The sequence below is a fragment of the Stomoxys calcitrans genome, chromosome 5 (assembly GCF_963082655.1).
Source record: "Stomoxys calcitrans chromosome 5, idStoCalc2.1, whole genome shotgun sequence".
In the NCBI taxonomy this organism is placed as follows: Eukaryota; Metazoa; Arthropoda; class Insecta; order Diptera; family Muscidae; genus Stomoxys; species Stomoxys calcitrans.
The window spans coordinates 128169190-128312816 of NC_081556.1; the positions used below are offsets into that span (position 1 = coordinate 128169190).

General features: G+C 36.6%; 10 protein-coding genes and 1 long non-coding RNA gene across 17 annotated transcripts in view; 3 read left to right on the plus strand and 8 right to left on the minus strand.

Moving 5' to 3' along the window:
* Positions 1-35944: 35944 nt before the first annotated feature.
* LOC106080978 (ubiquitin-like-conjugating enzyme ATG10) lies at positions 35945-37500 on the minus strand. The gene is made up of 3 exons (XM_013242628.2): positions 37265-37500; positions 37058-37202; positions 35945-36998 (listed from the first exon to the last, which is right to left on the minus strand). The coding sequence occupies exons 1-3, from the start codon at positions 37370-37372 to the stop codon at positions 36730-36732; spliced, it is 522 nt and encodes a 173-aa protein (XP_013098082.2). The 5' UTR covers positions 37373-37500; the 3' UTR covers positions 35945-36729.
* A 2460-nt stretch (positions 37501-39960) lies between these two features.
* On the minus strand, positions 39961-42190 carry LOC106080973 (tRNA (adenine(37)-N6)-methyltransferase). Its single transcript, XM_013242622.2, has 4 exons — positions 42027-42190; positions 41651-41885; positions 40976-41405; positions 39961-40808 (listed from the first exon to the last, which is right to left on the minus strand). Exons 1-4 carry the CDS (start codon positions 42095-42097, stop codon positions 40327-40329), a joined length of 1218 nt encoding a protein of 405 aa, XP_013098076.1. The 5' UTR covers positions 42098-42190; the 3' UTR covers positions 39961-40326.
* An 827-nt stretch (positions 42191-43017) lies between these two features.
* On the minus strand, positions 43018-44056 carry LOC106080976 (hydroxysteroid dehydrogenase-like protein 2). The gene is made up of 3 exons (XM_013242625.2): positions 43879-44056; positions 43600-43813; positions 43018-43540 (listed from the first exon to the last, which is right to left on the minus strand). Exons 1-3 carry the CDS (start codon positions 44054-44056, stop codon positions 43066-43068), a joined length of 867 nt encoding a protein of 288 aa, XP_013098079.2. The 3' UTR covers positions 43018-43065.
* LOC131997775 (uncharacterized) lies at positions 43458-44136 on the plus strand. Its single transcript, XR_009398409.1, has 2 exons — positions 43458-43544; positions 43658-44136. It is a non-coding gene; the product is annotated as an uncharacterized LOC131997775 (long non-coding RNA).
* Positions 44137-46400: 2264 nt separating this feature from the next.
* Positions 46401-48395, minus strand: LOC106080975 (hydroxysteroid dehydrogenase-like protein 2). The gene is made up of 3 exons (XM_013242624.2): positions 47279-48395; positions 46996-47209; positions 46401-46927 (listed from the first exon to the last, which is right to left on the minus strand). Exons 1-3 carry the CDS (start codon positions 47454-47456, stop codon positions 46444-46446), a joined length of 876 nt encoding a protein of 291 aa, XP_013098078.2. The 5' UTR covers positions 47457-48395; the 3' UTR covers positions 46401-46443.
* A 71-nt stretch (positions 48396-48466) lies between these two features.
* LOC106080974 (hydroxysteroid dehydrogenase-like protein 2) lies at positions 48467-49817 on the minus strand. The gene is made up of 3 exons (XM_013242623.2): positions 49495-49817; positions 49207-49420; positions 48467-49143 (listed from the first exon to the last, which is right to left on the minus strand). Exons 1-3 carry the CDS (start codon positions 49670-49672, stop codon positions 48657-48659), a joined length of 879 nt encoding a protein of 292 aa, XP_013098077.2. The 5' UTR covers positions 49673-49817; the 3' UTR covers positions 48467-48656.
* Positions 49818-54982: 5165 nt separating this feature from the next.
* On the plus strand, positions 54983-56730 carry LOC106080977 (proteasome subunit alpha type-6). The gene is made up of 4 exons (XM_013242627.2): positions 54983-55195; positions 55272-55448; positions 56027-56182; positions 56248-56730. The coding sequence occupies exons 1-4, from the start codon at positions 55120-55122 to the stop codon at positions 56571-56573; spliced, it is 735 nt and encodes a 244-aa protein (XP_013098081.1). The 5' UTR covers positions 54983-55119; the 3' UTR covers positions 56574-56730.
* On the minus strand, positions 56707-58812 carry LOC106080972 (deoxyribodipyrimidine photo-lyase). Of its 2 annotated transcripts, none has more exons than XM_059370168.1 (3): positions 58757-58812; positions 57031-58451; positions 56707-56973 (listed from the first exon to the last, which is right to left on the minus strand). In XM_059370168.1, the coding sequence occupies exons 1-3, from the start codon at positions 58774-58776 to the stop codon at positions 56816-56818; spliced, it is 1599 nt and encodes a 532-aa protein (XP_059226151.1). In that variant the 5' UTR covers positions 58777-58812; the 3' UTR covers positions 56707-56815. The 2 variants fall into 2 exon arrangements, with proteins under 2 accessions (XP_059226151.1, XP_013098074.2); XM_013242620.2 differs by lacking the exon at positions 58757-58812 and adding an exon at positions 58518-58705.
* A 3286-nt stretch (positions 58813-62098) lies between these two features.
* On the minus strand, positions 62099-73166 carry LOC106080981 (syntaxin-10). 3 transcript variants are annotated; one of them, XM_013242633.2, is made up of 5 exons: positions 68965-69563; positions 68676-68836; positions 64467-65070; positions 64301-64395; positions 62099-62995 (listed from the first exon to the last, which is right to left on the minus strand). In XM_013242633.2, the coding sequence occupies exons 1-5, from the start codon at positions 68997-68999 to the stop codon at positions 62919-62921; spliced, it is 972 nt and encodes a 323-aa protein (XP_013098087.2). In that variant the 5' UTR covers positions 69000-69563; the 3' UTR covers positions 62099-62918. The 3 variants fall into 3 exon arrangements, with proteins under 3 accessions (XP_013098087.2, XP_059225229.1, XP_059225230.1); XM_059369246.1 differs by lacking the exons at positions 68676-68836; positions 68965-69563 and adding an exon at positions 73063-73166 and having other exon boundaries at positions 64467-65064; XM_059369247.1 differs by lacking the exons at positions 68676-68836; positions 68965-69563 and adding an exon at positions 73063-73166 and having other exon boundaries at positions 64467-65091.
* A 2151-nt stretch (positions 73167-75317) lies between these two features.
* On the plus strand, positions 75318-87749 carry LOC106080982 (phospholipid scramblase 3). Its single transcript, XM_013242635.2, has 5 exons — positions 75318-75479; positions 81397-81435; positions 81497-81640; positions 81712-82247; positions 87223-87749. Exons 1-5 carry the CDS (start codon positions 75398-75400, stop codon positions 87250-87252), a joined length of 831 nt encoding a protein of 276 aa, XP_013098089.2. The 5' UTR covers positions 75318-75397; the 3' UTR covers positions 87253-87749.
* A 3775-nt stretch (positions 87750-91524) lies between these two features.
* Positions 91525-143627, minus strand: part of LOC106080959 (zinc finger protein 40) — a 244170-nt gene continuing 192067 nt past the window's right edge. The window contains exons 1-6 of one of the 4 annotated variants that reach the window (XM_013242591.2): positions 143108-143555; positions 142547-142898; positions 99543-101082; positions 99372-99483; positions 97676-99301; positions 91525-97610 (exon numbers count right to left, since the gene is read on the minus strand). In XM_013242591.2, the coding sequence (XP_013098045.2) occupies positions 91764-97610; positions 97676-99301; positions 99372-99483; positions 99543-101029 (9072 nt within the window). In that variant the 5' untranslated portion in view covers positions 101030-101082; positions 142547-142898; positions 143108-143555 and the 3' untranslated portion in view covers positions 91525-91763. Of the gene's footprint in view, positions 97611-97675; positions 99302-99371; positions 99484-99542; positions 101083-117212; positions 117466-125794; positions 125905-142546; positions 142899-143107; positions 143556-143627 lie in introns of those variants that run through there. The other 3 variants (XM_059369102.1, XM_013242592.2, XM_013242590.2) reach the window with 3 other exon arrangements.

Below are 143627 nucleotides of genomic sequence, written 5' to 3' on the forward strand. Positions count from 1 at the left end.
CTAAGGGAGTTACAGCAATCGCAAACTCACGTTGGTCTTTTTGGTGAATTTTTTGGATATTAATTATGCGATTTTAAAGCAATACTCTAAAGTTTTCAAGGAAATAGGAAAGAGTATTATTTCGTCAAGCACCATTACGGAAAGGGATTTGCTTGACGAATCCTCAGAATTTTGAAATTCGCAAAACTAACGATGTAACAGCAATTTCAAACTAACATCGATTTTTTACCATTTTTCAAATATTAATCATGCGATTTTGAGCTTGCTTTTTGAAGAAAAAGCTTGGGAGTTGCACTTATCCGATTTTTTTGGCATAATCTTCGATACTGTATACTCCACTCGAAAAATTTTTTCGCATCAAAAATTGACAAAAAAATGCAAAAAAAAATAAAATGTGAAATTTTACGTAATTTTGTCTATTGTACGAATCGTTTTCGAATTTCGAACTGCGGAATGCTGAAAAATTATCGAAATTCGAAAAAATTAAGGAGTTACAGCGTTTTAGGCCTTGAAAACGACCTTGAATTTTTACTCCAAAAAAGATTTGGTTTTTGTGAAGTTTTTCATAGAAAACTTTACATTAGTCCTTCATCTAGCACCACTACGAAAAGAGATTTTCCTCACCAATCCAACGGTGTTTAAAAAATTGTTAAGTTTGCAATACTAAGGGAGTTACAGCAATCGCAAACTCACGTTGGTTTTTTTGAATTTTTTGGATATTAATAATGCTATTTTGAAGCAATACTCTAAAGTTTTCAAAGAAATAGGAAAGAGAATTGCTTCGTCCAGCACCATTACGGAAAGGGATTTTCATCACGAATCTAACGCTCTCCTCAGAATTTTGAAATTCGCAAACCTAAAGATGTAACGGCAATTTCAAACTAACATCGATTTTTTTTACCATTTTTCAAATATAAATTATGCGATTTTGAGCAGGTTTTTGAAGAAAAAACATAGGAGTTGCACTAAATGGATTTTTTTGCCATAATCTTCGATACTGTTTACTCAACTCGAAAAATTTTTTTGCATCAAAAATTGACAATTTTCAATTGCCAAAAAAAAACGCAAAAAAATAAAATGTGAAATTTTACGTAATTTTGTTTATTGTTCGAATCTCCTTCGAATTTCGAACTGCGGAATGCTGGAAATTTTTCGAAATTCGAAAAAAAAGAAGAAGTTACAGCGTTTTTGACCTTGAAAACGACCTTGAATTTTTACGCCAAAAAATATTTAGTTTTTCCGATGTTTTTCATAGAAAACTTTACATTAGTCCTTCGTAGCACCACTACGAAAAGAGATTTTCCTCACGAATCCAACGGTGTTTGCTAAATTGTGAAGTTTGCAAAACTAAGAAAGTTACAGCAATTGCAAAGTAACGTTGGTTTTGGTGAATTTTTTGGATATCAATTATGCGATTTTAAAGCAATACTCTAAAGTTTTCAAGGAAATAGGAAAGAGTATTATTGCGTCAAGCACCATTACGGAAAGGGATTTGCTTGACGAATCCTCAGAATTTTGAAATTCGCAAAACTAACGATGTTACAGCAATTTCAATTTCAAACTAGCATCGATTTTTTACCATTTTTCAAATATTAATCATGCGATTTTGAGCTTGTTTTTTGAAGAAAAAGCTTGGGAGTTGCACTTATCCGATTTTTTTGCCATAATCTTCAATACTGTATACTGAACTCGAAAAATTTTTTCGCATCAAAAATTGACAATTTTTATAAGGGGTTAGCCTTGCCAAAAAAATGCAAAAAAAAATAAAATGTGAAATTTTAAGTAATTTTGTTTATTGTTCGAATTGTTTTGGAATTTCGAACTGTGGAATGCTGAAAAATTATCGAAATTCGAAAAGATGAAGGAGTTACATCGTTTTGACCTTGAAAACGACCTTGAATTTTTACGCTAAAAAAGAGATTTGATTTTTGCGATGTTTTTCATAGAAAACTTTACATTAGTCCTTCATCTAGCACCACTACGAAAAGAGATTTTCCTCACGAATCCAACGGTGTTTGCGAAATTGTGAAGTTTGCAAAACTAAAGAAGTTGCAGTAATCGCAAACTCAGGTTGGTTTTTTTTAATTTTTTGGATAATAATTATGCTATTTTGAAGCAATACTCCAAAGCTTTCAAGGAAATAGGAAAGAGTATTGCTTCGTCCGGAATCATTACGGAAAGAGATTTTCTTCACGAATCCAACGGTGTTCTTAGAATATTGAAATTCGCAAAACTAAAGATGTAACTGCAATTTCAAACTAACATCGATTTTTTTACCATTTTTCAAATATAAATTATGCGATTTTGAGCATGTTTTTTGAAGAAAAAACATAGGAGTTGCACTAAACGGATTTTTTTGCCATAATCTTCGATACAGTATACTCAACTCGAAAAATTTTTTCGCATCAAAAATTGACAATTTTCATAAGGGGTTAGCCTTGCCAAAAAAAAACGCAAAAAAATAAAATGTGAAATTTTACGTAATTTTGTTTATTGTTCGAATCTCCTTCGAATTTCGAACTGCGGAATGCTGGAAAATTATCGAAATTCGAAAAAAAGAAGAAGTTACAGCGTTTTTGACATTGAAAACGACCTTGAATTTTTACGCCAAAAAATATTTAGTTTTTGCGATGTTTTTCATAGAAAACTTTACATTAGTCCTTCGTAGCACCACTACGAAAAAAGATTTTCCTCACGAATCCAACGGTGTTTGCAAAATTGTGAAGTTTGCAAAACTAAGAAAGTTACAGCAATTGCGAAGTCACGTTGGTTTTTTGAATGTTTTTTTTTTATTAATTATGCGATTTTAAAGCAATACTCTAAAGTTTTCAAGGCAATAGGACAGAGTGTTATTTCGTCCAGCACCATTACGGAATAGAATTTTCTTGACGAATTCAATGGTGTCCTCAGAATTTTGAAATTCGAAAAACTAAAGATGTAACAGCATTTTCAAACTCACAAAGATTTTTTTACATTTTTCGAATATTAATTATGCGATTTAGAGCTTGCTTTTTGAAGAAAAAACATAGGAGTTGGACTTTTTCCAATTTTTTGCCATAATCTTCAACACTGTACACTCAACTCGAAAAAATTTTTTCGCATAAAAAATTGAAAATTTTCATAAGGGGTTAACCTTGCAAAAAAAAGCAAAAAAAAAATAAAATGTTAAATTTTACGTAATTTTTTTATAGTTCGAATTGTTTTCGAATTTCGAACTGCGGAATGCTGAAAAATGATCCAAATGAAGGAGTTACAGCTTTTTAGACTCTGAAAACGACTTTGAAGTTTTTTATGTTAATAAATTATACGATTTTGAAGCAATACTCTAAGTTTTCAAAGAAATAGGAAAGAGAATTGCTTCGTCCAGCACCATTACGGAAAGGGATTTTCATCACGAATCTAACGCTCTCCTCAGAATTTTGAAATTCGCAAACCTAAAGATGTAACGGCAATTTCAAACTAACATCGATTTTTTTTACCATTTTTCAAATATAAATTATGCGATTTTGAGCAGGTTTTTGAAGAAAAAACATAGGAGTTGCACTAAATGGATTTTTTTGCCATAATCTTCGATACTGTTTACTCAACTCGAAAAATTTTTTTGCATCAAAAATTGACAATTTTCATAAGGGGTTAGCCTTGCCAAAAAAAAACGCAAAAAAATAAAATGTGAAATTTTACGTAATTTTGTTTATTGTTCGAATCTCCTTCGAATTTCGAACTGCGGAATGCTGGAAATTTTTCGAAATTCGAAAAAAAAGAAGAAGTTACAGCGTTTTTGACCTTGAAAACGACCTTGAATTTTTACGCCAAAAAATATTTAGTTTTTCCGATGTTTTTCATAGAAAACTTTACATTAGTCCTTCGTAGCACCACTACGAAAAGAGATTTTCCTCACGAATCCAACGGTGTTTGCTAAATTGTGAAGTTTGCAAAACTAAGAAAGTTACAGCAATTGCAAAGTAACGTTGGTTTTGGTGAATTTTTTGGATATCAATTATGCGATTTTAAAGCAATACTCTAAAGTTTTCAAGGAAATAGGAAAGAGTATTATTGCGTCAAGCACCATTACGGAAAGGGATTTGCTTGACGAATCCTCAGAATTTTGAAATTCGCAAAACTAACGATGTTACAGCAATTTCAATTTCAAACTAGCATCGATTTTTTACCATTTTTCAAATATTAATCATGCGATTTTGAGCTTGTTTTTTGAAGAAAAAGCTTGGGAGTTGCACTTATCCGATTTTTTTGCCATAATCTTCAATACTGTATACTGAACTCGAAAAATTTTTTCGCATCAAAAATTGACAATTTTTATAAGGGGTTAGCCTTGCCAAAAAAATGCAAAAAAAAATAAAATGTGAAATTTTAAGTAATTTTGTTTATTGTTCGAATTGTTTTGGAATTTCGAACTGTGGAATGCTGAAAAATTATCGAAATTCGAAAAGATGAAGGAGTTACATCGTTTTGACCTTGAAAACGACCTTGAATTTTTACGCTAAAAAAGAGATTTGATTTTTGCGATGTTTTTCATAGAAAACTTTACATTAGTCCTTCATCTAGCACCACTACGAAAAGAGATTTTCCTCACGAATCCAACGGTGTTTGCGAAATTGTGAAGTTTGCAAAACTAAAGAAGTTGCAGTAATCGCAAACTCAGGTTGGTTTTTTTTAATTTTTTGGATAATAATTATGCTATTTTGAAGCAATACTCCAAAGCTTTCAAGGAAATAGGAAAGAGTATTGCTTCGTCCGGAATCATTACGGAAAGAGATTTTCTTCACGAATCCAACGGTGTTCTTAGAATATTGAAATTCGCAAAACTAAAGATGTAACTGCAATTTCAAACTAACATCGATTTTTTTACCATTTTTCAAATATAAATTATGCGATTTTGAGCATGTTTTTTGAAGAAAAAACATAGGAGTTGCACTAAACGGATTTTTTTGCCATAATCTTCGATACAGTATACTCAACTCGAAAAATTTTTTCGCATCAAAAATTGACAATTTTCATAAGGGGTTAGCCTTGCCAAAAAAAAACGCAAAAAAATAAAATGTGAAATTTTACGTAATTTTGTTTATTGTTCGAATCTCCTTCGAATTTCGAACTGCGGAATGCTGGAAAATTATCGAAATTCGAAAAAAAGAAGAAGTTACAGCGTTTTTGACATTGAAAACGACCTTGAATTTTTACGCCAAAAAATATTTAGTTTTTGCGATGTTTTTCATAGAAAACTTTACATTAGTCCTTCGTAGCACCACTACGAAAAAAGATTTTCCTCACGAATCCAACGGTGTTTGCAAAATTGTGAAGTTTGCAAAACTAAGAAAGTTACAGCAATTGCGAAGTCACGTTGGTTTTTTGAATGTTTTTTTTTTATTAATTATGCGATTTTAAAGCAATACTCTAAAGTTTTCAAGGCAATAGGACAGAGTGTTATTTCGTCCAGCACCATTACGGAATAGAATTTTCTTGACGAATTCAATGGTGTCCTCAGAATTTTGAAATTCGAAAAACTAAAGATGTAACAGCATTTTCAAACTCACAAAGATTTTTTTACATTTTTCGAATATTAATTATGCGATTTAGAGCTTGCTTTTTGAAGAAAAAACATAGGAGTTGGACTTTTTCCAATTTTTTGCCATAATCTTCAACACTGTACACTCAACTCGAAAAAATTTTTTCGCATAAAAAATTGAAAATTTTCATAAGGGGTTAACCTTGCAAAATAAAAACCAAAAAAATAAAATGTTAAATTTTACGTAATTTTTTTATAGTTCGAATTGTTTTCGAATTTCAAACTGCGGAATGCTGAAAAATGATCCAAATTCGAAAAAATGAAGGAGTTACAGCTTTTTAGACTCTGAAAACGACTTTGAAGTTTTTTATGTTAATAAATTATACGATTTTGAAGCAATTCTCTAAGTTTTCAAAGAAATAGGAAAGAGTATTGCTTCGTCCGAAACCATTACGGAAAGAGATTTTCTTCACAAATCCAATGGTGTCCTCAGAATTTTGAAACTCGCAAAACTAAAGATGTAATAACAATTTCATATATATTCTAGATCGTCATGAAATTTCAAGTCGATCTAGCCATGTCTGTCCGTCCGTCCCTCCGTCTGTCGAATGCACGCTTACTTTCGAAGGAGTAAAGTTAGATGATTGACACTTTGCACAAATATGTCTTATTAATGTGGGTCAGTTGGGATTGTAATTGAGCCAAATCGGTCCATGTTTTGATATAGCTGCCATATAAACCGATCTGTGGTCTTGACTTCCTGAGCATCTAGAGAGCGCAATTCTTATCCGATTTGTCTGAAAATTTGCACGAAATGTTTTGTTATTACTTGCAACTACTGTGCTAAATATGGTTTAAATCGGTTCATAACCTGATATAGCCGCCATATAAACCGATCTGTGGTCTTGACTTCTTGAGCCTCTAGAGGGCGCAATTCTCATCCGATTTTGCTGAAATTTTGCACGAAATGTTTTGTTATGACTTGCAACTACTGTGCTAAGTATGGTCTAAATCAGTCCATAACCTTATATAGCTGCCATATAAACCGATCTGGGATCTTTACTTCTTAAGAACCTAGAGGCCGCAATTCTTATCCGATTTTGCTGAAAGTTTGTACAACGGTTTCTTCCCTGACCTTCAACATACATGCCCAATATGTTCTTAATCGATCCATAGCCTGATACAGCTCCCATATGAACCGATCTCCCGATTATGCTTCTTGAGCCCCTACAAGGCGCAATTCTTATCCCAATGGACTGAAATATTACCCAAGAACTACTACTATGTTCTTCAACATTCAATTCACTTATGGTCCTAATCGAACTATTACTTGATATACCTCCAATAGCATAACAATTCTTATCATTTATTCCCTCTTTGCCCAAAAAGAGATACCGCGCAAAGAACTCGACAAATGCGATCCATGGTGGAGGGTATATAAGATTCGGCCCGGCCGAACTTAGCACGCTCTTACTTGTTTTCACACATCTTCTCCGAACAAAATACCAGCCAATATGATACACATACAAAAATATTACCAAAATTAATTAAAATATATAGTGCACCCTTTTTCTGTTTCTATATAGATTATTAAAATAGGAAAAAATACTTTTCCGGCAATAATGACTAAAACCCTGATATGAACTCTTGTTTGCAGTACACATATAAAACAAAGCATGTTTACAAAGAAAAAATCACATATAAACTAAAAAATCTCTGATATAAAAAATATATAGTACATAAATTTTGAAAATATATGTTCAACCGAAAATACTTTATGAAATAATTTCTGTTTTAGGGATTAAATAAGAAAAAAAAATGGAATAAATATTATGGCTATAGTGCTTCATATGACCAAGTTCATTTTAATAAACAAATGTTATCGATAGTTGTTATTTAATTCCGATAAGAAACAACGTTATATTTAGTATTGGTGAAAACAAAATGTGTCACATGTACGCTTAACCATCAGTCATGGCTGAAACATCAAAATCATTTGATTTTTTTTTTTCGATGAGTGGCGTCTATCAATTACCTTTTACAAATAATGTGTAATCATTAATTGACAGATGTTGAGAAACACATTGTGTACCAAATAGAGTTATAAAATGATAAGTAAAGTTTGAAAAATGAAATAAAATCAAAGAAAATAAAAAATTGATGTACCGTTTTTGGCAAAAGCTGTAATCAACAACTACACACGTTGAGTACGATCATGATGTGCCGTCTAAAAAGACCATTAGAAGTCAACACTGAAAAGAACGAGTTATCGGATGTAATAGCACGGCATCGATAACCATCCAAAGCTAATTTGCAATTATTATGGGGAGTTTACATGATACATCATGACTTCAAATTATTATGATATTTTAGATTTTTGAGGTCAATCGGTTAGCTTCTGTACAGAAATGTATTATCATTACTAGGCAAATGGTAAATATTACTAGGCAAATGGTGATTTATATGGGAGCTGTATTAGGATATAGACCGATTCAGACCATAATAAGCACTTATGTTGATGGTCACGAGAGGATCCGTCGTACAAAATTTCAGCCAAATCGAATAATAATTGCGACCTCTAGAGGCTGAAGAAGTCAAGATCCCAGATTGGTTTATATGGCAGCTATATCAGGTTATGAACCGATTTGAACCTTATTTGGCACAGTTGTTGGATATCATAACAAAACACGTCGTGCAAAATTTCATTCCAATCGGATAAGAATTGCGCACTCTATAGGCTCAAGAAGTATATCAGGTTATGGACCGATTTGAATCATACTTGACACAGTTGTTGGATATCATAACAAAATACTTTGTGCAAAATTTCATTCAAATCAGATTATAATAGCACCCTCTAGAGGCTCAAGAAGTCAAGATTCAAGATTGGTTTATATGGCAGCTATATCAGACTATGGACCGATTTGAACCACAGCTGTTGGAAGCCATAAACACGCCATCCAAAATTTCAGCCAAATCGGATAAGAATTGCGCCCTCTAGAGATTCAAAAAGTCAAGACCCCAGATCGGTTTATACAACAGCCTATCACATTATGGACAAATTTCAACCATACTAAGCACAGTTGTTGGAAGCCAAAACAAAACACCTCATGCAAAATTTCAGCCAAATCGGAAAAGAATAGCGCCATCTAGATTCTCAAGAATTCAAGACCCAAGATCGGTTTATATGGCAGCTATAGCAAAACATGGACCGATATAGCCCATTAACAATCCCAACGGAGCTGCTCTAATAAGAAGAATTTGTGCAGGATTTCGAGCAGCAAGTTTTACTCCTTCAAAAGTTGGCGTGCTTTCGACAGACAGACGGACGGAAATGGCTAGTTCGACATAAAATGTCATGATGATCTAGAATATATACTTTATTGGGCCCTAGACGAATATTTCGAGGAGTTACAAAAAGAATGACGAATTTTGTACACTCCCATCCTATGGTGGATATATAAAAATAACAGAGCATTGTATTCAAATTTTTTATAAAATTTTCATATCATACATTTTTCGATAAACAACATCAATAAATTCGATAAATTTGGATTATCAAAAATTTCAAAAAATTTTGGTAAACTTATTTGGAAAAATTTTAAAGGTAACACTTTTATTAATTCGAAAAAGAATAGTAAAGCATTGTATTCAAATTTTTTTTATAAAATTTTCATACCTTTCATTTTTCGATAAACATAATCAAAATTTTCGATAAATTTCGATTATTAAAATGGTGCCACATTTTCTATTTTTAAAAAAAGTTTGTAATTACTAAATAAACATTTTTCGATTAACCAAAACTATCGATTTAAATAAACAAAATTCAACAAGTTAAATTTATCGAAATTTTTAATCATTTATATTAATTTTATCTATCGATAACTTTTTTTATCAAAATGAACTTATGCCATTGAGGCTATATATATGGAAAAAACAAATATTGTCCAATACACGATAAATTAAATTTAGGTAACAAAACAAATATATATTTATATCACAAGACAAGGAAAATGGTGCAGCTTTAAACAATTATATTATAGGCAAATTGAATACTTATCGAGAATTCCATTTTGTACATATATACATATATCGATACAGAAAACAATTAAAAAAAACAATGCAACGTATTTATAAAAATAGACAAAATGTATTAGGGCCTAAGAAGATTAAAACGCTTTACTAAAAACCAGAATATCTTTAGAGTTCTATATAAGAAAAACAAAAATAAATAAAGTATAAAAATTTATTAAAATTAAATGAAAAAAAACATACACTACAGTTCATAGAACTTTTTTGTTGGCCACATATTTTCATATTAGAGGCCATTTAAAACATTAGAGTGCATTTAAATAAAACATGATGATAACAGAAAATGAAAAAAAAAATATTGCTACCTATTTTTATTCTAAAATTCTCACTAAATATAGTTAATTTATATAAAATCACTTAAAACAATATTAAAAAACTTTTTGCATATTTTTTTGTTATTAAAGTCCATTAAAAGAGAAAAAAATGTATATAAAAGAATATAAAAAATTTTACACATAAAACAACCGGATGAGAAACAAGATAAATCTCATGGCAACTAAGAACACAAGTTAAGCTTGGCCAGGCCAAACTTTTAATACCCATTAGTATAAATCCACATAAGTATAAAATCCCAATTATATGACACATGCAAGGTAGCTGACACAAAGTGTTACCAATTCAAAAGACCAATTTTTTTTTTTGTAAAATTATTTTTTATTGATTTAAGTGATAAAAATGTGTGGAAGTACTCTAAATGTCAGAATCCATTCGCTTTTGCTCAAAATTACCATCTTTTGCACCGACTATTGCTCTCTCTGGAGGCCACCGTGGCGCAGATGTTAGCATGTCCGCCTATGACGCCGAACGCATCATATCAAATCCAGGCGTGAACATCAGAAATTTTTTCGGCAGTGGTTACCCCCTTACTAATACGGGCTACATTTGTGAGGTATCCAGCCATGTTAAAACTTCTCTACCAAGTGGTGTCGCTATGCGACACGCCGTTCAGACTAGGCATAAAAAAATGAGTTCCATTATCATGGAGCTTAAATTTTATTCCGACTGCACTCATTGATATGAGAGAAGTATCCCCAGTTCCTTAATGGAATGTTGTAGTAGTGTTGCTCTGAATCTGCAAAAAAGAATCGAATTGCAAACTACGCAAAGTGATAAATTTCCGAACGTGTTTTCGGACGAGAAAAATTTCTCATTTGATACAAAATAAACCGTATTCTGCACGAGATTGGTCAGTTTTGATTTTTCAGTTTATATGAGCCCAATAAATTTATTCTAGAAATCGGTTTAACATATAGGCAGCTTATCATATTTGATTTGGATCGTATTTGGCAAGTATGCCGATGAGTCTAATGCTGTTCACATTGCGCACTTTAAAATTCGAAGACTAATCAAAAAATAAAACAAATTCCATAAAATTTAACATTTTATTTTATTGGCACTTTTTTAGCAAAGGGGTTAACCCCTTCAAAATTTCAAATTTTTGATGCGAACATTTTTTTTTAGTTTAGTATGTAACATTGAAGTTTATGACAAAAAATGAGGTTTGGCGCAACTCCTGTGTTGTTTTCTCTAAAAACAAGCTCGGAATCGCATAATTGATATTCAAAAAATGCATAACTGCAATCCATGTGAGTTCGAAATTGCTGTAACTTTCTTAGATTTCCGAACTTCAAAATTCTTAAAACCGTATAGGATTCGTGAACCAAAGCTCATTCCATAATGGAGCTAACTGAAGCCAATCTTTAAGGTTTGCTTTGAAAAATTCGTAAACATCTATTTATTTTGGGCCAAAAACTTTCAAGGTCATTCTTAAGTTCGAAAACGCTGTAGCTTCTTAATTTTTTCGAATTTCGAGAATTTAAAGGCATTCCGCAGTTTAACATTCGAAGACGAATCGTAAAATAAAACTAATTCCATTATATTTAACATTTTAATTTTTTGGCATTATTTAGCAAAGGGGTTACCCCCTTCAAAAATTTAAATTTTTGATGCGAAAAATTTTTTTGAGTTTAGTATGTAGCATTGAAGTTTTTGGCAAAAAATGAGGTTTGGCGCAACTCCTGTGTTGTTTTCTCTAAAAACAAGCTTGGAATCGCATAATTGATATTCAAAAAATGCACAACTGCAAGCGATGTGAGTTCGAAATTGCTGTAATTTCCTTAGATTTCCGAACTTCAAAACTCTGAAAACACTATTGAATTCGTAAAGTTAAGATCTTTTCATAACGGTGCTAGCTGAAGCCAATCTTTAAGGTTTGTTTTGAAAAATTCGTAAAAATCTATTTATTTTGGGCCAAATTTTTTTAAGGTCATTCTTAAGTTCAAAAAAGTTGTAACTCCTTAATTTTTTCGAATTTCGAAAGTTTAAAAGCATTCCGCACTTTAAAATTCGAAGACGAATCTTAAAATAAAACTAATTCCATAAAATTTAACATTTTAATTTTTTGGAATTTTTTTTGCAAAGGGGTTACCCCCTTCAAAATTTCAAATTTTTGATGCGAAAAATTTTTTTGAGTTTAGTATGTAGCATTGAAGTTTTTGGCAAAAAATGAGGTTTGGCGCAACTCCTGTGTTGTTTTCTCTAAAAACAAGCTTGGAATCGCATAATTGATATTCAAAAAATGCACAACTGCAAGCGATGTGAGTTCGAAATTGCTGTAACTTTCTTAGTTTTTCGAAATTTAACATTTTGAAAACGCTATTGTATTCGTGAAATAAAGCCGTTTCCATAATGGTGCTAGCTGAAGCCAATCTTTTAAGTTTGCTATGAAAAATTCGTAAAAATCTAGTTATTTTGGGCCAAATTTTTTCAAGGTCATTCTTAAGTTCGAAAACGCTGTAACTCCTTAATTTTTTCGAATTTCAAAAGTTTAAAAGCATTCCGCATTTTAAAATTCGAAGACGAATCGTAAAATAAAACTAATTCCATAAAATTTAACATTTTATTTTTTTGGCACTTTTTTAGCAAAGGGGTTACCCCCTTCAAAATTTCAAATTTTTGATGCGAAAAAATTTTTTGAGTTTAGTATGTAGCATTGAAGTTTATGGCAAAAAATGAGGTTTGGCGCAACTCCTGTGTTGTTTTCTCAAAAAACAAGCTCGGAATCGCATAACTGATATTAAAAAAATGCATAACTGCAATCTATATGAGTTCGAAATTGCTGTAACTTCCTTAGTTTTTCTAACTTCAAAATTCTTAAAACCATATAGGATTCGTGAAGCAAAGCTCTTTCCATAATGGTGCTGAATGAAGCCAATCTTTAAGGTTTCCTCTGAAAAATTCGTAAAAATCTATTTATTTTGGGCCAAAAATTTTCAAGGTCATTGCTAAGTTCGAAAAGCTGTAACTCCTTAATTTTTTCGAATTTCGAAAGTTTAAAAGCATTCCGCACTTTAAAATTCGAAGACGAATCATAAAATAAAACAAATTCCATAAAATTTAACATTTTATTTTTTTGGCACTTTTTTAGCAAAGGGGTTACCCCCTTCAAAATTTCAAATTTTTGATGCGAAAAATTTTTTTGAATTTAGTATGTAGCATTGAAGTTTATGGCAAAAAATGAGGTTTGGCGCAACTCCTGTGTTGTTTTCTCTAAAAACAAGCTCGGAATCGCATAATTAATATTCAAAAAATGCATAACTGCAATCCATGTGAGTTCGAAATTGCCGTAACTTTCTTAGATTTCTGAACTTCAAAATTCTGAGAACCGTATTGGATTCGTGAAGCAAAGCCCTTTCCATAATGGTGCTAGCTGAAGCCAATCTTTTAAGTTTGCTATGAAAAATTCGTAAAATCTATTTATTTTGGGCCAAATTTTTTCAAGGTCATTCTTAAGTTCGAAAACGCTGTAACTCCTTAATTTTTTCGAATTTCGAAAGTTTAAAAGCATTCCGCACTTTAAAATTCGAAGACGAATCATAAAATAAAACAAATTCCATAAAATTTAACATTTTATTTTTTTGGCACTTTTTTAGCAAAGGGGTTACCCCCTTCAAAATTTCAAGTTTTTGATGCGAAAAAATTTTTTGAGTTTAGTATGTAGCATTGAAGTTTATAGCAAAAAAATGAGGTTTGGTGCAACTCCTGCGTTGTTTTCTCCAAAAACAAGCTCAGAATCGCATAACTGATATTCAAAAAATGCATAACTGCAATCCATGTGAGTTCGAAATTGCTGTAATTTCCTTAGATTTCCGAACTTCAAAATTCTTAAAACCATATTGGATTCGTGAAGCAAAGCTCTTTTCATAATGGTGCTAACTGGAGGTAATCTTTAAGGGTTGCTACGAAAAATTTGCAAAAATCTATTTATTTTGGGCCAAATTTTTTCAAGGTCATTGTTAAGTTCGAAAACGCTGTAACTCCTTAATTTTTTCGAATTTCGAAAGTTTAAAAGCATTCCGCACTTTAAAATTCGAAGAGGAATCGTAAAATAAAACTAATTCAATAAAATTTAACATTTTAATTTTTTGGCATTTTTTAGCAAAGGGGTTACCCCCTTCAAAATTTCAAATTTTTGATGCGAAAAAATTTTTTGAATTTAGTATGTAGCATTGAAGTTTATGGCAAAAAATGAGGTTTGGCGCAACTCCTGTGTTGTTTTCTCTAAAAACAAGCTCGGAATCGCATAATTGATATTCATAAAATGCATAAAAGTCTATGTGAGTTCGAAATTGCTGTAACTTTCTTAGTTTTTCGATATTTTATAAAAGTTTAGTAAAGCTCTTTCCTTAATGGTGCTAGCTGAAGCCAATCTTTAAAGTTTTGCCATGAGAAATTCGTAAAAATCTATTTATTTTGGGCCAAAAATTTTCAAGGTCATTGTTAAGTTCGAAAAGGCTGTAACTCATTAATTTTTTCGAATTTCGAAAATTGTAAAGCATTCCGCACTTTAAAATTCGAAGACGAATCGTAAAATGAAACAAATACCATAAAATTTAACATTTTATTTTTTTGGCATTTTTTTAGCAAAGGGGTTACCCCCTTCAAAATTTCAAATTTTTGATGCGAAAATTTTTTTTGAGTTTAGTATGTAGCATTGAAGTTTATGACAAAAATGAGGTTTGGCGCAACTCCTGTGTTGTTTTCTCTAAAAACAAGCTCGGAATCGCATAATTGATATTCAAAAAATGCACAACTGCAAGCGATGTGAGTTCGAAATTGCTGTAACTTTCTTAGTTTTTCGAAATTTAACATTCTGAAAACGCTATTGTATTCGTGAAATAAAGCCCTTTCCATAATGGTGCTAGCTGAAGCCAATCTTTTAAGTTTGCTATGAAAAATTCGTAAAAATCTAGTTATTTTGGGCCAAATTTTTTCAAGGTCATTCTTAAGTTCGAAAACCCTGTAACTCCTTAATTTTTTCGAATTTCAAAAGTTTAAAAGCATTCCGCATTTTAAAATTCGAAGACGAATCGTAAAATAAAACTAATTCCATAAAATTTAACATTTTATTTTTTTGGCACTTTTTTAGCAAAGCGGTTACCCTCTTCAAAATTTCAAATTTTTGATGCGAAAAAATTTTTTGAGTTTAGTATGTAGCATTGAAGTTTATGGCAAAAAATGAGGTTTGGTGCAACTCCTGTGTTGTTTTCTCAAAAAACAAGCTCGGAATCGCATAACTGATATTAAAAAAATGCATAACTGCAATCTATATGAGTTCGAAATTGCTGTAACTTCCTTAGTTTTTCTAACTTCAAAATTCTTAAAACCATATAGGATTCGTGAAGCAAAGCTCTTTCCATAATGGTGCTGAATGAAGCCAATCTTTAAGGTTTCCTCTGAAAAATTCGTAAAAATCTATTTATTTTGGGCCAACAATTTTCAAGGTCATTGCTAAGTTCGAAAAGCTGTAACTCCTTAATTTTTTCGAATTTCGAAAGTTTAAAAGCATTCCGCACTTTAAAATTCGAAGACGAATCATAAAATAAAACAAATTCCATAAAATTTAACATTTTATTTTTTTGGCACTTTTTTAGCAAAGGGGTAACCCCCTTCAAAATTTCAAATTTTTGATGCGAAAAAATTTTTTGAGTTTAGTATGTAGCATTGAAGTTTATGGCAAAAAATGAGGTTTGGCGCAACTCCTGTGTTGTTTTCTCTAAAAACAAGCTCGGAATCGCATAATTGATATTCAAAAAATGCATAAAAGTCTATGTGAGTTCGAAATTGCTGTAACTTTCTTAGTTTTTCGATATTTTATAAAAGTTTAGTAAAGCTCTTTCCTTAATGGTGCTAGCTGAAGCCAATCTTTAAAGTTTTGCCATGAGAAATTCGTAAAAATCTATTTATTTTGGGCCAAAAATTTTCAAGGTCATTGTTAAGTTCGAAAAGGCTGTAACTCATTAATTTTTTCGAATTTCGAAAATTGTAAAGCATTCCGCACTTTAAAATTCGAAGACGAATCGTAAAATGAAACAAATACCATAAAATTTAACATTTTATTTTTTTGGCATTTTTTTAGCAAAGGGGTTACCCCCTTCAAAATTTCAAATTTTTGATGCGAAAATTTTTTTTGAGTTTAGTATGTAGCATTGAAGTTTATGACAAAAATGAGGTTTGGCGCAACTCCTGTGTTGTTTTCTCTAAAAACAAGCTCGGAATCGCATAATTGATATTCAAAAAATGCACAACTGCAAGCGATGTGAGTTCGAAATTGCTGTAACTTTCTTAGTTTTTCGAAATTTAACATTCTGAAAACGCTATTGTATTCGTGAAATAAAGCCCTTTCCATAATGGTGCTAGCTGAAGCCAATCTTTTAAGTTTGCTATGAAAAATTCGTAAAAATCTAGTTATTTTGGGCCAAATTTTTTCAAGGTCATTCTTAAGTTCGAAAACCCTGTAACTCCTTAATTTTTTCGAATTTCAAAAGTTTAAAAGCATTCCGCATTTTAAAATTCGAAGACGAATCGTAAAATAAAACTAATTCCATAAAATTTAACATTTTATTTTTTTGGCACTTTTTTAGCAAAGCGGTTACCCTCTTCAAAATTTCAAATTTTTGATGCGAAAAAATTTTTTGAGTTTAGTATGTAGCATTGAAGTTTATGGCAAAAAATGAGGTTTGGTGCAACTCCTGTGTTGTTTTCTCAAAAAACAAGCTCGGAATCGCATAACTGATATTAAAAAAATGCATAACTGCAATCTATATGAGTTCGAAATTGCTGTAACTTCCTTAGTTTTTCTAACTTCAAAATTCTTAAAACCATATAGGATTCGTGAAGCAAAGCTCTTTCCATAATGGTGCTGAATGAAGCCAATCTTTAAGGTTTCCTCTGAAAAATTCGTAAAAATCTATTTATTTTGGGCCAACAATTTTCAAGGTCATTGCTAAGTTCGAAAAGCTGTAACTCCTTAATTTTTTCGAATTTCGAAAGTTTAAAAGCATTCCGCACTTTAAAATTCGAAGACGAATCATAAAATAAAACAAATTCCATAAAATTTAACATTTTATTTTTTTGGCACTTTTTTAGCAAAGGGGTAACCCCCTTCAAAATTTCAAATTTTTGATGCGAAAAAATTTTTTGAGTTTAGTATGTAGCATTGAAGTTTATGGCAAAAAATGAGGTTTGGCGCAACTCCTGTGTTGTTTTCTCTAAAAACAAGCTCGGAATCGCATAATTGATATTCAAAAAATGCATAAAAGTCTATGTGAGTTCGAAATTGCTGTAACTTTCTTAGTTTTTCGATATTTTATAAAAGTTTAGTAAAGCTCTTTCCTTAATGGTGCTAGCTGAAGCCAATCTTTAAAGTTTTGCCATGAGAAATTCGTAAAAATCTATTTATTTTGGGCCAAAAATTTTCAAGGTCATTGTTAAGTTCGAAAAGGCTGTAACTCATTAATTTTTTCGAATTTCGAAAATTGTAAAGCATTCCGCACTTTAAAATTCGAAGACGAATCGTAAAATGAAACAAATACCATAAAATTTAACATTTTATTTTTTTGGCATTTTTTTAGCAAAGGGGTTACCCCCTTCAAAATTTCAAATTTTTGATGCGAAAAATTTTTTTGAGTTTAGTATGTAGCATTGAAGTTTATGACAAAAAATGAGGTTTGGCGCAACTCCTGTGTTGTTTTCTCTAAAAACAAGCTCGGAATCGCATAATTGATATTCAAAAAATGCACAACTGCAAGCGATGTGAGTTCGAAATTGCTGTAACTTTCTTAGTTTTTCGAAATTTAACATTCTGAAAACGCTATTGTATTCGTGAAATAAAGCCCTTTCCATAATGGTGCTAGCTGAAGCCAATCTTTTAAGTTTGCTATGAAAAATTTGCAAAAATCTATTTATTTTGGGCCAAATTTTTTCAAGGTCATTGTTAAGTTGGAAAACGCTGTAACTCCTTAATTTTTTCGAATTTCGAAAATTGTAAAGCATTCCGCACTTTAAAATTCGAAGATGAATCGTAAAATGAAACAAATACCATAAAATTTAACATTTTATTTTTTTGGCATTTTTTTAGCAAAGGGGTTACCCCCTTCAAAATTTCAAATTTTTGATGCGAAAATTTTTTTTGAGTTTAGTATGTAGCATTGAAGTTTATGACAAAAATGAGGTTTGGCGCAACTCCTGTGTTGTTTTCTCTAAAAACAAGCTCGGAATCGCATAATTGATATTCAAAAAATGCACAACTGCAAGCGATGTGAGTTCGAAATTGCTGTAACTTTCTTAGTTTTTCGAAATTTAACATTCTGAAAACGCTATTGTATTCGTGAAATAAAGCCCTTTCCATAATGGTGCTAGCTGAAGCCAATCTTTTAAGTTTGCTATGAAAAATTTGCAAAAATCTATTTATTTTGGGCCAAATTTTTTCAAGGTCATTGTTAAGTTCGAAAACGCTGTAACTCCTTAATTTTTTCGAATTTCGAAAATTGTAAAGCATTCCGCACTTTAAAATTCGAAGACGAATCGTAAAATGAAACAAATACCATAAAATTTAACATTTTATTTTTTTGGCATTTTTTTAGCAAAGGGGTTACCCCCTTCAAAATTTCAAATTTTTGATGCGAAAATTTTTTTTGAGTTTAGTATGTAGCATTGAAGTTTATGACAAAAATGAGGTTTGGCGCAACTCCTGTGTTGTTTTCTCTAAAAACAAGCTCGGAATCGCATAATTGATATTCAAAAAATGCACAACTGCAAGCGATGTGAGTTCGAAATTGCTGTAACTTTCTTAGTTTTTCGAAATTTAACATTCTGAAAACGCTATTGTATTCGTGAAATAAAGCCCTTTCCATAATGGTGCTAGCTGAAGCCAATCTTTTAAGTTTGCTATGAAAAATTCGTAAAAATCTAGTTATTTTGGGCCAAATTTTTTCAAGGTCATTCTTAAGTTCGAAAACGCTGTAACTCCTTAATTTTTTCGAATTTCGAAAGTTTAAAAGCATTCCGCACTTTAAAATTCGAAGACGAATCGTAAAATAAAACTAATTCAATAAAATTTAACATTTTAATTTTTTGGCATTTTTTTAGCAAAGGGGTTACCCCCTTCAAAATTTCAAGTTTTTGATGCGAAAAAATTTTTTGAGTTGAGTATGTAGCATTGAAGTTTATAGCAAAAAATGAGGTTTGGTGCAACTCCTGCGTTGTTTTCTCCAAAAACAAGCTCAGAATCGCATAACTGATATTCAAAAAATGGATAAAAGTCTATGTGAGTTCGAAATTGCTGTAACTTTCTTAGTTTTTCAATATTTAATATTCTGAATATTCTGATTCGTAAAGTAAAGCTCTTTCCATAATGCTAGCTGAAGCCAATCTTTAAAGTTTGCTACGAAAAATTCGTAAAAATCTATTTATTTTGGGCCAAATTTTTTCAAGGTCATTGCTAAGTTCGAAAACGCTGTAACTCATTAATTTTTTCGAATTTCGAAAGTTTAAAAGCATTCCGCAGTTTAAAATTCGAAGACAAATCGTAAAATAAAACTAATTCAATAAAATTTAACATTTTAATTTTTTGGCATTTTTTTAGCAAAGGGGTTACCCCCTTCAAAATTTCAAATTTTTGATGCGAAAATTTTTTTTGAGTTTAGTATGTAGCATTGAAGTTTATGACAAAAAATGAGGTTTGGCGCAACTCCTGTGTTGTTTTCTCTAAAAACAAGCTCGGAATCGCATAATTGATATTCAAAAAATGCACAACTGCAAGCGATGTGAGTTCGAAATTGCTGTAACTTTCTTAGTTTTTCGAAATTTAACATTCTGAAAACGCTATTGTATTCGTGAAATAAAGCCCTTTCCATAATGGTGCTAGCTGAAGCCAATCTTTTAAGTTTGCTATGAAAAATTCGTAAAAATCTAGTTATTTTGGGCCAAATTTTTTCAAGGTCATTCTTAAGTTCGAAAACGCTGTAACTCCTTAATTTTTTCGAATTTCAAAAGTTTAAAAGCATTCCGCATTTTAAAATTCGAAGACGAATCGTAAAATAAAACTAATTCCATAAAATTTAACATTTTATTTTTTTGGCACTTTTTTAGCAAAATTTCAAATTTTTGATGCGAAAAAATTTTTTGAGTTTAGTATGTAGCATTGAAGTTTATGGCAAAAAATGAGGTTTGGCGCAACTCCTGTGTTGTTTTCTCAAAAAACAAGCTCGGAATCGCATAACTGATATTAAAAAAAATGCATAACTGCAATCTATATGAGTTCGAAATTGCTGTAACTTCCTTAGTTTTTCTAACTTCAAAATTCTTAAAACCATATAGGATTCGTGAAGCAAAGCTCTTTCCATAATGGTGCTGAATGAAGCCAATCTTTAAGGTTTCCTCTGAAAAATTCGTAAAAATCTATTTATTTTGGGCCAAAAATTTTCAAGGTCATTGCTAAGTTCGAAAAGCTGTAACTCCTTAATTTTTTCGAATTTCGAAAGTTTAAAAGCATTCCGCACTTTAAAATTCGAAGACGAATCATAAAATAAAACAAATTCCATAAAATTTAACATTTTATTTTTTTGGCACTTTTTTAGCAAAGGGGTTACCCCCTTCAAAATTTCAAGTTTTTGATGCGAAAAAATTTTTTGAGTTGAGTATGTAGCATTGAAGTTTATAGCAAAAAATGAGGTTTGGTGCAACTCCTGCGTTGTTTTCTCCAAAAACAAGCTCAGAATCGCATAACTGATATTCAAAAAATGCATAACTGCAATCTATGTGAGTTCGAAATTGCTGTAATTTCCTTAGATTTCCGAACTTCAAAATTCTTAAAACCATATTGGATTCGTGAAGCAAAGCTCTTTTCATAATGGTGCTAAATGGAGGTAATCTTTAAGGTTTGCTACCAAAAATTTGCAAAAATCTATTTATTTTGGGCCAAATTTTTTCAAGGTCATTCTTAAGTTCGAAAACGCTGTAACTCCTTAATTTTTTCGAATTTCGAAAGTTTAAAAGCATTCCGCACTTTAAAATTCGAAGACGAATCGTAAAATAAAACTAATTCAATAAAATTTAACATTTTAATTTTTTGGCATTTTTTTAGCAAAGGGGTTACCCCCTTCAAAATTTCAAATTTTTGATGCGAAAAAATTTTTTGAATTTAGTATGTAGCATTGAAGTTTATGGCAAAAAATGAGGTTTGGCGCAACTCCTGTGTTGTTTTCTCTAAAACCAAGCTCGGAATCGCATAATTGATATTCATAAAATGCATAAAAGTCTATGTGAGTTCGAAATTGCTGTAACTTTCTTAGTTTTTCTATATTTTATAAAAGTTTAGTAAAGCTCTTTCCTTAATGGTGCTAGCTGAAGCCAATCTTTAAAGTTTTGCCATGAGAAATTCGTAAAAATCTATTTATTTTGGGCCAAAAATTTTCAAGGTCATTGTTAAGTTCGAAAAGGCTGTAACTCATTAATTTTTTCGAATTTCGAAAATTGTAAAGCATTCCGCACTTTAAAATTCGAAGACGAATCGTAAAATGAAACAAATACCATAAAATTTAACATTTTATTTTTTTGGCATTTTTTTAGCAAAGGGGTTACCCCCTTCAAAATTTCAAATTTTTGATGCGAAAATTTTTTTTGAGTTTAGTATGTAGCATTGAAGTTTATGACAAAAAATGAGGTTTGGCGCAACTCCTGTGTTGTTTTCTCTAAAAACAAGCTCGGAATCGCATAATTGATATTCAAAAAATGCACAACTGCAAGCGATGTGAGTTCGAAATTGCTGTAACTTTCTTAGTTTTTCGAAATTTAACATTCTGAAAACGCTATTGTATTCGTGAAGCAAAGCTCTTTCCATAATGGTGCTGAATGAAGCCAATCTTTATGGTTTCCTCTGAAAAATTCGTAAAAATCTATTTATTTTGGGCCAAAAATTTTCAAGGTCATTGCTAAGTTCGAAAAGCTGTAACTCCTTAATTTTTTCGAATTTCGAAAGTTTAAAAGCATTCCGCACTTTAAAATTCGAAGGCGAATCATAAAATAAAACAAATTCCATAAAATTTAACATTTTATTTTTTTGGCACTTTTTTAGCAAAGGGGTTACCCTCTTCAAAATTTCAAGTTTTTGATGCGAAAAAATTTTTTGAGTTGAGTATGTAGCATTGAAGTTTATAGCAAAAAATGAGGTTTGATGCAACTCCTGCGTTGTTTTCTCCAAAAACAAGCTCAGAATCGCATAACTGATATTCAAAAAATGCATAACTGCAATCCATGTGAGTTCGAAATTGCTGTAATTTCCTTAGATTTCCGAACTTCAAAATTCTTAAAACCATATTGGATTCGTGAAGCAAAGCTCTTTTCATAATGGTGCTAACTGGAGGTAATCTTTAAGGTTTGCTACGAAAAATTTGCAAAAATCTATTTATTTTGGGCCAAATTTTTTCAAGGTCATTGTTAAGTTCGAAAACGCTGTAACTCCTTAATTTTTTCGAATTTCGAAAGTTTAAAAGCATTCCGCACTTTAAAATTCGAAGAGGAATCGTAAAATAAAACTAATTCAATAAAATTTAACATATTAATTTTTTGGCATTTTTTAGCAAAGGGGTTACCCCCTTCAAAATTTCAAATTTTTGATGCGAAAAAATTTTTTGAATTTAGTATGTAGCATTGAAGTTTATGGCAAAAAATGAGGTTTGGCGCAACTCCTGTGTTGTTTTCTCTAAAAACAAGCTCGGAATCGCATAATTGATATTCAAAAAATGCATAAAAGTCTATGTGAGTTCGAAATTACTGTAACTTTCTTAGTTTTTCGATATTTAATATTCTGAATATTCTGATTCGTAAAGTAAAGCTCTTTCCATAATGGTGCTAGCTGAAGCCAATCTTTAAAGTTTGCTACGAAAAATTCGTAAAAATCTATTTATTTTGGGCCAAATTTTTTCAAGGTCATTGCTAAGTTCGAAAACGCTGTAACTCATTAATTTTTTCGAATTTCGAAAGTTTAAAAGCATTCCGCAGTTTAAAATTCGAAGACAAATCGTAAAATAAAACAAATTCCATGAAATTTAACATTTTAGTTTTTTGACATTTTTTTAGCAAAGGGGTTACCCCCTTCAAAATTTCAAATTTTTGATGCGAAAAATTTTTTTGAGTTTAGTATGTAGCATTGAAGTTTATGGCAAAAAATGAGGTTTGGCGCAACTCCTGTGTTTTTTTCTCAAAAAACAAGCTCGGAATCGCATAATTGATATCGAAAAAAAAGTGTATAAAGAATCTATGTGAGTTCGAAATGGCTGTAACTTCCTTAGATTTTCGAACTTCAAAACTCTGAAAACACTATTGAATTCGTAAAGTTAAGCTCTTTTCATAACGGTGCTAGCTGAAGCCAATCTTTAAGGTTTGTTTTGAAAAATTCGTAAAAATCTATTAATTTTGGGCCAAAAACTTTCAAGGTCATTGTTAAGTTCGAAAACGCTGTAACTCCTTAATTTTTTCGAATTTCGAAAGTTTAAAAACATTCCGCACTTTAAAATTCGAAGACGAATCGTAAAATAAAACTAATTCAATAAAATTTAACATTTTAATTTTTTGGCATTTTTTTAGCAAAGGGGTTACCCCCTTCAAAATTTCAAATTTTTGATGCGAAAAAATTTTTTGAGTTGAGTAAGTAGCATTGAAGTTTATAGCAAAAAATGAGGTTTGGCGCAACTTCTGTGTTGTTTTCTCGAAAACAAGCTCGGAATCGCATAACTGATATTCCAAAAATGCATAACTGCAATCTCTGTGAGTTCGAAATTGCTGTAACTTCCTTAGATTTTCGAACTTCAAAACTCTGAAAACTCTATTGAATTCGTAAAGTTAAGCTACGAAAAATTTGCAAAAATCTATTTATTTTGGGCCAAATTTTTTCAAGGTCATTGTTAAGTTCGAAAACCCTGTAACTCCTTAATTTTTTCGAATTTCGAAAGTTTAAAAGCATTCCGCAGTTTAAAATTCGTAGACGAATCGTAAAATAAAACTAATTCAATAAAATTTAACATTTTAATTTTTTGGCATTTTTTTAGCAAAGGGGTTACCCCCTTCAAAATTTCAAATTTTTGATGCGAAAAATTTTTTTTGAGTTTACTATGTAGCATTGAAATTTATGGCAAAAAATGAGGTTTGGCGGAACTCCTGTGTTGTTTTCTCTAAAAACAAGCTCGGAATCGCATAATTGATATTCAAAAAATGCATAACTGCAACCCATGTGAGTTCGAAATTGCTGTAACTTTCTTAGATTTCCGAACTTCAAAATTCTGAGAACCGTATTGGATTCGTGAAGCAAAGCTCTTTCCATAATGGTGCTAACTGAGGTTAAGGTTTGCTTTGAAAAATTCGTAAAAATCTATTTATTTTGGGCCAAATTTTTTTTGAGGTCATTGTTAAGTTCGAAAACGCTGTAACTCCTTAATTTTTGCGAACTTCAAAAGTTTAAAAGCATTCCGCATTTTAAAATTCGAAGACGAATCGTAAAATAAAACTAATTCCATGAAATTTAACATTTTAGTTTTTTGACATTTTTTTAGCAAAGGGGTTACCCCCTTCAAAATTTCAAATTTTTGATGCGAAAATTTTTTTTGAGTTTAGTATGTAGCATTGAAATTTATGGCAAAAAATGAGGTTTGGCGGAACTCCTGTGTTGTTTTCTCTAAAAACAAGCTCGGAATCGCATAATTGATATTCAAAAAATGCATAACTGCAACCCATGTGAGTTCGAAATTGCTGTAACTTCCTTAGATTTCCGAACTTCAAAATTCTTAAAACCGTATAGGATTCGTGAACCAAAGCTCATTCCATAATGGTGCTAACTGAAGCCAATCTTTAAGGTTTCCTCTGAAAAATTCGTAAAAATCTATTTATTTTGGGCCAAATTTTTTCAAGGTCATTCTTAAGTTCGAAAACGCTGTAACTCCTTAATTTTTTCGAATTTCAAAAGTTTAAAAGCATTCCGCATTTTAAAATTCGAAGACGAATCGTGAAATAAAACTAATTCCATAAAATTTAACATTTTATTTTTTTGGCACTTTTTTAGCAAAGGGGTTACCCTCTTCAAAATTTCAAATTTTTGATGCGAAAAAATTTTTTGAGTTTAGTATGTAGCATTGAAGTTTATGGCAAAAAATGAGGTTTGGCGCAACTCCTGTGTTGTTTTCTCAAAAAACAAGCTCGGAATCGCATAACTGATATTAAAAAAATGCATAACTGCAATCTATATGAGTTCGAAATTGCTGTAACTTCCTTAGTTTTTCTAACTTCAAAATTCTTAAAACCATATAGGATTCGTGAAGCAAAGCTCTTTCCATAATGGTGCTGAATGAAGCCAATCTTTAAGGTTTCCTCTGAAAAATTCGTAAAAATCTATTTATTTTGGGCCAAAAATTTTCAAGGTCATTGCTAAGTTCGAAAAGCTGTAACTCCTTAATTTTTTCGAATTTCGAAAGTTTAAAAGCACTCCGCACTTTAAAATTCGAAGACGAATCATAAAATAAAACAAATTCCATAAAATTTAACATTTTATTTTTTTGGCACTTTTTTAGCAAAGGGGTTACCCCCTTCAAAATTTCAAGTTTTTGATGCGAAAAAAATTTTTGAGTTGAGTATGTAGCATTGAAGTTTATAGCAAAAAATGAGGTTTGGTGCAACTCCTGCGTTGTTTTCTCCAAAAACAAGCTCAGAATCGCATAACTGATATTCAAAAAATGGATAAAAGTCTATGTGAGTTCGAAATTGCTGTAACTTTCTTAGATTTCCGAACTTCAAAATTCTGAGAACCGTATTGGATTCGTGAAGCAAAGCTCTTTCCATAATGGCGCTAACTGAAGGCAATCTTTAAGGTTTGCTTTGAAAAATTCGTAAAAATCTTTTTATTTTGGGCCAAATTTTGTCAAGGTCATTCTTAAGTTCGAAAACGCTGTAACTCCTTAAATTTTTCGAATTTCGAAAGTTTAAAGGCATTCCGCACTTTAAAATTCGAAGACGAATCGTAAAATAAAACTAATTCAATAAAATTTAACATATTAATTTTTTGGCATTTTTTTAGCAAAGGGGTTACCCCCTTCAAAATTTCAAATTTTTGATGCGAAAAATTTTTTTGAGTTTAGTATATAGCATTGAAGTTTATGGCAAAAAATGAGGTTTGGCGCAACTCCTGTGTTGTTTTATCTAAAAACAAGCTCGGAATCGCATAATTGATATTCAAAAAATGCATAAAAGTCTATGTGAGTTCGAAATTGCTGTAATTTCCTTAGATTTCCGAACTTCAAAATTCTTAAAACCGTATTGGATTCGTGAAGCAAAGCTCTTTCCATAATGGTGCTAACTGGAGGTAATCTTTAAGGTTTGCTACGAAAAATTTGCAAAAATCTGTTTATTTTGGGCCAAAAATGTTCAAGGTCATTCTTAAGTTCGAAAACGCTGTAGCTTCTTAATTTTTTCGAATTTCTAGAATTTAAAAGCATTCCGCAGTTTAAAATTCGAAGACGAATCGTAAAATAAAACTAATTCCATAAAATTTAACATTTTAATTTTTTGGCATTTTTTTAGCAAAGGGGTTACCCCCTTCAAAATTTCATATTTTTAATGCGAAAATTTTTTTTGAGTTTAGTATGTAGCATTGAAATTTATGGCAAAAAATGAGGTTTGGCGGAACTCCTGTGTTGTTTTCTCTAAAAACAAGCTCGGAATCGCATAATTGATATTCAAAAAATGCATAACTGCAATCCATGTGAGTTCGAAATTGCTGTAACTTTCTTAGATTTCCGAACTTCAAAATTCTGAGAACCGTATTGGATTCGTGAAGCAAAGCTCTTTCCATAATGGTGCTAACTGAAGCCAATCTTTAAGGTTTGCTTTGAAAAATTCGTAAAAATCTGTTTATTTTGGGCCAAATTTTGTCAAGGTCATTGTTAAGTTCGAAAAGGCTGTAACTCCTTAAATTTTTCGAATTTCGAAAGTTTAAAGGCATTCCGCACTTTAAAATTCGAAGACGAATCGTAAAATAAAACTAATTCAATAAAATTTAACATATTAATTTTTTGGCATTTTTTTAGCAAAGGGGTTACCCCCTTCAAAATTTCAAATTTTTGATGCGAAAAATTTTTTTGAGTTTAGTATGTAGCATTGAAGTTTATGGCAAAAAAATGAGGTTTGGCGCAACTCCTGTGTTGTTTTATCTAAAAACAAGCTCGGAATCGCATAATTGATATCGAAAAAATGTGCATAAAAATCTATGTGAGTTCGAAATTGCTGTAACTTCCTTTGATTTTCGAACTACAGAAATCTGTAAACACAATAGGTTCCAAGAGCTTAAGCCCTTTTATTCCTAGAGCTGACTTGCAAAAAAAGCCTTTTCTGAAATTAAACTGCATATGATTCCCCAGAGTAACATCTACCTTTTAAAAGCTCCTCGTTCTTACCCATTTTACTTCTAACAAGATTTGTTCCCACATTCCTTAAATGCTGCCGGCTAGCAACAAAATGACCTTGCTCCCATTTTCATTACCGCTGATTGAATTTTTATGACCCCACTATTTTCTGATATTCTCGACAGGTATCGAACCTAATCGTTAATTGGCTGACATGCTAATTTCTGCACCATGGTGGCTTTCAAACGACCAAATGTTCTCCCTATATTCTTAACCCACTCTTTTTGGCAGTTACCACATAATCTTATTAAAATGTACAGCTTGTGTCATTACCAATACAGTTATAACCCTCTTTAGGGGAGAAATTTTATATGCCATAAGACCACAAAATGTCGCCAGCATAATGAGAGGATAACAATCTGTGAAAAATTGTTTTGATGTTCAAACCTAGGCATTCACCGTCATTGGAGTTCTTGTTAACCTCTGCGTCTCGATGACCTCCAAATGGCCAAATGTTTTCTCCTTAGCTTACTCTCCTTCTTAGCTCACTCTCTTTGCCTGTTACCAGTTTAGCATGTAAAAATCTACAGGACCATATCGAGCATCATAGGCACTCAGTATTAAGCAAGAGTTTGATGATCTTAGACAGGAAACTGAATTGGAATTGTCACATTCAGGAGCGTACTGAGAAGGCTTACAGATGATGGGCACTATGTAGACGGGCCGTAGGCTCGAAATGTGGCCTGAATCCGAGGATGGTCCACTGGCTCTACAGGAGTGTGATTAGACCAATACTTACTTACGTCTCAGTAGTTTGGTGGACTGCTATGGAGAAAAAGTGCATTGACTTTCCTGTCACTGCACTGCCTGATGTCATCGTTTTTTGGCCCTTTGCGTAGTCTAGTTTTTCGACTTTTTAAAGTCGATAATGGTTTCATCGTCGGGTCCCTGTTCGTTAAGCTTTATTGGGTTTCCATTCCCCGTGCTGCCTGATGTTTCAATACTAGGATCTTTGCCTATCTTAGGCCTCCAAATCCTATGTAAATGGGCTTCTTGGGAGTAGGTGATGGTACCATGATCGGCTCCCTGTTCGTTGGGTTGCATTTAGATTCCTGTCGCTGCGCTGCCTAATGTTTCGTTATTAGAATCTTTACCTATCCCAGTATTCCGAATTTTTAAGTCGGTGATGGGTCGAGTTCCTGTTTGTTAGGCTGGGTTGGGTCTCTCGCCACTGCACTGCCTGATATTTTAGTATAAGGATCATTGCTTCCCCTAGTCTTTCCAATATTGAGAGATGACGTGATTGTCTCGTTGTCGGCCCCCTGTTTGTTGGGCGGTGTTGAGTCACCTGCCACTGTACGGCCTGATGTTGCAGAACGAAATTTTCTGCCTATCCTAGCCTTCCCAATTTTGAAAAACACAGCTTTGCTGCCGTAGTGCGCCATGCCTTTAGTCTTAGCCAAGACTTGATCAATGCCAACCACAAAGAGAGTTCCTTCCTCCTTCTCCTCCCTGTGAAAGACCTCCCACTTCTCTGCAACCAAACCTTCGTTTTGCTTGCCCAAGAGTATTTGAATAACTGTTCCTGTATCCGATGACATTGTAGAATTTTTTCTTTTTATTTCATTTTACTTTAAAAATATATTTAAAAAAATAAATTGAATTTATGGATTAAACAAATTTATAAAAAAAAACATACCTAAAATAATAATATATAAATATTTAATCTTAATTTGCTGAAAACAAAAACGGAAAACAAAAATGATCAAAAAAATATTAATTGCGTTATGACTTTAAATTTTTTAAAAAACCCTTTTTGTTTTATTGTTATTTTCTTCCAAAACTCTTAAGATATTATTTTATGAATTAAAAATTAGAAGCATTTATAAATTCACTATTAAATCATTATAAATAGAAAAAAAAAACCAAAAAAAAGTAAATCTAGAAAAAATTACTTTGGCTTTAGAAATAATATAATTTTTATAAAAACAAAACAAAAAATAAAATCTATAACGACAAATTTGTATAATGCATATTTCATGGCCAGCCACGAAATTCCTAAATGAGTGCAGCCATGAAGTAGTAAAACCACAGTAGGAGTTAACACTAATTATAATTAAACACTTAAGTAAAACAAAAATAAACCAAAAACCAAGGCAAAATAAAAAACATACTACAAACAACTTAGCCAAGTAGTAAAAAACCAAACACAAAACTGCTTTAGATATTAAACTTAAATTAAACTTACAGCAAAAACAAAAAAAAAATCTACTTCTTACTCTTCTTATCTGTAGTCCACAAGAGATTTATATATAGCAAGTTATATTAACATATTACCAACTAATTAGCAAACAAACAAAAAATTGTAATCATATCCTAAACCAATTTGCAAAAAAAAAAACAAAAACTTGTGACAAAACTAAAAACACTTTAGCGCTAAACTATTAGAAAAATATAAATAAAATGTACATACATGCAAAGTTGTTGTTTTATTTCTTAATCAAAAAGAACGAAAAAAAGGTAGGCTTAAAGTTTTTTTTTTGGGTACGAATCTTAGACTCATACATGGGGATAGCTTATGCCCAGTTCTCCGTCCGTAGGTTGAAAGCCATAAGTGATACTCGTAGGCAAAATGTCTGTGCAATCGAAAAAGGCAAAGCCACATCTAAATATCGATTTGTATGGGATAAGCAAGTCCCCCTATAACGCCGCACGCCGAGGTTCAAATCCCAGCGAGAGCATCAACGGTAGTTTTCTCCTCACTCATGCTGGCGACATTTGTGAGGTATTGGGTTGCCCAAAAAGTAATTGCGGATTTTTCATATAGTCGGCATTGAAAAATTTTTTCACAACTTGTGACTCTGTAATTGCATTCTTTCTTCTGTCAGTTATCAGCTGGTACTTTTAGCTTGCTTTAAAAAAAAAGTGTAAAAAAGTATATTTGATTAAAGTTCATTCTAAGTTTTATTAAAAATGCATTTACTTTCTTTTAAAAAATCCGCAATTACTTTTTAGGCAACCCAATATATAGATATACAAATTTTGCCCATGAACATTCCACCAGGGAACAGGGGCAAACTTCTCACATATCAATGAGTGCAGTCCGATTCAAGTTTAAGCTCAATGATAAGGGGCCTCCTTTTTATAGCCGAGTCCGAACGGCGTGCCGCTGTGCGACACCTCTTTGGAGAGAAGTTTTTCATGGCATAGTACCTCACAAATGTTGCCAGCATTAGGAGGGGAAAACCACCGCTGAAAATTGTGTTTCTCATGGTCTCGCCAGGATTCGAACCCAGGCGTTCAGCGTCATAGGCGGACATGCTAACCTCTGCGCTACGATGGCCTCCTGACGTATATAATCAACCATGCAAAACTTTGTGTTCTACTCATGCATTCAAGAACTCGAATCAGATGATAGGTTTAGGCAAGCTATGGTTGCCCAAAAAGTAATTGCGGATTTTTAAAAAGAAAGTAAATGCATTTTTAATAAAACTTAGAATGAACTTTAATCAAATATATAATTGCCATTTTGTTCGATAACCTTTTGCCATCTTCCTGGCAAATTTAGTATTCCACGCTCATAGAACTTCTGGCCTTTATCTGCAAAAAACTGAACCAAGCCTCATCATTGCCGAGAGTTTTACCATTTAAGGAGTTCCGCAAAGGTCGATATAAATGGTAGTCTGATGGTGCAAGGTCAGGGCTATATGGTGGATGCATCAAAAGTTCCCAGCCAAGCTCACTCAGTTTTTGGCGAGTGACCAAAGATGTGTGCGGTCTAGCGTTGTCCTGGTGGAATGTGACACCTTTACGATTGACCAATTCTGGTCGCTTCTCCTTGATGGCTGTATTCAATTTGTCCAATTGTCGACAGTAAACATCCGAATTAATCGTTTGGTTCCTTGGAAGCAACTCAAAATATACCACACCCTTCCAATCCCACCAAACAGACAGCATAACCTTCTTTTGGTGGATATCAGCCTTTGAAGTGGTTTGAGCTGGTTCCCCATGCTTGGACCATGATCGTTTTCGACTAACGTTGTTGTAAACAATCCATTTTTCATCTCCAGTTATGATTCGTTTTAAAAACGGATCGAATTCATTGCGTTTAAGGTGCATAGCACAAGCGTTGATTCGGTTTGTTAAATGAATTTCTTTCAATACATGTGGTACCCAAATATCAAGCTTTTTCATTATGTGATAATGAACAGTTGATTTTGGTATATTTAACTTCTCTCCTTTCGCACGCTCAGTTACATGACGATCCAATTCGATTAATGCTTTGATTTGGTCATCATCAACTTCATTTGGCCGACCTGAACGTGGCTCATCTTTAAGTGAAAAATCTCCAGAACGGAATTTGCGAAACCAATTTTGACACTGTCTTCCTTTAAAGGCTTTATCACCATACATATCTCGTAACTTTTTAGCAACCTGCTCCGCGTTTTTTCCTTTACGGAAATAATAAAGTAAAATATGACGAAAATGCTCCTTTGTGGGCTCCACATTAAAATTGACGCCAAACAAACAAATGTAAACAAAATTTCGCGCACTTTTTTTCTAAAGCAAGCTAAAAGAAACAGCTGATAACTGACAGAAGAAAGAATGCAATTACAGAGTCACAAGCCGATGAAAAAATTTGTCAACGCCGACTATATGAAAAATCCGCAATTACTTTTTGGGCAACCCATATTTGTATATGATACCAGCTGACCCGGGCCCGCTACGCTGCGCCTTCTTTTACTTTATATGGAACAAAAGTTTCTTTGGAGAGGTGGTCCCCCAGATACTTGGCCCTGAAAAAATATCAGCATCTTGCTCTTCTCTCAAATATCATTTATTTAAACCCCATATTGCCATTAGCTTAAGGGGAGTTTACACGATGAGGCGTCACCCAAACACATGGCCCCAAAATAGGTTATCAAATTCTTTTTCTAATCTCAAATACCTTTCATTTGAGCCACATATTGGCATGGTCGGAAAGGGGTGATGTCCTAATTACATGGTCCCACATTTGGATATCAAATTCGTATTCTACTCCCAAATACCTTTATATGAGCCCCATATTGCGATGGTCAGTAAAAAATTGCTGTTTGTGAGGTATTTTGGGGAAGGGGTAGACCCCCAGAAAATTGGTCCCGAAAGTGGGTATCAAATGTTGCTCTACCCCCAATACCTTTCATTTAAACTCCAAATTGACATGGTCGGTAAATATGCCCGATTTAGGAGTGTTTTAGGGATTGGGGTGGTCCCCCAAATTCTAAGCCCTGAAAATATATCAGCAACGTGCTCTATTCTCAAATATCTATATATCATTTATTTGAACCCCATATTGCCGTTGGCCTCAAAATTGGATATCAAATTCGTTTTCTAATCTCATTTAAATTCCTTATTGCAAAAGTCAGCAAATATATCCGGTTTGGGGTGTTGGCCCTAACAACTATAAATATTTAGTTTCACTCTCTTTAAAACCCAAATTGTCATGGTGAGCAAATACGTCCTATTTGGGGGTTGTTATGGTGGTGGAACGTCCGCTAAACAGTTGGTCCCTAATGTTGATATCAGATAAGTGGTCTACTCCCACATAACTTTCATTTGAGCCCCATATTTCCATAGTAGGCAAACATGATCGGCTTGGGGGGTGTTTTGGGGGATGGGCGACCACTCAGTGAGTTGGCCTTAAAAATATATATAGTATTAGTGTTCTACTCTAAAAGACCTCTTATTTGAGCCTCATATAGCAATAGTCAGAAAATACTTACTATTTGAGTGGTGGGGATGGCGTGGCCCCATAGACACTTTTCCCGAATATTGATATCAAATTCGTGCTTTACTCCCAAAGACCTTTCATTTGAGCCCCATATTGTTATGGTCGTAAATTTGTCCTCTTTGGGGCATGTTTTTGAGAAGGGGCGCCCCCCCCCCCCAAACACTTGGTCCCACATTTGGATATCAGATTCGTATTCTACATTCAAATACCTTTTATTTAAGCCCCATATTCCCATGGTCAGTAAGTATGTCCTGTTTGGGGGGTGTTTTGGGAAAGGGGTGGACCCCCAGAAACGTGGTCCCACATTTGTATTTTGGGGGTTGGGGTGGTTCCCCTAGCATTTGGTCCGACAATTTAATATAAGATACGTTTTCTTATCCTAAATACCTTTCATTTGAGTCCCATATTGTTGTGATTGGTCTAAATATATGTTTGGTAGGTTTTAGGATGGGGCGCCCACCCTAGGTACCCCATCCGAAATTTGGATACCAAATTTTTGTTTGTAGGTTATTATAAGAGAGCACACAAAATTTCGCTTAAATCGCACCATCCATCTCCGAGATCTGGCTATAGATGTTGTGGGAAATACACACACGAACTATTACACATAACTGTCCCGGCATGGAATAACTATGAACACAGGCTGGAATTTTGAACTCCGATATATGTGGTGGTAATATGGAGTTATCACGAAAAAATATACCCGAAAGATGTCATTTTTACTAGCGACACCTGGCATCCAAAAGGCGTAATTAAATACACTATCTTTAAGTATTGTTTCTTTGATTGCACGGCCTTGACATCTGTTGTCAAACTAAAGAACTACAATGGTGGTTGCATAAAATAACAAAATTCTAGCAGAAAGTTCATGTCTTTGATAAACTAGTACTAGAATTACATGTCTTTGCAACATTTCAAGTAAGTGCTTGTCTTTGATAAAAAGTACCATTTTATGTACTAAAAGTTTATTAACTACAATAATAAAATAATGGTTTGGTTTTAAGATTAAACAATCATATATTCTAAAAAAAAATTTAATTTGTATTATTTTTGGGGGTTTTTTAATCTATAATTAAAGAAAAACATCAACAAAAAAAACAAAAGTATTACATATCAAAATTACAAAATTAATTAAACAAAATAGACAACAAGGAAAAACAAATTCTTGGTGTTTCCCTCTTGAAAAAAATAGTCCATTGCGAGTTTTCAAATTTCTTCTTAATTTTTTTAACTTCCTGCTCACACTGAACCACTTTTTCTCGGGCATCAGAAAGTTCCATCAACATTTTTTTCTGGCTCTCTTGCAGTTTGTAATTTTCAAACCATAATTTCAAATTGGCTTGCCTTAATTTGTGGATTTCTTCCAAGAAATTATTTTTACTAACACTCATTTCCTTTCGTTTGGCTTCACTTATTATTATTTCCATTTCCTTTCTTTTCTTAATTTTCTTCCAATTACCTCTTCCTTCGGCTTCCACACAGGAATGAATGAAATCGTTCGGAAGCTCCCCCTTTTATAGACTTTTTGTTTGTTATTTTTGTTGCCTTGGTAGCATCATTTGACAGGAAAAACTGAAAGATTGGTAGCTTTGTTCCGAATGTGTATTAAAATTAAGAAATATTAGGTCTGTAATGGGAAATTCAGCTAAAAATCAGAAAAATTTCCGGTCCGGGTACCAAGATATAGGCCGACAAAAATATTTTTGATGTATTTTGTGAAAAATTCTTAATTGGGTCCCTCCGTTCAGCTCTGGAAGGCTCTTGTACAAGTCCATTGTTGAACTATATATATTGCGGGCGCTAGTTAGAAGTTGAGAGATGTTAGTAACATATGCGTCATAGTTTGCGCCAAATTTTATTTTGGAATTGAAATTTGGACGATATATCAAAAAAAATTTAGTTTGTTGCATTAGTTGGAGCCTAGACGTTGGATCTTCAAGAAAGTTTGCATGTATCTAGATATAGTGTAAACCTATAGGTGTGTGTAATCTCAAGACCCTAAGTGGTCCATGCCTCGAGATAGGGGAAAATTCGACTTAAAATCAGAAACATTTTCTATGTTTAATTTGTTGGAGAATATACGTCGAAACTTCATGACATTTTGCATGTATATAGATATAGTGATAGCCTATCCGTGGGTGTAATCTTAAGACCCTAGGTGGTCAAAGTTCCGAGATCTAGGAAAATTCGACCAATTAACTTTTTTGCATTTTTTTAAAATTTTCACGATCTTGATAAAATTTTGCATGTAAATGGAGGAAGTTCTTACCTATCCGTCGGTGCAAGTCTTAAGACCCTAGGTGGTCCGGGTCGCGATATATAGGCCGATTTATATTTTTGACGAATTTTACGAAAAGTTCTTAATCGACTCTTGGAAGGCTCATTTGCAAGCCTTTTGTCGAACTCTATTTGGTGGGCGATAGTTAGCAGTTGACAGATGTGTCAAAGTTCGCGCCAAGTTTGATTTTGGATGGTTTAGGCAGGAACACTCGACGAAAACTTAGAAAAAATTTGTTTGAACTCAGGCATTCAGCGTCAAAAGCACACATGTTAACTTCTGTGCTATGCTGCCCTGTGCTCATTAGAGAGAAACTAACCACCAAACATGATGGTGAGTACATGAATCCACGATTGCTATAAATAAGTATTGTATATCTTTGCTACATTTCAAATAAAAGGTACATGTCTTTGCTACAGTACTTTTTGTTTGGATGTAGCAAAGACATACACCTTCTTACTAAAATATAACTGGAAAAGTAGTGTTTACGCTAACATCTGGCATCCAAAAGGCACAATAGAATTTACGTATTTTTTTGACCAACGACACCTGCGAACCACTACTAACTAAAATATATATTTCATCTTTAGGAGTTTGACGGAAATCGTTTCTACGAGCAATGTGGTTATAACAACAATATTACTGTATAAGTACACATGAACTTAATTGCTATAAGCCCATAGTCTTGAATATACTGACCATAAGCGTTAGTTTGCCCTCCACTGGTTTAGTGATTCGGATCAATACGATTAAGCTTGGCTGTTTCCTTGAGAGGCGTCGGGTCTCCAAGAATGTAGCCCTGAACCTCTTGCCCTTGATCATGATGATCCAAACTTACATAGCTGGGCTTCTTTGTCCGCTTCCCAAGTGCTGCCGCAAAAGATTTTAGGTCCTTGTCCAAACTCCTTACTTTTATACAAATTACAGTAGCATGTGAGTAGGAATTATGTTATTGAGGGAAGGAGCGTTCGGTTCTAATATGCTTGATATGCCTTCACAATTCTTTTGTTCACACAAATTAACAATTGTTTCTATTCGTTTCGTTTCGTATAGGTTCTAGCTGTTGTTGTTGTCGCAGTATGTAACACACGGAGGCGACAGTCTTTGCCGATGAAAGACTCCATCGGGTCAATTCGGTACCTACAACCGACTGCCATGGGATTGTATATGTTCTAGTACTTTGCATATGTTATTTAATGTTCCAAAACCTCTGACGGAAATCAAACTCATTGCCACCTTTGTCAACCGCCAATATGGTTCTTCAGAACTAACACACAAATTGAATTAGAAGAGTCTTTTAGAAACTCGCGAGCAAATCCCTAAAATTATTCCAAGCATACACTCTCTAAATATATAACATTCCATAACGATTATCCAGATTCAGTTGCAAATATGGTCCCATAACACTAACGAATGTCAATAAACGATTTTTACTTAGCGGTGTTTGTGCCAAAATTTCCGCTGTTCGACAAGGATGTAAACACATATAGGGCTTAAACAGTATAGGATGTTCCATTTGTGTTAAAATGCCTAGCATATCCTCCCGTGAATACTGAGAGTTTCTGTTGGAATGGAAAATTTGCCAAGCATCGTCGAGTTTTATCATTTTTCCATCTGTAAGAAAAGGTTTCATGTTTTGTTATGTTGATTTATTAATATGTCTTTTAACTTACCGCTATAATGTGCCTGAAAATACATGATTGGCACTTGATAGGATACTGAATAGACAATGTGATATTCAATTTGTAACAAGTCATTGGTTGTGGAAACTGAAATCTTTTGTTGGTATTTCAAATAAGACTGGCCAATGTTTGAATTCTGAAAATTATAAAGGATGTTAGAGCAAAACAGAAGAAATTGATTAAAACAACAACAACTACCTTTTCTTCCCAACTCCAGGTGTCATCAAGTTTTTCGGACAACAAGATGAATTCTTTGGATTCTTTACAGAACTCAGGCCAAGTTAGAAGGGTTTCGCAAGCTGCCATTGTAGCCTGTTGAATAATTGTTTACTTCAAGCTATCACAACTCCAGGTCAACTGGTAACTCGATGAAACAGGACAACATAAAATTATTAGCAAAGAAATCAAATTTTATAAACAAAACGTGAAGCCAATCAGCTGATTGAGTAGTAGTAGTGTTGCCAGTAAGACAAAGGCGGGCAAAAGTGTAGTTTACGGGGTAAATGGCTAAAATTTTGCGTTGTTCTTTCTATAGTCTATGCGTTCAAGATTAGTAATTTTTGGCTGGCATTTACCACTGGGTTAACTGCCAAACCAATGGTTGTCCAACTTATTAATTAGTTGACAAGAGTGGGCGATTTTTATATATTAATAAAAAAAATTTAAAAAAAAATTGCGCGGGGTATGCGAAAGATTATATTTTTTTATCATTTTATATTAATAAGAAATTTTCTGTATCAAATATGAAAATTCAATGCTGGCAAGATTTTGCAAAAAATTAATATATTGACAAAATCCTGTATGAAATTAAAATGTTTGCAAAATTTTTAAACACAAATGAAATTTGACTTAAAACTATTTAAAATTTTATTTCATTACATATTTTCAACGAACACATAACACAAAGCCATATAAACGACGATTTTTTAGCTATTATCTTTTTGGCAACACTGGTTTAAACAGCTCACTCACGTTTCGTGTTTTGTTCTACTGTCGAACATCTTCAGTTTGATCCATAACATAATTACCAGGTACTGTACCGTTAACAGTTGAATACAATTTTTCTCAAGAAGTGCACTATGTGTCAACGAGTTTTGGTTGTGTGTGTATTATAGTTAAGAACTATATCCCACACAAACAACGAAAAATGGCGCCAACTAGTAGCATACTCAAAATCAGAGTTGCACTAGTCACTGATTTTGACAACTAGTGCACTCAATATTTTGTTGTTGGGCAACTGCTACTACCTGTAAATTAATATATCTTGGTTTGATCTATGATTTACATAAAATAAACTTAAACGAAAATAGCAACTAAAAAATTTACATTCCTATGCAATCACTATTCAAAAAAATCATATTTATTGAAACAAACTAAAGCAAGTAAAAACGTGCTAAGTTCGGCCGTGCCGAATCTTATATACCCTCCACCATGGTTTGCATCTGTCAAGTTCTTTGAATGACTTTTTCAAATAGATAAACATCAGTCATAGAAAGACAACCTCCAAAATTTCAGGCAAATAGAGTAATAATTACGCCCTCTAGCGGCTCAAAAAGTCAAACTGGGAGATCGGTTTATATGGCAGCTATATTAGAATATATGCCGATTTAGGCCATACTTGGAACAGTGGTTGGAAATCATACCAAAGCGACATATGCAAAATTTCAATCATATTGGATAAGAATTGCGCCCTCTAGAAGCCTAAGAAGTCTAATCAGGAGATCGGTTTATATGGCGGCTATATTAGGTTATGGACTGATTTAGACTATACTTGGTACAGTTGTTGGGAGTCATACCAGAACACTTCATGCAAAATTTCAGCCAAATCGGATAAGAATTGCGCCCTGAAGAAATTCCAGAAGTCAAGACGCAAGGTCGGTTTATATGGCTGTTGGTAGTGCAACCAAAAAACCACGTGGAAAATTTCAGCGAAATCGAAAAGGGATTGCGCCCTTTAGAAGATAAAGACCCAAAATCGGTTTACTCCTTCGAAAGTTAGCGCTTTCGACAGATGGACGGACATAGCTAGATCGACTTAAAATGTCATGATAATCAAGAATATATATACTTTGTGGGGTCTTAGGCGCATATTTCGAAGTGTTACAAACGGAATGACGAAATTAGTATACCCCTCCTCCTATGGTGAAAGGTATAAAAATAAAATTGCACCCGAAAATACGATTGCTAGTCAATAACTACGAAAAAACAATATCGGAAAACAAAAAATTAAAAAACATTAATTAAAAAAAAAAAACAATATATGAAAAACAAAATGAATTTGCAAAAAAATTAACGAACTATATATAATATAAAATATAAATATACAAATATGTATATAAAAACCCAGCACACAAAAACAAATGTTCGAAAAAAGTACATAATAATATTTTAGGAGCTTAAAGATGTAGCCGATAAAATACTAATTTTGACAAAATTTTCTTAAAAATTATATTTTCAAATGTTACAAAAAAAAATAAATAAAATTGTGACAAAAATTTGTATGAATTGACAAAAAAAAATTTGGAAAAAATAAATTTTATTTATTTTAAAAATAAATTTTTGCAAAATTAATATTAAGAAATAAAATGTTGACAAAATTTTCTATAAAAATACAATTTTAACAAATTTTTCGTAGTAATAAAATTGTGACAAACTTTTTATAGAAATGATATTCTGAAAAAATTTCCTATAGAAACCAAATTCTGACAAAATATTTTCAGAAGAAATTAAATTTTTTATTTTCTATAGAAATAAAAATGTTACAAGATTTGTATAAAAATTAAAATATGCTAAAAAAATTGTGAATTCTATAAAGAATAAAATTTTTTGGTATTTTTTTTTTATTAAAACAATTGTATTTTCTTTTGATAATTACATTATATTTGAAGCTTCCGTTTACAATAAATAAAATTTACAGAAATTCTTATCTCAAATATTGCAACATAAAAAATATGTTTTTCACTTTTTTTTGTACATAGAAGAACATAAATGCAGAAAGAAGAACATAAATGCAGAAATCTTGACTACTACGAAAAAGTATTTCTAAACTCATTATAGCAAACATAATAAATAAGACTATGTTTAGAACATCTCAATAATTATTTGACTGCAAGTGAAAATGTTTGCTTGTAGTCCTCTTTATTCGACATCGACGTAACGTCCTTGTCATGCTACAAACTAATTTTGTACCTGCCTATCTTCGTATAACGATAACATCACGCAAATATTCACCATATAAGCTAAGCTGCAAAATTGTCTTCCTATTCGTGGTTGCTCTCGCCGGTGGAGCAGTGCTGTTGCTGCTCATTATTCACATCTTGTAAATGTTCTGTGGGCCGTATTTGCAACACAGTGACATTTGAATTTTTATCATCAAATTTACATGTAACAGTTACTTCACTCAATTGAAATGTGAATATTTGTGAATTATATTTTGTTCGTAGATAGACGGAACGAGGATCTGCCTCTAAAATGTCAATAATACATTGCTTCTGCATGCCCAATGATTGTAGCTGTGATTCGGCTCTGTCATTGAAAGTGACATTTAGGCGATGGGTTAGGGTTACCCAAGCAGGTACTTTAACTGCCTGGGGTGGAGGTGTATAATGGTTGCTGAAGTTAACCGGTGTTTGGGCCAATGAAACAGCACCCATCATTTCCATTTCGGATTCTTCACCATCGGGCTCTTGACGAAAGTTGTAGAAATCTGAAGTAGGTTCACAGGGACCAGCGGAAATGCGGCCTAATGAAAATAAATAACATGTATCTCAATAATATAATAAATATATGCGAATAACATTTCTAAGAACAATTAAAAAAGGTGTGGTAATATTCTAGCAACTTAAATTAAATAATCTCTATTTGTGCGTATAATGATGAAAATTTGTTCCTTTTAAACCACCAACTTACCCGACTCCATTGTAATGGGAGAATCATAAAATGGTATATACGGCTTTATATCCAAAACAGGAGTTCCATCAACCATATCGGTGCCATAGAAACTTATGCATGCCGCCTCAACTCTTTCAATCTCCACCAAAGATAGTCCTATGGGACAAGGACGATGTGGAGAACGGGTGGCAAAAACACCCACTCTCTCGCCACCTAAACGTGGTGGTGCCACTTTAGCTTTGGGATGCGATGTGTTCTTATGAAAATGATAGATAATCCACAAATGGGAATATTCCTCTAAACCATCCAATGCATGCTCAGGATTTGTGAAAACGTCAGAATTTAACTCAATTAGCCCACGCAAACGTCCACCCACACTTGATTGCCGGGGAACAGCTCGTTTCTCGGGAAAACAAGTACGTATCACACCAATCGGACGAAATGTATCCTACGGCAAAACAATTCAAACACCAAAGGTTATATCATCAGTCTTACTAAATATGTGGGCGAGTTTAAGAACGGTAATTACAAAAAAGGACAATCACTAATAAAGATTTCTAAAAATAAATGTACGCGCATCTGTAAAGATGTTCACAAAATAGATATGCCTTTAACCTCATACATACACACGCATCACCATTCTATGTACGAGTAAACCTTACTCCATTCACCTATTACCATCTACCTACTTACCTTTGCTTGGGGATTTTGTTGTTCTATTTTTGTTATTGGTGGCGAATTCACATCTGTCGTGATGGTCAAGGTCGTGGTGTCGGCATTGCTCGCTGCATCCTTGTTTATTGTAATGCATTCATTTCGATTATGATTGTTCTCCAATTGACGGCATCCTTCGCAATAGTTCCTTAAAAGTCGTGCAATGTCATCTATGTCCTTGCGTTGTTTGTGTTGCAAATTTCTGACTTGTTGTCTGTGCACAAAAATGGGGAGAATGCATCATTAATTTTGATTAATGTGTGGGCAGGAGTTATCTATGCAGGGGAGTTTGGTATGCTTGAAACTGCCCCATTAAATCGAACTTCTTTTTATGAAAATATTTCTTTTATTTTACCTCAATTTGTTAATTTCATTTCTTGCTATTGTCAGCTGATTCTTTAGATGCTCCGCACCATCTTCGGACATATTTGCAAACAAAAAATAAGCACTTTTTTTATTATATTTGTTTAATGTAACTTATTATATCCTGGCTATGGCCTAGGGATCTAAAAGACGACTTTCGACAAATCGATTAATCGAATTTTTGTGTAAATAAGTCGAAAGGTCGAAGTCGATTTTGACTACATAAAAAAGTCGAATAATCGACTTTGATGTCAAAAAAAGTCGAAATGGATTTTTGCCACCGACTGCAAAGACTTTTTTGGCTTTGATTGCAATATTTACAAATGTGATCTTTACAAGGAAAAATACCATAAAATAACTCGAAATGGAGCGAATTAAACAAGAAAGTAAAAAAAACCAAAATCAAAAGTGTAACTATCAAAGCAATACGAATGCAACTTTGGCCATGATCATTTCATTAAGGTACGGGGGCAAACTTCTCACAAATCAATGAGTGCTGTCCGATTCAAGTTTTTAAGCTCAATGATAACGGATCTCCTTTTTATAGCCGAGTCCGAAGGGCGTGCCGCAGTGCGACACCTCTTTGCGAAGAAGTTTTTACATGGCTGAACATTAGCAGAGAATAAGACATTAGCAGAGAATATGCGAGAAACAAGTTAACAACAAAGAGAATGCAAACAAAAATCTGACATTTTAATACTGTGAAACCTGGCCGACTGTTAACAGCTGCTCGCGTGATACCACCTTATTAAATCTGCCTTGCAAATTTCAAAAATTCAGTAAAGAGATATATAAAGAGATATATAATTCACAATAGAGATATTTCGAACGATTTTACTCGTTCACATATGTGGTAATTCGGCCCCTAGCTTCTCTTCAGAAATATCTCTATTGTGAATGGCACAATACAATTAACGCCATTTGCTACGTTAGGCAAACGTTATACCACGTAATTTCATAAATAATTGGAAAGTTGATTTTTAAAAAATAAAATAATTTGTTAATTAAAAAATTATTATTTGTATTTCACATTATAATTTTGACCTTGTTGGATACTCATTGCTTTCCTCCAGAAAGTAGCCTTGGTGCAAGAGATTTGCCTTTGATGGATCCACAGCATACGAAGTGAAATCGGTAACACCAGATTTGCGCAAAACCTTTTCATCAATAAGAAACTGACCTGTTGGACATGTGGACGGTATTTGAGACAATATAACATAGGCTGCATCAGCCATTATATCCGCCGTACGAGCAAATTGCCCACTCCCATAAAGCATATCAACAGCAGCAGTGTGAACCGTAGTCTGTGGCCACAATGCATTGATGGCTATATTTTGATCTTTGAATTCTTCCGCCATTCCTAGTACGCACATAGACATTCCATACTTTGCTATGGTGTAAGCAACATGACGGCTAAACCAAAAAGATTTCATGCTCAATGGAGGAGAAATATTCAAAATATGGGCATGATTACTTTTTAGCAAATAGGGAAGACATTCCTTGGAGCTGTGTATGTATAACAAAGTTAGGAGTTATTCGTTAATATTCGTTTCATAAGCACTTACACAAGAAACGCTCCTCTACCATTAATATTATGCATTAAATCATAACGCTTCATTTCAGTTTCCAATGTAGTTGTCAAAGAAATCGCACTGGCGTTGTTTACCAAAATATCTATGCCTCCAAATTTGTCGACAGCAGCCTTTACTGCAGCCCTCACTTGGTTCTCGTCACGCACATCCACAATACATGCCAAGGCTTTTCCTCCGGCCTTTTCAACTTAAATATTAATTGTATTTATTTAATTTTTGATAGCAATTATGTCAATAGGCCAAGTTGCTTACCTTCTTCTGCGGTGGTAAAAATTGTGCCTGGCAACTTGGGATGTGGATCACTTGTCTTGGCCGCAATGACAACATTTGCACCATCACGTGCTGCTTTCAATGCTATAGCTTTGCCAATTCCTCTTGATGCACCTGTTATAAAAAGAGTTTTGCCCTTTAATGACCCGTTGTTTTGCATAGTTAATCTATTTTTTATGTTGTTCACGTCGAGAGTTATTAGGCAGAAATAAATGGTTTTTGATAAACAGTCCAAATTAACTAATCAGCAACTACTACATACAAGCATGCACATGTACAAGTGTTTATTCGTATCTATGTAGGTATCTTGTTTTGTGATCTGTGCCAAACTATGAATAATCAGAAATATGGAAAGACAAGATCAAAGTCGGATTTTAATGGGAAACTCATCAAAAATTTAATAAAAAATCAATTTTTGGCGAAAATTTCATTGAATTCGAAATTAGGAAAACTTTCCTTGAATAAAGTTAAATAATAAAAAAATACTTAAAATATTGAAAAAGTAATTTTTTTTAAAATTCTAAACATGTTTAATAAAAACCAATTTTAAGTAAACATTTTCATTGAAATCAAAATTAAATTAAATAAAAATATATAAAATTTTGAAGATAATTTAAATTACAAATCACCAGCGAGACATTTGCGAATATTGGATAATACCTCGCGGGTCTCTCAGACAGACTTCCAGATGGAAATGAACGTGGTGGATGAAGGACTGCGGATAAAGTTACCTGCCCAGGCGGAGTGGCAGAAAGGGCGGGTTAGATTTTCAATGATTAACATTTTTACAGATGGATCTAAGATGGAAAATGGAACAGAGTGTGGTACCGATTATAGCGAACTCGATATCTATGTTTCCTTGCGCATGAGGGATGATTGCAGTATTTTTCAAGCAGTGTTGTATGCGATGGCTGTAGCAGCGGAACTTGTGTTGTCTATGAATATCGAGCGATCCGAAATTCATATTTTCAGCGATAGTCAAGTAACATCGAAGGTGTTAAATAATACTTGTGTGAGATCCAAGGTCCTGGGCCGCTTTCGGGAGTTACTGATGCATCTACAGGAATGCCATGCATTGATACTATGCTGGGTGCCGGGGCACAATGACATAGAGGGAAATGAGAAAGCCGATGTACTTGCTATGTCTGGAGTGAATCTCCCCCTTGTTTCGGTTATGGATCCTCCCCTATCGCAAATATTTTATGTCTCAAGGTCTCAAAGAGGGCTTCAAAGAAACTTGGTTGAATGGCTGGAATGCAAACGTAGGTTGTGAGCATTGTGAGCAAACAAAGCTGATGTGGGACGAACGTTGGAAGCAGAACATAGACGCTCTATTGTCAAGGGAGAAGACACATTTAAGTGCGGTCGTTGGGATAATAACTGGACACAATAAGCTAAGTAAACAATTGTCTCGAATACGCATTTGAAATGGAGATATCTGCCGCTGGTGTCATGATATAGACGCTATGGAGGATAGATATAGGATACTTGGTTCTTTTTTCTTGCTGGCACTAGCTGAACTCAGAGGCATTAACCCAGTTAAATACAAGGCCTTCATCAAAGCGGCAAAGTGGTACGAGGAAGTGCGTTGAAGTCTGTCTTCCAGGCCGGTCTAACTGCTGAGAGAAGAGAATGAGTTCATGAGGAATCATAATGGGTCACAAGATGGCGTACGCAGATGCTAAGATAAAAATCTTGGTGTCATTCTCTTCCAACTTAAGCTAAATTTCATAAAACATTCTAAGAATCCAATTTTTTCAAAAATTTAATTTCTAAAATTTTTTTTTATAAACTATTATAAATTTTTATTATTTTCTGTAAATATCAATTTGAAACTAGCTCTTTTAGTCCCATGCCAAATTCTAGAAAACTTAGGAACCTTTGTCTTCGCTTAGCCGGACATTGTGTCACCGTATGAGGTAAATCGTTTCTAATTACTTATGATTTAGTTGCCAATCCTTCTTGCATAGTCATAATCTGAACATCAAAGATCTAAGCTGAAGAAATACTGCGCTAAGGTTCGAAAATGTTCCATGCCTGCGGTACCACCGAGAAGAGCAACCTGGAGAACAATCCTACTTGTTTCGTCCTGTATGTAATTCCCCAAAAATTGCTAAAATGCTAAATTTTTGCCATGGCCATTACATTAATAAACAGAGGCGATCTCACATATCAATGACTGCGATTCAAGTTTTAGCTCAATGATAAGTCATCAAACTCGATCCTAAAGCCTAGATCGTCTTCAAATGTTGCACATGTAACTCAGTCCAAAATTTCTGCCTATACCGAATTATGGGCTTAGCATCAGAACCAGAAAAACAAATTGGGACGAAATTCTGTTTAAAAAATAAATATTAAAAAAATTAGCTATGAAAATAAAATTCTTACAAAATGCATTTAAAAACGTTTAATTTTTACGCAACAAAATTTGGAAATTTTTGGCATCTTTTAATTTAACCATTTTTTACTACATTTTGTTAATAATTTTCTATATTTATTTTTTTTTTTGTGGGAAAACTACAAATTTCCTTTCAATCTTCCTGTTATTCACATTTTTGATTTCGTTGAGACATCATCGAATTCATCTTCCAAAAAGAAATCCAAATGTAAATTATCGGCATTGGATGGATCCACAGCATACTGTTTGAAATCTGTGACGCCAGCTTTACGCAAAACTTTCTCATCGATAAGAAAATGACCGGTGGGAGATTTTGAGGGAGCTTGGGATATGATGGCATAAGCCGCATCAGCCATAATGTCAACTTTACGAGCATACTTTCCACTTTCTGGACCATTTAACATTTCAATAGCGGCCGTATGAATTGTGGTGTGAGGCCACAAAGCATTCACAGCTATATGGCGATCCTTGAACTCCTCAGCCATGCCCAGCACGCACATAGACATGCCATATTTAGCCATGGTGTAGGCTACATGACCACCAAACCAAATTGGTTTCATACTCAAGGGAGGGGATATATTCAAAATGTGAGCATGTTTACTTTTCAACAAGTAGGGAAGGCATTCCTTGGAGCTAAAGGAAAGATTAGAGGAAAAATTATTAGTTTTATGAAATTGTTTTGTTTCCACAAAAGGACTTACACTAGGAATGTTCCTCTGGTATTGATGTTATGCATGAGGTCATAACGTTTCATATCTGTCTCCATGGTAGAGGTCAGTGAAATAGCACTGGCATTATTAATCACAATATCAATGCCTCCAAATTTGTCAACAGCAGCTTTAACCGCCTCTCTGACTTGTTTCTCATCACGAACATCGACTATGCAAGCCAAGGCTTTGCCTCCTGCTCTTTCAACTAGCCAAGAAAGGAATTATTTTATGCTTTAATTTTAGTTTTGAGCATAAAGTTTTCATTCTAACTTACTTTCTTCTGCCGCGGTGTAAATGGTTCCAGGCAATTTGGGATGTGGATCACTTGTTTTGGCCGCAACTACAACATTGGCTCCATCACGGGCTGCCTTCAAAGCAATTGCCTTACCAATGCCTCTAGATGCCCCGGTTATGAATAGAGTTTTCCCTCTCAAAGATCCGATGTTTTGCATTTTTACAATGTCTGTGCCTATCTATGATGTCACCTGCCTTGCGAATAAAAGGCCAATGAATCTTGAATAAATTTCCCATGTTCCTAGTGATTTTGATTAAAGTTATTAATCTTTATTTATGTGCCAGTGCTATTGAGGGGTATACAGCGATTGGATTTACGAAATATCTACAATGTTCAATGTCCAATTGTTGTTTCATTGATAAGATTTAGAAAGTATACAAAATATAAATAAATGCAACACTATTCGATAACAGAAGTCTTCGGAGAAGGGAAAGATATTCTTTGGTGTATTGATAAGCTTTCTGTTGATTTGCTGCTTTAGGTATTCGGTGTAGAAAGAAAGAAAATAGAAGTTAGAATCATTACTGTAAAGACATTACAAGACAAAGCAAAGATGGCAGCCATTTCTTCTGTAGCCAGATATTCGCATGTGAGGATATAGATCCTTGGCAATTTTTTTTGGTGAGCAATATTGTTCCGGTTCATAGACCCGATTGCTGTGAATATAGAATGCATACCAAGTTGTTTCACGAAATTCGATGTTCAATCTTTTCTTGCGGAAATAATCGATAGGTTTATAGACACCCGCGTTATCTTATGGAAGTGGTTTCAGTAGGTAAAATTATCAACGAAAAATCTATAAATGAGAATATCAATATCGAAGTGGTCTATGGATCATTTTAATATGACTAAAATATACAAAAATTCCCAATCCCATGCCAGGCGGTCGTACGTACCGGATTGAATGAACAAGTCCTTGATCGGCAAGGGCTGTCGCCTTAGTGTACAACATACTGCTAAAACAACAAGTACATAACAGATTTCCCCAAGTTAACAAAGAGATAACCAGCGCTTGTAAAAAACCTTTAAATTTGTTAAGGGATAACCAGCGGTTTCAAGTATTCGGCCAAGCATATTTAAAACATGCAAGGCTAACCTATGCACTCAGACTTGTCTTGTAAATATTATTAAACAACTATTTCTTAATAAAATTAAAAAGTTTAAGTCTTAAAAAATGTATATATGTGTTTATATATTGCCACATTCCAGTATAAAATATTTACAAAATCATTTTGTGATTTCAACAGCATATTGTCCAGCTTTAAACCATTTACAAAAATATTTATAAATTAAACATGAAGCCTTTCATATTTTACAATCCATGTACCTAAATAACAGTCATATTTTTAATCGCTGTTTAGATTTTCGATTTCAATGGCTTCTGGTATACGTCAACATCCTCCAAAAAGAAATCCAATTGCAATTCATCAGCATGGGATGGATCCACAGCATATTGTTTCATATCCGTAATGCCGGCATTACGCAGTACTTTCTCATCAATATAGAACTGGCCGGTTGGGGCTTTTGTGGGAGCCTGGGACAGTATAACATAGGCCGCATCGGCCATAATATCGGTTTTGCGCGAGTATTTTGCTGCCTCTGATCCACTTAGCATGTCAATAGCAGCTGTTTGTATAGCAGTTTGGGGCCAGAGAGCATTAACTGCTATATTACGGTCCTTGAATTCTTCAGCCATTCCTAATACACACATTGACATGCCGTATTTTGCCATGGTATATGCTACATGACTGCCAAACCATATTGGCTTCATACTTAGGGGAGGTGATATGTTCAAAATATGAGCATGTTTACTTTTCAGTAAGTATGGAAGGCATTCTTTGGAACTATTAAAGAGAATAATTAAAATAAACATGTCAGAAGTGGCTAGCATTTACAAAAGATCTTACACCAGGAAAGTTCCTCGAGTGTTAATGTGATGCATCAAGTCATATCGTTTCATTTCAGTATCCAGAGTGGAGGTCAGAGAAATTGCACTGGCATTATTTACCACAATGTCTATACCTCCGAATTTGTCCACAGCTGCCTTAACAGCGGCCTTGACTTGTTTCTCATCGCGTACATCCACAATACATGCCAAAGCCTTGCCTCCAGCTTTTTCAACTAAGGGGTTTTGGAGTTATTAATGGGTAGGCATATCATTATTTGTTTAATGTCAATAATTCAAAAATTCTTACTTTCTTCAGCGGCTGTGTATATGGTTCCGGGTAACTTGGGATGTGGATCACTTGTTTTGGCCGCTATAACAACGTTAGCACCATCCCGAGCAGCCTTCAAAGCTATGGCCTTACCAATACCTCTAGAGGCGCCAGTTATGAACAATGTCTTCCCTCTCAGCGATCCGTTATTTTGCATTGTTTCTATTTACAGCCTAATTCTTAGGACAATATAAATCTGATTATGCTGGAATGTTTCAAGCAAATGTCACGGCTAGTTTTAATCTATATGCCTAGATAAAATAGGAGTTCGTACAATGTCCAAGAATTGATAAGACTAATTAAGTTCGGTCCATTTAAATGAAGGCTGATGTCGCTGCGGCAACATTTTCATACTAGGGTTGGTATTCTGTTCTGCTTTCGGAATAGTCGCTGAAATTTTTATTTGTTTCACGAACGAAATTTGGCTGTAACCATGTCTTTGTTTCCATACCAAAAAACTTTTTTCTCTGCACATATGGTTTTAGCTTGCAAATGCGAATTTTGCCCATGAACATTCCACTAAGAAACAGGGGCAAACTTTTCACCTATCAATGAGTGCAGTCCGATTCAAGTTTAAGCTCAATGAAAATGGCCTCATTTTTATAGCAGAGTCCGAACGGCGTACCGCAGTTTGGGAGAAGTTTTACATGGCATATTACTTCACAAATGTTGCAGCATTAGGAGGGGAAAGCCGCCACTGAAATTTTTTTCTGATGGTCTCGCCAGGATTCGAACCCAGGCATTCAGCGTCATAGGCGGACATGCTAACCCCTGCGCTACGGTGGTCTGGTTGGTTTTATCTTAATACCGTCAAACCTAACGGGCTGCTGTTCGCGTGAGTCCACATTTTTAAATCAGCCCAGGTTACCATGGTGCATTTAATAAAAACTAACAATATATTGAACAGCTGGGAGCAGTATTTAGTGCAACTCTAAATTCGAGCTTGTTACTAGTTTTCGCCATTTTTTGTTGTTATTAAAACTCGACAAATAGTGCAATTGGCGAAGAAAAATTGTACTTAGCTGTTTGCTGTACACGACCTGGGTTAATATGTCTTGGAAACTACCCACCCTTGGTGTTAACCCAAGACGGATTTAAGAAGGCGGTCTCATGCAAACAGCTTTTAACAGCCGGCCGGGTTTGCCGGTATTAAGATGTCAGAATTTTTTTTCACATTCTCTTTGTTGTTATTTTTTTATTTTGATATAAATCTAAATGTTTGTATTGTTTGTAAACACTGATGTGATTTTTTTGTTCAAGATCTTATAACGATGTTTTATTTGATCTTATATTCCACGCATAAGCAATAAAACAGAATTATAATGATTAAAGGTAAATTGTTGTTGTTGTTGTAGCAGTTTATTGTGTACTATCTTTCGTCTGCTTGATTCTGTTGAGTGTCAAGACCCAGGAACTCCGCGACTAAGATGGGGTGCGTCCACAGGGATCTGGGTCTGAGTCGAGTGGGTCTGGCCGGGCAGTTAAACAGGTGACGTGTATCGTGCGGTCCCTGGTTACAGTCGGGACATACATCTTGCACGTCGGCATCAATCCTAGCTCTGTGGGAATTGAGGCGGCTGCATCTGCCGGAACGTAATTGAGCCAGAATCACTCTGGTTTGCCGGGGGAGGTCGATTTCTTCGGGTGCAATGGGTGGCGGTCGTACTCCAAGGACTACATTCACCCGGTAGCCAGTTAACGCGTCTGCTACCGTGTCTGCATGAATGTTGTTCAGACCCGCTTGATATGCCGCTTGATCTAGAGGTTCTCTCTTGTAGCGCTGGACCTCACGCTCTAGATCATGTAGATCTACCTTAAGGCTTCTGGGCGGTGGGTATCTATCCACAAGATGATGATTTGGATGATTTCTGCGATAACAGCCCAAAAGGTATTGCTTAGACAGCATGTAGTTATGTCTTCGCACTGGTAGGATCTTTGTCTCCTGGTGGAGGTGGTCCACATGAGAACTAAGGAGGCAGCCCGTCGCAGTTCGGAGGGCGGCATTCTGACAGATCTGAATATTATTCCACTGCGTGTCACAAAGCTGACGTGACCACACTGGCGCTGCATAACTTACCACAGACCGGCCAATTGCTTTGTACGTGGTCAACAAGGTTTCTTTGTCTGCACCCCAAGTGCTGCCAGCGAGTGACTTGAGGACCTTGTTTCTACTTTTGACTTTATTGCAGATTGCTGTGGCATGTGGGGAGAAAGTGTAGGAGCTGTCAAATGTGACGCCAAGTATTTTGGGACACTTGATGGTCGGAATCAATTCTCCATCGACCATCACAGTCAGCTCAGAAATTCACCTCACGCGTATTTGTAGTGAACAGTGTGGCTGAAGATTTGGTGGCGGATATCTTCAGATTTCTTGCAGCGAAATATGAGGCAAGCTCGTTGAGGTAGACGTTCAACCTATCGCAGATGTCATCAATGGGTGGGGGGCCTGATGCCAAGATCGTACAGTCGTCCGCATATGATACGATCTCTATGCCGTCTGGAGGAGGTGGAATGGAGGAAAGGTAGAGGTTAAACAGAGCCGGAGATATCACCCCGCCTTGGGGAACTCCCTGTTTCACTCTACGGTGTTTTGACTTCTTATCCCTAAATTCCACAAATGACTGGCGACCACACAGATAATTCGCGACCCAACGTTTAAGGCCTGGCTGGAGGGACGTGTTGGCGATGTCCTCAAATAATTTGGCATGGCTGACCGTGTCGAATGCCTTCGATAGGTCCAATGCCACGAGGACCGTCCTATCACATGGCCTGGGTTGATTGAAGCCACGGCAAATGTGTGTGGTGATGGCATGCAAAGCTGTTGTTGTGCTGTGCAGTCTCCGAAATCCGTGTTGATGCTCGGCGAATGGAAATTCTCCTACGAGGCTCGGGAGGAGTAATGCCTCAAGCGTCTTAGCCACTGGTGAGAGAAGGGAGATCGGTCTGTACGACTCCCCCAAACTCGGGTCTTTACCAGGCTTCAGTAGCGGGATCACTCTGCCCATTTTCCAGACATCGGGAACTATAAGAGTGTTCAATGACAGGTTAAGGACAGTGGTAAGGTACTCAACTCCAGGTAAATCCAGATTCTTCAGCATCAATGTAGAGATTCCGTCGGGGCCCAACGCCTTGGAAGATTTGGCGCCACGGATGACATTCGTAACTTCGCCCACGGTAAATTGTGATGGCTGTTCATCGGCTCGGAGACCACGAATACGGCGAATGGCTCTCCTCCTTGCCCTGTCTCTCTCGGGATGCACGATAAATTGACGGTTGAACAACCTGGCGCATCTCTTCGGATCAGTCACGGTTAACTCGCCAAAAGTGACTGAGGTCCTGTCGTCCCGTCTACCGGGGTTCGAGAGAGACTTAACAGTGGCCCACAATTTGCCTGCACCGGTGCCTAAGTTACATTGCTCCAAGTGTTCCAGCCACAAATTCCGCTTATGTTCGTTGACTACCCTGTTTATTTCCAGATTCAGCTCGCTGATTCTGGGGTTAGCGGGGTCCATAGCACGAATCCCATCACGCTCGTCTGCGAGTACCACTGCTTGCGCCGGGAAATTGGGTCGCACTTGCGGTATTCGACCGGCTGGAATAAAGCGAGCGGCTGCTGCGTTGATGATGTCTCGGAATTTCCTCTCGGCCACAAGCACATCAGAGGGGGGTGGCAGTTCATTGAAGCGGCGATTGGTATACTCTCTGAAGCCAGTCCAATTGGCCTTCTTATAGTTGATGAACGTTCGGCGCTCAGAGGTTATGAAGTCGGGTGGTCGGTCGATGGTGAGGATTATGGGGAGGTGGTCTGACCCCAAAGAGATGACGGCTTGCCAGGATACGTCACTCAGGAGATCAGGGGATGCGATTGAGATGTCTGGCGAGCTGCTGCACCTCCTCGTAATCCTAGTGGGGGCATCCTCATTCACCGTGCAAAACGTGGAGCTATCTATCTGCTCTGCCAAAGCTATGCCACGCTGGTCGTTGCCTAGGGGAGAATGCCATGACGAGTGATGTGCATTGAAATCCCCCAGAACCAGACGACTATGGCCAGATAGCAACCCACTTATGTCGGGGCTGTAGGCCTGGCCATTAATCGGGACACAGCTGCCAACCGGCGGTATATACACGTTGTATATCTCTATCTCGGCAGTACCAGACTTGACTGCTACCCCCATACATTCCATGTATGGGTCACTAGCGTCAAGCGCAGGCGAGATAGGTCTATACTGCACGGAATGGTGTATAACGAAGGCCAATCCCCCACCTCCATTCCTTGAGCGATCCTTACGTAGCACATTGTAGCCGTGACAACTGTGCAAGCTGCAGGTGTTAGTCAGCTTTGTCTCCTGGATCGCTGCGACCGATATGCTCTTCCGACTCATAAAATCCACAATCTCATCAATCTTGCCTCGCAGTCCATTGCAGTTTAACTGCAGGAACGATACATTTCCCGACACTGGCCTGGCAATAGTAGGGCTAGGGTGCTGTCTTTGCATAAATTGCCGTACGGGAGAGGTCGGGGGGGTCACATAGTCCGACGACGAGGACGCCGAAGGCGACGACGGCGACGCTTGTGACCCACTGCTGGCTGAGTTCGCACAGCACCTAGCGACATAGCCAGTATGACTATACTCCCGTAGCGAAGTTAGGCCAGAGCAAGAACGGAAATGTACCCACTCCAAGCACCTGTTACACCTCACCGACACTGACCGATGATGAAGGCGGTTCTGGCAAACGGAACAGAACCAGGGTCCGGGGTTCTTTTCAATCCCGGCACGGACCAAAAGCATACGGAGAAGGCACTCCGGGATGTGCCTCTCCCATGACGAAAAAAGACGAACACGTACACTGAGGCGGCAGCCCTTGCCGATGAAGATTCCATCGGGTCAATCCGGTACGTACAACCGGCTGCCATGGGATTGATTGTAATAGCATGTTTACATTAAAATTTTTAAAATCTGGATTTAACTTAATTAAAAAACAAATCCTGTCCGTTCTCACTGCGTATTTGGGGATTTAAGTCACATACACAACCGTACATGCGTATACATGAATGTGCTTATAACACACAACCATATACAATTCTTCAAAACAGTTGCATATTTTGGTACTTTTATCGATTATTCAGCCATGAAATCGGGTTTATTTTAGATTTAAAAACAAATCCTACAAAAATGGGATTTATTTTTGTATGGTAAAACCTGCAAAAAAGACAGGATTTTGCATTTTAATATAGAAAAGGCCATAAATCCGGATTTAGTGGCCAATGTAAACGGACTTTAAAACAACGCTTATATCTGAAACCACTTTGACATTTGCATTTACGGCATTTGACAAATAAGGTAATTTCGTTGGAGTAGTTATTTTTTGTTGTTCTAATGACAATACCTCGTAATTTTATCATCGTGCTAGCCTCTGTGCTTACTGGTTAGCTTTGTTTACGAACTTGGCATCACTTGCTTTTGACAGCTGCATGACTGGTTGATTTTGTTTGCGAGTGTTTGGGTCATTTAGCCGCATTGAAAACTTGTACATTTCGAGTTTCAATTTGAAAAAAGAGAATAAAATCGTCCAAATTTAACATTTCCAAACAAAAAAAATAGAATGTCTCGTGGAAGCTCTGCAGGTTTTGATAGACATATTACCATCTTCTCTCCAGAGGGTAGACTTTATCAAGTCGGTAAGTTGCCCAATTTTTAGCAACTCATCTGCAATAATGCTACGGACCTGTGCTAATGAGTTGTTTTTGATTTCAGAATATGCCTTTAAATCGATTAATCAAGAAGGTATTACTTCGGTTGCCATTAAGGGAGCCGACTGTGCAGTGGTCGCCACCCAGAAAAAGGTTACAGAAAAATTAATAGATCCATCGACAGTCACCCATCTGTTTAGGATAACCAAAAATATTGGATGCGTTATGACTGGTCGTATTGGTAAGTGGGTACAATAGTTAGAATTCCTATTATTATGGGCAGAAACTACTCGAGAGTTTTACCGAAGCAAACTCAGTTGATATAGAAAAGTTCACAAAGAAAACTATTCGACATTGAATATTTTTTCGTTATACGGCGCGACATCACTTGTTAGAGAAACTTTGACATGGGAGGATACTCCGTTGCAAATTTTTTTTTATGTTGAATCCATACGATCGGCATCGTAGGCGAAGATGCTTACCTCGCCACGGTGGCCTCCAAGTGTATATATGGTGACAGCAACCAGAGTTGTAGAAGTAGATAATAACCAATGAAAAATTAAATCTATCCTTTCTATGCAGTATGCAAATAAAAATTTGCCCACCAAAAAGCGGGAGGCTTTTATAGCAGAGCAAAAACGGCTTCTCAAGGAGTCACAAGAGTCGTAGAGAAGAATTTTTGAGGGGATAGCCCCCAAATATATTTTTGTAATGTTTTATTATCCGGGGCTATGCCTTTTTATCGCACTGATGTTTAAAGTCTTAACAATTTACAAAAACTTATTTTCTATAGAATTACATATTTTATTTACTTTGTAGCCGACAGCCGCTCCCAAGTGCAGAAAGCCCGCTACGAAGCTGCAAATTGGCGCTACAAATATGGCTATGACATGCCAGTGGATGTTTTATGTCGCCGCATTGCTGACATTAATCAAGTGTATACCCAAAATGCTGAAATGCGTCCATTAGGTTGCAGTAAGTGAAATAACTCGTGTCACACCCTTGGCACCATTATTTAAATGTTTGTTAATTTTTTTCAGGTATGACTCTAATAGCGTACGATGATGAAAATGGACCATGCGTTTACAAAACAGATCCTGCCGGTTACTTCTGCGGATACAGAGCCATCTCTGTGGGTGTTAAACAACTGGAAGCCAATAGCTATTTGGAAAAGAAATACAAACCCAATTTGAATGAAGAGAAAACCATACAAATGGCAATTACTTGCTTATCCAATGTTTTGGCAGTTGATTTTAAACCCAATGGCATAGAAATTGGTATTGTTAGCAAAGATCGTCCAGAATTCACGGTATTAAATGAAAAAGAGATTGAAGATCACCTAACTAAGATAGCTGAAAAGGATTAAATTTCGGTGGAGGCGGTATGACTAGTTTTGCTGCATTCGAAATGTAGCTATAGTGAGAAGCTGTCATCTTAAGATAAGCTATATTTAAATTTGTAAAACAAACTGTAATGGAAACTGGAATAAAACAAAAAAATGTTTGCTTTTCTTTTTATTAAAATACTGTGTTGATATTAAATGATGTTTTTATAAAAAAAAATAAAAAAATATGAAGGTAACCAGGTAGCCAGTATAGATTCTTTAAGTTATTTTTTGTTGTAAACTTTTCCTCCGTAACGTGCCACAAAGGCCTTGACATCAAACTTACGTTTACAACCTTGGTAGTTCATGTAACGAATTTTGCCAAATATGGGGCGCTCAGCCCATCCTTGATCATGTATGCCACCGATAGACCACATGCATCCTAAAAAAGATAACCTTCACAAACTTTCTTTTTACTTTCTCAATTGTAAATAATTACCAACATAACCATTAGGATCTCTGCCATCCAAACTGTATTTGTCATTAAGTAATATGGCTATTTCCAATGCCTTTTCTGGAGATTCTGACCACTCTAAGATTTTTTTAGCCCAATACATGCGTAAAAATCCATGCATTTTTCCCTCTTTAGCCAGCTGTATTTGGGCGCTATTCCAAAAGTCATCATGGGTATGACAGGTTTCAAATTCCTCCAAACTGTAGCAGGGTGTACGTTTATCCTTACGATGATCATTGAGAGTTTTTGCGGCCCATTCATGCAACCCCTTGAGATTGTCGTAGTTCTTATTAAAGTAACAAAAATTGTCGGCCAACTCACGACGAACTATAGCCTCCTCACAAAAAGCCTCAACGGATTCCTTATGTTTGCCTTTGTACTCTCGCACAGCAAGTACACATCTTTGAACAGATATTTGGCCAAAATGAAACCATGGCGATAATCCAGAGAGGGCATTTACTGTGGGATCATTACGCTTCTCTCCAAACAATCTGATGCGCCTGCAAAAGTTTTCCAATTGGGCACAAGCAGCTTTGTAACCAGGATTCACACCTGGAACAGCATCAACTGACATATCACACTCTAAGGAGTTGTAAGCTTTTTTCCAATCAACCGAGTCTAAATTCTTCTTTAGTTTATACTTGTGTTCAACCACAGGTGGGAATTCAGTTAGAAATTCACCCAATTTTGTGTTGATTTTATTGCGTATGGTTCGGGCACCATACTCCTGTTTGTCGGAAGCAACCCAGACGGGCACAACATTATGTGCATCTACTTGAATTAATGGAACAGTATCAGCTAAGTTATTTTTCACGTCCTCTACCCATTGCATGGGTACACGCAAAGGAGCAAAATCACAAACTACTGCTGCCACACCATTTTTCTCAACGAATTGGGGAACGCGGTCTTTAGCCGGTCCCATTAATAACTGAAACGGTATTTTCAAATTTTCACACTCAGCAGCCACTTCCTCCAATCCACCGAGCAAGAATTTATAATGCCTAATGGTGGCATTCAAGAACTTTGGAACCAAACAGAATACCACTACCAAGGGCAGCTCCAATTTCAAAGCCAAGCGTTGGGCATACAAAAAAGCCCAATTATCTTGTACTCTCATATCGCGTGACATCCAATAGACAATAGGTCCACGGCAGTCGTCCACTTCCTTGACATTGCTTAAAATGCGGACACGTTTCTTTTTAAATTGAAACTGGCTTATGTCCAAAGCGCAGCTTATCCTGTTTTCTTGAAATGTGGAATACAAAGAATTGCTTGTCGTCGAAGTGGTCTTAGAGAAACTTGATGCCGATGCCGGATCTGAAGAAACTTCTTGTGAGTCATTTTTAGATTTTTTGGAACTCTCGGAAGTTTCCTTTGATTTGGATGCTCGTTTCATGGCAAATAATCTAGGACAACAAGTAAATTAAATTGTTACTGCTATTGGATATTGTATATGTATATGAAAAATAAACCTCTTGATAGGATTCGTGATAAGGTTTCCTTGGCTACAGCTATATCTAACACTTTGTAACATGTGCAAATTAAGAAAATAATTAAAAAATTCACGATCGAACAGAAATGTTCGTGTCTTTTTGCTTGATGTTTTGTTTAGCTGAATAAAATGCTGCAGAGTTGCATTTTAAATATTTTGAAATTATATTGAAATTTGTGGCCATGATCAACTTTGACATATATTAGAAGTTTTTTATACCTACGAGATATGACCTGCATACGCTGAATAAAATGTTAATTTTAATATATATTAACAATTAAAAATTACTTTAGCAAAGCACACAATTTGAAAATACAATTTAGAAAGTAATGCCAGCATTGGTGGATGACTGTAGTTGCCATATGGTTTTTGCATGGTATAAAAAACATGATACTCACTCGATGGGGTAAATATATTTGTGCTAAAGAGTGGTATGCAACTTAAAAAAACTTTAGTTTCCATAAACGCCAAAACAGGATGAAAAGAAAAATTTAAGAATGAGCGCATTGTGCTTCGATTTTAAACGTCGCGTTGAAAAATTCAACTCTGCAAATAAAGACTGCATAGCACAACAACTGCTTTGCATGCCATCACCGCACACATTTTCCCAGGACATTTGATAGGACTGTTCTATCGAAGGCATTCGAAACGGTCACCCATGCCAAACTATTTGAGAACATCGTCAACACGTCCCTCCAGCCAGGTCTGAAACTATGGGTCGCGAATTATTTGTGTGGTCAACAGTCATTTGCGGGATTTAGGGATAAGAAGTCAAAGCACCGTAGAGTGAAACAGGGAGTTCCCCAGGGCGGGGTGGTATCAACCTCTACCTATTCTACATTCCACCGCCTTCAGACGGCATAGAGATCGTATCATATGCGGATGATTGTACGATCATGGCATCAGACCCCCCATGATTGACATTTGCGAAAGGTCGAACGTCTACCTCAACGAACTTGCCTCTTATTTCGGTGCAAAAAATTTGAAGGTGTCTGCCACCAAATCTTCAGCCTCATTGTTCACTACAAATACGCGTGAGATGAATGCCGAGCTGACTGTGATGGTCCATGGAGAAATGATTCCGACCTCCAAGTGTCCCAAAAATACATGGTTTCTCATTTGGCAGCTCTTATACATTCTCCCACATGCCACAGCAATTAGAGATAAAGCCAAAAGTAGAAACAAGGTCCTCAAGTCAATTGCCGGCAGCACTTGGCGTGCAGACAAAGTAACCTTGTTGACCACGTACAAAGAAATTGGCCGATCGGCGGTAAGTTATACAGCGCCAGTGTGGTCTCGTCAGCTCTGTGACACGCTGTGATATAATATTTAGATCTGTCAGAATGCCGCCCTCCGAACTACGACGGGCTGTCTCCTCAGTTCTCATGTGGACCATCTCCACCAGGAGACAAATATCATACCAGTGCGGAGACACAACTACACGCTGTCTAAACAATACCTTTTGAGCTGTTATCGTAGAGACCATCCCAAACATCATCTTGTGGATAGATATCTACCGTTCAGAAGCCTTAAGATAGATCTACATGATCTAGAGCGTGAGGTTCAGCGCTATAAGAGATAACCTCTAGATCAAGCGGGTCTAGACAACATTCATGCAGACACGGTAGCAGATCCGGTATATAGCTACGTGGTGAATGTAGTCCTTGAAGAACGACTACGCCCCTTGCACCTGAAGAAATTGACCTCCCCAGGCAAACCAGAGTAGTTCTGGCTCAATTACGTTCCAGCAGATGCAGACGACTCAACTCCTACAGAGCAAGGATTGATGCCGACGTGCAAGATGTATGTCTCGATTGTGACTAGGGACCACACCATACACGTCACCTGTTTAACTGCCCAGCCGGACTCACTCGACTCAGGCCCAGATCCTGGACATTGACACTCAACAAAATCAAGCGGACGAAAGATAGAACACAACAAACTGATTACTTTTCTATGCGAAAAGTTCATCGTTGGTGACTTTTCTATACGAAAAGATCATCGTTGATGACTTTTCTATACGAAAAGATCATCGTTGATGACTTTTCTATACGAAAAGATCATCGTTGATGACTTTTCTATACGAAAAGATCATCGTTGATGACTTTTCTATACGAAAAGATCATCGTTGATGACTTTTCTATACGAAAAGATCATCGTTGATGACTTTTACATACGAAAAGATCATCGTTGATGACTTTTATATACGAAAAGAACATCGTTGATGACTTTTCTATACGAAAAGATCATCGTTGATGACTTTTCTATACGAAAAGATCATCGTTGATGACTTTTCTATACGAAAAGATCATCGTTGAAGACTTTTCTACACGAAAAGATCATCGTTGATGACTTTTCTACACGAAAAGATCATCGTTGATGACTTTTCTACACGAAAAGATCATCGTTGATGACTTTTCTACACGAAAAGATCATCGTTGATGACTTTTCTACACGAAAAGATCATCGTTGATGACTTTTCTACACGAAAAGATCATCGTTGATGACTTTTCTACACGAAAAGATCATCGTTGATGACTTTTCTACACGAAAAGATCATCGTTGATGACTTTTCTACACGAAAAGATCATCGTTGATGACTTTTCTACACGAAAAGATCATCGTTGATGACTTTTCTACACGAAAAGATCATCGTTGATGACTTTTCTACACGAAAAGATCATCGTTGATGACTTTTCTACACGAAAAGATCATCGTTGATGACTTTTCTACACGAAAAGATCATCGTTGATGACTTTTCTACACGAAAAGATCATCGTTGATGACTTTTCTACACGAAAAGATCATCGTTGATGACTTTTCTATACGAAAAGATCATCGTTGATGACTTTTCTATACGAAAAGATCATCGTTGATGACTTTTCTATACGAAAAGATCATCGTTGATGACTTTTCTATACGAAAAGATCATCGTTGATGACTTTTCTATACGAAAAGATCATCGTTGATGACTTTTCTATACGAAAAGATCATCGTTGATGACTTTTCTATACGAAAAGATCATCGTTGATGACTTTTCTATACGAAAAGATCATCGTTGATGACTTTTCTATACGAAAAGATCATCGTTGATGACTTTTCTATACGAAAAGATCATCGTTGATGACTTTTCTATACGAAAAGATCATCGTTGATGACTTTTCTATACGAAAAGATCATCGTTGATGACTTTTCTATACGAAAAGATCATCGTTGATGACTTTTCTATACGAAAAGATCATCGTTGATGACTTTTCTATACGAAAAGATCATCGTTGATGACTTTTCTATACGAAAAGATCATCGTTGATGACTTTTCTATACGAAAAGATCATCGTTGATGACTTTTCTATACGAAAAGATCATCGTTGATGACTTTTCTGTATGAAAAAATTATCGTTGATGACTTTTCTATGCGAAAAGATCATCGTTGATGACTTTTCTATGCGAAAAGATCATAGTTAACCACATTCGGCATACCATAATTAATTTTCTTTTCTTTCTGGTATCACCATATTCTCATTCGTGTCTACTTATAAAATAGAGAAAATTGCTGACAAGTAATGTGTTATATATCTTTTTTTATTTTATGTATATATTTCTTTTCAAACCCATTTTTTATGTTTATACACAATTCTAGTAATATAAGTGTGTCATTTGTTTAATTACATTCGTTTCTTAAGTTTATTATTATTTTTTTTTTTTGGTTTTTGTTAATTGGTAGACGAACATCATTTTAACAAAACACTCTTTTGTAATTTCGTTACTTGTCCTTCTTTGTTTTTGTTAATAAATATGTTGGTATAGTTTTGAAGATTTCCTCTGGGGGGGAACTTTTTGATATATATTTTTTTGTTATAAGGTAGTAAGATAATTTCTCCGGTTTCGCATTCTCATCTGAATATAGAAACGATCATCTTTCATAAATACATACGACTACATTACTACATTGTACATGATGTTGATTTGTTTAGCTGAAGAAACCAACCGAAATATGGAATCCAATTTCAATTCGAAAATGAGGGGAGTGGGTCTTTTGTTTTTGCAAAAACTAACTAAGTAAATTTTTGACTACTTCGCGTGAATGTTTTTGTTTTTAATTTTGTAACTAAAGTTTAAAAAATAAATTTTTGTTGCATACTTTTTGTTGTTTGTATTCTTTATTTTTTTTTTGTTTTTTGGTTCAATTTTCTTAGTAGAAACTATTGCCTTGGAACGGTTAAGATTAATGTAGTAGTTTAACTAATAAGCTATTTAAAAAAACAAAAGTCTAGAACTTATTCTTTGTGTAGGTAATAAATACAAAATATTGTTTAAAAACAAAAAAAGAAAAACAAAATGATTACTAACAACCAAAACGTACATCTAAAAAATGTAAAATTTACAAAATAAAAAATAAGAGTATCACAAGTAATAAAAGCGCAGAAAGTATTAGAATGGCCATCCATTGCCGTTTATCTGTAATATAAATAAAAAAATATAACATTTAGTAGAAAATTTAATTGAAATTTTATTTTCAAACATTACAATTCTTATAGAAGAATTTTGATTTTCTCAGCTAATGTAAATAAGAGCGGAAAGAAAGCATTTTTCACATTGAATCACAAAAAGCTATTCGAGACGTAGGTTGCTGAAGAAGTCATTGGCAATATAACCAAAACGCAAGATGCTTCCCTCCACTTCTGGGAAAGTTGGAAGGAGTTGGACAGACAAATAAACGTAAATCTAGTCAAACCACATACACTGGAAGCTCCAAAAAGAAATCTTTAGATACGACAAGTCATAACTATTACAAAGTAGGCACGAAGAAAACTAATCGTTGAGAAAGGAAAAAAGCCTGCATCTTGTGGCAAGTAAGCCACAAGATTGCAGGGAGAATTCCCCTTTGCTGAGCACCTGTTTGGAATGCGGAGATTGCACAGCACGACGACTGTTTTGTACGCCCTGGTCAAAATCGGGTCAGGTCTTGCTATAGCACAGTCTTTATAGCTCTTGACTTCTCGAACGCTTCCGATACTGTCTTTCAAGCCCCCCATTTTTAGAACACCGCCAACACTTCCCTCATGCAAGGCCAAAACAGGTTGGATCACAAATTATCTGTGTGGTCGCCTATTGACGACGCGTATAGTGAAGCAGGGAGGTCCCAAAGGCGTGGTGATACCTCCAGCATTGTTTTTTACCTGCCTTTTCTCAATTGCACACCTTGTGAAGGCAGAACTACATGGTGTCTAGGCAGTATTTGCTTGGCAGCTACTGCAAAGACCACTTTAAGGATAGACCATTTTGAGGATATACATCCACCGCCCGACCCATAAGGTTGGGTCCACACAGTCTGGAGCGACAGATTTATTGCTACAAGAGAGAACCTCTAGATCAGGAGGCGTTTCGGGCATGCTTAGATAAAATTCACGCAGATACGGTAGAAGAAGCAGTAAAAAGCTACCGAATGAACGCTGGAACTTTGGAACACTTTCTATGGCTTTCCCCGGCTATCGCGAGAGAAAATGCTAATTGTCGTATAAAATTTTGACAAAACCTGATTATTGATTATCATAGAAAACTTTACAAAAATTCTTAAGAATTTTTTTAATAATGTAAAAAAATTTATGTTAGTTTGTTCTTTGTTAAGTCATGACAACAATTGCTTTTTATAACATTACCACAATTGTTTGTCATAGCATATCCACAATTGTGTTATGCGCTTGGTCATATTTGTAGCACATATGTATATATGGTTCTCAGGGATATAAAAGAATTTCTTACCATTATTCATATGTAAAACTTTGGCCATTTTCTTCATAGTCGAGTCCAATTTGGAATCTGTGGTTTCGAATTCATTGCCAAAATCATCCAACATCCTAGTGTAGAGAAGGAGAAAGGAGTTAAGCAAATAAAAATCAGATAGTGAAAAACTCTAAGCACAACTTACACCGCCTGTTCGTCTAATTCGACGCCAATCTGACGCGATACAGTCTTCAAAGTTCCTATAGAATCACTTATCATATCCAATTGCTCATCCTGGCCTTGCATCATCCGCTGCTGCACTGATACTGTTTCGCCCACAAATCTATGCGAGGGACTATCCAATGAATTACAATGACCCGGACTATCTATTGTATTCTCCAATTTGGAGTATTTAGCTCCACTATGACGTACTGCAGCCATGGTGCCGGCTAATGTGCTTGCAACACTACCACCACCGCCACTACTAACAACTCCGTTAAGTAATGAATGTGATGACGGGCAATCGACTTGATGCTGCAGATAGCTGTGATTCAGATTCGTTGAATTTCGATCGTTTTCCAGATTATGTTCGTGCTGCTGCTGTTGGTGTTGGTGTTGCTGCAGTTGCTGTTGATTGTGTTCGTCGAGTAGAGGTTGATGTGCTGTAATATCCCTGTCCCGAGAGCGATTCAGGCTCATCTTCTCTTTCATCTGTTTGACCTCATCGCGAGTGTTGTCGATGAAATGTCGGCGACTGGAGAGTTCTCTATTATCGATGCGAAATTTACTAGGATTTTTTTCAACTATGCGTATAAAGTCAAAGAAAACGTCTAGAGTTAAGGTGGAAATCATTTTATATTGGGCAAAAATGAAGAATAAATATTAGGGTGTGAGTTTCCATACAACTTAGAAATATAAGAATCTATTTTAAGACATACGTATCAGGTATAAGGCAGCCCAAACTGGAAGGAGTTTAGACACCCTGAGAGAAATGCAAACAAATTATCTCGGCATAGGATGGCTGTGAGCCCCAGACGGATTGGAACTCCGAGGTCAGATTTGTATGGTTTCATTGTCATCAGTAGAAGCTCAGCTGAGAATTACAGGGCGCATCCACAGGCGGCTAATAGTGGGATGCTTCGAATAGGGAGTGGATACATAGTCGATTGCCAGTGGGAATATCTTAATATACCAGAGAGTCATGGACTACTACAAAAAAGCCCTATATATTTGGAAATGGTAAGTTCAGTGTATTATCTCTTTTCAGAGATAATGGAGTGGCGGATGTATTGGAAATGTACAAAGCTGATATTAACGCCTTACAGGAAACGCATTGGATTGGGAGATGCGTCGCCGTAATAAGTTCAGATTTACTTCGATTCATGAGAAACTAGCCTCAATTCTTTTATGTCAGTCTTATCTGTGTCCATGCCTTTACCGAAGACAAGGACGAAGATACCATTAAAATCGTTCTGGCAGACTTTAATGTTAGGACAGGAAAGGACAGGAACGAAGAATATCTTTGGTCCCAGGTCGGAAAATTTAGCCAAGATAATGTCCGATAATGGATTGAGGCTAAAAGAATTCCCCACATATCATCTTCGTAAAATTTACAAGGCTACATGGTTGCCTCGGTCAAGAAATGAGAAACCAAATTGAGCACGTTCTAATAGATGGAAGGCATTCATCCAACATATTATGGTAATTTGTTGGAGCAAAGATTACAACCCGTCCAAGCGTAGCGAGAAAAACACGATCCCATACTATACGGAAGCTGAACGTCGAAAAGCTGCAAACGCAATAGATGGTAACGTCATACTCCAATCGACTGAGCAAACTTATTGATAAAAACACTCCAATGATATGCTACTGAAGCCATCCTGAAAAAAAAACAAAGTCAGGTGAAGGAGAGAAAAAGAAAATAACTTATACTTCACAGAAAGACGGGAAAAATGGAAAGATGAAGTGTGAGCGAATCGAAATACCAAAGAATCAAACATCAGAACCGATGGCTTTGGTACAGGCACATCCTCCTGCAGAGAAAAATAAGGAAATTTTGCAACATGTTCTGTGTTTAGGACATGGAAAGGACATTTGTCTCAGTCGCTAGTATCCGATAGTGGAGGCGACGTGGATGATGTTATATAAAGTATAACGCCTAGTCAAAATGAGGTCCAAGCAGTGAACCGACTGAAAAAACAAGACAGCAGTAGTCGATGAGTTGTCAGCTCAACTATTAATGGCCGGGGCGGCACGATAATAAGGCGTATGAAGAATACATAACGGAAGATTGGAACCTCAGTACCCTATGTCCCGTACACAAGAAAGGCAAACATGATACTCTCGAGTATACTGCGTGACAGATTTGAACCTGAAGTCAAAGAGATTATTGGGTCCTATCAATGCGGCTTTAGACATGGTAAATCCAGACTAGACCAGCTATTCACCGAGAAGGACAAATCAACACCTTCCATCTCTTTGTTGACTACAAAGCAGCTCTCGACAGCACCAAACGTTGAAAGCTATTTCAAGTAATGTCTGATTTTGGTAACTGCAAAATTAATAAGACTCTGCAGGATGACACTTGCTGATACACGTTCCTCAGTAAGAAGAGGAAAGAATCTCTCCGAACTATTTAATACCAAACGAGTTTTCAGACAGGGAGACAGCTTATCGTTTGATCTCATTAATATCCTGTTGGAGAAGATTATACGAGATGCAGATGTGAATTGATATGGCACACTTCTCAATAACCAACACATGTTACTCGCCTATGGCGACGACATCGATATCATAGGTTGGTCACCGGAAGTACTAACTGCAACCTATGAAAGAATCGAAAGAGTATGAGTGAAAATGGGGCTGAAGTAAATGAAGATAAGACGAAATGGATGGTTTAAACTTCTTGTTAGCGCTTTGTACAACCGATCAGATAAAGAAAATGGAAAATGGCACCGCCTAAACCGAAACGACTGACACCAGTTTTGAAATAAAGCGAAGAATTATACTGGCAAAGAGATGATATTTTGAATTAAGTAAGCTGTTTAGAAACAAGCCCAGACAAAGAATACACTATACAAGGTATTGCTACTACCCGTGTTGTTACATGGTTCTGAGGCATGGGTACTTGTGAAAGCAAACGAGGAGGTGCTTGGAATGTTTGAGAGAGATTCTTAGTAGATTTGTGCGATCTGATTTAGAGCCTAAACTGGCTTTGAAAATGCATTTCTGCAAACAAATTTAAAAAAGTAACTCGCAAAAGTTTAACAATTTTTAACTTTGACGACCAAAAACACTACTTCACATGTAGTAACGCAAAATGGCGTTCTATTTCAAGCGTTACATTTTTTAACTTTTCTGCGTTGCGTTTGTGGAATTTGTGAAAAGAGCTGCAAGCTCAAAAAGCTCATTCTGTTTTGGCCTTAAGGGAGTCCGAACGACGAGCCCCAAACGTCACCACTTATTAGAAAAGTTTTACATGGCTGCAGACCTTACAAATGTCGCCAAAACAAGAGCCATAACCGCCGCCGAAACGTTTTAATGTTCTCGACCGAAAATTCTTACCTCTGCGACAAGGTGGCCTCTATCATCTTTTGAACATAATTATCATTAATATCGTACTGATTTTAAACCGATATATGTATAATGAGTCCTAATTTAACTTTGAGTTTTAATTCAAATAAATATTAAAGAACTCAAATGTTAAAGGAAAGAATAATTAATTCATTCAAAACTTCGAATTTTGGTATTATTTCCAACTTCAAATTGAAAGTTTGAGATAAGCCTCTAAATTATAAATTCCTTTAGAAATACCATCGTCCATTTTAGATTAGATTATCTTAGATTATCCCTTAAAGAAAACAAAAATTAAAAAATTATCTAAGAACTAAATTCCAAGTGACAAGAAACTTGTAAGACAATAAATGAGGTCACACATTCCATTCCACTTTTGCGATTGTAGGGCGAGCTTCACTCGTATAATTAAAAAAAAAAAAAAAAAACAAAACACCATCACATAATTTCCGCTTAAAATTAGCACTATACGAATCTTCAAATCAAAACAAAGACATAATAATAGGGGTGGGGGGAGGTATGGGGGGAAACGAAAGTACGATGCAAATATACTGTCAAACTATGGTAACTATATTGCATTTGAGGATATGTGCTTGCCACGTCCGGCACTTGTCAAAATTGATTTTTCACACAATTTTCCAGTTGCCAAAAATTTAATGCCAATGGCATCATTCTTATTTATGCCCCCCGAACGTATATACATATATGTATGGAGTTTTGTCCAGTCAGCCAACTAACCAACCCATCTCCACTTTGCTATTCCACACTATACAGGATCGAGTGATTTATAACGTTTCTTTTCTGTGTGTGTGTGTGCGTGTGTATTTTTTGAAAAGGATATTGATTGTATCTTCCAAGTCCTCTAAATCCCATTCAATGCTACGCAGTGAATTCCTTAACTCATTTGTGGTCCATTCAGCTTCGGCACTGTTGCAATTTTCACCCAATTCACGCCAACGTAGATATAGACCACGGGTCTTATTCAAAGCTTTAAAAACTTCGCTATAATAAATCAAACAGAAAAAATTGGGTGAAGGAAATTGCGGAGAAAGAAATCCAACAGAAAAGGATATTTTTCATTACAAAATTTTAGAGTTAGATTAATTAAAAATAAAACAAACAATACACACTCTTTAACCACGAAGAAAGGGTCTTCCAACGACATGACCAGCTTTTAAACCTTTTCGTATGAAATTCGTTGAATTTTTTGCAAATTTCTTAACGTTTGGATGATTTTGAAATTCTTGCCAAATTTTCTTTTCTTCATGGATGATTTTCCTTTTACTGTTATTTTGTTTTCACTTTTCACACTTTTGGATGTTCTTTGGTTGCCTTAGTGGTTGGTTAGTGGAGTAACGGTTACCAAATGTCTGTCAAAATTTCCGACGTGGTTATTGTTGTTGCTTTGTGCTTGTCGTCTCTTCATTTGCGAGAAACAACCCTTCTCTCTTCTACTTTGAACTCAGCAAAATATTCATTCTCCCCCACATTTATCTAGGAAGTCATTGGTCGTTGGTGTTTTGAAGCGAGCAGCAGTGAGTTTTAGGTGACACAGGGCAAGAAGGGAGTGGTGGGGCACACGAGTTTGTACGATTATGTTTTCTTCACTTGGGGGGTTGCAATTTTTGTGCTCGGAAAATTTTGTTAATTCATTACAATTTCCTTAGTTTTCACTTGGTTTTTATTAAGTTTTTTTCGGTATTTTTTAACCATAATTATTTTGTATGTATTTTGTACTTTTAATCTAAAAGACAAAAGCCGATAACAATTTGCATAACAATATTTATGTCTTTAAACATATTTAATTTCCACAACATATTTAATTTCCACTTTTTCATTTGTGCTCATCACTCGTCCCGTTGTTCTCGTAAACTAAAAATACCGTTGTATGTTAGCTTTGAGTTGAGCACATACCGTCAAAATAACTTTATGTATTTCCGTTGTAAAAATAGAATGAAAGAGAGGACAAACAAACATGACAACAGTGGGGGTATTCAATTTCAAAGTGCACATTAAAATTGTTGACTGTTAAAAAACAGCCCATTTCTAGAACAGAAGCAAACACGCCATTGGGTAAGAAAATTGAATTCCAAAACATTACATATGAGCATATGACATCCAGAGCATATGACAAATAGTTGCCAATGCCATAACCAAAATTAAATATGCATATGATGAAAGAAATTTATGTTGCTATCAGACAAGGATCACAGAATGCATTAAGTTCCCCTGGCCTACATGGCATCATGGAATTTGAAATTGTAAGTAAAGTTAGAAGATCGACGACTGGGCATTTTCTCTCAGCAGCACGTACCTGTGAGAGGGAGGAATTTCATTGAAGAGATTATTGATGCATTCTCTAAAGCCATTCATATCGGTTTCTTTATAAATAATCTCCGGCGTTTATAGGCTATGAAGACTGGGGTCGGTCAATAAACGTAATTATGCCGCAGTCTGATCTCAATAAGTGGATGGATTGGCAGTATACATCATTTAGCAAACTAGGCAGCGTAGTAAAAATGTTTTAATCTCCCAAAATTTTGGTGGGACATCCTCATTCACTGTGCAAAATTTGGAACCATAAAACTTCCAATATCATGCTGGTCATTACTGAAGAGAAAATGTCATAAATCGCCTTAAACATTAAAATTCCTTAGTAACAAGCGATTGCGGTAGATTATAGTTAGGTTACATTGAAAAGATGTTACGGATCCAAACTCGCCCCATATCACTATTACATTTGATTAGATGTATGACCTCTAATCAAAAGAAACTTTTTCAAGAACTCCCTGATACCCACATATTCTCCAATTGTTTTCCATCCTATGTCCTTAAGTCGGTTCAGGCAAAGTATAAACAACACCTATCAGTCGGTACATGTTAGTCGCCAAAGCCGGGCAATTATATAGGAAATAATATACGCTATAACGCTTCGTAATTTATCTTATATACCATTCACACGCTATCACTTGCCGTACATATTCTGCATTAAAGCGCTGTGTTCCTATGTGTCCAGTAGCGATAGCGAAAGTCATACTGATCTTCTTCTTGCTACCCTTCAGTATTCGTCTTTTGTCATGATCCGGAATCCATAACCTATGACACTATACACTATGTAGCTCCAATGTTGACTCGCCTGTTGAGCGAACCGCAGTGGAATAATATTCAGACATGATAACATGCTGCTCTTCAAACTGATACAAGCTATCTTCTTAATTATCACGTGGACCACTAAATACTTCTCGTAGGAATACACAATTGCTTACATGTTCCAAGTATCTACTATGCTGTTTTCCTAGCGGCCATTCAAATGACCATATTGGGGATAAATACAATCAGAGTGACGTAGCTCAATTACGTACCGGCAAATGCAGCCGCCTCAAGGATTGATGCCGACGTGCGAGATGTATGTCCCGATCGTAACCAGGGACCACGCAATAGACGTCACCTGTTTAACTGCCTAGCCAGACCCACTTGACTCAGATCCAGATCCCTGGATCTGAGTCGAGTGTTCCTGGATCTTGACACTCAACAGAATCAAGCAGGCGAAAGATAGAACACAACAAACTGCTACAACGTCACGCAGAACTTATATAATCTGTCGAAATAGCATTGAAGAAAAACAGTTGCCTGTTCAGTGTCGCCCAAAGCACCTGATGAAGTTGACATCCCTAAGCACACCATAGTAGATGCATCAAATAAAGGATAAACGCAGCACAATGTTGCCACAACAGCAACAATATTTGTATCCATATAATGTACTAAATTCCACTTGGACAAATTCATAAAGTGACTCAGATATTAGTTTGTTGTTGTTGTAGGTGGCGATCCTCGTCAAGCTCCTGTAGGTGAACAAGCTCGTTCTGGTCCAAAGGAGTGATCGCCACGAGAACAGGGTGGCCATTGGTTATTTAAAGGCGCCAAAAACTCGCCTTGTCATATCGAGCATCGTAGGTTCTCAATATTTGTGGAAGAGTCGGTGTCACCCGACCTCTCTCTGAGACTCTCCACTCGATACCGCTGATTATCCGCGACTGCAGTTACAGCTACTCCCAATGGAGCATTCCACTATTCGCAACCTTTGGATGCGCCCGGTAGCTAGCAGCTAAGCTTCTCGTGACAGCAATGAACACCACACAGGTCGGACCACAATGTACCAGCTTGTGTGGTGCTCACAGCTATTCCGTGCCGGGATAGTTGTAAGATATTATATTCGCTGTAAGTATACAGATTGATTGATTCTAGGATTATTCGAATCGAACACCGTCTCCAGATTCCGCAATATGGCCGCTTTAGTAAGAGCGGATTATAATCATTCTGCAGTCAGATAAGTAAGTTTTTCAGGGCGAGCCCATACGTTGTCGGATCGCGTCCCTAAACTTCCAGACACTCCTCCTGACATGTTTCGGAGAAGGTTCCAGCTCAGTGAGTTAAAAATTCCGGTGATTCTCCTGGTGGCCGCTTAAGAGATACAGTTTAGAGAAAAGCTTATTATGATCTCCAAAGTTATCAACAATGTTTCTTTGTCCTTACCCCAAGAGCTGCCAGCCAAAGATTTGAGGACTTAGTTTGTTTCTTGCCTTTTGTTAGGTACTATTGGCTAGTGCCAAAAAAGCACCTCGTAAGACTTAAAAAAAAATCCGCCATTCAATCTCTGAATTAAAACTTATACATATATCTAAAGTCAAAAACAACAATTTGATCAAGATTTTTGTCCAATGGCTGGTACTATATTCACTTTTCGCCGATTACTCTTCTAGATAATAGATTTTAAAGCGAAAAAACTTGCTGATTTCATTCAGTAGGACATACACTCAATAATTATGGTAAAATTTTAATAAAATTGTTATTTTCGTAATGTTTCAAAAAAGAAATATCGGAAAAACGGTGAAAACGAACATGGTACCAGCTATAATACGATATTGGGTATAATAAAATTATGATTTTCATTCTATTTCGGCCCTATCGCGAGTACCCCTATGTTTTAAGAATTCAGTGACATGAGTGTGTTTTTAAATTGTTTTAGCACACCTTTCTCCAGCAAAGCAAAAACAAACTACCCTCCGAAAATACTTCTCATTTTTTCTATTAGCAAGAGAGCAGTAGTCACTTTTAATGCAATTGTTTCACGGGAAATAGTTTTATGTTGCTGTTTTTACTTCCCAAAAAAATACTATTTCTGAAATGGACATGGAAGTCGCTATCTACGTTAAACAAAATGTACTTACTTCAATGGAAAATGCTCTAGAAACACAAAAAATGTGAATGATCTTTGTCAACAACAATTATGTTACTATATTTTATTATTTGTTTGAAATTGTTTTTTATGCCAAAGAGGGTGACTTATGTTTGCTTATGTTAAAAAAAGTAAACATTTATTTTTCGCAGTCCCATTTACCAAACCAAAACAGCTGATTGTAAATGTTGCCAGATTGGCTATTAAGATAATTCCCAAATTCAGGGTAGGGATGCTTACTAAGCGGCATGGCTAAAACCCCGTTTACACTGAACTTTAAATTTAAGGATCTCGTCAGCTGATTTTATGATTTACAGGTAGTGGCAGTGGAAAACAACAAAATATTGAGTGCACTTTATGACAAAACCAGTGATACGCGAAACTCTGATCCTGTGTATGTTACTAGTTCGCGCCATTTTTCGTTGCTTGTGTGTGTGTTATAGTTCTTAACTATAATACACACTCGCAACCAAAACTTCTTGACAAATTATGCACTTCGCGAGACAGTTCTATTAAGGACATACATATGTCAAATAAACCTACTTTCGAACAACCTGCAGAAATCTGCCTCTCCCCTTATTCGCCCTGAAGTTGCTATGATCACCCAGAACTCTTATCAGCAGTCCGAAGTCATGTTTACCTCACCCAAAGATAAGAGCCATCCCGTTTCGGGAAAAATTCGTCCATAAGGACTTTGCCACACTGCAACCCATAGCACAACCAACGTCTCATTCGCACGTTTATCGTAGAATGCGTAACCTTACCAAGAAGCTTGAATAGGGCAGGTCTCATTGAATTCGTAGCACGATCAGCTATTATTAGCGATTCAATCCAGGTCGGTTCGTTAGACGCCTTATCGTAGAAAGCTTCTACTATACCAAGCTAGCACATGGGAAGGTTTTTTTTTTTTGATTCCGTAGCATGTTCTGCTTTCATTTTCGATTCACTCCTGACCAGCTTGTCGGCCGCCCTGTTCTAAACAGAGCTAAACAGTCTTCCTCACGTTCGGAATAAGTTCCTTGTATCTTCTAACCATTTCAAGCTCATGTGGCCCGTCGCCAGAGTCTGCAACTCAATGTGATTGTCCACGAATAAACGTTACAGTCCGATTAGGCCGTCGCTCCGCATCGACATCGTCTCCTGTTACTTCAGGTACGCGCAGATCTCCACCCGTTCAGAGTAAGAGAAATCGGACCTATAAAGAAATATGTATTATATATTTCTTACGAATGTCTTCTTTACCAATCACTTGCCGTGATAAAAAAATATCGGAGCAATTAACACCTTGTTTAAAACGAATTTTATAAGTCAATGCCATTTTAATCGCTCAAATTTTAGGTCTATATTTTTTCTGTGTATTTTAAACGAACATTTTGATGTGTTGCAAACGGTATGACAAATATACCCTCGTCCTTCGGTGGTGGGTATAAAAATCTGATCTTCATGAACAAATTTATAGAATTTATTTGAATTTAAAGATTTTACCTAATGTGACTCATACTAAAGGCCGGCATTCTTAATTCGTTTGATAACAAATCGGCTAAAAACAAAATTGCAAAAAAAAACGTTTATCTACTTCAGGGCATTCACAATCGGTACTTGAAGAGAAAAGAAAAAAAACAGGACTATTTTCTCAAAGTCTAGTTTTCCCTTCAACATGTATGAACTATGGGATGATTTCGTATAAGGTCAGTATGTTCGTTTTTCACAGTTTAAAGCGCATATTTTTCGCGATTTCTTTTTTGAAACACTACAAAAATCTCAATAATAACCTACCACCTTTATTAAAATTGTTTTATAAGTTATGGTGGCTACCTACTGTAAAAAATCAATAAGGTCTTTTACTTCAAAATCTATTATTACGAAAAAAATTCGCGAAAATCGAACATAGTACCAGCCTTAAGCCGTCATTTGTCATAAATTGTGTTGTAAAATAGATAAATAAAATTGTTCGACATTACAATAGTTGGTATTTTTGTGATGATATGTATGAATGATACTTTGAAAAATGGCCCTAGTCAATGTTTTCCTTTGATTAGAATGAAATGGTAACTGAAGTGGGGCAAAACAATGGTATGTTCTGCTATTTATTCTAAGGTCTAATCAATAATAGCTCGATAAATGAGCGTTATCAATTCCAAAACAAACAATGGTAACATTTTCAGAAATAAGACAGAGAAAAGAGAGAGAAAACTCCATTTCCACAGCTATTATATGCGCTGTGCTGAGCAACTAATTTCTAGTTTGAATTTTAAAAGCGTAACGGTAACAACGATCTAGTTGTGACAATCCTCATCAATTTCAATATTAATATTTTTAATTCAAAAATGCTCGAAAGTGATGCTGTGCGTAATTTGCAATTCGACAGTGAGATACGTGTGGCCCAACAAAATCGCACTGAACCCCGAGGTGAAAATAGTAAAAAATTATTTTCGTTTAGAGCATATCCATGCTAAACAGTCTTTGTCGAAACCATGAAAGTTATAGGTCACATAGTCGTATCTTATCGCAAAAATGTTTTGTTATTGTTAATAAAAAGATTTGCGCTTATGCCAGTGGGCTTTTCGAAACCCATACACAATGACACATCAAAAAACAATAAAAAAGTGAGAAGTTCGGCCGTGACGATCTTTAGATACCCACCACCATGGATATATGCATCATCCTATTTTATTAGAACTTTACTACCACATACATATTTATATTCAAATATGAGCTGGTCTGGATCATATTTGATTCAGGTACCGAAAACTCTTATACAAGCCACAGTTTCAGCATAAATCCACTTTGTATGGGATTAAGACCTTAAATTGGAAGATGGGCTTAAGACCCCAAATAGGTGTAACGGTCTAAATGGCAGCTATATCTAAATATAGTCCGATCAGAACTACATTTGGTTCGAATGACGAAAGTTTTAACCCAACTAACTGTTTCAAATTCCAGTGAAATCGGATTATAAATGCGCCTTTTATAGGCTTTAAACCCTATGTCGACATATAGCTCTATATGGCAGCTATATCCTAATATGGTCCGATTTCGCCCTTTCAAGAAATCGACCTGCGTGTAGAAAATATACGGATCTGTGACAAATTTCAGCTGCATATCTCAATTTTTGATGGCTGGACGCGATTACAATAGATGAATAGCCAGACACACGGACATCGATAAATCGTCTTAGTATTTTAGAAGATCAAAAAATATATACTTTGTATGGTAGGAAATGGGTATTTCGATATGTTGCAAACGGAATGACTAAACGAATATACCCCCTATCCTATGGTGGTAATTAATTTTTTTCTGTACTACAATTGGCCATGACAAACATTTGTTCCACTAGCCGAACACAGAATAGATTTTAAAGCGCCTCAGTCCTCAGTACTCTTTGCTCTTTTTCTAATTTCTGACACCTAGTTCAAATATGTCTTTGTCCACTTGATCTTTTCATCGGAGTTTTGATCTTTCCGTTTTGCGTATACCACAGTGTTTACCTTTAGATATCTTCAAGTTATTTGATAGGGTTTGGCACTATACACTTTTATCAAACCTATTCGCTTTTGGTATGGCTTCATTTGGTTTATATCGAGCTTTCTTGGAGATCGCACTATACGAGTTGTTATAGACGGGGTTTCATCCAATGAGCATAAATTGACTACAGATGTACCACATGACTGTCCTTTCCTCCTCCCTTTTTATACCCTCCACCATAGGATGTAGGGGTATACCAATTTCGTCATTCTGTTTGTAATACCTCGAAATATGCGTCTAAGACCCCATAAAGTATATATATTTTCTTGATCGGCATGACATTTTAAGTCGATCTACCCATGTCCGTCCGTCTGTCGAAAGCACGCTAACTTTCGAACGAGTAAAGCTAGCCGCTTGAAATTTTGCACGAATACTTCTTATTAGTGTAGGTCGGTTGGGATTGTAAATGGGCCATATCTGATCATGTTTTGATATAGCTGCCATATAAACCGATCTTGGATCTTGACTTCTTGAGTCACTAGGGGGCGCAATTCTCACCCGATTTGACTGAAATTTAGCATGAGGTGTTTTGTTATGACTTCCAATATATGTGCTAAGTATGGTTTAATTCGGTCCATAACCTGATATAGTTGCCATATAAACCGATCTTGAATCTTGACTTCTTGAGCCACTAGAGAACACAATTATTATCTGATTTGGGTGAAATTTGTACAACATGACCTTCAACATACATGTCAAATATGGTCTGAATCGGTCTATAGCCTAATAGAGCTGCCCTATAAAACGATCTCCCTATTTTACTTTTTGAGCCCCTAAAGGGCGCAATTCTTATTCGATTTGACTGAAATTTTACACAATGACTTCCACTATGGTCTCCAACAATCATTTCATTATGGTCCGAATCTGACCATAACTTGATATAGCTCCAATTGCATAGCAATTATTGGTTTGCCCAAGAGTCACAGCTTGTGACTCTGTAATTGCATTCTTTCTTCTGTCAGTTATCAGCTGTTACTTTTAGCTTGCTTTAGAAAAAAAGTGTAAAAAAAGTATATTTGATTAAAGTTCATTCTAAGTTTTATTAAAAATGCATTTACTTTCTTTTAAAAAATCCGCAATTACTTTTTGCGCAACCCAATATTTTCTTTTATCCTTTCCTTTACTTTGTTTGCCTAAAAAGAGACACCGGGAAAATAATTTGACAAATGCGATCCATGGTGGAGGGTATATAAGATTCGGCCCGGCCGAACTTAGCACGCTTCTACTTGTTTTCATTGACGATCTTATGAGTCAGACTTCGAATTCGATTTACTCCTTTACGTATGACAGCAATCTGTGTCATTCATTTGCTTTCGACCATAGGCAGAGTCTTCAAGAGATTGAGGACAAGTAGCTTTCTTAAGCGTTGCAAGAATTATTTCACATCCTCTGATCTTCTGAATATTTATACAACCTATATCAGGCCATGGATAGAATATAACTTCCATGTATGGGTAAGAGCTCCAAAGTTCTGCATGGAGAGCGATGGTGTTGAGCGGCAATGGTAGGATATCGCAGTGTATTGTTTCTCTTGAACATCGTCGGAATATGGGCAGCACGAAAAAAAAAGTAAAAGCATGTTAATTCTAGGCTGTGACGAATCTCCACAACGGATAGCACTTGTCAAGTTCTTTTCACGGTTTCTCTTTATATATCGAAACTATAAAAACGGTACTTCCACCTCTCATCACTAAATTTCACAAATGACTGGCGACCACACAAATAATTCGTGACCCAGCGTTTCAGGCCTGGCTGGAGGGACGTGTTGGCGATAACCTCAAATAGTTTGGCATGGCTGACCGTGTCGAACGCCTTCGATAGGTATCACATGGCCTGGCCTGATTGAAGCTACGGCAAATGTGTGCGATGATGACATGCAAAACAGTTGTTGTGCTATGCAGTCTTTGATATCTATGCGGATGTCCTCGTGAGGAATAGTGCCTCAAGTGTCTTGGCTACAGCTGAGAGAAGGTATATCAGTCTGTACGACTTCCCCAAACTCGAATCCTTTCCTGGCTTCAGCAGCGGCATTACTCTGCCCATCTTCCAGACATCGGGAACTATAAGAGTGTTCAAAGATAGGTTGAGGACAGTTGTAAGGTAGTCAACTCCAGGTAGATCCAGATTCTTCAGCATCAGTGTAGATATTCCGTCGGGGCCCAACGCCTTGGGTGATTTGTCGCCACGAATGACATTCGTAACTTCGCCCACGGTAAATTGTGATGGCTGTCCATCGGCTCGGAGACCACGAATACGACGAATTGCTCATCTCCTTGCCCTGTCACTCTCGGGATGCACAATAAGTTGACGCTTGAGCAACCTAGAGCACCTCTTCGGTTTAGTCACAGTTACGTCGCCAAAAGTGACTGTCATCCCCACAGCTTGCCTAAACCGGTACCTTAGTTTCATTGCTCCAAGTGTCCAGCCACAAATTCCGCTTATGTTCGTTGACTACCTTGTTTATTTCCAGATTCAGTTCGCTGATTCTGGGGTTCCGTACAACGAATCCCATTACGCATGTCTGCGAATACTACAGCGAGTACTACTGCCTGCGTCGGGAAATTGGGCCACACTTGAGGTATTCCACTGGGTGGTATAAATCGAGCGGCTGCTGCGTTAATCGGAATATCCTCTCGGCAACTATCACATTCGAGGGGGGTGTGGGATCACTGAAGCGGCAATTGGTATACTCTCTGAAGCCGATCCAGTTTTCTGATTGATAAACTCCCGGCCCTCCGAGGTTATGAAGTCGGGTTGTCGGTCGATGGTGACAATTATAAAGAGATGGTCTGATCCCAAAGAAATTACGGCTTGCCAGGTTACGTCACTCAGTAGATGCAATGAAAATGTCTGCCGAGCTGCAGCATCTCCTCGTAATCCATGTGAAGGCATCCTCATTCACCGAGCAAAACGTGGAGCATTCAATCTGCTCTGCCAAAGCTATGCCCCGCTGGTCGTTACCTAGGGGAGAATGCCATGAAATGTGATGCGCATTAAAGCTTCCTAGAACAAGACGATTGTGGCCAGACAGTAGCCCACTTATATCGAGCTTATACGGTTGGCCGTTAACTGGGTCACAACTACCAACCGGCGGCATGTACACGTTCTATAGCTTTTTCTCGGCAGTAGCGGACTTGACTGCTGTTCCCATGCACTCCATGTTGGAGTCGCTAGCGCCAGGCGCAGGCGAGATAGGTCTATACTGCACGGAATGGTGTATACCAAAAGCCAATCCCCCACCTCCATTCCTTCAGTGATCCTTACGTAACACATTGTATCAGTGACAACTGTGCAAGCTGCAGGTGTTGGTCAGCTTTGTCTCCTGGATCGCCGCAACCAATATGTTCTTCCGACTCATAAAATCTACTATCTCGTCGATCTTGCCTCTCAGACCTTTGCAATTCAACTGCAAAAAAGATACACTTCCCGGCACTGGTTGAGTATATTGTCGCACAGGAGAAGTCGAAGGGGTCAAATAGTCCGACGATGAGGACTCCAAAGTCGACGGCGATTGTTACCCACTGTTATCTTGTTCGTACAGCGCTTTGCAACATATTCAGTGTGACTATACTCCCGTAGTCGGACAGAGGTTAGCTGAACGCCAGGGTTCGAATCTTGGCGAGACCATCAAAAAAATTTTAAACGATGCTTTTCTCCCCCTATTGATGGCAACATTTGTGAGGTACTATGCCATGTAAAAACTTCTCTCCAAAGAGGTGTCGCACTGCGCCGTTCGGACTTGGCTATAAAAAGAAAGCCCCTTATCATTGAGCTTAAACATGAATCGGATTGGTGAAATCTTCAAGTGCAAAAAAAAAAAATACTCCCGTAGTGAAGTAAGGCCAGAGCAAGATCGGATGCACCTACTCCGTGCACCGGTTACCACCTTCCCGGGACCGACCGATGATGGAGGCGGTTCCAGCAAACCGACAAGAGCCAGGGTCCAGGGTTCTTTTCAATCCCTGCACGGGCCAGAAGCGTGCTGAGAAAATACTGCGGGATGTGCCTCTCCCATGACGAACAACGATGAACACTTACAATGAGGCGGCAGCGCTTGCCGATGCCGATTCCATCGGGTCAATCCGGTGCGTACAACCGTCTGCCGTGGGATTGAGTTCTCCTTGGTCTGTGGTATCACAATGAGCTTAAAATTGTCTAAGTGGGTCTGCCACTCTTACCTTACCTTAAAACTTCTCCCCAAAGAGATGTTGCACTGCGGAACGTCGTTCGGACTCGGCTATGAAAAGGAGGTCCTTTATCATTGAGCTTAAAGCTTGAATCTGACAGCACTCACTGATATGTGAGAAGTTTGCTTCTGTTCCTTAATTTGACAAATTTACAAATTAGTTGGGGATAGCAAATGGACCATGTCAGTTCAGATTTGAATATGCTGCCGTATACAGTGGTCCTTGAATTGGAGTTCTTGAGTCCCCAGAAGCCACAATTGTTATCCGATTTGAGCGAAATTTTGCGCCTAGGGATTTATTTTGATTTCCAACATACATGGTATGTATTGTCCTGATAAAACACCCTTATAAACCGATCTCCCGATTAGTTTTCTACGGCCCTAGAGGCTTAAATTTTTGCCTGATTTGGGCAAGATTTGTTCGTAAAGTACAAGATGACCTTAAACTAAGTTCATTTGTGGAAATTTTAGCAGAATCTATGGAAGTGGTTTCCCTAGATTCGGTCCTAAGTTAGCAAGTTTTTACTTGTTAACATTCCTATAAAACTTTATTTTGTGCTGTGTATTCAAAATTTTGTCTCTTATGTTGAAATTATTCCCCCTTTTCTTTTCTAGTGTTCGATGGCCCTCAAAGCATAACATCACAACCCAGATGTAAGTATTTTTTTTTTAATTTGAAATTTTTTCCAAAATTTTAAAAAAATATAATTTCCAGTTTCCCAACGCATACCATTACCGGTGGCCACTGTGGAACAAAATGCCAGAGGTGTGCAATCAACATTTATTCCATTGTCGGGCTTTGATTTCTTAAAGGATATACCCTCAATTTATATTGAACAAACATTTGAATTGAATGAATGTAAGTCGATCCAGTATGATCCAACTTTTGTCAAATTTTAATTATTTATTATATATTCTCTATATCTATAGCCCTAACCGCTGTTTCGTCGGAAAATCGATTTGTGGTACGCTCTGTTATGGGTGATGCTATATACGCTGCTTCCGAATATTCAACTGATAGAAATCGCATGATCTGGGGTTCAGCGAGACCCTTTCAAATGCATTTGTTGGACAAGACCCATCAGGAGGCATTGCTGTTTCAAAAGAAACTAGCCTTCGGCTTTATGTGTTGCCAACCCAAAAGTCTTGAAGTCTGGGTGCCACCGGGAAATATACTAGGTCGCATAGTACAATCGCCTACGTTGTTTTCACCTGAATTTTATATCGAAGATGGGGCGTCGGGTAATCCAATTTTTTGCATTGAAGGCCCAAAAAACACAGGATTCTGTTGTTTTTGTTTACCCAAGGAAACATATTTTAAAATACATTCTGGTGGAGAGTTGAGAGCTTCCATTGATCGTAAATGGATGAATGGCAAGGCACAGTATACAACGAATATATATTTTAGTGATCCTAAATTAACGGCCAAAGATCGAGCTTTGATATTGGGAGCAGCATTTTTGTTGGTAAGTTGGATGTATTTGTTATGGAAATTAAAATTTGACACTTACGCCTGTCAAGATGTGCCCTTGCATTGAGAAAGGCCTCAGGACAACAAGCGTTGTATAATAGCAGCCATGACACAAGGCACATGGTAATGACAAGTTGGAAGCCAACTGGGATTATCAGTGAAGGGGTCATATCAAATAGTGCTCCAGTATTCCCATGTATTCCATAGTGATACCGAAATCCATACTGACGTCCTAATTCCACTCGCTAACTGCCATGTCTCAATCCAATCGAAAAATACCAGTAAAAATCTGCCGTTTGAGAACAGATTTCGAAAATGGATTTCTGTATCAATACGGAACACTAAGACTATTGGCGCGCTTGGGCAGAATAGGTGAGGCTGGTGGCAGCCACAGGGTATGTGAGAAAGATGATAGGTTGGAACATTTACTTACTCAATGGCCGCTAACGGGGGGAAGAGGCCGAGTAAGCGAGTAAAATAGTTTGAAATCTTCCAATTTTATATTGTTGTTGTTGTAGCCACATGAGCAAGCTCGTTCCGGTCCGATCGCCGAGTGGACATAATGGCCATTGGTTATTTGAAGGCGCCAATAATTCGCCTTGTCATATCGACCATCATAGGCACTCAGTATTTATGCAAGAGCCGGTGCCGCCCGCTCTCTCACTGAGACTCTGCGTTCGATACCGCTGATTGTCTGCGACTGCAATTGCAGCTACTCCGTATGAAGCATTCCACTATCCGCAACCTGAGGTTGAGCCCGGTAGCTCGCAGCTAAGCTTCTGGTGATAACAATGAACAGATCTGGGCTCAAAGTTCCAGCGTATATGGTGCTCATAGTTATCCCGTGCTGGGTTCATTTTAATAAACTATGTATGTTACATTGTACACAAATTAACAGGCACAGCCAGACGGACATAGCTTAATTGAATCCGAGTTGTTGTTGTTGTTGTTTTAGATGCACGTTGCAAGTATATTGATTCTTCTTCTGTCTTCCTAGTCCACTCTTCTCTCTGAGATAACCTTGACCCAGAAATGATTCTTAGATCCAGCTCTAAAAATGTGGCTGCTTCAACCGGATCGATCTTTAGTGCAATCATTTAACCGGATCGGTCTATAGCCAGATTCGTTGGTTTCGCCAGGCATCTAATGGGTGATTGGTGTTATAGGGTGTAGTGCCACATTCAGGGCAGATATTTGTGATAGTACCGTCTAATACGAGTTCAGCCTGTTACACCATCCGGTTCTCAGTTGGGAACTTCTCTGTTCTGGTCCTCCTGGGCAGGTCTTTCTCGTCATCAGCAATGGGTGGTGGGCGTCCACCAAGCACTATACTCGGTCGGTTTGATAAGGTCGCACTAGTTACTGCATCTCAATAGATATCCTGTACTGTGAGCGGGAATGTTGCTGATATTCTTCTTCTTTTTCTCTGCTAGGGGCGCACGAAGTCAGTGCCAGCCCTGTGATTCGGAAGTTTGGCAGCTTTTATCGATGTCAGCCCAGGAGAAACTGTTTCGATATAAAGTTCGCAGTGGTCCTTGACCCTTAAGATCGTAGTCTCCTCGCGTAGAGTCGGTGCCGCATTCTGACAATTTTGTAGGTTTCACCAGTATGTTTCGCACCCCCGCGGTTCATACCGGGGACTTACATTTTATTACCGGTCACCCGATTGCTTTATATCTCGTCAACAGGTTTTTTTGTGTTTTTGTCGCAGGCACAATTTCATGTGGAGCAACCTCGTTCTGATCCAAAGGATCGATCGCCATGGGAACAGGGTGGCATTTGGTTATTTAAAGGCGCCAAAAACTCACCTTGTCATATCCAGCATCGTAAGCACTCAGTATTTGTGCAAGAACCTGTACCGTCCGATCACTCACTGCCATTCTCCGCTCCATAACGCTGATTGTCCGCCACTGCCGTTGCAGTTACGCCGGATGGAGCATTCCACTATCCGCAACCTATGGACGCGCCCGATAGCTCGCAGCTAATCTTCTAGTGAAAGCAATGAACACCACACAGTTCGGAGCTGTGCGGTGCTCACAGCTATCCCGGGCCGGGATCGCCGTGTCTGCGCATAACGTTTTTCTGCTATCTTATTCCGGAGGTCGTTACAGTTGAATTGCTTGCGTTAATTTAATGCCATTCTGGGCGGGCACGTTGACATGTGGTGTTAAATTACGGCGTTGTGTTAGGACTAATGTTGCCGTTTTTAGTAGGTTCCAAAATTGGTAGGTTTTTATCCTCTTCGTAGGTTGGTAGGTTTTCCCACCATACATAAATATCATACCACCAATACGTAAATACCAAGTTGATTACAGAAAAAATCGCCGGGAATAACTCAAAACTAATTCATTTCATTCCGTTTCTGTGTATTCGTTAGGAGTGCATAATAAAACCATGGATGCTACTGTTACAAGGCTTCTCACTGCTTCAAATTTCAGAAAAAGGGCATAAGTTTTGATATTGACTATAATTGGTATGAGTTTTAAGGGATCTCTTCCAAATTTCGTAAATCTGGGTAGGAGGCCACCGTAGCGCAGAGGTTAGCATGTCCGCCTATGACGCTGAACACCTGGGTTCGAATTCTGGCGAGACCATCAGAAAAAATGTTCAGCGGTGGTTGTCCCCTCCTAATGCTGGCAACATATGTGAGGTACTTTGCCATGTAAAACTTCTTTCCAAAGAGGTGTCGCACTGCGGCACGCCGTTCGGACTCGGCTATAAAAAGGAGGCCCCTTATCATTGAGCTTAAACTTGAATCGGACTGCACTCATTGATATGTGAGAAGTTTGCCCCTGTTCCTTAGTGGAATGTTCATGGGCAAAATTTGCATTTATTTTTGCAATTTGGGTAGGAAATGTGGGTTTTGTGCTTTCAATGCCTTCAGACGGAAAACATGCATATTTGGCAGTTGCATACAAATATGGCCAAATCTGGTCCATTCAACTCAGTGTAACGACGAAAATGGGTAGTAAAAGCGCCTTTCTGGGCTCAAACACTTAAATTGGGAGATCGCTTTATCCAAACTTGGCACGGTTGTTAATTGAAATTGGGTCAGAAATACGACTTTATAAACTGAAGATTTCTCATCGGGAGATCAGTATAAAGGATTTTATATCAAGATATAGGTCACTTTTATACCCACCACCACCATATATATCTCCATCCTACTAATCTAGTCATTCCGTTTGTAACACCTCGAAATATTCATCTAAGACCCCATAAAGTATATAGATTCTTGTTCGTCTTGATCATCTCGATGTTCAGAGACGATCTAGCTATGCCTCTCCGTCCGTCTATCGAAATCATGATAGCGGTCGAACGCTTAAAGCTAGACGCTTGTACAGATATTGTAAAGATACTTGTACAGATACTTAATATTGATGTAGGTCGTTGGGGATTGCAAATGGGCCATATTGGTATAGATTTAGATATAGCTCCCATATAAACCGATCTCCCAATTTGACTTCTTAAGTCCTTACAAGCCGCAATTTTTGTCCAATTTGCCTGAAATGTTACATGTGGTGTTCTGTTACGACTTCCAACAACTGTGCCAAGTATCGGTCTCTAACCTGATATAGCTCCCATATAAACCGATCTTCCGATTTGACTTCTTGAGCCCTTAAAAACCTTGTCCGATTTGGCGAAAATTAAGCATGTAGTGTTTCGTTATGACTTCCAACAACTGTGCCTAGTAGGGTCCAAATCGGTCTTAAACCTGATACAGCTACCATATAAACTGATCTCCCGATTGATTCCTTGAGCCTTTACAAGCCGCAATTTATGTCCGATTTGGCTAAACTTTTGCAAATAGCGTTCTGTAACAACTTTCAACAACTGTGCCAAGTACGGTCCGAATCGGTCTATAACCTGATATAGCTCCCATATAAAGCGATCTCCCGATTTGACTTATGGAGCCCTTACAGGACGCGTTTTTTATCCGATTTGGCGGAAATTTTGCGTATAGTGTTCTGTTATGATTCAACAACTGTGCCAATTACGGTCCAAATCGGTCTATAACCAGTTATAGCTCCCATATTTTAGGAGAATCCATGGTGGTGGGTTCCCAAGATTCGGTTCGGCCAAACTTAGCACGCTGTAACTTGTTTAACTTAAGGCAGTAGAGTGATTTCAACAAAAAGACGGATGTGTTTGTCTAGATCCTTTATGAATATCGACGATCTAGTACTTTGCAGAGTTGAAAATGTATATAATGTGCTCAAAATGAAATGTCAAAGTGGCCAACTGTTTGGCAGTGGCTAAAAATACACGCTATATCACATTTTTGGTTTGTACAACATTTGGTAGGTTTTGAAGTGGCAACACTGGTTAGGATCTGTGGTGGCGAGGCATTGGGCAATGATTGTTGTGTTATCAGAGGTGGTGAGTGTGTTGTTGTTGAGGAGTTATTGGTTGCCCAAAAAGTAATTGCGGATTTTTCATATAGTCGGCGTTGACAAATTTTTTCACAGCTTGTAACTGTAATTGCATTCTTTCTTCTGTCAGTTATCAGCTGTTACTTTTAGCTTGCTTTAGAAAAAAAACGTGTAAAAAAAGTATATTTGATTAAAGTTTATTCTAAGTTTTATTAAAAATGCATTTACTTTCTTTTAAAAAATCCGCAATTACTTTTTGGGCAACCCAATATAAGAAGATAGCTTATATTTTGTTTCTACAATATTTCGTTCTACAAAATTGAACAGTGACTTATATTTATTAGACCACTCAATGTCCGTGCCGAATTTGAGTGCATAAGTTATCCAATATTCACGGGATTGTGACGATATGGGGGTTTACATATATACCCGAAGTGGTGGGTATCCAAAGTTCGGCCCAACCGAACTCAATGCCTTTTTACTTGTTTTATTAAAACTCAGAACGTCCAGTAAAAAATCCCAGTGAACTTGGTTTTGTGTTTTCGCCCCATCTCTGTACCATAAACCTAAGCTCTAACACTATCTTTTATTTTCCAGGAATACATGTATTTTCAGACAAGGTTTTGAACAAAACGCAAGTGAGAGCGAGAGAGAGAGAGAGTGACCACATGGCGTTGTTTAGTCGTTTTGAACAAATTGAACCCCCTTTAAAGACTTTTGCCGCACAAAACTCAAAGACCAAACGCATAAATGAAAATTTTTATTTTCAAAAAAAAGTTTTTTATTTTATTTTTTGTTTGTTATTTCAAACATTTTCGTGTTTTGTTTATGATTTTTTTTTCACTTTGTTTCATATGCACTATATAATATAATTCTTCACAATACACAGACAATTACAAATAATGTAATTTTTTACAATTTTTTTTATATATATAAGATATATATATTTTTTAAAAAATATATATATATGTAAAGATGTGTGTATATAACTAATGATGTTATGAAATACGTTTAAAGTTTAAATTTTATATGATAATAAATTTTAGTTTTTTTTTTGTTTTTGCTTAAATCTTATAGTAATTTTATATACATAAATATATTTATATGTAACATTGTTTTCTTTTTATTTTGTGTTTTGTTTTTAATTTGTATATGCATGTATATATATATAGATATATTTTTTTAATATTTAATATGTTTTAAGTTCGTTTAAAGTTTTAAACTTACAACTCTATAGTTTCTATGACAGCTTTTTCATATTCTTATGTAATTGTGGAACTACTTTACAAATCTTTTTTTTTTTTCTTGTTGAACGTTTATGACTTAATATAAAAAATTGTTTAAGAATAACTATGAATTTTGTTTTTTTTTCTTAAGGTTTTTGTTTTTTTTTAAGTTTGTACAACATTTATATTTGTTTTTAATAATTACAAATCTTAATAGTTAATTATATAGAATTTTTAACTGAAAACTAAAACAAATATTAATATTTTTTGAAAAAAAAACCCTAATTTTTATTTTTAAAAAATTATTATATATGAGTCTCGTGGTCTCGTTGGTTTTTTGTTTATGTTTTGATTTTCTTTTCTATTTCAATAAAACTAAGTAAAAACAAAATAAGAATTCAACAAATTATTATTTAAATTATTTTGTTTTTTTTTCGAAAAAAAGAAAGCTTTTTTGAACCAAGGAAGAACTTTGATTAATGTTTTGTCATTTTTTCTTAAAACGGAAAAAATAAATACAAGAAAATTTTATATTTTAGAATTGTAACTAGTTCTTGTGTTTTGTTGCTCATCGCCCGCTTTTGCAACAAACGAAAGCCTTTTAGACTTGCGTTGTTAGTTGCGAAAATTAGAAAAAAGAAAATAATAGTAATACAAAAATACAAAAAAAAAAAGAGAATACCTTTAGAACATGCATGTTAATTTCTTTTACAAGTATTTTAACGGCTAATGATTTTTTCTACATAAAAAACAGTACCACAGTATATTTATATATTTTCAATGTTTTCCCTTTTCTCTTAAATACTTCGTTATACATAGAAATATTGGGTGTGTGATTTTTCATGCATTACATTAGCATTTTATAAAAAATGATATTTTTTTCCAAATTTCTTTTCATCAAAAGTTTTTAGATTATTTTGTATAAATATTTTTTTCTTTTGATATTTCCAGTATTTTTTGGTTTTTTTGATATATTCTATGGTTGATATATCCTATGGGCTCAAAAAGAAAACTTTGATTTTTTTTAGAGAAATAATGCCGCCAAAACTTGTTTAACTCTTCTATGGTTTTTAGAAAATCTAAAGTTTTTTTTTTATTTTAAAGTTTTGGTTTTGTTTTTAATACGATATGTGTGGTAGGATATGATGAGTTGATACTTCATCGTTTGATTTTTTGTGTGATTTTTTTAAAGAAATTGGTCCTGAGCTTTGGCTATATGTTATTATTTCCAAAAAGGTTATTGGTCATCCACACCATGAACATTTGCGACTAAAAAATTTAATTTCAATAAAAAAAAATAAATAAAAAAAAAGAAATAAAATTAATTAAAAAAAAATAAAAAAAATTCATGCAAAAAAAAAAAAACTTAAAATTGTAAGAAAAAAAACTAAACATAAATAAGAATTCTATATAAAGCTTTGCCAATTTTTAATAAGACAAGGATACGTTTTTCGGCTGATTTCGTTAAATTGTAAAATTTGGGTTAGGTTGAAAATGGGTGCGGTTAATAATCCGTTACAAGGCACTGTTGTGCGCTCTAAGTTCGAAAAGAAAACCCGAAGATATTTAAGTTAGGAATTCCGTACTGCTCCCAAACCCCCATCATTCTCCATGCTGTTGCCCTAAGTTAGTTCAAGTTAGGTGTCGTATTCGCGCCTAAGTGCCGGAGTCCGTGAGTTGCGAAAACCGGTTATGGGTATAGGAAATGTTTCAAAGTCTTGTCATTTTCGCCCAATTCTCCTACCAGATCCAGATCTCAATGAGAATTTTATCGTCCTATCAATCGTTTTGAGTGAAGAATTCCGTACTGCTCACAAAACCCCCACCATTTTCCATTCTGTTGCGCTAAGTTACTACAAGTTAGGTATCGTATTCGCACCCAAGTGCCGGAGTGCGTGAGCCGCCAAAACAAAAATAAGAATTCTATATAATAATGATTTACCAATTTTTACAAAGGGTACGTTTTTCGGTTGATCTCGTTAAATTGAAAATTTTAGGTTAGGTTGAAAATGGGTGCGGTTAATAATCCGTTACAAGGCACTGTTGTGCGCTCTAAGTTCGAAAAGAAAACCCGAGGATATTTAAGTTAGGAATTCCGTACTGCTCCCAAACCCCCATCATTCTCCATTATGTTGCCCTAAGTTAGTTCAAGTTAGGTGTCGTATTGGCGCCTAAGTGCCAGAGTCCGTAAGTTGCAAAAACCGGTTATGGGTCTAGGAAATGTTTCAAAGTCTCGTCATTTTCGCCCAATTGTCCTACCAACGCCATCACTTGCCTCGTCTTCTAACGATTCAGATCCCAATGAGAATTTTGTCGTCCTATCAATCGTTTTGAGTGAAGAATTCCGTACTGCTCACAAAACCCCCATCATTTTCCATTCTGTTGCGCTAAGTTACTACAAGTTAGGTATCGTATTCGCACCCAAGTGCCGGAGTGCGTGAGCCGCCAAAACAAAAATAAGAATTCTATATAATAATGCTTTACCAATTTTTACAAAGGGTACGTTTTTCGGCTGATCTCGTTAAATTGAAAATTTTAGGTTAGGTTGAAAAAAGATGCGGTTATTAATGCCCACTGCTAGACACTGTTGTGCGCTCTAAGTTCGAAAAGAAAACCCGAAGAGATTTAAGTTAGAAATTCCGTACTGCTTCCAAACCCCCATCATTCTCCATTCTGTTGCCCTAAGTTAGTTCAAGTTAGGTGTCGTATTCGCGCATAAGTGCCGGAGTCCATGAGCCGCGAAAACCGGTTATAAGTGCTGGAGTCCGTGAGTTGCAAAAACCGATTATGGGTATAGATAATGTTTCAAAGTCTCGTCATTTTCGCCTAAATGTCCTACAAACGCCATCACTTTCCTCGTCTTCTAACGATCCAGATCCCCAGGGGAATTTCGAGAGGGAGCGGATAAGGGTCGTTGCCTGCGTGGATGATGTCTGCATCATGGATGGGTGGGCATCCGTTTCCTCTCTACTATTATGGACCTCGTTCTGGGACGTTGAGAAAATTGTCTGGATGGGCGGGGTTTGGCATAGACTGAGACTGAGCTGTTACTTATCAGCAGGAAGAAGAAGCTGGGTGTGTTCAGAAGACCTGTCCACGATGGGGGGTAGCTGTCGCTCTTTCCGCAGTCTAAGTAAAGAGGCGTGAATCTCGACCAGAACCTAAACTGTAATTTTTTCTCACATTTGATTTTTTTTTTTACCAATGATTTCCTCACCTCATTCAAAATCCCCTAATCTTCATAAAATAGGTATGTGGTAAGAAGAGTTTGAAAACATTTTGTCGTCGATGGCATAAAGGCTAGGCGTAAACTTTACAGCTAAGACCTTTCACGTCAGCCTCATGTGTAAGAAAACAAACACGCAAGTCAGGCCACAATATTGGAAAAATTTCATCAAAAATTTGATTTAATATTAAAACTGAAAATCTAAAATCTCTAATTAACTTCACTTTAAATGTTCAAATGGTGTGGATTATATAAAGGTTTTAATAAGAAAAATCTTTTTTCCCTGGCAACAGTCAACAAGTTTCAGCGGCTAAATGACGGTGGGGGGATGGTGATACACAAAATTATTACTGATACTTATGGTGATAACTGTTGTTGGTAAATGGGAAATTTGCAAAATTATTCTGCATGAGTCCTAAGGACTCTTGAATATGTTGAGTAGGAGGAGTAGGTGGTGGATGACGATGATGAGCCTGAAGATATAGTGATTGAGTGTGATTTAAGTTATTGTAACTTAAGCAGGTTCTTCTTAAGTTTTGCTCCGACATCATCACAAACGGCGTCGACAATGCAGCTGTTGTTGTTGTTGTTGCTGTCTGTCAGGAGGTCGACGAAGATGGCGTTGATAATGATGACGTCGACAATATGTCCATTATTCATCTCTCGGGATGGGCAAAAATATAATGTCAGTTTGCCGTAGGACTAGCTGAACTCAAATGATTAACCACACCATCAGGGGCCACTGGCATATCTGGGCGCAAACGTTTATCCTGATGCAGGGAATCGGATAAATCTTTATCACTATCTTCGCCATTGCTAAAGGTACCGGGTAAACGTCTCTTCAGATTGCTATTCAAAGACTGTGCTATGCCCTCATCCTCTGAAGTTGAATTTGCTCGCCTAGGGGTATTGGCAGCACTGTCATTATCCAAAGAGGCTATAGCTGAAGCTGCAGCACTTGCTGCCGCTTGGAAACCATCTTCAGAGGCACTGTCTTGCGACACTAAACCGGTGTTCGAATTATTATCCTGCACTCCCGAAGGTGTGGTATAGCTGCCCAATTTTGAAGTGGGATCTTTTTCGATTAATTTTTGAGCCAATAGACGCAATGATATCAAAGAGTTCTCACAATCACTGGTATCGATCTCTGTAAGACTAATGCCAGCCCTTTCGATTTCCGCATAGGTGCCAAAAGGCAATTTTTGCAAGCATTCCAGTTTTTGGACATGTGTCTTGGATCTCAAATGTTTGGCCAAATGGCCGTGTATGCGAAAAGCTATCTTGCAGTCGGTACACTCAAAAGGCCGGGGATTCGAAGTTGTGGGCACACCAAATGTTGAAGTCATTATGACCTTGTTTTTATGGGCCTCCGATCGTTCATGCTTCTGCAAATGACCCTGTGTGCGAAAGGATACCCCACACGGATCACATTTGTATTTGCGCTCCATATAGTGAATGTTCATGTGCAAGGCCAACTGCGATTGCTTTTGGAAAGTTTTGGTACATATGGAACACACGGGACGTCCGTCGGCATTGGTATGCGATGGGACCCGTGGATGCACGGGTAAAATTTCATTGTTATTCGTTGTGAAACCATCTTCGCCCACTATGACGGTACGTGTGGGTTGTTGCGACGAATTGCTACTATTTGAACCTCCACCAGAAAGTACTCCGGAAAAGTCTGTGGTACCCGGTTGCAACACGGCGGAGGGCAAATTGGAATTGTGTCCGAGTTTTTCATCACTTTGCGATGAGGGCTTTTTCGCAGGTGGCTCTTCATCAGTTTCCTCGCTCTCATCTGAAGATTTAAACGTTTTCTGAACCTCATTATTAACCAATGGACCTGGAGCTGATGCTGTTGATGCTGTTTCGACATGCTCCACAATCTCTATTTTTGGCAATTTCAGAGACATTACTTCCATTTTAGATTCGCTTGTTGCTACCACAGATTCCCGAGAGCTTACCACCACTGAGTTGACCGAGGATACGCTGTTACAAACCTGTGTAGCGCACGTAGTTATTGTAGTCGTCGACGCCATGGAGGCAGGATAAGTGGGCGAAGAAATGTTGGTGGTAATGTCGTTCGATGTACTGGTACCCGAACCGCGGCTCAATTGAGTTTGTTTGATTTTATAATATTGCAGGGTCTGTTCGCGCCTGTAGTCGTATAGCATCATGTCTTCATTAAGATTTCGCACTTCTTCGGATATGCCCGGCTGGCTGCGTGCCACTTTGGAGGAAACCGAAATCATTGTTTTCAAAAGACCTGACTCATCACGATTGCCTCCAAATATTACATCCTCAATTTGGGCTTGTGTTTGCACTGGTCCCGGCAAAGAAGACAAAGCGGGTGGTTTGTTAGGCTGAGTATGGGTGATAGTTGATGGATTTACACCGACAGAAGTTATGGGGGTTGAGACCATTATGACGGGTTCTGGACAGCGGGGCTTGGTTAAATCCATTGGTGCCGCTTCAAAATTATTCGCAGCAGCATTGTTAAGTTTCTTGGGCATGGCTTCTTCTGGATTTGAGTAGTACTGTTCCTGTTTGTGATAGTCAAAGGGAGGCTTTGGAGATGTATACGATATTACTCGCCTAATGGCCGGTGTGGGTGTCGTAGAGGATGAGGAGGTTATAGATGCTGCAATTACTGTCGTCGCCACCATCACCTGGTTGGCAACTTCCGAGTTCTGGGTGTGTATTGGAGGAGTCATGGAGAGCGATAGCAGACATCTAGCCGCCTCATGTTCCAAATGCGATTTGTTGTCCTCTGCGGCTGCATTGACATTCATACTCGCAGGCACATTGGAGCGCGCCGCCGAATCTGACTCATTGCTGCTCTCGGTTTCGTTGTCACTGGAATCACCCTCAGAATCGGACTCTGCATTGCCCATGGACGAGGTCCTACCGCCGGCAGAAGTGGAGGATTGCTGATCGAATTCCATATCAGGTTCCAGAAACTCACCATCGGCTGGCATAGGTCCTGGGTTGAGGCCCAATTCTATGCACTTCTTATAATGGGTCTTGGATTGCATGTGCTTGGTCAGATTGCCTTTGGTCTTGAAGCTGAAATTACAATGCTTGCAAGTGTAGGGCCTAACATCGGTGTGAGTGCGTATGTGTTTCTTCAGCATGGAGGGTTTCTTGCAGCGTATTCCACATTCAGAGCAGACATATTTACCACGTCCCCGGCCTCTGATGTAGGTATAGTTCTCATTCGATTCGTAGCCACCCACCAAAGTTTGAGCCGATGATGTGGAAGCTGAAGAACTGGACATATCTTTGGCCGCATCTTTAGCCTCTTGTTGAGATTTATTATTTTCCTCTTTGGAGGGAGAGGCATTATTATCGGCATCACTAATGGCAATAGGTTTCAATTGATGGTGATAAAACTTGTCTTGGGTATGCAGGAAGGGAGTCATCACAATTTGCTGTGCGGCCACCACAGTGTAGGAAAGTTTTTTACTTTCGGCCATGTTGTAGATCTGTATCTTCTGTCGGGAGTCATAGAGGGACATGACTTCCTTGGGTTTCAAACCCAAGGGATGAGGGTTATTTTCAGCACACTGCTGCCACATGCTGTACATAGACAGCTTATGCATATCCTGCACATATGACGGCTGTGGGCAGTTCAGGGTACAGTAGAATGTCTTGGTGCTGGATTTCAAACCCAAATAGGTGTAAGAATTTCCATTTAAATACAGTTGGACACATTCCTTGGATGGCCTTGGTGTTTCGGGTGATATCAAAGGCAAGGTATTGGCGGTGGGAGTAATTCCATGATGTCTCTTGGGGGTAAAAGTTCCTGGTCTTAAAGGTAAACTTGTTGGCCTAAGGAATTTCGATTTGGGTTTGGTCTCTCCCATTGTGGTGTCTACATTTTCTCCACCTGCACTCGGGCTGGTGGTATCCACATGCAGAGGTGTAAGATTTGTGGCAGATGGCGAAAGAGCTTTGTTCGAACCGGAACTGGCGCTAGGTTGTTGTATTATCAACTGATCTTTGGCCACTCTTTCCAAATTGAAGTGGCGCGTTTCAGCATCTGTTGGTGGTTTATTTTCAATGACTTTGCGGGGACTGAGATTATCGGCCATGCGCAAAAAGTTGAAAGACTTAAAGGACTTCGCCGCCTCTCCTCCAGCTGTGGGTTGTAAATTATTTTTGCTATTGCTGTTGCTATTGTTGGCGGCTGAATTCCAGTTTCTTACGTTACGCATATTTGTTGAGGGTGGAGCCTTGGCAAATTCGCTGGGCAAATTTTGTACACCACCAAAGGTGGACACTGTCTTAGCTTCATTGCCTGTGCCCACATTCATAGGACTTAACGCTTGCTTGCGGTTAGGGCTAACCGTTCTGGACTTCTGCTGTTGTGGCACTTGTAGATGCTGTTGTTGACCTCCCGCAGATTGTTGCTGTTGCGGCTGTTGCTGCAGGTTTGCTGTAACTGTAGCTATGGGTAGGGGCATTTGTGGCGTTAAACTGTTGGGCCCTGGCATACCCGGTACATGGGGTATAACCCTTTCCGTTGGCGGCAATGTCAGAGGATTGTAAGCCGTTATTTGGTTAATGGGAGGAAATTGAAAATGCTGTGGCGCTGACGACGAAGGCAACCCCAAACCCAATTTCGGAGTTAGTTGAGACGTATGAATTAAGGGCAGGTTCAATTTTGATTCCTTTTTAGGTGATACCTCTTGAAAGCTGCCTCCTGACAGTAAGGGAGTCCTAATCATTTTTGGGCTTTTGTCCACATCATCACATTCTGAAAGCGGTATCATGCAGCCACCGGACGAAGTGAAACGTTTCAAACGTTCTTCCTTCTTGGAGAGTTCCAAAGCATTTAATGGTTGCATTTCTCCACCGCTGGTTATATTCGCTATTCGCTTGCTGCTGGTGGAGGCAAATTTATCCACAGCATCAAATTTTAACCGTTTGTTGAGGGCCAAATGATCATTGAAGTTGACATTGTTGTACATTCGATCATCATGCATTTTGGTTATGATAACTTCTTCCGACTTGTGCTTGGAATCGTTCGGTGTATAATCCACTAGGGGAGTTTTGCCCAAAAGAGGTCCCGGTGAGGGTAGAGGCGTATCAACAAAACGTGAGGGCAATTCATTAAGGGCCAAAGGAGATTTAGTTATGGCCACTATAGTATTGTTGGCGGCAGGCGATGATGATGGGGCTGAGTGACCCACCGATGTACTTGATAAAGAATGCATTGTTATAGAGCTGCTGTTACTGGGCTGTGTTGTGGTGGCCGATGTTGTAGTGGTACTGCTACTCTTTGAGGTATTCGCCTGGGAAGCGCTCAAACGATTAAGCACCAAATTGCTGGGCTTAGTTTTCAATTGCGACCAAGCAAGTTTAGCCAATGAAAGCGGGTTTTTGGAGAGAATTTTCAAATCGCTCATATTCAATGGCATGTTATTGGAGCGAAAATATTTGTGAGATGGTGAGGAGGCGGGAGAGTTCGCACTACTGTTATTGCCTTGACAATAAGTGCTGTTGTGCAATTGTAAATCTTCAGCTGTTCGAAACTCCATGGAGCACAGGGGACATATGTAGACAGCATCTTCCCCCTCACCCATGGGTACCGCGAGGCCACGGGCATTCAATAGTAGATTTTTAATTATAGAGTTATTGGGAGGATATTTGCCACCTGCTGCCGAGCTGGCAGCTAGGGGTTGGTTGGTCTGCGAGCTGGAGTTTGACGAATTTGAAGCTTCATTTACGGTGGCTACATTCAGAGTTTGAGAGGCCGGGGACTGCTGCTGTTGATGCTGCAGCTCTATCGAATGTCTCTTCCGTGGTGTGGCCGGAGGCGGTTGTTGGGGCAGTGGACCTTGCGGCTGCTTTGAACACAAATCTAGGCGTTCCTCCAATACTATGGAGGGCTTTGATTTCGAGGACAAGTTTAGGGGAACATTAACCATATGCGATGGCGGCGGCTGCACTACTGCAGCGGCTGTAGTAGGAATCTGCTGTTGCTGCTGCATTTGATGCGGGGGTACGACGGTGAGAACATTTGATCGATATTGGTGAATTTGAGCTGGCGAGTGGGGTGGGAGATTTTGTTGCGGTGCCAGAGCTGCCTGCGATTGCAACTGGATATGTTTTGCCACCAAATGCTTTGAGGTACCATTTATGGGCATAGCGGCGGTGGGGGCTTCCTCCATTGATTTTTCAGCAAATATTAAACGTTGCTTTTGCAAATGTTGTTGCTGTTGCAGTTGCTGCTGCTGGTAGATATATTGTTGCTGCTGCAGCTGCTGCTGTTGTTGTTGCTTTTGCACTATGACCTGCTGCAATTTTGCATTTGTGGCTGATTCACTGGGCGGACCACCCGTTGTTGTCTGCAAAGATTGTGAGTTGCTGGATGAACTCGTGGGATTGGTACTATTGGCATTTGTAAAGCTGCGCGATCTATTCAGGGTCTTAGGATATTTCTTTTGTAGCAAAAGTTCTTTATTTTCCACTATGGCTTCGTTTTGCGATATGATTTTATTAATATGCTCGTTCAGTTTTTCTTTGTTCTAAAAAACAGAGGGCCGAGGGTCAATACAAAGCTAGAAACATTTTAAGGGTCAAAACAACTTACCAGGGTCACTTCGCCAATCCCTGCACTGTGTGAGGTTTGTAAGAGATTTGTATTGGAACGCTGACCTACCATTGTCACCTGCTGTTGTTGTTGCTGCTGATTTTGCTCGGCCAGAACGTCCATGGCAACTTTGTTACTAACTACTTGAGGTTGAGTATTTAGAGCTGTTGCTGCCGATGCAGCATTAACCAGATAATGCAAAGGGCTTTGTTGGGCGGTGGGATGTACAATATTAGATGGGGCAGGAACAGCAGTAGGTTTAGGTTGATGTAGAGTATTGTTGGCAGGTGACTGTCTTAGGCTACCACCAACACCACCCCCTCCTAAGACTAATGATGGCGATGCCTTTAAATGATTTTGGGCTGTAGAGGCTGCAGCAACGGGCTGCTGCTGTTGAGATGCAGCTGGAGGAGGTAAAGAGAGAGGAGGTGGTGGTGGTGCTTGAGATTGTGTTGGCTGCGGTGGCTGAAGCGAGGCGGCAACAACTGCTGCGGCGGAATGTTGTAGCTGCTGTAAATGTTGTTGCTGCAACTGATGATGCTGCAACTGATGATGGAACTGTTGCTGCTGTTGTGGAGTCATTAGATGCAGTGCAAATGCCTGTTGCTGAGCAACCACCGCAGCAGCTGCCATGGGGTTGAAAAAAGCTTGATTGCTAAGGTGGGCCGAGGGATGCAAAAGAGCCGCTGGTGCACCAGGAGGTGGTTGACTCAAATAAAAGCTCAAAGGCGATGCATGAGTCAGCAAATGGTGTGGTAGAGGTGGGGCTTGATTTTGTAGTTGATGCAATTGTTGCTGTTGCTGTTGCTGCTGCAACTGCTGCAATTGATGGCTACTGATATGATTATTCAACTTAATTTGGGTACTTGGCGACTGCGAAGGATGGTGGGGTGGTGTCGGTGTAGTCACATGGTTGGGTGAGGGTTGCGGCGGCATATGCACCAATGTTGTGTGGGCGGCAGACGATTGGTGAGCTGAGACTAATTTTTGATCCTCAATATATAATTGCTGATGACTTAGACTCTGTGCTGGGGTATTACTGGATTGTGCTTCCACAAGTTTTTGTTGTTGCTGCTGCGTAAGCGTTTGAAATTGCGGGGGTGTCTGCTGTTGTTGTGGTGGCGTCATTATTTCACTTATGCCCCCGGCTAAAGTCATTGTATCTGATGTTGTTGATGCCATCGCTAAAGAAGATACAGCTGCGGCTGCAGCGGCCACTGCTGCTGCCTCCTCTTTGGGAGATGCATATAGCGAGGCATTATGAAATTTTGGTTTATATGGCTTATAATCAATGGCTTGCTTTTGAGATGTGGTTAATGCCGCCGAACTAATGCCGCTGTTTTGGCTAGTAGCGCCAGAGATGTTAGCTGTTGCCGGAGGCAGGGTACCCGCGGCTGGTGAACCTAAAGGCAGTTGATGTTGATGCTGCAGCTGTGGCTGAGGACTTGGTTGCATATAGGCGGCGGTTCTGGAGGAAATTGGTGAGGTAGGTGGTAATGGCGATGCCCCAGCAGATGAGGCGGAATTCATGGGAGTAGGAATTAGGGTATGCGGTTCACTAAGTTGCTGAGAGTTTGTATGGCTGCTGTTGGTCAACTCTTCCAAAGGCGAACCAGTGCGACTTAACTTTAAAAAGAAAATAGCAAATGGTTTTAAGAATTATTTTGGAAAAGTACTAAGCATTGCTATTACTTACCAATTCTGAACTACTGTTGCTTAGTTCAGGATCAACGTCCTGATCTGATAGGCCATCATCTGCATCGGGTGGCACTACAATACCTTTCTGGCGGGCAGCATGTGAACGAGATCTAAGGGAAAATAAAAGCATGAGTGCTTCCTAGTGAAAAAAAGAAAAGTAACTGCTTACCTGCGATGCTTGTAAAGATTACTTTTCGTTTTGAAAGCAATGCCACAAATGTCACAAGGATAGGGGCGTTCGTTGGTATGGGCTCTAATATGTTTCTGAAGCACCGAGGGCTTGGTACAGCTTAAATTGCAATAGGGACATATATAACGACCTCCGCTGCTAACGGCAGCACTCACAGCACTACCGCCACCAACCGCAACAGCACCACCACTACCAACTGCTGGTGAGTTGGGCAAGGTAGCTGCATTATGAACAATATCCGCATTACTGCTAGAATGGTTTAATTGTTGTGGCGTCTGTTGTTGAGGTTGCTGTTGTTGAGCTAGTTGCAACAAGACTTGACTTTGCAAGAGAGCAGCATTGTCCGTAATCGTCTCGTTCTGTTGCTGTTTGTTTAGATAACCATTTCTTAAATGCATCGACTCACTTTTTGGGGGATTCACTCGAGAGTCCTCCTTTTGAGTCGCTGTTGCAGCAGAGGAAGTCCCGGCATTAACTTGTTGCTGTGATAACGCCAGCTGCGTTGTTGGTAGTGGCGGTGGTGATGAAACTGATGAACTGGCCGATGACATTGATGTGGTGCGCAATTTTTCAGCCTCTTGTTGTAACACATCATTCTCTGTTGTACTTGCTAAACGTTTAAATTTTTTGTGTAAATATTTGGAATTATTCCACGCCGCCGCAGAGGCGCTGCTCTCATTTGACACTGCTGATGTTGCTAGAGCAGTGTTTACTAATGTATCACTAGTGCTGTTCTGATGGTCATTACTTTGTGGCTGTTGCTGTTGTTGTCGATTATCACTTAGATTGTGTTTACTACTACTATTACTACTACTGTTGTTGTTGTTGTTGTTGTTGCTATGTTTATTCAAACTATTATCACTTTTATTGAAATTTGAACTATTACTAATGCTATTTACAAAATTGTTGGTACTACTGCTGCTGCGATTATTCGCCGGCGACGCTGTTGCAGCAGCCTTCGCATTTGTATTATTATTGGCATTGTTGTTGGCGGTGGTGTTAGCTATTGTAGCTGATGTTTGTTGTTGTTTTTGCTGTTGTGTGCTAGCAGGTATTGATTTTGTTTGCAAATTAGTTTCCTTCTCCGTCGCCGCCGCCACCGCTGCTACAGCTGTCGACAGAAATACTCTCATCGTTTTAGCAACATCCTTCGATTGTTGCTGTTGTGGCGACGCTTGTCTGTTATCATTTTTTGCATTTTGTTGCTGAGCTGCTGCAGCCGCCGCGGCTAATTTGGCTGCTTGTTTAGCTTGTTTTGCTGTTAATTTCTTTTGTGGTTCTGGGCTATCTCTATCTAAATCACGATATGTTTGTTGTTGATTTTTCTTACTGTTGTTTGTTGTACTCTTACTTTGTGGGTGTTGATGATTGTTATTGTTGTTGCTGGTCTGTTGTAGTTTTGTTTTATTATAATATTTTGTTGTCGTTGCTCCTGCTGCTGGCGTTGTTGCGGTAGTAGCTTCCATATTGCTAAGATTCGTTACCGATTGTGATTGATCTTTTGTACCGCCAGGATCATCTAAAATGACAAGAAAATAAAAACAAACAAAAATTTTATAAAAATGGCAATGACAGGATATAAACAGGTTGCAAAATTTTTAATTTAATTTGGTTATATTGCATTTAATTTTATTTGATGAAATTGCATTTAATTGAATTTAATTTAATTCAATTTAATTTAATTTAGTCTTATTTAATTCAATATAATTTAATTTAATTAAATTTAATTTACAATAATTATGCATCCATGTATAACTTTTCTTTTTCGGTTGATAACTACTTCATCAATTTTACCGAAGGAGAAAGCTCACTTGACCTTTCGTACCTTAGAACCTGCTTAGTTGGATTTTTATCAACGGAAATTTAAATAAAAAAATGATGAAAACTAAAGTTATCAATAATAACAACAACAAAAGAACATAATGCCAGCAATTTAATGAACACAAATAAGAAATCTAGAATTTCTGGAAAGATATAACGACAAAATGAAATAAAAAAAAAAATTCAAGATAAGACTAAGGAGTCAGTCAGTCATTCGGTTAGCCAGGCAGACAGCCATTGCTATGACATTTAATACAGTAGAACTGCTCACAATAACATTTTTTGATAAGAAAATAAATAATTTTTATTATAAACACATTCAACGAAAGAGAACACCACATACCTATTCGCAAGCTTGTCAATACAAATGAGACATCTATGGCCCATGACTCACAGGGGCGGTTAGAAATACGAGATATCTTTCAGATAGAATACTCGCAGATAGTATGTACACACACTCACGTACGCACGCCTCTATAGCTATAAAGATAAATTTGAGTATAGATTGTGGGTGGTGCTGTGTTGGGTTCTTCCTTTTCAAGTGGTGTTGATATATATTCGAGAAGGTTTTGCACCGTCGAAAAAAAAAACAAAACATTTCTCCCTATCTGTTCACTCTTATCTGAGCTATAAACAATTTCACCGATACGTGGTTGAATTGAAGTCACAACACTCGTACTCATTCTCACCTCATCCGGCTTTCAAGCAAGCACCCTTTCGAATCTCCTCAAATTACCCCACAGACAATGACTAAAGCCTTTTCGACCGCCCCACATTACTGTTGCTGATTGTGGTGAAGAAGAATGCATACAATCATACAGCATACATATATACATACGTACATATTAAATAGGCACTCGCTTCGCTATTATAGAAGTGAGAGATATGAAATCAACTTTGAGGTTTGATATCAATTCTCTGGTTACGGGGTTTTTGCTGCTAATAATGTCATTATCAGTATTTTTTCATTATTTTGGTTGCTGAATGTGTATATTATTAATACATGAACATACGTACACATTCACAACACTTTCAGACTTGCACATTCATACATACCTACAGTTGACAATATCTACAAAAGTAATAATCGTAAAAAAAGTCATACATACTTGAACAACTGACGTCAGCAGCACCAGCTAAGCCGTACGTCGTCGACTAATGCAATAAAACTGATAATTATTAAAACAAAACCACAGAGGGTAAAAAATAAAATAAACAAAAAAGCAACAATAAAAATAACAACATTTCGTAAATTATATTGTTGTTGTTACCTTACAAAAAAAAAAAAAGAAAATAAAAAAACAAGAAAACCCAAGTCTGTTGCCAGACAAACAAAGTAGCACCAAATCGACAACACCATCCAACACCTTTAGTGACTGGCATATGTATAATAAACACCCACTGGGGAATACCTTACAAAATAGCTGTTCTATATGTGTACTGTATATCACATTCAGCTAGCTGAATTACACATTTGTTATCGCTACTTACAGGTAGTAACGAATGATTCATCTTTAATCAATTCAGCCATCTGAATTTGATATGTAGTTCTATTTATTTAGCCAACTACGTTTTTTTGGTTATAGTTGCCTTAACTGCCAGCTGAATAACAATTTTCGTTTGCTGAATAAAGCAATTAAAAAAGATCATTTTATGTAGATAGTTGCATTAACTTTGAAATTATTATAATGAATATAATGTCGGTTCTGTTACTCAGCTGACTAATATAATATTTTAGCAATACATGAATACAGAAGGCAGAATTTCGGGCTATAATTCGATTTCCCAGCACTTTATTCAGATTCTGATTTTTTGGCATTTCTCATTACTTTCCTTTTTACTTTTATTCAGATTCTGATTTTTTGGCATTTCCAATTACTTTCCTTTTTACCTAGCTGAATATCTATTTTATTTCATTCAACCAGCTAAAAAATATGCACTAAGGAATATCTCGCCAAATCCTTCTAAATATTATATTCAGCTAGCTGAATTGCTTATGTTTTGATTTTGACATGTTAAATTAAATTTCGTGTGATTTTTTCAGCTTGCTGAATATATTTTTTTAGAATTTGTGGTGGCTGAATTATTCTTTTCTTTAATTATCTAGCTGAAAGAATAAAAGCAAAATTCAGACATTTTAAATAAAATCAAAATATTGTTGAATTTGAAACTTTATTCAGCTGGCTGAGTACCCGTTTCAATTAATTCAGCTAGCTAATCAATATCCACTAAGGAATACTTTCCCAAATAATAAGCAGCATTACCCAATGGAAATTATTGCATTCAGTTACAACAGAATGATTGACTTTAGATGAATTCAGCTATCTGAATATGTTTCTTTTGTTATTCATTTTGCTAAGTACGTTTTATGGGTTATATTTGATTTATCTACCATCGGAATAACATTTTTAGTTAGCTGAATATTGCTTTAATTCTAAAATTTTCCGCTTGAACTTCGAAAATATTCTGCTGAATAACTAAAATGGCAAGATGTGTTATTCAGCCAACTGAATAATAATACTGACCTCGTCCTCTAACGATCCGGATCTCCCCATGGGATTTTCGCCGTCCTAGCTGAATTGCAATTTGATTTGAACTTAAGAAAGTGGTGAAATTAATTAATCGTATTCAGCTAACATAATTCAACAGCAATTAGTTGGCTGAATGTGTAAATTCTTTTCAGATAAAGGAATTGCCAAATAAAATTCAGCTAGATGGACTATTCAATAATGTTTATCTAGCTGAATTTATATTTATTTATATTTATGAACATTTATCTAGTGGAACTAGTCAATTAATTATATTCAGCCTAGCTGAATTGAGAAATATCTTTTTGTAATGGACTTCAAAAATCTATATGTGGCGGAATAAACCAAACAATGTTTAATTGACATAATCAGCCAGCTGAATTATGCTTTTTTAAGCTATTTCAAGCGACATATCTAAAACACTAAATGAAACGTCCATGTTCAGCTAGCTGAATTACAATTTTTCTTTTGTTATAAATACGATGTTTGTCTAAGGATATCAAAAAGGTATTACAAACAAATTTAGCTTCCTGTATTCTATCTTAAGTCTATGGCAGCTAGTCAATTCAGCCAGTTGAATTGCAATATTTTTTTATAGGAAGCTGGCTGAATAAAACAAAAATTGCCCCATTTATCATATTCAGCTAGCTGAGGGCGCAGAGGTTAGCATGTATGTCTACAACACTGAAAAGTTCGTGTTCTGGAGAGAACATAAGAAAAAATTTCAGCGGTGATTATTCCCTCTAATGCTGGCGACATTTGTGAGGTACTGTACTATGAAAAAACTTCTCCTTAAAAAGGCGTTGCTTTGCGTCGCGTTATACCAGGAAGTTCCCTCATCATTGAGCATAAAGTTGAATTGGATGCCACTCAGTGATATGTGAAAAGTTTGCCCCTGTTGCTCAATGAAAAGTTCATGGACAAGTTTGCATTGAGACTAGAAAATAAATGAAATGTTCGCATTCAGCTGGCTGAATTACATTTTCTTTTTATTGCAAATATGGTATTTGTCTGAGCATACCAAAAAATGGTATTAAAAATATATTCAGCTGTCTGAATTCTATCTTAAAGTAATTTCAGCCAGCTGAATTGCAAAATATTTTGTAATAAGTTGTAAAAATAGATTAAGTTCGTGTTACATACATAATCAGCCAGGTGAATTCTATCTTAAAGTTGATGAAAGCTAGTCTTTTCATCCAGCTGAATTGTATCATAGTTTGTATAAAGCTTTAAAAATATAAAAACTGGACGAATACAACCAACATTGCTTAATTTATCATATTCAGCTTGCTGAATTATGCTTTTTTAGTGATATTTAGTGAACTATCTAGGAAATAAATGCAATATTAACATTCAGCTAGCTGAATTACCTTTTCCTTTTGTAGTAAATATGATGGTTTCCCAAGTAAACCAAACAAAGGCATTCAAAATATATTCAGATAGCTTAATTCGTTCTTTAAATTAATGAGAGCTAGTCTATTCAGGCAGCTGAATTGGGAGCAATTCTATTAAGACAGCTGAATTGAGAGCTATTCTATTCAGGCAGCTGAATTGGCAGCTATTCTATTCAGGCAGCTGAATTGGCAGTTAGTCATTCAGGCAGCCGAATGGGGAGCTAGTCAATTCAGGCAGCTGAATTGAAAGCTATTCTATTCAGGCAGCTGAATTGGGAGCTAGTCTATTCAGCCAGCTCAATTTCATATATTTTTGAAATAATATAATAAGGGCTGTATAATGTATAATATAACTTTCTAATATATAAAAATCAACTTGTGTTTATTTGTTTGTTCGTTATAGACTCAAAAACGGCTGAACCGATTACGATCACAGATTGTGTAGGTTGGTCTGGAAGGAGCGTAGGCTATATAAGTTATTGATATCGGAAGGGCGCGGACCTTCCCCCTAATGCCAAAACACCACCCAAAATTAAAAGTGGACCGACCGGGACAATATCAGGCCACTTAGACTCAAATTTTAATACCATATTCGTATTCTACTCTCTAATACCTTTCACTTGATACCTATATTGTCCCGATCGGTCCACTTTAAATTTTGTTCCAAAAACTCCACCAAACAGACATATTGGACGTTCATGTCAATATGGGGCTCAAACGAAAGTCGTTCGGGAGTAGATTAGCGAATCTGGCATACAAAATCAGATCGGAGTATAGGGGGTCACCGCACCCCCTAAAAAGGTCGCAAATGGGCATATGAACCAATCATGACTATATGGGACTCGGTTTGTTTGTTTGTTCTGTAGAACCAAAAACGGCTGAACCGATTACGTTGAAATGTTCACAGATTGTGTAGGTTTGTCTGGAATGAAACATAGGCTATATCATTTTTTGAAATCGGAAGGGGCGCGGACCTTCCCTCTTATGCCAAAAACACCACCCAAAATCAAAAGTGGACCGATCGGGACAATACGGTTATCAAATCACAGGTATTAGAGAGTATAATACGAATATGGAATATGGTTCATGTCAATAAGGGACTTAAATGAAATGTATTCGGGAGTAGATTACAAATATGGCATACAAAAGTAGATCAAAGTAATGTGGGAGTTCGCCCCACCGCTAAATGGACATATTAGCAGACCATGGCTATATAGGACTCAGATGAAAAGAATTTGGGGTAGATTACGAATATGACATTAAAATTTGCATTCAAGTCTAGGTGGTGCTTTTTCAAATGGGCTTTTTGACCAATTATGACAATATGGGACTCAATGATAAGGGGCCTCCTTTTTACAGCCGAGTCCGAACGGCGTGCCGCAGTGCGACACCTCTTTGATTTTAACATGGCGTAGTACCTCACACATATATTGCCAGCATTAGGAGGAGAAATCAACGCAATTTTTTCTGATGGTCTCGCCAGGATTTGAACCCAGGCGTTCAGCGTCATAGGCGGAGATGCTATAGGGCTCTAATTAAAGGGATTTGGGAGTGGAGCACGAATTTGATATACATATTTGAGTCGAAATGTCTGAGGTGTCATCCCTCCCCTAAAAAGCACTTCTCATTACCCCTTTTTACAAAAACACCAGATCTCGGAGATTGGCAATGCAATTCGTTCAAAATATTTTGCACTCTTACAGCCATCAACAGTCGGGTGCCTCGGGGGCCGCCCAAAACTCGCCAAATGGTTATACAGGCCGACCACGCCAATAAAGAGCTCAAACGAAAGGTGCTTGAGAGGATAAAACGAATTTGATATCCAATTGAAGAGCCATGTGTTTGGGGAGCCGCCCCACCCCAAAATTCCTCCTTAATCGGACGTTTTCATCGACCATGGTAATATGTGACTTATATTTTAAAAGCTATTTGGGACAAAGACTCTGGGGTCCACCCCATCCTCAAACTGAACTTATTTATCGATCTGCCAATTGGGGCTCATATAAAATGTATTTGAAAGTAAAGCACGAAGCTTATTTTTACCTAAAGGGCCAAGTGACTGGGTGGCCACTCCTCTCCCGAAATATCCACTAGACCGGAAATATTTACCAATACGGCATTATAGGACTCAAAAGGAAGGCATTTGGGAGAAGAGTAAACATTTGCCCAGGAACCGAGCATGGGCAAACATCGCACGCATTAATGAAAGCTATCCTATTCAAGTTTAAACTCAATGATAAGGCACCTTTTTTACAGTTGAATCTGAACGGCGTGCGACACCTCTTTGGGGAGAATTTTTTAAATAACCATTCATGGCATGGTACCTCGCAAATGTCACCAGCATAAAGAGGGGATACCACCGCTTAAAAATGTTTTTCCGATGTTCTCGTCAGGATTCGAACGCAGGTGTTCAGCGTCATAGGCACGTGGCACGAATTCGATATCCACATTCAGGACGGAGTGCCCGCACCCTTAAAAGATATTAGAGAGTTAAAGAAGGCGCAGCGGAGCGGGCCCGGTTTGGCTAGTAATGTATAATGTTCATTTTTAGCTGAATTTCCATGGAAAATAGATCTATTGATTAAATTAATAACATATTGTAATATAAACATATTCAGCTAACAGAATTTTATCATAAGACCTTTGGCATCTTACCTCAACTATAACTCAGCTATTTTGCTTACTTTCTTCACCAGAAAATATTGAGAATAAAAACCTATTTTAAGCCCCTCTAACTACTTATTGGCTATGTTATGCATTAGAGCGTAACAAGTTTACACCTATTCATCTAAGTTTTTACAAAACCACATAAACTGGAACGTGTCTTGACAACAAATTGCACACAGCACATCAGAGACACCACCTTCAATTTGCAAAACGATGAGGGTTTGGGGTGGGTTGTGTAACTGAAAACGACAATAACTTTACTTGTTTAGCTAGATCATCAGAATATAGTTCCTCTATAAATATCATCAGACAATGTGCAAAAGCAAAAAAAAAACGCTAAGATCAACAAACATGACAACGGCGATGACAACGACACCAGCTATTCATAGAGAGTCATCGTAATAAAGAAAAATTGTGCAAAAACACAAAAATCTACATTCATTTGTATGTCTGTAGAGATATAAAATATTATGAGCAGCACTGTCAACAATTGCGGAATGCATGGTAAGAGTCATTCCTTTAGAAGTTGAAGCATTTTCAAGAAATTTTCTTAGATGCTGGTTAGTTTAAACTTAGCATTTGGAAATTAAAAGTGAGAGCTAGTGTCCTTCAAACACAGTGGTCCAGCAAATAAAACTTGCTGAATTTATTTGCAGCTTTGTGAGGGAAGTTCAAGACATTTAAAGCTTACTTGTGCTTCAAAAGCTCACTGGTGAAATTATAAGACAATGTCCTACTTGATTGCAAATGCAATTTTTTCATGGACATTCCATTAAGGAACTGGGGCAAAATTCACACATATCAATGAGTGCTGTCCGATTCAAAGCAGTGTGTTGTACCCTGAGACGACAGCCTCAGTGCCGATGAAGAACTCCATCGGGTCAATCCAGTACGTACAACCGGCTGTCATGGGATTGAGGTAGGTACTAAGATCGTTCAAAGAGGAAGGATTTCGCAAAACATTGTTTCCTTATTGTAGAAATCCTCAAAAAAGCGCTTCTTCAATAAAAAGACATATAGGCAACACTCATATCATATGTTTTACCATCAGCATTATTTTGGTAAATAGTGTTATTTGCACAAAATTGTCACAACTGTTAGTTATATAAAAGAAAATTTTTTTCATGTTGGCCCAAGTTGAAAAACGTTTCGTCGACGCTTTTAAAGAATGCTTAATAATGAAATTGTTTTCACAGATTTTTTCACTTTTTTTTATATGGAGTTAATATCCCCCCCTAAGCTCAATTATAAAGGGTTTCCTTTTTATAGCCAAGTCCGAACGGCGTGCCGCAGTGCGACATCTCTTTGGAGAGAAGTTTTTACATGGCATAGTAGCTTACAAATATCGCCAGTTGTAAGAGCGAAAAACCACCGAATAATAGGCCTTGCCAAAACACACTAAAACAATGCTTCCATACATGAGTGCAACTTTGAATGGGGAAAAGAAAATATCCGCTTACGATAGTGCAACGAAAATTAGCTAGTTTCAGCACTAAAATGTTTGTGCATTGGAATAATCTTCGCGTTAGTTCGAAATTCTTCCCTTATATAATTACTAATAAAATACAAGGAAAAAACTTTTGTTTTCAATTTAAAAATAAAGGCTGGTGCTATATTCGCTGATATTCTTCACCAATTGCTTTTATTATTTTTTCACAGCTTGTGACTCTGTAATTGCATTCTTTCCTCTGTCAGTTATCAGCTGTTACTTTTAGCTTGCTTTAGAAAAAAAGTGTAAAAAAAGTATATTTGATTAAAGTTCATTCTAAGTTTTATTAAAAATGCATTTACTTTCTTTTAAAAAATCCGCAATTACTTTTTGGGCAGCCCAATAGATTTTAAAGCAAATAGACTTGCTGATTTCATTCAGCAGGACTTTCCCTAATTACTTATGGTAAAATTTTAATAAAATTTTTATTTGTGTAGTGTTTCAAGAAAGTAACCGTGAAAAATATGGGTTTTCAACGGTGAAAAACGAACATAGTGCCAGCCATAAGATACTAATTTTAAAGCCGTTTTTACGTTTTGACTAGAAATTATTACTAAAATTCTTCATTTAAGGGTTGGTATTCTATTCTGCTTTCGGAATAGTCGCGGAAATCTTCAATTGTTCGGCGAGCGAAATTTGACAGTTATGTTTTGTTTTTATTTTCATGCCAAAAGACGTTTTTCATCAGCATTTATGGTTTTATTATTTTTGATTTGCAAATAAATATTATAACAAAAAGTAAAAAAAAAACGAACAATTGAAACCAATAAAACAAAAATGAAGCCGACATTGATGTCAATCGTTGCCACTAAAAATTTCTTTTTGTCATTTTGTTTACTATAAACAGAGAACTACTTTTTCGCCTATTTTCCTCCAGCGTTTCGCCGATGTTTTTCTTTATATGGAGTTCGACAACATCGAACAAAATACTCAGCTTAAGATCGTTTACTGTGGAAAGTTTTCACAAAACATTGTTTCCTTTTTTTTGGAAATAAAAAGACATGTAGACAACACTTCCACCATATGTTTTATCACCTGCATTATTTTGGTAAATTGCGTTGTTTACGTAGTGTTATCGCAAAAAATAAAAGTGAAAGAGCAATATTTTCTAGCAATTGTTATTTATCAAAAAAACAATGAACGAAAATGCAACGAATATTCCTTTTTTTTATCATGTTGGCCCAAGTTAAAAAACGTTTTGTCCACGCCTTTAGTGAATGTCGCATTTCCACTCAATGAAGAATTTAGTACTGGAAATGAACAGATTCCACAGATTTTTTTCACAATTTTGTTTATATGGAGTTTCACTGTAAAACTGAAGTTAACAACCACCTTTAAGGAAAAAAGTCTTTAATTTCGAGTAGTTTTGTTTTCGTGTGTAGGACTTGATGCTTGACTAAGCGTTTAGTTGAAGGTATCAGACTGTCTGCCATAGATTCCAAAAATTTTTCAGTTCTTTCGAAAATGGTCTTAGCCTACAAATTTTTTCTATACTCTATAAGTTGCCATGGAATGTCCCATATACATTTATGTGAAAAAAAAAATATTTATTTTTTTTTTATGCCAACCTACAGCAACAGAAGCAGATAAGAGAGCTGGGTTTTGAAATGACTTAGCAGCTAGCTTAGGTTAGCCAGCTAGATAGCAGGGGTTTGCTAGCTAACTAGCTAGCAAAGCTAATAAAACACTTTAATTATTCATATTCCATATTCACACACTGCACGAGTGAGAATAGCAGATAGATTTTCTGCGATATTGTGAATATGAGCTGAATTCATGTTCATTGGCTGGCTGGCTAAATAGCTGGCTGGGTTGCCTTTGTTATAATCGAGTCGTTGTTTTTGTTGTTAAATTCGCTATATGTATGTTTCTTATTTTTAAATATATATATATGAAGTATTGTTATTATACATAGTATATGCAAACATTATCATACATTTTTTTATAATCTTTATTTGTCTACGAAGTCACAAATTAATAAATAAATAAAACAGCACATACTGGTTTGTTTAGCAGCGAACAATTTTTTCGGGTGGTTTTCTAATTCTATCTGACAAATCGTTGTAGCCCAATTTGTTGTTTGTGGCTGTGTGCGTGATGCTATGTGGTATTTCGTTGAGTGTTTTTTTGCCAACATTTTGGCAGTCAGTCAGTCAATCAAACACAAGAAATGTAGATAAGATTTATTTCAACAGAGTTGTATGTTGCCTCTATCTACGTGTTTTTGTTGTTGGTAGGCGGTAGTATTGTGAATGTTGCGAATAGTTCAAATATTGATTTGAGTTTTTTGATTTATGATACATGTTACGATGATTAACGTTTCACAAAAAACTAAAAAGAAAATAAAAACTAGTTTTATTTTTTTTACGACAAAATATTAATGAATTGAAGAAAAACATCAGCTAAGCTTCCCGGCAAATATGCTGAATAAGGGAGACAATTTTAAATAATTAGGAGATGACTTAAGGCCAAAACAGATTGAGCGCGTTGAGCTTTGTTTTTGAGTGTCGCGTTGCCACTCTGCACACAAATCGCACAAAAACAACTCAGGGTTCACTAAAAGTGGAGTTACATACTATGCGCGCGCATTCAAAACGTAACTCTGCAAACAAATCCCACATAAGCGATGTCCAAAAGTTAAAGAATTCTTAACTTTCACACGTTTTGTGTTGTCAATTAAAGCATCTCATGCCAAATTTTGTAAAGATCGGATCAAAATTGTGGCTACTAGCGGCTTTAAAGACCATATCGGATGCAAGATATACACGGAGACCATATCTAAATCTGAACCGATTTTAATACAATTTTGCACACATGTTAAGACGTCAAATGAAACACATCACGCAATTTTTTAAAGATCGGACCAAAATTGTGGCTACTACAGCCTTAAAAGGTAACATCGTATGACAGATATACATATATGGGAACTATATCTAAATCTGAACCAGTTTTTTTTCAAAATCAATAGCGTTGGTGCTGAATTTTGCAAAATTGTATGACAATTCGACAACAAATGCGATCTGTAGCTTGATCACAAGAATACATGGACAGACAAACAGACATAGATAAATCGAATCAGGAAGGTTTAGAATCGAATCGATCGGTATACTTGTCAATTTGTCTAGCTCTTCTCTTCCGAGCGTTGCAAACAAATGCACAGTTGAAATACCCTGTACCACAGTGGTGGTGTAGGGTATTCAAAGTCCGGTTATGAGAAGGTACCACGAAATGTTGGTTTCATAAAGTCCAACCTATTTGTTCGCAACCAATCACCCTGAAGGGGTGACCTTCCGCAGTCCATCCGCTTGACAGAGTAATCCCAGCTCCTTTTAATCTCGCCATAAATGAAAAAAGAAGCGTTTTTTAAAAATGATCAACGATAAGTGTTGCATTACATTCAGTTATGAGATCATTAGGCTTGGTTAAAGGATTGAAGGATTGTGTGCGTCCTAGCAAAAAAAAAATTTAGAGAGAATGGAGATGAAAAAGTGAGAGAGAAGCGACACATAAACTGAAATACTCATTGACTTTAGCTCCGGCACGCCAGCCAACCCCAGCCCTTACAGAAGACCACCATCTCGGATAGCCAGGACAGGTGGGGGTTACTCTATCGCCGTAGCACTCGCAGAATTCATCTAGATCCAAACGTGTCCAGCTCGTCAGCAGCCTCGTTCCCAGTCAACCTTAATGACCCGGGACCCAGCACAATCTGACGAAACCGCCCAAACGTCTGACTTACATGATCCTCGTCCAGGTTTTCTCAGCGTCGCATCTCCAGATTTAGGATTACATCCAAGACTATGAGGATGGCGAAAACCTCAGCCTGAAAGATCCTACACCCGTCCGTTAGATTGTTCCAGTGGCCCATAAATGAAGCAAGAAAGGAAAACCGAGCGATACGAGATTCTTCTAGTGGTCTTAAGTTTCTCCGACGTTCATCAGCAGATCAATATGAACTAAGTTCCCTCGTAGGAGAAGGCAGTACCCATCAATTGAGCAAGGCAGGATATGTCTACATTGTTCTAGTGGTCTTAAGTTTCTCCGACGTTGATCAGCAGATCAATATGAACTAAGTCACCTCGTCGGAGAAGGCAGTACCCATCAATTGAGCAAGGCAGGATATGTCTCCATCTACCATATCAAATATAATCGGTGACTAACCTGTGGGCTACCGAGCTGAAGGAAACTGCAGACCTGAGACTTACTAGGTATTTCTATCTCGCTATAAGTGACAAGTGAAAAGAGTCACTCATTCTAAATGACATAGAAGATTTAGCCAGCGATGACAGACGATGTATCATGCATTGCACTCAGTCAGAAGAGTATTCCAGTGGTATTACTACAGGTCCTGAGTCAGCCTGATGAAGATCTGGAAATAGCTAAGAACTCACTTTGCTCTTAAAAAAAATTAGGAACAATCAATCAAGCAAGGCATCGAAAATACATCTCGCGGGGAAGCTTCGGACACATTGAAAACTGGAAACTTAAGGGTCACCAGACTATGTGGTAGATGCAGAAGTGTCGAAAAAAGGCGCCTGCCACAAAAGGGAGGGATGCCAATCAACGGTTTTATTGTCGGTAAGAGCGAGGGCGACCAAAGGTTAACAGACTCACTTAGTCAATTAAGATCATAAATTCAGTTGCATCATGCCAAGGCCTCAATTGGGAATCGAACCTACCACCCCCGCACTGGTACTCCGAGCATGCTACCAACTCTGCTACCGGACATTAAGCTTAGATTGAGAACAATACACGACAAATTAATTAAGCAAAGCAGAACCACCTCTGTGTGGTATGAAGAGGTTGCCATGTCAAATGCAGTCGGGAACCGATCAGATGGCTCCCGAGCGATCGGAAATTGGATCGACGTGTCGACTGAAGCCTAACCATTAAAAAGTCAAAGGCCAAAAAAAGAGGAATGTAGGGAAAAGTTGAGGTAGACAGAGGCCTTTCTACACTTATGCTCGAAATTCTTCTTATTCTTATCAAATAGGGTCTAGATCGGACCATTCAGATTTGGAAATGGCGGGCTTAATCAACGAGAAGCCTGACAAGTGGATTAGCGGAGGGTACGTGGTGTGATCAGAGGTACCGACGCCAGCAGGAGCAACGGGAAAGAATGGCAGTAGACCAAAACCTAAGTCGATTATAATGAAGGCGTCGCATATCTCGGCCTTGAAGATCCAACTTTTTGACTTTCGAAGGATTTTTCATGTTCCCATAATTTTGACTAGCCCTTTGTGAGCGTTAATTCTTTCAAAATGGGTCAATGCGAATTTTTTTCGATTGCAGGGTTTAGGCGACGCGTACCAAATACCTGCAACATCCTTCTTCATTTACAACTTGGGCGTTGAATTTCCCAGAGAGGGAAAATTATCGAAGATTTCAGGAAGTGCTCCTGTGAGTCTGGCCTCTTCAGTTGTAATCACGCTAAAGACTGAGAAATTAAGCTTAATTTGGGAAAGGATCCGTAAATGTTCTATATGTAGTTTAATTTCTTGAAGGAGTCAAATTGTTTATTTTGATATAGCAATCATATAAACCGATCTTACGATTTAAGGTCTTGAGTCCATAAATGGCCAATTTATTAAACAATTTCCCTAGAATTTGTAGCACTATTTGCAATAGCTGCCATATATGTAGACCGAAAATGCCCATTTTTTTATCTGATTGCGAAGAAATTTGGAACAGTGAATTGTATTGGATCCCCCGTTACACCTGACTTACATGATCCATATCGGGTTGAAATTGAATGTAGCTGTCATATAAATCGATCTCTCGATTTAACATCATCTGATTTCGACGAAATTTTAATAAGCTATATTTCCTGGGAGGGGATATTAAGGCAAAATAATCAATTTTGGTTTTGGAATTTTATAAATCGCAATTTTCTTTAATTATAAACATACTGGGAATAAAACTCAACAAATTCACACAAATGTAGGGTGTTTTATAGTACATAGTCATACTTTGACATACCTATAACGTCAAAGAATATTATACATTTTGCCTTCTTTCCGTTGTCGTTGTTGTATTTTCTTTTTGTTTTTTTTTTTTGCTCAAGTCAGCGAAAGTGTAACAATGCACTTTGGCGGCGTGAACATTATAACGAGAATCCACCATACACTTGAACACAATAATGTAACAATGCCTTGTGAGCAATGCATTGATATGATATGTATGACATGTACACTCAGTGAGAGTACTTACATACATACATACATATGTATATAAATTAAATTGTATTTAATTAATTATTCTATATGGTATTTATATTAATAATACAGATCAAAGTACAAAAGTACAACACTTAACAGATGATTGTAGTTATTTTTGTTGTTGTTTCTTTTGTTTTTCTTTTGATTTTGTCTGCCATAAGAAAGCAAATGAATATGGTAGCTCAAATTGTTATCACAATTTATTACGAATGTAAACACACATTCATTGACACTCACTCACTCTTATTGAAATCAAAATTACTTGGGTTGACTACAGTAGCCGTTTGCCTTATTGTTGTAATATAAAAAGGGTCATAAATTAATTTATGGTTTTATGTTGGGGCAAAGCGTATTTAATGAAATTGTGATAATCAAATAAAAATTACCAATCATGTAACAGCTGTTCTTGATTAGTGTATGTAATGAGTGACTAAATTCAAAGAGAGATGGGCTAATAGACATCAGAGAGTTGCCGTATTGGTACTTTCTCAACAAATATAGAGGGAAGTAGTGAAAAAAGAAGATTACAGCGAGCAACGAATTGGAATATTTTTTTTAAAAGGGCTGGTACCTACTACTTTCGTTTTTCACCGTTGAAAACCCATATTTATCGCGATTACTTTTTTGAAACATGATAAAATAACACTCTTATTCAAATTTTACCATAAATAATGAATGTCCCAGGGAATTATACTTTAAAATGTATGTATTATCTAAAAAATTTAACTATTTTTAAATCATTTTTTTGCTTATTCCCAGGTTTTGATTTCGAATTTTATGATTTCAGAACTAAAATGAATTGTTCAACACATAAATAACACAGCATACGGCAGTACTATTTAATATTTGAAGCCCAGTATTTAAACGTTACCGTTAATTTTTTCCCTCAATTTGTCTTTTGGTAACACTGGCTTTATTTCATTTATATGTAATACTTTCCCCAACCCACCTCTTTCTCATTACCAATGCACATCAACATCCCTTTAATAATACACCTCTTCACAATTGAGATCTAATGATAATGATGATGATGATGTTGAACAAAGCCTACATCATTTTTTTTATAGATTGCACTTGTTACAGGGTGTTTCACACATAAGCACAGCACTTTAATTTACAACCTGTTTTTTAGGAATAACAACAAAGACAACGACAGCGGCAAATAAACCGGCATCAATCGACTTGCTTTGGTTATGAATTAATATAGATACTTTAGCAGAAGAAACACATTAAAAATTCAAAAGAAAAAAAACAACAACAATAACAATGACACAGGCTCCTGAATGAATACGTCATATTTTGTGTGGTGCGCCGTCTGACTTGACCACTGGCAAAAAAAAACACTGAACACGCGCGGCAAAAACAAATAGAACCGGTTGTTATTTTTTTGTTTGCCTTCTTTTTGCTTGGTTGAAACTGATTGGATTTTGGACAGTGTTAATTATAAGGAAAATGTTTTTCATGTATGATAATTTTTTCTTATATTGGCAAATTTACGCATACATATAATACTTTTGGCTTATTAAACTTACTGATAATAATGTTGATTTATAGCGAATCGCAAATTTTAAATCGAATTATTAAATTTGTTTACAAAAAAAGCCATCATCACTTTCATCATATCACAGGCACTTTGTTGCACAGCAAGAATCGAAAACTTGCAAAAAAGAAAAGCAAGAACACGGAATCTCCGTTAAAGATGTGACAAGCACGAGCGCACGAGAGCTAGCAAGCAGCAAGCGAAACGACAAAATACAACATATGACTTCACATGCGAATGAAACACGACTAGACGTAGCAAAGAAATTCATTCAATTTCAAAGTAAATTCACAAATGGACAGACACCACACCACAAAACAAACACACTCACTCATACACACAACAAGCACAAGAGAAGAGAGAACAACAGCAACAATAATAACAAAAATGCCAACCGCGGCAAGTTAAGGCAACGTTTTTTCTGCTCATATTTTTGTTGCTGTTGCTTGGAGTCTCTTTTTATGGATTGTTGTCATTTTGCTGCTGCTGCTGCGTCGCGCGCGCTCTACTACTATGAGTTCAGTTAAACATCAACAACAACATTGGCTGGCTGGCTTGCTTGAGGGGGAGCACCAACAGCAACAACTGCTTAATGCAAAATGAATAATAACAAAGCAAAAGGAAATGACGACGACAACAACGACGGCAACGATAAAGAAGAAAAACAAAGTAAAAATAAAACTAAAAATAAAATATTTGCACGAATTTTTCATTAGTTGACAAACGAGCCAACGAACAACCGACCGAACGAACGAACAAACGCATGGTCGAATGGACGGTCCCCAATCTCTTAGTGAGGTTATGTGAGAGAGTGTGTGTGTTGGTTGGTGTTTTTAATATAGTCATGTACAAGATAGAAAGAGAAATGGGTGAACATTGACACCCTACCACAGCCCCATAATAAACGAATGATGAGTGTAAAAGAGTGCGGGTAAGTGTGCTGACAGATATTAATCAGTAGCCAAGTAGAAGTGTGTAGTGCAAAAAACATTCATACATATCCACATACAGATGTGTTTATAAGCAATCATGTGTACTGGAATGTTTGATGGAGGGAGTGTGTTGATTTTTGTTAAGCGCTGGCAAGACGAGGGTGTGAAACTAGTTAGGTACTTTGTATGTGTGGTGGGGCTGTGTATAAGCGAAATAATAGAACTCTGCATCAGTTTTAAGTACATCATTATCTTTAAAAGATTTTAAAAATGATTACAACAGGCGCCGTTCTGTAGGCTATATAATAAAATATAATTCTGTTAAGCTGTAGTAGCAGTCAAAAGTTGGCCTCTGCATAAATTTGTCTATTTTAAAGAGACTTAATTGAAACTTTGTCTAAAAAATATACCATGTATCAAATTTTCAAAAAAAAGTTGGATGAAATTTTCTTTTTACAAAATATTAAAAAGAATTTTTTAAAGAAAAAACTTCAACTAGTTATGTTTTTTCCAAAGATAAAGTTTAAATTTAATAAATTTTAATATTTTTAAATTTTAATAAAATTATCATGATTTTATTAAGATTTTGGTAGTGTTCACTTTGACTTTTACTTACTAACAACTTTCATGGGAAAAAATAAATGAAATATTCCGTAAGACAAAATTGCATAAATTTTACCTGTGAAGACAATTTGAATCTGTTAGTTCCCCATTCAGTTTCTTTCTTCGCTGCACCTCATAAATCTAGTCCCTAAATTCAGAAAAAAACATCATTTCGCTCTCTACTTATGTATACTCAAACCGATGGACATAGGACTAATTGATAAGGCCTACCTTCACCTTAACCTTAAATGATATTTACAACGTCATGAGTGAAACATCACCAACACGCTCGTTCCCTCTCTCCCTCTTCAACACTTTTTATTAAACAAAAACCCAAATTATTATAACTACCAACAAGGTACATATTATATGTGTGGTGGGTTATTGCTTATGAAGCAGCGAAGCACAAATTAAAAATAAAGAAACAACAAAACCCCAATACAATCTTAAATCACGCAAAAAATAAAGAATTTGAAAACGTAGTTTCCTTCTCCTAAATATGATCGTTTCATAGCCATCACGAGTAAAAGAAACCAATAACAAAACAGCCATAGCCACCAGAGTCAATGGTATAATTAAAACAAGTGTCGTTGGTTGTGTTTGTGTATAAGTTTGTTTACTTTCGTAGTATGAGCTGCGCTGTTGGGTTGCCTCACACTTTCACACACCAAGCTAAGAAAAAGGCATTCCCCAAAAACAAAAAACACAAACGAAATTTTGCTTGTTTAGGGGGAGAGCCGAAGGTGGCATTAACAAAACCCATAACGAAACATACATATACAACACACTCAAACACTGCCAAGGCAGACGAACGAAGTCGTCGTCGTATAAAAAATGAATATCAAAATAAAAAAGTACAATATTAAAGGCAGAATACCACAAATTTCGCACTTACTCATGGACTCCTCACTCGAATGGCATGGCGGAGGGAAAACAAAAACAAAATACACAGACACACACTAACACATTACACAACCACAACACGCCACGAGCAACCAAACAATCAGAGGCGAAAAGAAAAACAAAGGCACAGCAAATCCAACGAAATGAGCCAATGAGTAAAGCAACAACAAACAACACAAAGTACCATTTGATACGACGACGACAACGACACCAGACCCCAACATAATAGCAGAAGAAAGAAAACAAAAAAAGCTGACTAACAAGTTAAATGGTTGAAGGTTTGGGGAGCACCATACACTGACTAAACTACGATCGGTGTGTACCTACCTATACAGTGTTTAAAAAAAATTTTCAAACAAAAGATATATGCGTTAACGGTTTATAAACGCAAGTCTGTCAATGGGTCGAACCTGTCCCCATAGAGGGTGTCCCGACAGTATTTACAAGTTCTGTGAGATGAAATGGTACTCAGAAAAATACAGCTGCTTAAATTAATTAAAATTTAGACTTTCATCTTTATTGTTCATGGGCCCCACCCATACCTTGATATTTTGTTTAAAATTTCCTTGGGGTCAAAACTCTGAGTATTGGAGCAACTACCACGGTTTGGGTTTCCCAATGTTTATGTTCTGCTTGAAATTTATTATTATTAGAGTATCTTATAGTTCAAAATTCGCACAATTTCATCAGTGGGATTTTGAGGGATTCAACAAACCTTCATATTCCTGGGATAATTTTTGGAGGATAGACCGAAAAATTACTTTATACCCTTTTCCTCCTTTTGAACAATGCCTTTAATAAATAGGTACATACAATGATCCCCTGAATCATAAGTTTATACTGTATGAATAATTATGGCGTTCACTGTTAAATCGCTAATACATATCAAAATGTTTACAGTAAATATCCAACCGTCATAGCACCACGTCAATAACACAACTACGCGGCAGGCATACAATTTAAAGACGACAGACAGACCAACAAATAACACTACAAAAGAATAGGAACACCTAACAAGCGACTTGTTGTATGGTGGCGGCTGAAACGATAAAGCCAAAGCTACAGCAACAGTTGTATTGGTGATTCCCTCAAAAGCCAGCCAGTATTCAACCAACCTCCCCTCACCAACAACAATATTGTTAGCGAATTGGCAAACTGTAGAACTTGACTGGACCAAGAAAAATTCACAATAAAATGAACCAAATCATTGATAATAATACAAAAAAATTCCACCACCCTCCTTCCACTGAAAGAGCAAACCGCCAACCAGCCCGTCGCCCATTAAGCATCATCATATAGAGAAATAAAAACACTACGCTGCCATACTACATACAATATAATACTGTGAAAATTTATAGCTTAATAAGTATTTATATATGCACATACTTCATACATATATACGTTTTATATGCATTGACGTTTGCCTGTGTGTAGGTATGTATGGATAAGTTTAAGTAATCATGAGCTGTATAAACTGGGTAGAAAAAATAAACAAACCAAGTTCGTAAGCAAAAAAAAAAAAGTAAACCTACTTTGGCTGTCGTTCGTTCGGTCAGTCATATAATAATCAGACTGTTGTTGTTCCTTTAGCTGCTGCGTCATATTCTCTAGAGAAGAAGCAGCAGACGTGCCAGTAGTAGCAACAACTTTGCTGGCCCATCAATTTCAACAGGCAACAACAAAATATTAGTCTAACTTTGTTGTTGTTGTTGTTGCTCGTATCTTGGTCGTTCCTAAGATTTGCGCGCTTGTAGCTGTTCTTTTTGTTCGTTTATTTTATATATTTTTTTAAGAGCTGCCAACAGCAGCGCAGTTGTGGGGAGAGATAAAAACACTGTTGTGTGGCTATGCGACTGTTGCTGTTGGTATTGTTTGCATGAGTTCATGATAAAACACCGTTTAGAAAACATATGATGAGGAGAGAGGGTGGCAAGAGAGTGATGATGTGGTTGGTGATTGTGTTGTGTGGGGTGGGTAAAAAGGTGTCGCAGAGATGAGAAGCGAAGGCGAAAAACATACAACGTACATACAAATGTGTGTATCATCATCAAACGTCAATCATGTCAATTCATTGGAAATGAGGAAACCCTCTTCATCACACTAGCGTACACAAAAATTTATGTATATGTGTATGCTTTTACGTATATGCTTTTACGTTTGGATTTGGGATTCGGTTTTTTGTTATGGATTTTGTTTTGTTTTGTTTTTTCTTATTTCTTTGTTGAATTTGTATTTTGTTGTCGCCGAGCAAAGATGAATGGGGAATTAAGTAGAACTTTTAGGTACATATTCGTTTATTAATGCAAGTGAATACTGGTTATCTAGAGGGGAGGGCTTATATTAATCCAAAAGGTAGCCATATCGAAAAAATAAAGTAATCATTAAATAGGCACTTAAAATAAAATATATACAAAATAAAATATTCCTATAAAAAATATATAAAATAAAATAAAAATATTACTGTCGGAATAAAATAGTAATGATAAACTTAAACCTCAAATGATAGAAATTAAAGAAAATACCTATAGGACAAAATGTAAGCGGAGACTAGGCAGATTGATTCCACAAATATAGAGGAATTGTTCCACACATTTTTAGTAAAAAAAAATAAAAACTATAGTTTTTAAATAAAAAAAAATTAACAAGCTATAGGTATAAAAAATAATAATAATAAATTACAAAAAAGGTATAAAAAATTTACAGAAAACAAAAATTTCACACATTTTTAAATTGTAATTATCTGAAAATTTTAAAAATCTAATTATTAGCTTCAACTCGATAAAATGTTAAATTTCATTTTATCGAATTGAAATTAATTATAGAATGTAAACTTATTGAAAAACCTCGCCCACTGTTCCCACTTCTTCTTCTATAGGTGTGACGACATGTTTATTACTCACGAGAACAAAAAAAACCTATTGCTAGTATCACAAAAATTTCTTAGAATTTGACATATATTAAATTAAAAAGCAATAAAAACAAATATGTTCTGATATGTAGAACGGGAAATAGCAACAATGCAACAGCTCTTTGCTTAAGCTAATCAATATGAAGATAGAATATTAACAATAAACTTTATTCATACAATATTTTTATCTAGAGAAGCTAAATGGCAGAATGCACCCGTCGAACTGAAAATGTAGCGGGAACAGATGTTGGTAAACACGCGCGCATTTTTTTGTAACAAATAAAGCAAAATGGAATATATTAGAGGAAAATAAAATATACATATAATAAAAATGAAGAAAAATTCTATCAGAGAAGAAACAATTACAATCAATATGATAACCATTTTGATGTTAACCACTTGTGACATTACTCAATTGAAATAGTGAGGGTGAATAAACCGTTTTGAAATCGATATATTGGGTTGCCCAAAAAGTAATTGCGGATTTTTCATATAGTCGGCGTTGACAAATTTTTTCACAGCTTGTGACACTGTAATTTCATTCTTTCTTCTGTCAGTTATCAGCTGTTACTTTTAGCTTGCTTTAGAAAAAAACTTTAAAAAAGTATATTTGATTAAAGTTCATTCTAAGTTTTATTAAAAATGCATTTACTTTCTTTTAAAAAATCCGTAATTACTTTTTGGGCAACCCAATATGTTACAGCTGATAGCCGCAGACAATATCCCAATGTGACGTGAACATTAAATTGATAAGTGTTACAAAGGGGAAAAGAACATATCGACATGAAATTTTTAAAAATGTATTAAATGTTATTAATCGACTATAAAACCAATTGAAATCATTAGGATGAAGTGCACACTATCTTAAGATAAAATTGTATTAAGGAGTTGTAGGCATTTTTAGTTTTCTTAGAAGAAATTAACTAGGTATGAGCCAGTAAATTTTGTTTAAAATTTCGTATTTATAAAATTTCTAATTTTCAAGGAGAAGTTATAAACATTTTAAGTTTCCTAAAACCACAAGATATCTGGCGCATACCCCCTATTCGTTTGCATGTAAAAAATGGATTCGGGCTCGGCTTAAAAAAGGAGGCCCCTTATCATTGGCCTTAAAAATTATTCGGACTGCACTCATTGATATGAAAGAAGTATCCCCTGTTCCTAAATGGAATGTTCATGGGAGATTTAGTATGAATTTCAACGTAGATATTCCAAGGATTGCTAGATATAAGGCTAAAAAATCGTTCGTTTTGTTTTTGTAAAACCGAAACAGGCCTGATTTACTATGTTAACTATTCTAGCATTGTATTTTATTGTTATCATGAAATTACTTGATGAGTGTAAACTCATTGGTGATAAAATTTGATATATAAAATAAAAAAAAGCAAATGTAAAACAAACATTTTCGTTTCCATAAGAAATGCATTGACATATGTATATTAAACGAAATTTTCGTTAACGAAAACGGTTCATTTCAATACACATGTGCTTTATTAGCCAAAAACTATGACATATCGGTCAGAATGGTAAATTGATGCTTGTCGCCATATTGCAGTCTACACAGCTTTCTGTCCAGTGGAGACATAAATGTCTTGGCTGAAACCCAAAATTTCGCCAGAGTTGTATACTCAGCTTTAAGGACAAAATTTTCGTTCTCATAAGGAATGCATTGACATATCGTAAGCGAAATTTGCGGTTTGCTTTGTGCTACAGGGTGACATTGAGAAAGCATTATTCCACTTATTTATGACATACGGACCATAATTCTGAAAAAGTAGTCGAAAATTGGACTCTCGGATAAATGATTTCTGAAACATAAGGGCCAACCGTTATCTTGTAGATTTAGATTAACTGCCTGGTTCACAAACTTTTTTTACTCGTCGAGTCACTCACTCCAACATCTGTTTTTCCTTTATGAAATCAGTTGGTTTTGACACAAGGGCGAACGGAAATCGTCCACTTTCAGTTATACAAGGTTAGTGAACCAGGCAGTAATTCTTGGTCATAACTTAAAATTATATCCATATTATTTCTTCTTCTACACGCCTAAAAACAACCGATAATTTTAAGAGGGCCTTAATCAACTATGATGAAGAGTTGTGTTTTTTAAATATATGGATGAAAATGTATGATTATATTTTATTACCTTTTCTAAACATGTCTCAAATTTTTTTAATTCATTTTCAATGATCTCAATTCACTGACCATATACTGTAGAAACGAAAGATGAAGTAAACTCGTGCGAGGCAAAATATGTAATAATAACAAACTCAAACAAGTGTGTGTGTGTGTATGTTGTTTGCAATTCTTAATATGCTCTATCACTTGACGATAGAGCTGGCTGAAGTCATCAATGATCCTCTCGTAAGAGGTGTTGGAATCTTCGTTTGTTTGAGGAATGTAGGAGTTCGGTAGAGTGGTTGGCAATAACATGATGCCTTGTAGCAGTAGTAAAGAAGTGTTCGGCCTAACGAGTCAGTACAAATATGCTAATCATATAATAAATAATATACTATACAAATAAAACAATGAATGCAAAGAGCAAAGTGCGCGAAAAGCGGTGAATGAATTGAAGGCGATCGATGTATATGTAATATATACATAGTACTTATATTTATGTATGCAAAGTGTAGTGTCGCAAAAAGAAAAAAAAACCAAGTGAAAAGTCGTTCGTGTGTGGTATAGTGTACAGTGCGTTGATAATTTATTAAAAATGTTAAACAACATGAACGTTTTTATGGTCTACTAAATAAAATGCTTTGCAGTCTAGGTAAATAACACCTCCCGCAAAAGTTGAATGCCTATGAACAACGAAGAAAACTTTATTACACCCTTTGCTTGTGCTTAACCTTTGCCAACATCCCCGGTTTAGTGACAAAAAAACATTTCTTGCATTCATTATTACAACAGAAAAAACAAAGCCAAAATTGCAGACTCGAAATAATGCCAAATACATATTACCAACCGGGTGTACGTAAATTCGTTTTTTTTATTCATCCGTTCGTTTGTTGTTGTATTAAACGTTGACGTTCGTGTCAAATGTTGATGATGATGATGATGATCAAATCGTTAACGCGATATATTTACATTAGTTGTGTTGTTGTAGTGCTGTGTTTTTTTACTAAGTGGTGGGGTTGCGCGACGATGTCTGTTTGTCATTTAGGGGAATGCCTTTGCTTAACTGTCAGTCTTTTGGTGAGCTACCACAATTTCCCCCACTAAATTTACCTCTCTTGTTCCCATATCTGTGTGTTGTTTTTGGTTTTACTCATCATCACACCGCCACCCGATCCCTCTCATACAAAATGTGTTTCGGTGTCGCCAGTCTGTCGTGTTTTGTCAAGTGCATGATATGTAAGTATTAACATTGGTATTCGTTTCAAGTTGTTGTTGTTGTTGTTATATGTGGTGTGATGATGCGCTGCGGTTTGGCTGGTTGCTTCGTTGGTTGGGTGGTGTAGGTATTAAATATATTGTGTTGATGATGGTGTAAAAAAGAAATAAAAAAGAAGCAAAACAAAAAGCAACGTTTAATGTTAACAAGAATTTTTAGGTCAAAATTGCATAATAAATGTGTGATGAAAATGAAATTGTCATGGCGTGTAAAACACAGTTATTCATTCATTTAAGTTTATGTATACACACACGTATATATATACATTCATACAAACAAATATGTGCACAAGAAGTTTAGGCGGTTTTTATGACGTCGTTGGCGCTAGAACATAACAATGGCAGAGTTGGTGAAAAGGGTTAATCCCTAGTTATGACTGAATTCATAATAACGCTGGGTAAGTAGTAAAGTAATTTCTTAATTAGAAATCATATGGGTACATACATACCTAGCAAACGTAGGTATAATTTTAAGATTCATTATCTTTTGGTTAAATAATTAACCGGGATAACCCTAAAACTATTCTGCTGAATGGTTATTTTTGGATTTTTTTTGACATGTATTACTTGGACGTATTTGATTCTTAAAGGCATAATTTTGCAATCATTGCATTTGATAAACAAAAGACCAGTTCTAAGAAAGACGCGCTTCCCACCTTTCTAAAACATACAGTTATTACACTGTGTTCGTTGATTCAAGAATTTGTGCAAATTGTTATTGGTAATTGTTCGCGTACTTTGTTGGCCAGAGAGCGGGGGAGTGCGTGAGAACATGCAAAATTATGAGAGTTGGGTAATTGATTGAACAGCTGTAAAAGTAAAACCAGCTGTTAAATTCAAATAAATAGCAACAGAGAGTAAAGGCTGTTCACACTCTCGTGCAAATTTTTAGTTGCACATTCTTGCTGAGAAGAACCGTGGACCAGCGATGAAAAATACAAATTTTAAAGTGGTACTAAAAAGATACTTTTTGGGCCGAATGAGTACTTTTAAGTTTTGCATAAAGGTTTCAAGAATATTGAAATTGAGGTATACAAAATATATCTCTTCCTAACCGATTAAAGATTACACAATGTGTGATAGAAATTTAAGTAAAAAAAGAGTTTTAATTCTCAAGTCAAGTATCTCTACGAAGTGGTATGGCTATGCGACTCGCCATTCGAACTCGGCACATCGTTGAGCTCAAACTTTAATCGAACTGCATTCTGTATAAGGAGGAAGTATCCCTTGTGTCTTAATGGAAGCCGAAGACGAAGGGTTTGTGATATATCCCACATAAACATATGTCGGAGATGGTTGGACGAATTGATTGTATAATGATATTTACCCAAAAACACAAATCAGATATTCAAATTTCGAGTCAAGTAACTAGGGGAAACGCCCCACCTTTAAACGCCCAAACGGGCATATAGATCGCTACAATATGGGACTTAAATGAAAGATATCTGGGACTCGAGCACGAATTTCATACAGAATTCGGAGGCCAAGTATCAGGAGTACGTGTCGCTCCCAAAGCTTTCTATAGGCTAAATAAGTCAAATAGGGCGACTAGTGCATGAGGCATCTGTTTCTAAATATGAACGGATATTACTCCCTTATAATCTCCAAGCGATCTGCATAACGCCATTTCGACAATCGAGAAGACATAATTCGAACGGATAACAAGTGATTATCCCCATTTTATCATGAGAAATACTTTAGACAAAAAAGGTTCGTAAACTGATAGGCTGTTCTTATATCCATTATACTTCGCTTGCCTATAGAGAGATACCGATCAAAGAACATGATAAATGTGAAGGATATACTTAACACAGTCATTCCGTTTGTAATACTTCTAAATATTGATCTGCGACCCCATAAAGTATATATATTCTGAATCGTCTCGACATTCTGAGTCTATCTAGCAGTGTCCGTCCGATAACGGTCGAACACGTTAAGCTAGCCGCTTGACTCTATGCATAGATGCTTCTTGTTGATATAGGTCGTTGGGGATTGCAAATGGGCCATGTTGGTTCACCGATCCCCGGATTTGACTTCTTTAGCCCCCAGAAGCCTTTATTTTCATCCGATGTGGCTGAAATTTTGAACAAAGACTTGAGTTATGCCTTCTATCATCCAAGCAAAGTATGATGCGAATCGGTCTGTAAGCAGATATAGCCCCCATATAAACCGATCTTCGGATTTGGCTTCTTGAGCCCTTAAAAGCCTCAATTTTCATACGATTTGCCCGAAATTTGGAACAAGGACTTGAGTAATGATTTCTAACAATCATGCCAAGTATGATCTGAATCGGTCTATAAAGAGATATAGCCCTTTATAAAAACGAACTCCGGATTTGACTTCTTAAGCTCATAGAAGCCCAAATTTTCACCAGATTTGGTTGAAATTTGGCCCAAAACCCTATCTTATGACATTTAAGATCCATGCCAAGTTTCGTTGAGGATTGCAAATGGACCATATCGGATTAGATTTGGATATAGCCCCCATAAAAACCGATCGCCGGATTTGACTTCTTGAGCCCCCAGAAGCCTCAATTTTCATCCGATTTAGCTAAAAGTTGGAACAAAGAGTTGAGTTATGACTTCGATCATCCACGCAAAGTATGATGCGAATCGGTCTGTAAGCAGATATAGCCCCCATATAAACCGATCCTTGGATTGGGCTTCTTGAGCCCTTAGCAGCCTCAATTTTCATACGATTTGCCTGAAATTTGGATCTATGCCAAGTATGATCCGAATCGGTTTATAAAGAGATATAGCCCCTAATAAAAACGGACCCCGAATTTGACTTCTTAAGCCCATAGAAGTCTAAATTTTCACCAGATTTAGTTGAAATTTGGCCCAAACCCCTATCTTATGATCTTCAAACCCATGCCAAGTTTTATCCAAATCGGTCTTAACATTCCTTTAAAAACAACATATATTTATCAAATATTTTAAACTTTGGGTTTTGCAGTTAATAAAAAACATATTTATATTCTCAGGGTATAGTATATACACCAGTTCTAAAATCTTAATAAGGCGCTATACTAGATTCATTAAAAGAAGAACATGCTTGGCTGAAAATAGATGTACAGTAATTTAATTTCCGATTTTACGGATTTGTGAAAAATTTCCAATGCGTCTCTTATTTATTCACCTTTGAAATTGTAAAATATTTTTAATGGCCATAACGTCTCCTCCCACCAAATTTTGAGCACACTTTCGCATTCACATTCTAGTGCTAACATTATAGTCGACTATTTGCGTTTAGACAAATCTAGTATTTGTTTGTATTTTGTCTGAAAACATTGCGAACTACATATTTGCTATGCTAACTACCCCCCACAAGGAATTTTTCACAGAACTTGTTCAAATTTTCAAAAGTTTTCACATCCAGAGAAGAAGAAAATGCTAAATGTGCTAAATTATTTTTAGCCAAACAAGCAAAACGAGCCGCTAGGAAAATTTTCAGAAAAAAACAAAAACTTGGAAATATTTGACGTAGATTTTTGTTTTGGCTTCCAAGTTTTTCACATTAATTTTTTCTTAAGATGAGAAGACGCTCATTTGGGACTGGCTGGCTGTGAAAATGTTTTGTTTTCTTGGCTCTGGTGAACGTTTTTGGTTGGCGGCAGTGAGGTGTTGTGTATCAAAAACAAAAAAATTTCTATATGTATTCATACATTATGAATAACTTAAATATTCAACATTGGGGATTTTGTTTTGGTTCTTTCTTCTTCTTGTGTTTTTTTTTTCTTTCGTTGAAGAAAGAAATGTGATTTAGTGAAAAATATTTGCTTTTTTTCGGGGGGTTTCTGTTTTAAAATCTCATCGCCTAAATGTTTTAAAATCTTTTACGTCATTTGTTGGGAATTTCCTGTCGAGATTTATGCATGGGTGCTTTGTGTGCTATATGGATATATATATATGTGGCCGCGACAGTATTTTGAATATATCTATAAAAAAGTAATAATTTTCGAAAAATTGTTATGGTTTTTTTTTCTTTTGAAAGGCGCAAGTATATACATACATATATTAAAGAATATAGAAATATTTCATGGCTTAAAAATGCGAGGTGAACATATTTTCTTTTGGTATATATAGAAAAACTAATTTAAAAAATTTCAACACCCTAGACTGTATAAAGAAAAATAATTTAATTTTTGTAAAAGAAATTTTAAATATATAAGGATTTCTTACTAAATATTGGCATGCGAGAATGGCAATTATCATTTTGAAAGTCCATAGAAGTAAAGGATTCACCAATAGAAGGTTACGTCGCTTGCAGCAAACCCAAATGTGGAAAGGCCCCATGAATAGTAAGATTGTCAAAATGGTCCAATTCAAAATGCCACACATATACCCAAGGTTCACTTATAGAAGGTTAGGTCACTTGCGAAAACATAAAGTGGATAGGCCCCATGAACATCATTAAGGATGTCAAATCTGCCGATTGAAAATGTCATCAAATAGGAGAAAACGTAAACAAAGAATGAATGTAAAAAGAGAACAAGTTGACATCCTCAATGCCAAGTACTGCTAAAAATAAAAACATTGTATGTCGGCTGATCGGTTGGTTTAACCTTATTCCGTGAATTCTGACATATTATTATAGAAAGAAACAAGCAAGGTGTTGACAAATTGATCACATTGATTTACAAAAGTAATTCAACACACAGATGTTGTATGATCAACCACAAATGTTCATAAATCAACAACAGTTTTTCTGAACGAAACGTGCACAGGCGTTCACATTTTGTCAACATGTGTTGCACAGGTTTTGAAAAGATTGCAAAAAGTTTTCGTGTGCTTCTGGTGTGTTTACAAACGCCTTGTCACATTGCACCACATTTGTCCCAGGTAGGGATTATGTTGACAATGGTCAGCGCAGGAAATAACAATGCACATTCACAAATTCAACCCCTGCGTTGACAATATTTTCAACAACGCCAGTTCATGATCACGACACACACAATTGATCCATGATTTTGCAACGTCTTTTTTTTCTAGCAGTGTAGAAAAACGAAGACAAAAAAGGAATGCAAACAAAATGAAAATATACATCATCTACGACGAGAAATGTAAACAAAAAAATGTAAAACCTGGTCACGCGGAGCAACAAAGGTACAATCTATCAATACAACTTCCAATAGATAATTCAACATATAGATGTTGTATGATCAACATCAAATGTGTATAAATCAACAACTGTATTTGTGAACGAAACGTCCACAGGCCTTCACTTTCTGTCAACATATAGCACATATATTGTGTGCTGCTGGTGTGTTTACAAACGCCTTACCACACAGTCACCTATGTATGGATGATGTTGACATTGGTCGACACAAGTTCACAAGTTCAATTCCGTGCGTTGACAATATTTTCAACAACGCCTTTTCATGATCACGACACACACAATTGGTGCATGATTTTGCAACGCCTTTTTTCTATCAGTGTAGGAGAAAGAAAAGAAAAAAAGAATGCAAACAAAAGGAGAATAGACATCCCCCATGGAGAAAATGTGAAAAAAAAATTAAAAATCTGGTCACGCGGAGCAACAGCGTTACCGTTGTGCCACTTTAGTGTCAAATTTGACATTTTTTTTGACGATGCCACTTGTGTGCCACTTTTTTATTTTGATACTATATGCCATACCTTTAACAATTTTGCGCCCCTTTTCCATCTATTTGCGCCACTTATTCAAAAATGCAACTATGTAGCGATTATCTATTGTTTGTCGTTCAACAAATCGCATATAAAAGTTAAATTTTTCGAAAAATTTTAAATTTTTTAGCTGAACGAGATTACTAGACAAAAAAAGTCCTAAAAATACATGTTCTGTATATCGTAGATCTATTTTTCGAAATCCGTTCGTTCGTCAAAGTTTGAACTTTGGCTTTTTGGTTCCAAAAAGTCTCGACCGAAAACTTAGGATTGATTTACGGTGGTGGGAATCTAAGATTCGGATTTTTTACGAAAAATGTTGTGCCAAATTTTGCACCGTATGATTTGCTTAGTATGATTCCTGATATAGCTGTCATATAAACGATCTTGGATCTTGACTTCTTGAGCCACTAGAGGGCGCAGTTCTTATCCGAGTCGGCTGACATTTTGTACAACGGCTTCTCCCATGACCTTCAACAAACGTGTCCAATATGTTCTGAATCGACCTACATATATCCTCTTACAGCTCCCATATAAACCGATCTCCCGATTCTGCTTCTTGAGCCCCTACAAGGCGCAATTCATATCCATAGGGACTGAAATAATACACAATGACTTATACTATGGTCCTCTAGATAGATATAACTCCAATAGCATAACAATTCTTATGAATTATTTTTGCTTGCCTAAAATGAGATATAGCGCAAAGAACTTAACAACTGCGATCCATGGTAGAGGCAATATATAAGATTTGGCCGGGCTGAACTTAACACGCTCTTACTTATTTTATAATGCGTTTCGACAGTTGTTCGGCTGATAAGTCGAAATCAGTACTAGGTTTTAGGGAATAATATGTATAACAAAGGTGGGAAGGTCAACCAGATCTATTCTCTTAAAACATAAAACATAATAAGTAACAAAAGTAATAAAAACAGAATATCCCACACATTCCTATGGTTCACATTTAACTTCACAAAAACACATTTGGCCATTAAAAATACCTCTACACATACATATGTACATATCTACATACAGATTTATGTAAATCACCTCATAAGAGGAATACCCCCAATTTTTCCATTCCATGATGCTTGAAACAACGTCATATGGACTTCACTCACTCACTCCATGCCTCGAAAATATGCTTTTGCTTGGTATGCCCACGCTCAGATGTATGTATGGTACGTAGCAAAAAACAAAAAGTCGTATGGCTTTGATTTCAATAACAGCTGCTGTTGCTGCTGTCGTTGATGTTGTTGCCGCTACTACTACAGCCGCTGATGTTCTTGCATGTGGTGTTGTAGGCCGATGTTTTTGCGCCATGCCCTCTGTCCGTCGTCCATACGCCATTACGTCTCAGCGAGTATTTATCATTTGGTGATCTCTGTGTGTAACAACACACTGCACAAAAAAGTTTGTTGCTGACATTTTTTTTTTGTTTGCAAAAAAAGAACAACAACAAAAACACAGAATCCAGTTTGTTTGGTTTTTTTTTTATTGTTGATGTTGCTGTGTATGTGCCCGTCTTGAGCATGGGTTATGCATGTCAGTGGATGGCGACCGACTGGTTGCTTGGTTAATCATGTCATACGAGAGTTTGCCATAGCAAGTCGTATCCACAATACAACCTACCTACCTATATACATACGTACAAATGTGTCTCCACTTGTATATGCATGTATGTCTGTCTGTTTAGCTTGAAAATAAACAAATACGTAAAAATATTCATAAATTGATTTGACCCCCTACTGCGTCATGTTCAAGATATTTTTGGTGTTTTTTTTTATTCTGCTTTTTTCCTTTTCATTATATTCACCCTCTGTCTGACGTGTTTATGTTTCGAAGTTTTTTGTTTTGCTTTGTATATTTTTTTTGCAGGAATTCCACGTATTGTCTTCAAAATTATGTTTTTTTTTAGATATTTGTGAGTTTTTTTTTTGCCAGAGAAAAATACTTGTTGATAGTATTCCCACAGTTACAGCAAAATGCAGGCGAACCCACTTAGCTATGTTTATGGGGATATTATGGGAGATTAATTGGCAACTCTATTTATGTATGTCACTGAATAACGGTTAGGAAAAAAAAGAAGTATTGCCTATCGATTACTTCAAAGGAATATGTTTTCGATTTTAGTTTAGTTTCGAAACCATGTATATTGACCTAAGATCCCATGAAAAATATACAAACATAGATTTAAATCTTGATAATTCGTAATCTAAGGTTTTATCCGATTAAATGTGGATAAAATAATAAAAAACAATCATAAAAAAGACTGAAAAATCCATGAAAAAAACAAACAGTTCTTTAAACGTCCAGCTGAAAAACACAAAAAAAAAACATTTTTCGAGGAAGACAAAGTTTAGCCAATTTGCTTTGCTATGTTTCCTTAACATAAGGACTTAGATTCCAAAGAGTTGGACTGTAATCTTGTGTGTGAAGTGATCTTGGATATGAAAGCGAATTTAAAGTGTAACATTCAGAAGCGTATTGATGCTGGATCCTGGAAATTAAGTAGAATCCTAATATGGACCAGAAGAAACGTGATTAGACCAATACTTACACAAGGCACGACACACATTGGTTCAAGTTCATTGAACGAGCGGCTAAAAATAGAAGAAGTTGTCGAAGGACAATGAAACTTGGCACATAGGCATTTTTTGTTTGAATCAAGAAAAAATGGAAAAATCAAAATGATCCGCCCACTTTTACGCCCACCTCCCATACAAAGTAAAAATTAAATTTTGACCTACGGCATTGTTTTTTGGCACATAGCATTTTTAAACACTCAGAATCATTTGTGTGAAATTTGAAAAATATCCGCCCACTTTTAATTTTTAATGCATCAATTCAATTTTCACAAAAAGTAATTATTATAATTGTAGAATGGGCTCCTGAAAATATATACCTGATCCGCCCACTTTTACGGCCACCTCCCATAGAAAAAACATGAATAAATAAATTAAGCATAGTCTTTTAATAATTTTTTAACATCATTATCGTACTCCAATTTTTTGATTTGCAGCTTTGAGCGAAATCTATTTATAAATGGGTCTGAAGACAATAAAAGGTTATGCATTACATCTTCATTAGTGGCTACACGTCCAATTCTTCGCGAATGATGTAATCTATAGGCTCTATAATCTTTATTCCTCGCTTCCTGAGCTTCTTCGGACAGCATACCTGTGAGAAATATTGAAGTTTCTGCTATGCAATTCAACGACAGTATTTCTTAAATTTTTTATTTCGTCATTAACACGACTGACCTCTGAATTTATAACTTCAGCTGTTTCTTGTATAAATTCAAATTTTAACGGTCGGCAAAATCTAGTTGATGATGGCTCTGTATTTCTCCAGCACATTGTTGACATATTATTACGCTCTGTGAGGGTCAATGGAACAAGTGACGTTAAGAACATATATTTATCGGAGTCATTTGGATCTGTGAATTTTTGATGGTATTCACTGTGTCCCGAACTTCCGTCACAGCCCCATTTTGAGAACATTTGCAGTTCGTTGGGGAGTTCTGTCACCTCATTCTCGGTTTTTGTCATCAAAATCCTGGTTACTGTATGATCTAATAACTGTTGTAGAGAAACTTTGCTACAACTTTCTTGCACCTGAACATTTGCAGGATAGCATTTTTTTTTTGCTTCCAGTACCTGATGGTAGGATGGGTAAATGTCGAATCCAATTTCTCTAGCTGAACTGCGCAAAACCTCATATTGATGCTTTGACAACGAAGCATCAAGTATCAGCCCAAGTGCCTTCTCCGGGGTGAACGCCTTAATGGATTTGTCTAAACACTCACTTTTTTTTGCGGCAGACGATATCAACACCATTGAGGTGTTTTCACAAAAATCTTGTACCTTTGTCCTCTTTGTTCGCGGTTGGCAATCCTCGAAGGCTTTTGCTGGACGTCCACGTTTAACCATATTTGAACAGCTTGGTGCTTCATTGTTTGCGGTATATTTGCACACTTTGTAGACATTTTTCAGCCAATTTTCATTAAGATCAAGAAATCTGGTTTTTATGCGTCTTGCTTTTTGCCATCTATCTTTGAACTTTGTAAAAAAGTTTTTTTTCAAAAATCCAGTAAAGACTTCAACATCCTCAGCAGTCATTCCTTCATTGCTATTTGCAATGACTTCGACAGTAACATCAATATCACTGTTGTTATCAATTAATATTTCGCAAATATTTAAATAAGAAATTGTTACATTTTCCATAATTAATAAAATTAAATCTTGATATCACTTAAAAACACACCTCTTATCACTGCACTTGCCAATGTAATGTCAATTAGCATATCAATAATATTAGAAATGTATACCCAAAAGCAGAAATTTAAATCAGAAACTGTATATTGTTGTTGGTACTTAATGTATTACTTATTAAGCTCTAACGGAAAAGATTTTGTGCAATAAAGAGAGCAAGACATAATGTGTAGTTGTTATTGCATGCAACAACATAATAAATGAATGATAACACAGCACCTAATAGTCTATCGCTTGATCTTCTATTGTTGTTAACAGTAAAGAATTATGGCAACAACAACAACAAGCATGAACGAAAATTCACGTTTTCTTACTTTATCACTTTATAGTTTTTACTGTTTCTTTTGGAAAGGAGCAGGTATGAGCAGCTGAATTTTTTTTTAGCTTTTAGCTGAGACTTCAAGCTGTAATTTGACGTCTTTCGTTAAACAGCGCTCCACAGCGCTAAAAACATGCAGTCCACTGAAGTTGATGAACATTGAAATTTTGATGTTGTTTATATTTTGTTCTACGAAATTTTTTATGTGGCACTTTTTCCAACTTTTTTTAATGCAAATCTCATCTATGACAATTGCCATTTACGAAAATATACAACAAAGTCAAATGATAAGTTTACTGTGATTGTACCAAAAGATTGAATATACAGTAAATTTGCATGCCATTTTAAACAAGCGAACATATATGAACTTGGAGCGTGTCTGTCCAAAGAAATACTAAATATATCAGCCTAATATTACGGAATCATAATATTCAACTATCTGACAACAAAATACCAAAAAATTATCCAAATCGGCGAACATGAAAAAAATGAATTTCGGCCACTCTTGAACCAATGTGCGACAGTATGACGGTAAGCAATGGAGAATATTACAACGTAAGGAAATTACAATAGGTCCAGAAAAAGTGTTGTCTTGTGATAGGCGATGTGATGAGAAACACGCCTACTAAAGCACAGGATAGAATTCTGGATGTCCACCATACAATACAGACGAACAGTTTATGTATGAGGCAGCCTTGTGACCTTTAATAGAACGATACAGTTAATAGAACATAAGGCCAAATTCCACAAACGCAAAGCGCAAAAGTGAAAAATGTCAACTTTAACGCTTGAAAGCCAGCGTCATTCTGTTTTGCCCCACGTGAAATAGTGTTTTTGGTCGTCAAAGTTAAAAATTGTTTAACTTTTGCGTGTTGCGTTTTTAGCATTTGTATACAGAGTTTAATTTTATACGCGACACTCCTTAAAGCGCTCATTCTGTTTAGGCCTTAAGGAGCAGGTCATGTCATCAATACATGTTTAATGCGACAGAACAAACGTAATAAATGGATTGGATGAGGTATCCGAGACGATACCTTAAACGACGCTAATGTTGCCAGGGACCTGTTGGGAGAACTTCAGCATTACCATCTGGTAGTCTATACTAAGCAGATAATTCGAAACTAGGGAGGAGAAAAGGGCTGGTTGTATACATTTAGGACCCAGAAACCGACTTCTGTTTTCCAATGCCTGAATTAGGGATCCCAAGTTGGGACAAAAAAAAGGTCGATTTTTCGACTTTATCATAAAGTTGAATTTTGCAAAAAGCAGACGTTTCGTTTGTCAAAAATTTCCAAAATTTTCTTAATACTTACTCCTATTTCCTTGAAGTTTTCGCAGACTTGCCATCAAGATATAATAATTTTTTTGTATTTTCATAAATGGAGGGTATATTACTGATGGTTATGGTGAACCTTTGTTTTCACCAATTCTATTACAATGATCATACATGTGCCATGTAAACTCTGCATAAGAACTTTAGTGATTTACAATTGAAAAAAAATTGTATGCAATCGAATTTAATCGATACTTTTTAAATCAACCTCGTATACCCACATACATATATTATGCAGTAAGATGTTGTGTATTTGAGTACCCCCGTTGCATGTGTGTCTCTCACACTGCCTATAGCTGAGAGTAAGTAGTAGGAGCTCTGTGTTGTGTTTTCTTGACGTCCGAGGTATTTCCTCACGAAATATTTCACTAGTGTTTTGCTGTAGTTTTTGTTGTTGTTGTTGCTGCTGCTGCTGGTGTTTTTCGTTTTGTGTGTTCATATGAGTTCAAGTAGGTATGAGCTTTTTGTTGTTGTTGTTGCTGTTGTTGTGTGTGATATTTTATTTTTATGGTTTGTATCAACGTCATTTCATAGTCGTCATCGTAGCTATTGGTCGCCGCCGTTGCTCGCTCTTGTGTGTTAATTATTAAAATGACCTTCTTCTTCTTCTGTTGTTGTTGGCTTCTTCTTCTTCTTCCCTGACGGTACAACGCTTTAGTTCTTCTTTTGTCTTATGCATTTTTATGATAATATTTATGATGCACTTTTTCCGCACACACACACACACACTTCTCCCACAAGTCACTCTTCGCATCTCTTGTACGTATAAATTCTGGTCCTTCAATTAACAACACCAACAATAAGAATAAGAAAAGCCAGCGTTTAACACATTTGAAGAGGTTGGTTCACACAAACCTAAACAAAAGATATGACGTTGAAGAAAATAAACGAGATTTCCAAAAAAGAGTCACCCCGGAATGAAGTCCTATTGTTAAGATGTCCGTCCGTTCTGTGTACGTCCGTCCGTCCAATGCCAATGTTGTTGTCGTCGCCGCCGTTAGCGGCCATACATCTCAAGCAGGTATCCTGGCGCCGCTATAATGACTTTGTTGTCTGTCTGCCTGGTTGCGGATGGGTATGGTGGCTATGTTTACCATGAAGCATGCAACAAGTTTTGTCTGGGATGGATGGCGACCATGGCTACCCAAGGAAAAAAATCCATAGAGATACTAGATGGTTGTACACATACATATTGTATGTTGAGTGTGAACTGCACACACAAAGTTCAAAATTGTACGTAGAAGGAATTACATACAAACGCATATGTATATGGCTTAGGTATTGTATATGGCTACGTTTATATGGAATTCTGTTAAAATACATACTACCGTGTCCAACCATTACCCATCCGTTTCGCTGCGTTCCGTTTTGTCCGTCCGTTCGTCCGTCCTTCCATCGCCCCACTTGTATGTGTCTTTGTTGGCATGAGTGCGTTTTGTTATTTCTCCTTGCGAGTACTTCAGCTCTCAAGTGTTCTTTGTTGTCGTTTAACGATGGTTTGGATGGCTATGACGTAGACGTTCTTTTCCAAACAGTAAGGATTAAAAGTATGACGATGAGTTAGTTAGTCATTCAGACATGGTGGGTCAAATAGGCACAGAAGTCATTGACACATGTACATATGTATGGTTATCTGAAAATGGATTCATCGGAAACACTTAAGTGCCCACACGCAGTAGCCTTATTATCAATTTTCTGAGATGGGGTGTTCAGTGTTGCCAATAGCAAGACATTTTTCTCAATCAAAAAATAAAAATACAGTTATTTACAAATTTGAACTGCATATAGAAAAGGATGTTTCATCTAGCAGCAACGGTTTCTTGCTTCCTCAGCTACACATTAAGGTTTCTCGACCATGTCCATAACCCTGAACGCGCGGCCATGAACGGCTTCGAATACCTTACAGATCTCTTTCATATTCTGGCTCAGTTTTCGCGTAGTCCTGTCAAGCTCTGATTTTACTTGTAGGATTTCTCTCGTCATACCCGTAGCTACTTTGTTCCAACGATCCACATTAACGCATTTTTCCATATCCTTAACTGAAATGACGTTGTCATAAAAGGTTTCGCGTTTTGGTGCCTATTGCCGCCAAACTTGCTATCATCAGACCCTCTATATCATACAGTCCACGCTCTTATATACCCACTGGGGCCAGCTAATCTTAAAGTGTGTCGTCCAATTGCAATCGACATCGTTTCGTGACTTTACTGGTTGCTATAGTTGTTGTTGCTGTAGCAGTGTATTGTACACTGAGGCGGCAGCTTTAGACGATGAAGGACTCTATCGGGTCAATCCAGTACGTACAACCGGCTGCCATGGGATTGGGTTTTTTATAGTCCTAGGCCGTCCTGAGGTCTGGCAGACGATAGAAAAGCTCGATTTTTGGATCTATAATAAAGACATTCATTACCAAAAGTGTGTCATCCAATTGCAATCGATAACGGTTCGTGACATAACTGGTTTTTATAGCCCTAGGCCGTCTTGTGGGCTGGCAGACAATAGGAAAGCTCGATTTCTGGATCCAGTGCTAAAAGTGAGTCGTCCTTTTGCTGTTGACCACGGTTCGTGACAATCCTGGTTGTTATTGTCCTAGGCCATATTGTGGTCTGACAGACGATAGGAAAACTCGTTCTCTAGATCTACAATAAAGATATTCAGTACCAAACGTGAGTCGTCCTTTTGCAGTCGACCACGGTTCGTGACATTACTGGTTGTCATTGTAATTAGCCGTCTTGAGGTCTGGAAGATCATATGAAAGTTCGATCTCTGGAGGTACAATATAGACACCCACTCCTATTTAGTCGTTATCATGTGGTATTTGCGCAGGGTTCCTTCAAACTATTCACACTCAACTTCAATTGTTATGTCAGGTATCTTCTGTTGAAACTTTTGCCATTCCATTCCAGGATTACTTAACGTAGTGAGAGTCTTGTAGACTCCGCGAAAAACTCATCGTGGAGTATGAAGCTTCGAAAGGTAAAAACTTTCATGATAAGTCAGTGCTTAAGGCAAGCGAGGGCTAACATTTTGTACAATGATTTCTCTCGTGACTTCCAACTGATTTGATTAAATTTGGTTTTATTCGTTCTGTGCATTGATAATGCTTCTATATAAATCGACCTCCTGATTTTTATACCCTCCACCATAGTATGGGGGTCATCATTCTGTTTGTAGCTCCTCGAAATATTCGTCTAAGACCCCCATAATGTATATATATTCCGTCCGTCTGTCCGCCGAAAGCATGCTTACTTTCATAGGAGTAAAGCTAGCTGCTTAAAATTTTGCACAAATACTTCATATTAGTGTAGGTCGGTTGGGATTGTAAATGGGCCATATAGGTCCATGTTTTGATATAGCTGCCATATAAACCGATCTTGGATCTTGACTTTTTGAGCCACTAGAGGGCGCGATTCCTTATCGATTTGACTGAAATTTGGCTTTTCCCACGAACTTCAACATACGTGTCAAATATGGTTTGAATCGGTGTATAGCCTGATACAGCTCCCCTATAAACCGATCTCCCTATTTTACTTCTTGAGGCCCTAAAGGGCGCAATTCTTATTCGATTTGGCTGAAATGTTACAACATTAGGGCATGCGGGGAAGATGATGAGACGTTGGAGCATTTCCTTTGTCATTGCCCGGCTTTCGTGTCTAACAGATACCGGAACTTAGGTGGGCACACAATACCAGACATAAACCAACTTAGGGCAGTGGTATTGAAAACAATTAAGGATTTTGTAAGTAGCACGGAATTCCTAATTTAAAATTTTATTTTTAGAGGTGACTCTAGTTTTTAGAGCGCACAACAAGCAGATTACTGGCACAGGTGTGTGCACATAGTGGCATGGGGCGGATTTATATCTGCACCCTCTTTTCAACCTAACCTAAATATTAGGGGTGTTTTATTTACCCATTAAGCGGATTTTCTTCCTTAGTTTGTATGGAGAAAAATGCTATCCCCATTTAGCTAAGCGACTAATTTTATTGCCGATTATGTAAAGATATGGTGTCATCATTCAATTTGAATGACAAAACTAAGAGAGGAAGAATGCAACATATTTATTCATTGATTAAACGTTCTAAAGTGGCAAAATTGCTTTAATAAAATCACATTTATGAACTCTGAGAAACATTTATTTAAATTTAAAATGACTTATTTAGTTTGTTTTGTTGATATTTAATTATTTCACATGTGATGCGTTTTATTTATTCATAAGCTAGCGAATCCTCTAGACTGCTAGTAAATAAAACATAGCAATTGTAGTAATTAAGGCGTTTGTTTGTTGCCCGCACAACACACCCTCCCTCTACTTGCAGAGAGCGCCATACATTGTGTTACACTTTTTAACGCCAGTGTAAATCAATTTAGACTGTTGTATGATTACTAACACAACATGAGTGTGGGTAAGGGATTCCTCTACTCAACAACAGCTCTGTTTATTTGAAGTACTTTTTAAATTGTTGTTGTTGTTGTTGTTGTTCTCTTGTATACTTTATATGCTTTACACAAAAAACAACAGAAATTCCCAAGAAATTCTTAAAATATTCTACGAAACAGTCGCACTCGACTAATCACACGCACACACACACAGACACATGCAGGCAGTCTCACAACCAAGGCACTGGCTGTTGGGTGCCTGCCTGTTTTGGGAGAGATGCTGTGTGGTTGTTGTTAATGTTGTCATCCCTTTAACGCAACAACGACCGTAAAGGCCGACAATCGATACGAAACCGATCTTTTGTTTTGACTTTAATGTTTGTGCCGCCTCGAGTTATTTGTGTGGTGGATTTTAGAAATCACCCGATTCTTGTTTGGTTTTTTTTATGACTTTTGGCTAAAATGTTGATGATGATGAGAAGGAGGATCTTTTTCTTATTTCACTGTCATTTCATTATGTGTGGTGCGGTGGTGAGCGGTTATAAAAATAGATGGAGAATTCCGATAACAGAGAAATAAAAATATACCTACATACCTCTATATAAAAAATTAAAAATATAAATAAATAACACTCACTTAGTATAGATTTTCTGTTGTTTAAAGGAGGACGAGAGATATATCTCAGATAGGTGGCTGGTTGGTGGCTAAGAGATAAGCGAACGCATCAAATGGTGCTGGCTGGCTAATAAAGGTTCCACCTTCTAGGGGCCACTTTTTGATTTTTCCATTTTTGCTTGAAAGGCCTTGTGTTATGGCACTTGGATTCAATAACTGGATTTCTTCTACTTTAATAGCAGCGCACATTAGGGTAGATATTCATTTTGGGAAATAGGTGTATCCTTAAGATTTGTTATTGATACACTTTCATAGACATTTTTTATTGTAAAATTCTTTTAAAATTCCATAGGTATTTTGCACAATAAAAATACTTTATATAAATTTTACAAAATATTCTTTAAAAAAATATGTATAAATTTTTTTTATATCACTAAATATTTTTTTTTTTTTATTTCACAAAATATATATTTTTTAATTTGATTTGATTTTCTTCTCTTTTATTTCTCTTGTATTGGATTTAATATTGAATTTAATTTCCTTTTCATTATAAAAAATGATTACACAAATTCATTGCCATACATTTAGCAACGACTACGACGACGACACACAATTGTTTTACATTTCATTGCGAAAAATTGCATTTGTTGTTACAAAAAAAAATATCTGCTGTGGCCGATTGGCGAGAAATTAACGACAAATACAAATATATAGCAATCAAAATAAATAATAATACGAAAAACGTTGCGATAAAACGCGCGCGCGTCCAACAGACATTGCCAACTCAAAGTACGATCAACAACTGGCTGGTTGCTTGAGTTGCTACCGTAATCGCTTGCTTGCTCGCTCGCTCGTTCGTTCGCTTGCTTGCTTGTTGGTTGGCAGGCGGACGGGCTGGCTGATCACATACAACAACTCATCATCGTCTTCACACAATCAGGCAGTCAGACTGCCGCCTCCCAACAGGCCACTAAATACAGAATGTAGAGTGTAAGTTAGTTTTTAAGCAACACCAGCAGGTACCCGCTGGGCGGATTTGTTAGCCGCGAAGGCCTTTCAAGGGCCTTATGAAGAAATATAATGTTATGGTTAATAGCTTTAA

Bases quoted from the DNA above. Each gene is read 5' to 3' on its own strand.
- LOC106080978 (XM_013242628.2), bottom strand. From the start codon at position 37,372: ATGGCAGCTTGCGAAACCCTTCTAACTTGGCCTGAGTTCTGTAAAGAA. The intron at 37,203-37,264 runs GTAGTTGTTGTT...TATAATTTTCAG, and splicing joins CCTGGAGTTGGGAAGAAAAG to AATTCAAACATTGGCCAGTC. The intron at 36,999-37,057 runs GTAAGTTAAAAG...CTTTTCTTACAG, and splicing joins TTTTCAGGCACATTATAGCG to ATGGAAAAATGATAAAACTC.
- LOC106080973 (XM_013242622.2), bottom strand. From the start codon at position 42,097: ATGTCCGAAGATGGTGCGGAGCATCTAAAGAATCAGCTGACAATAGCA. The intron at 41,406-41,650 runs GTAAGTAGGTAG...GTTTTGCCGTAG, and splicing joins AACAAAATCCCCAAGCAAAG to GATACATTTCGTCCGATTGG. The intron at 40,809-40,975 runs GTAAGTTGGTGG...TATTTTCATTAG, and splicing joins TCCCATTACAATGGAGTCGG to GCCGCATTTCCGCTGGTCCC.
- LOC106080976 (XM_013242625.2), bottom strand. From the start codon at position 44,056: ATGCAAAACAACGGGTCATTAAAGGGCAAAACTCTTTTTATAACAGGT. The intron at 43,814-43,878 runs GTAAGCAACTTG...TTAATATTTAAG, and splicing joins TTTTACCACCGCAGAAGAAG to TTGAAAAGGCCGGAGGAAAA. The intron at 43,541-43,599 runs GTAAGTGCTTAT...ATACATACACAG, and splicing joins GGTAGAGGAGCGTTTCTTGT to CTCCAAGGAATGTCTTCCCT.
- LOC106080975 (XM_013242624.2), bottom strand. From the start codon at position 47,456: ATGCAAAACATCGGATCTTTGAGAGGGAAAACTCTATTCATAACCGGG. The intron at 47,210-47,278 runs GTAAGTTAGAAT...TTTCTTGGCTAG, and splicing joins TTACACCGCGGCAGAAGAAA to TTGAAAGAGCAGGAGGCAAA. The intron at 46,928-46,995 runs GTAAGTCCTTTT...TCTTTCCTTTAG, and splicing joins ACCAGAGGAACATTCCTAGT to CTCCAAGGAATGCCTTCCCT.
- LOC106080974 (XM_013242623.2), bottom strand. From the start codon at position 49,672: ATGCAAAATAACGGATCGCTGAGAGGGAAGACATTGTTCATAACTGGC. The intron at 49,421-49,494 runs GTAAGAATTTTT...AAAACCCCTTAG, and splicing joins ATACACAGCCGCTGAAGAAA to TTGAAAAAGCTGGAGGCAAG. The intron at 49,144-49,206 runs GTAAGATCTTTT...TCTCTTTAATAG, and splicing joins ACTCGAGGAACTTTCCTGGT to TTCCAAAGAATGCCTTCCAT.
- LOC106080977 (XM_013242627.2), top strand. From the start codon at position 55,120: ATGTCTCGTGGAAGCTCTGCAGGTTTTGATAGACATATTACCATCTTC. The intron at 55,449-56,026 runs GTAAGTGGGTAC...TTTACTTTGTAG, and splicing joins CGTTATGACTGGTCGTATTG to CCGACAGCCGCTCCCAAGTG. The intron at 56,183-56,247 runs GTAAGTGAAATA...AATTTTTTTCAG, and splicing joins AATGCGTCCATTAGGTTGCA to GTATGACTCTAATAGCGTAC.
- LOC106080972 (XM_013242620.2), bottom strand. From the start codon at position 58,579: ATGTTACAAAGTGTTAGATATAGCTGTAGCCAAGGAAACCTTATCACG. The intron at 58,452-58,517 runs GTTTATTTTTCA...TTGTTGTCCTAG, and splicing joins ATCACGAATCCTATCAAGAG to ATTATTTGCCATGAAACGAG. The intron at 56,974-57,030 runs GTAATTATTTAC...TATCTTTTTTAG, and splicing joins AGATCCTAATGGTTATGTTG to GATGCATGTGGTCTATCGGT.
- LOC106080981 (XM_013242633.2), bottom strand. From the start codon at position 68,999: ATGTCGTTGGAAGACCCTTTCTTCGTGGTTAAAGA. The intron at 68,837-68,964 runs GTGTGTATTGTT...GATTTATTATAG, and splicing joins CCTTTCTTCGTGGTTAAAGA to CGAAGTTTTTAAAGCTTTGA. The intron at 64,396-64,466 runs GTAAGTTGTGCT...TCTCTACACTAG, and splicing joins GAATTAGACGAACAGGCGGT to GATGTTGGATGATTTTGGCA.
- LOC106080982 (XM_013242635.2), top strand. From the start codon at position 75,398: ATGCTCGAAAGTGATGCTGTGCGTAATTTGCAATTCGACAGTGAGATA. The intron at 81,436-81,496 runs GTAAGTATTTTT...TATAATTTCCAG, and splicing joins CATAACATCACAACCCAGAT to TTTCCCAACGCATACCATTA. The intron at 81,641-81,711 runs GTAAGTCGATCC...CTATATCTATAG, and splicing joins AACATTTGAATTGAATGAAT to CCCTAACCGCTGTTTCGTCG.